Source organism: Equus przewalskii, chromosome 3 (assembly GCF_037783145.1).
Source record: "Equus przewalskii isolate Varuska chromosome 3, EquPr2, whole genome shotgun sequence".
Taxonomy (NCBI): Eukaryota; Metazoa; Chordata; class Mammalia; order Perissodactyla; family Equidae; genus Equus; species Equus przewalskii.
The window spans coordinates 65,573,880-65,692,856 of NC_091833.1; the positions used below are offsets into that span (position 1 = coordinate 65,573,880).

Genomic DNA, 118,977 nt, shown 5'->3' on the forward strand with positions numbered 1-118,977 from the left:
TAAATCCCACTCCAATTCTGACAGTGTTCTGGATTCTGGCTGTAAACCCAGCTGAATAAACTGAAATCCTAATCTCTCACTCTCAGGTTCTGCCAATCATTTCCCCCAGAGATGGTCCTTTCATCAATTCAGATGAAATCATCTTATATATGATTCCACTTAATCCATATGACATCATGAAATGAAGTCACCTATCTTTCACTCTTAAAGCAATTGTCGTTTCATAAAATAATGATTGTACCATGAAGAGAAGCCATTTTTTCTTTTGAGATCATTTGCCCTATTTAACATTCCTCCTTATAGTTCCTGTCTCTTTCTAGGAAATCCTAGACATAGGCTCTCATCACCCAGGTAATGATGAGAGTGGGGGTCCTAAAATTCCTGAAGAGTTTAGAATAAACTAGATTTTTCTTCCTTCATTGATATAAAATGCCTATTTCTTCAATAATTAATAGGAATTGAAGGAAGATTCACTGTCCAGGTGTCATAAAGTCATCAAATTGCTTGTGTGATAGGTAGAAGAAACCGACTCTGTTAGTATTACTCCTGAATCATCCCTTTGCAGCGAGATTTCATTCCAGATCTTCACAAAACCCAATGCCATACACCTGGAGAATCCTAAAATTTGAAATGTGAGTTCACCTGTTATGTTTGTATGTTTACAAGACCAGATGATGAGGATGCTTGTCACCAAGTAGTTGATACTCTTAGAGCCTCACAGACATAAGTTGAGTACATTATCTGCTAGAGTTTATTAGAGAGCAGTGGTCTCACTACCCAATCATGCCCATCTCAGACAGATTATGAACATGAACTCAATCATGGACCTGTTCCTCATTCATGAGTCTAGATGATAGCCTGCTAGGAGCTGCTCTTCATTTTTTTTTCTCCCTACTGGAAAGTATAATGCAATCTTGATCCACATGTTCTGAGTTCTTCCTTTGAGCATTTCTTATGACATCTTTCTTCTAATTCTTTGTCTCCTTTGTGATGCAGCAATTTATCTCAACCTAAATTAGAAGTTAATTCCAGTTAAAATTCCAGATAAGATCTCTTTATTAGATTAAATTACACAGAATCTATTTACCATGGTACTTGCATTCAGGAGAAAGAGAAATATCTGGATCTTCTAGAGGTTATTCAATAATCACTTTGAACTGACACTAATCTCTGAAGACCCAAAGCACCACTATGGTACAAAAAGAAGAGTGAGAATTCATAAAGGTCAAGTTATAGGTAAAGATTTACCCTCAGTTCTTCTTACAATGGATCCAGTATGATCATGGACTCATCTTAGATTATTTCTCTGATCCCAGAAGGCAGATACACTTAGCAACTGAGAGGATCTCCATGTGAGTAACCTCACCTGGATGATGATAGACCTATGGTTATTTTCATGGAGGTCTAGAGCCTAGTATTAACTCTGGGTTGAGCTAAGTATGTGTGGCTAACTAATAATTTATGATTTGGTGTTTATCTTTGAAAGTCTTCCTCCACTTTTCCCATTAGCCTCCAAAGGCTAGTTTATTTATGGATTACAACTGCTATAATCCATGAAACAGGCTGGCTTAGTTAAAGGATTAGAGGAATGCAAAGGACCCCATTAGTTATTTTTGTCTTCTACATCAAATCAAACTTCATCATACAAATCTCGTTGGTTTATTTCCTACAACAAAATGTGTCCTGTACAAATAAGAAAGGACCCTGGGGATCTGTGCCTGGAAGTCTTTTGGACCATTGATGTTCATCTTTACTCTCTTTCTCTTACTTTAACTCCACAGGCTCTAATTATCCTGTGTGAAAAGCATTACCTGAGTATTCTTTATGGAGGCTTGTGAGGCCTTTCAATCACCCAAGCTAGAGATCTTCACAAAAGGCCAAGTGGAAGCCACTGGAATTGCTGGCTCCTCACCTTTCAACAAGATAATACATCACAAGCACTGTCATAACTCTGGGGATTTTTCAGATATCCACGTACTGTCAAAGACTTGGAAGATACAGAGGTGAAGATTCCTATCACAATCTCATTTAACACACTTGTTTGGAGTACTAAAAGTTAAGTGAGTCATAGAAATGATTATAATTTATCAGAAAATAATTTACAAAGCTAATCATAGGTTCACATACGATATCTTAAGTGTAGCAAATCAACACATCCCCTGGTATCAGGGACTCAGCTATTAATCTGGAAAATGCTTTTCTCCTCTATCCCTACCAACAACGAGCATGAGTGTCTGGATTTACTATGACAATAGACACTGTATATAGTATTCGGAGCTTGAAGATATTTGTGGTCCATGAAACGCTAATCAAAGGGCATCCACTACAAAAGAAGCTCAGTGACTAGATGGAGATGACAGCCCATCCTATAAATTTCAGTCAACTTCTTTTCCCATCCTCCCTGTTTCTTGTGAATATGCCCACATACAAACTGACCATGGAAGCATGGGCTGCAGAATATGCACTTCCTCCTTTCAGTACTGAACTAGCTGCTGCCATTGCATGTGTCTAATATTCTAATACTTAAGACCAATATTGAGCCCCCAATTTTCACCATCATTTTCTGAGTGGAACAGCCACATAATTGGTATCAAAATGATACACAGGACTCCTTCCAGGATGGAAGGGTCAGTTTTGGTCCTCATAGAGTGATACACATATTTAGACTACGTATTTGCCATTCCCTACCTTAAGATTTTCTTCCAGGACCACTATTCTTGAACACAGTGATTGTCTTTTCCCTTGTGATGGCATATCGCACATCACCACACATGATCTTTGAATAGGCAGCACAGTTTACAACAAAGGTATCAGGAAAATGGACTTGCTGTTCTGAATATATGGGTTGTGTTGAGGCTACAATTTTAATTTTACTCAGCAAAAAATCAATTAAGTGCCTGAAGCAGTAGATCCAAGAGACCACACAAACCACATAGTAAGCACATATAGTTTAAGAATTTATTTCCTTTAAATATAGGTTGGTAAATAATTGAAAAATACAAGACATGGGTATAGGACTCAAATCTCCAAATTCGTCTCTCTGTTTTAACTAACACCAGATGTCCTGTTTCTTACAGAGACTCAGGGAGCCAAGTATACATATTGTTCATTGGAAATAGCTTTTTGATATTGTGGCAGGTTGGGTTTTCATGCTAGTTAGGCACTGGATGTTGTAACATATCACATTCTTTGGTCAAAATTTTTTAATTGGATTACCTCATTAAACCTGCATCATTATTCTTAAATGCACCTGTGTTTGTCATATTCTTACCTCTCCAGTGAGAGATTATCATCTATTTATCAGGATAGTCAAATTCACTTGGGGTCATATAAACCAGTAAATGAACTTCAGGCCAAATTAAGTTCACTTCTAAGCAATTTTTCACGTAAGACAATTATAAATACATGATGACAAGCAAACAGGATGAGTCAACCTTTGCAATATTTTGAAATAGACGTACAATAATATGCCCATTACCTGGAAACAATTGATTTAATACATTATTGGACAGGTCAATTAAAAGCTGAAAGATGGCATCGTCTGGAGGTCTGTCATACAGAAAGTGCTTAAGACCTTATTCTTGGGGTCAGTATAGGACGCCATTGCCTCCAAAACCAGAATATATAATCTGAGACCAAGACATGAAAGTAGCAGTTAATACTATTACAAGAAATAAATCTTTCAGTAATTTTTGCTTCCAGTCTCCATAACATTAGGGCTCGATGGATTTTAAGGTCCTATTTCTTGAAGAAGGAATGCATTTATGAGGAAGTAATTTTGTGAAATTGAAAGCTGAGCCTGTCCTCTCTCATCTGCCTGAACCAACACACAGAGAATGAAATTAGGATGTTGCTTAACAATGAACAAAGAGCAATATTTTGAGAATCCAGGAGATACACTGTGATGGCTCTTAATACTACAATGCCCATTAGTACTTGCCAATGGGAAGCTGCAGCACCCAGTAAGGACAGTACCACTAAGAACTGGGCTCTGATTACCACAATATTCTCTTGATCTTTAGATTTTAGTTGATAATAGCACTCCCAGTTGCTAGCCCCAAAATTCTGCATTATCCCTTGGTGATTCCCCCAAATCCTGCTCCTATGCCCAGAAATAGTTACATAATTAAGTTGTTGATTAAGTATGTTTGTAATCATTGTACTGAAAAGAGGAAAATGCTGAAGAAGACATTAATATACTAGGTGAGATTCTGTCCTTTACACAAAATGTGTATGTATAGGTAAAAACTGTACTGTAGATAATTGTGTGTCTAGTGCTCTGTTCAATGATAACAGGACCCCAGTATGACTAGTGGACACAGGAAGCCCCAAATCTAACCCTGAACCACAAATATCTCCCTGTGAGCACAGGGAATGTCAAGGCAATATGCACAAGAAAAAACAGTAAATGAAAAAGAAAGAAAGATCATCAGGTGTGTTTGTGCTTATAACCCCAAATACAAAGCTCTCTGTGAAAATGATGAGTGCCTTTGGTCCAGATGTAACTGCTTCTCACAATCCCTAACATACACCCAAATTGACTACCAGAGATCAAGGTACTGAACAAATCTGTGGTGGTGGTAACATCAATGAATGTGTTTGTTAGTAGTTATTTAACTGTACACATATATTGGTGCATTTTATAGTTTGTAAATTATAACACAACAAAGATAATATAAAGAGGAAGAAGGCATGAATTAGAAATTATTACCATGTATGCTTTTAAAATTAATAACAGTTCTTTAAGCTTCAAACTACGCAATCTCACCTGTCAAACTTGGAAATGTATGATGTTTATTGTATTTGTGGAGGAAATGTCTAGTTAAACATTACATTGTCTATAAAAGTTGATCTTAAGTGAGACATAAGGTGAAGATTTCCTTAATCTTTGTCTTATAAACTCATATTAGTCCAGAGATAAAGTGGGCTAGATGGTTTACCCAGTAATTCATTTCAAAGGAGTAAAATCTACCATCCTGATGATCTATGGACAAAATGTGTCAATCATTTACAAGCATGGCATTCAGTTCCCATGTAATAATTAGGCCAGTCGTGAGCTATATGGTCAAATTGCTATCCCATTAGTTATCCAAAGGAAACAAACTGCTGAGTTGTTAAAAACTTTTGCCAAATGTGAAGCAGTTATTAAATGGCATGCCCATTTTTTACTCTTCCATCTGTGTTAATATCATTTTCAAAATTGTATGTCTCTCTAAGGCAACTGATATCTTATCATAAGAAAATAGTGAATTTAACACCAAACAGACAGAAATTCAATGTGATTAACGTACTGGTAATGTGGAAATTTGAAACCTCAGGAAGAGCATTGTGAATAAAGTTCTTAATTATTTGGATCAGAGTGATTTCACAAGGCTATTTTTTTTTTCTTAAAACAAAGCAAAGGGATGTAAACTCTCTGGTTTTGGGTATTTGGAGAGATATGTAAGAACCATTTACTAAAAAGAATCCTGAAAACCTACCCAGAAGAAAAATAAATCAGTAATAATAATTTTATCTGACTTATGAGGGCATGGAAGTGAACCTTGGGGCCTGACTATGGACAATCTCTTGTTCCTGCCTTCAAGGAACAAGAATTCATCTTTATCAATTGCTGGTGAATGTGGTTCATTTCCACAACTTTTCCACTAGTTTTATTTATCTTTAGTTTAAGGGCTATAAATTTTATGTCACCCATTTCAGCTGAAGATGTTTAATGGCTTGGCATGTTAGATGGCAACAAATTATTAACAATTTATCTCTATTTTCAACTGCAGGCATCCATTTAAAAAAATATCCTTCTAACATATTTCTTACCTGGATGAGCAAATTTTTTCTTTACAAGAAATGGAATAATTTGTCCAGAGCTTTGGAGAATATGGTGTTCTGGTGTTTCCACTGGGACTAATCATCAAAATCTCACAGAAGAAAACACAAACATGATCACAGTTGGCCTTCCCCAGATCCCAAAGAAAGTCAGATAAACTTTAAACTCTTTACCATAACTATAATTTGCTTTCCAGAAGAGGAGGTAAAATTTCAAAATGCACATGAGCCAAAAATCTTCCTATATCTATTTTGCATTATTTCTACACATTGGATTAAATTTTGCAAATCTTTCTTTGCATTGCTTTCATAAAATTATATAAGCATAAATTCAGGATCAGATTTGGATATTATGGGTAAGGACAAAACAATTTCTAGATTAATTCATCAGTCAGGCTTCATTCCACCAGATTTTCTAAATAAGGTATGGCACCTGAAATAGCATCAGATGGAGTCATTTTACCATTCCAAACACTTGTTACCTAGTGTAGAAATGGTAACATGTTTAGTTGACAAGCTCTGACTCCAGGCATAAAATGAGCTCTTACTTCCGCTTCTGCTCTGATTCCCTCATTTTCCCAACTGAATACTGTGTACAGTTTGGGAATAGCATACTTAAAATGTCTCCTGAGAGAGATGGCACGGGCCACTGTGAATCCTCTTTTACTCTGATTGTAGAGTAGAGGAGAGAGACCAAAATCCATTCCAAAAATACCTACTACTTTTTCTAGTTTCATTTGGGAAATAGCAACAGAAATGTTAGGACATAGGTTCCTAAACTTAATGTCTCTTCACTTGCCCATTTGGAATGTGACTTAATCAATATAGTTGCTTCTGAATAATCAGATAAACAGCTCCAACTTTCTAACATTGGGTAGGAATAGGCATGTATAAATTTGGGGGAAAAGTAAGCAGGTAGGAATAGGCATGTATAAATTTGGGGAAAAAGTAAGCAGAATCAAGTCTAACCTAGAAAAATGTAAACAAGTCTGCTTCTTTTAAAATCTTTTTGTTTTGTAAAGTTATAAGATCAGCTCTGTCATTGCTTTTGAGCTACAGGCTAGGTTTATGCCTGTTCTGAACTCCTTCTGAGCAATCTACACTACTTTTATGACAGTGTTATTTCAGAACTGACCTGGCATATAGTACATAGCAACTTGCCATAAAAAAAAAAAAATATTCCAGTAATCTAAAATTCCTTGGAATTTTATTCCATTGATATGGTTGCAGAATCAGGCTCTAGTTAGAATCACGGTCTGTTCAATCTTTTTTGTATTATAAAGTGGGATTAGATCACCTAACAGGATACCCCAACAATTTTCACATTTTAGCTAATGAAAGTCAATTGACTATAATGTGGGATCCTCTTTCTTGTGGATGTATCAATGACAATATTATGATTTCTGATAATTTCATGGGCTTTTCTTCTTTCTACCTCAAAACAAAAGAAAACAAGTGATTAGGCATCTAGTGGCAAAAATACATTAGATTCAAGTCAATGATTTCTGTCTATGATATTCTAGGAAACAGTATTTCCCCCACTATATAATAAAAATTAAGTTTTGTTGCCTCTCTAAGAAGAATACATCTTACTTCTTACTCCTAAGTTAAGGACATTATATTATTGACTACATAGCATAGAAAGACATAAATCTTCAGCTGAATATCTATGGATAATAAAATATAAGCAAATCATCCCTTATTTCCTTAAAAAAATGTGGGAGTAAGAATTGTGGTTGAGAAACCTAAATTGAAAACCTTAGAGAATACTGAAATCATAAAAAAGACTGTAAGCAGCAATATGGGCTTTAATGTTGCTGCCAGTGAAGGCTCACGAAGAGATGAAAAATATATTACTGGAAACTGAGGGCAAAGGAATCCTCTAACTATAGAGTCAGACATCTTTGGGAAATTGTGTCCCATGATGATGTAGAAAGCAGGATTTCTAAGTGATTAACTCATGTGCTTAGTTGAAGATATTTTTCAGCAAAGTTTCAAGATTCTATGTGGGATTTCTTCTGCTGCTTAAAGTTAAATGTGAGAAGAGAGAGATAAATTGATGGAAGAACTGTTAAACAACAAGGAGGTTGGGCTTGAAGATTTATAAAATTCATAGTCTGTCTAAATTGCTAAGGAAGCTTATATTAAGGGATTCACTGTGAGAAAAACATGCTCTAGAGGAAAAGCTAAGAGTGTGGCTTCGGAACATTTTGCTAACACTTCAGAAAAATCAAATGGTTAGAGTATTCAGTCACACAAAAGACTGTTTGAAGAGATTGGGGGTATGACTCAATTGATTCAGAGAAAATCTAGGAAGATACTCCTCAAACATCTCAGTAAAAGTTAAGAGAGAGATTTAGCTAAGAAAGATCTATCTAAGAAGGAATGAGCCTCTTACCTAAGGGAATGACTCTCCATGACATAAATAGGAGACCCACAAAGTTATTGAGAATTTTATACCAGTAGAAACACTCTCAGCTTCAACCAAAAGAGAGTAGAAAATGAAAGAAAGCTGCCTGATCTCCAAATTTCTGCAAGAAAGAAATGGGCTTCTAAAACTACTTGGTTGCAGGACCAGCCTGGTGGTGCAGTGGTTAACTTCGCATGTTCCACTTTGGCGGCCCAGGGTTTGCTGGTTCAGATATTGGGTACAAATATGGCACTTCTTGGTAAGCCATGCTGTGGTAGGCATCCGACACATAAAATGGAGGAAGATGGGCATGGTCAGCATTCCTCAGCAAAAAGAGGAGGATTGGCAGCAGATGTTAGCTCAGGCCTAATCTTCTCAAAAATAATAAAATAAAATAAAATAAACCTACTTGGCTGCAAGTATGTGCTATCTTCTATGAAAAAGGAAAAATGGTGCAGAAGGGAGACTCAGAAGGCCAGAGTGCAGAGTGATGGAGTACAAATCATCATCCCCAGTTCTTGAAATCTAGTGGTATTCCCCAGGTGGATTTTGCAATGGCTCGAAACAGCAACTCTTTTTTTTTTTTTTTTTCCTTCAGGAAGATTGGCTCTGAGGTAACACCTGTTGCTAATCTTCCTCTTCTTTTGCTTGAGGCAGATTGCCTTTGAGCTAACACCTGTGCAAATCTTCCTCTATTTTGTATGGGATGCCTCAACAGAATGGTTTGACAAGTGTTGCTAGTTCTCTCCCCAGAATCCGAACCAATGAACCAAGGTGAACCTGAATGCATGAACTTACCCACTCTGCCATGGGACCTGCCCCCAGATTAGGGAATTTTGACCAGATGAGATTTTGGACTTTGACTTGAAGTTTCAATGTTTGAGACTTTGGGGCACATTAGGATATAGTGAATGCATTTTGCACGTGTGATGGACATGAATGTTGGGGCCCAGAGCACAGACTGTTATGAGCAGAATAATTTCTGTCAAATATATCGGAGCCCTAATCCTCAGAATCTGAATATGTGAGCATCCATGGCAAAATGAATTTTACAGCTATTGTTACTGATTTCTAATTTCATAAAATTGTGGACAGAAATGATGGTTGGAACTATTTCAAGCTTCTTAAATTGCTAAGACTTGTTTTGGGCCAATCATATGATCTATACTGTGAAGGTTCATGTCACTTAAGAATATATATTCTGCTGCTGTTGGATGGAATGTTCTACATATATATTTGTTAGATCCATATGGTCTAATGCATAGTTCAATCCAACATTTTCTTGTTGATTTTCACTCTGAGGGAACTATTCATAGCAAAAAGCAGGTTTTTGAAATCCCTTACTGCTTTTGTGTTGTCCATTTCCTCACTCTGATCTGTTAGCATTTACTTAATATATTTAGGTCCTTGATGCTGGGTGCATATATATTTAAAATTGTTATATCTTCTTGGTTAGCTGATCACTTTATCACTATATAATCACCTTCTTTGTCTCTTCTTACCACTTTTGGCTTAAAATCTATTTTATCTAATATAAGTATAGCTACCCGTGCTATCTTTTGGTTTCCACTTGCAATGAATCCCCTTAATTTGAGCCCTTGTGTGTCCTTAAAGGTGAAGTGAATCACCTCTGAGCAGCTAGAGTTGGGTCTTGTTTTTGTTTCAATCAATACACCCATTCTGTGCCTTTTGATTGGAGAATTCAATTCATTTACATTTTGATGATTTACAGATATGTAGAGAGTAAGTAATGCCATCTTATTAATTGCATTCTTACTCTTTTTAGTTCCGTTTAACCTTTTTTCCTTTCTTTCTTTCTGACTTTGTGAATTGACGATTTATTATGGTGGTGTGCTCTGATTTCTTTCTCTTTGTCTTTTCTGAATCTGCTAGAGGTTTCTGTTTTGTTGCTACCATGAAGATTCCATAAAATATCTTATAGATAAAACAATTCATTTAAACTGATAGCAACTTAACTTTGATTGCATAGAAATCTCTAGCCTTTTAGATCACCTTTTATGTTTTCATGTAACAATTTACCTCTTTTTACATTGTCTATTTGTTAACAAATAATAGTACCTGTATTTGCCTTTAATTCTCTTTCCCTTTAACCTTATCCTATAGTTAAGTGGTAAACACAGCATCATATTACAGAATTGAAGTTTTCTAAATCTATCTGTATATTTACCTTTATCAGTGTGTTCTATATTTTCATGTTACTAATTACTTTCGTTCATTATTTTTTCATGAGGAAGATTGATCCTGAGCTAACATTTGTTGCCACTCTTCCACTGTTTGCTTGAGGAAGATTGTTGCTGAACTCACATCTGCACCAATCCTTTTCTATTTTGTATGTGGGATGATGCCACAACGCGGCCCAATGAGTGATGTGCAGGTCTGCACCAGTTATCCACACCCGTGAACCCCAGGTGGCCAAAGTGGGGAGTGGGAACCTAACCACCATACCACAGGCTGGTCCTTAATTAGCCTCTCCTATTTCAGCCAAAGAAATGCTTTAAGCATTTCTTGTAAGGTAGGTATGGGTAATAAATGCCCTTAGCTTTTATTTGTCTAAGAAAGTCTTTATTTCTCCTTCATTTCTGAAGGATAACCTTCCCAGACAAAATTTTTTTTTTTTGAGGTAGATTAGCCCTGAGCTAACATCTGCTGCAAGTCCTCCTCTTTTTGCTGAGGAAAACTGGTCGTGAGCTAACATCCGTGCCCATCTTCCTCTACTTTATATGTGGGACACCTGCGACAACATGGCTTGACAAGTGGTGGGTAGATCCGCACCCGAGATTGGAACTGGCAAACCCCGAGCTGCCAAAGCAGAACTTGCATACTTAACCACTGCACCACCAGGCTGGTCCCCCAGATAGAATATTCTTGACTGGAAATATTTTTCTTTCAGCGCTATGAATACATCATTCCACTCTCTGGTGGGCTGTAAGGTTTTGTGCTGGAATGTCTACTTAGAGCCTAATGGGAGTTGCTTTGTAGGTTACAATTTTCTTCTCCCTTGCTACTTTTAGGATTCTCACTTTGTTTTGGATTTTTAAAGGTTTAATTAAAATATGCCTTGGAGAAGATTGTTTTGAATTACAGTATTGGGGTGATCTATTAGCTTTGTTAACTTGGATATCCAAATTTCTACCCAGGTTTGGGAAGATCTCAACTATCATTTCTTTAAACAAACTTTCTGTCCCAATTTACAACTCTTCTCTTTCTGGAACTCCAGTTATTGTTTTGAAGATGTCCCATGGATCACACAGGCTTTCTTCACTCTTTTCATTTTTTTCCTTTGTTTTCCTCTATGGTGTTATTTCAAATTTTCTATTCTCTAACTCACTGATCCTATCTCCTTTTTGGTCTATTTTGCTATTGAGTCTATTATATTTTCCATTTCATTCATTAAATTCTTCAGCTCCGGAGTTTCTCTTTGGTTCTTTTCATGATTTCTATCTCTTTGTGTTTCTTAAAATTTATTATTTATTTATTTACTTATTTATTGCAGTAACATTGGATTATAACATTGTATAACTTTCAGATGTACATCATAATATATTTCGAAATCTGTGTAGATTACATCATGGTCACCACCTAAACTCTAATTACAATCCATCACCTAACGCACATGCCTAATCACCCCTTTTGCTCTTCACCCTCCTCCCTTCCCCTCTGGTAGCCACTAATCCAATCTCTGTTGTTATGTGTTTGTTTGTCATTGTTTTTATCTTCTAGTTAGAGGGGAGATCATATGGTATTTGACTTTCTCCCTCTGACTTATTTCACTTAGCATAATACCCACAAGGTCCAGCCATGTTATCACAATTGGCCTGATTTCATCATTTCTTATTGCTGAGTAGTATTCTATTGCATATATATACACCAAATCTTCATTATCCATTTGTCCCTCGATGGGCATCTAGGTTGCCTCCAAGTCTTGGTTGTTGAGAATAATGCTGCGATGAACATAGGGCACATTTATCTTTATGCGTTTGTATTTTCAAGTTCTTTGGATAAATACCCAGCAGTGGAATAGCTGGATCATATGGTAGATCTATTCTAAATTTTCTGAGGAAGATCCATATTGTTTTCCATAGTGGCTGAACCAGTTTGCACTCCTCCCAGCTATGTACAATTGTTCCCTTCTCTCCACATCCTCTTCAATACTTGTTGATTGTTGTCTTGTTAAATATTGCCATTCTGACTGGAGTGAGATAACATCTCACTGTAGTTTTGCTTTGCATTACCTTAGTGATTAATGATGCTGAACATATTTTCATGTGCCTGTTGGCCATCCATATATCTTCTTTGGAGAAATATCTGTTCAGATCTTTTACCCATTTTTTAAACTGGGTTATTGGTTTTTTTGTTGTTGAGCTGTATGAGTTCTTTGTATATTTTGGATGTTAACCCCTTCCCTGATATATGGTTTGGAAATATCTTCTCCCAATTTCTAGGTTGTCTTTTTGTTTTGTTGACAGTTTCCTTTCCTGTGCAGAAGATTTTTAGTCTGATGTAGTCCCATTTGTCTATTTTTTCTATTGTTTCCCTTACCGGGTCAGACATGGTATGTGAAAAAAATGCTGCTAGGAACGATGTCAAAAAGGGTCTCTGTTTTGTTCTAGAAGTTTTATGGTTTCTGGTCTTGCATTCAAGTCTTTAATGCATTTTGAGTTGATTTTTGAGCATGGAGTAAGATAATGGTCTACTTTCATTCTTTTGCATGTGGCTGGCTAGTATCCCAACAGCATTTATTCAATTCTTTGTTCTCTTTGTGTGAAAAATGTTGGAAATTTGGAACTTTGATAGTAACTACAGTGAATCTATAGATTGCTTTAGAAAATATGGACATTTTAACTATGCTGATTCTTCCAATCCATGAGCATGGAATCTTTCCATTTCTTTGTGTCTTCTTCAATCTCTTTCAACACTTTTTTATAGTTTTCAGTGTATAAGTCTTTCATCTCTTTGGTTACCTTTATTCCTAGATATTTTATTCTTTCTGTTTTAATTGTAAATGGGATTATATTCTTAATTTCTTTTTCTGCAACTTCGTTGTTAGTGTATAGAAGCACAACTGATTTTTCTATGTTGATTTTGTATCCTGCAACTTGCCTGTATTCATTTATTATTTCTAAAAGCTTTTTAGTGGATTCTTTAGCATTTTCTATATATAACATCATGTTGTCTGCAAATAGTGACAGTTTCACTTCTTGTTTTCCAACTTGGATCCCTAAAATTTCTTTTTCTTTCCTGATTTCTCTGGCTAGGACTTCCAATACTATGTTAATTAAGAGAGGTGAAAGTGGGCATGCTTGTCTGGTTCCTGTTCTTAGAGAAATAATTTTCTGCTTTTCTCCATTGAGAATGATATTAGCTGTGGGTTTGTCATATATGACTTTAATTATATTGAGGTATTTTCTTTCTATATCCATTTTATTTAGAGTTTTTGTAATAAATGGATGCCGTATCTTGTCAAATGCTTTCACTGCATCTATTGAGATGATCATGAGATTTTATTCTTCATTTTATTAATGTGGTGTATCATGATGATTGATTTGTGTATGTTGAACCATCCCTGCTTCTCTGGTATAAAACCTAGTTGATCATGATGTATGATCTTTTTAATGTATTATTGTATTTGAGCTGCTAGTATTTTATTGAAGGTTTTTTTGTTGATGTTCATCAGTGACATTGGTCTAATTTTCTTTTTTTGTGTTGTGCTTGTCTGGTTTTGGAATCACGATAATGTTGCTTTCATAGAATGAATTAGGAAGCCTCTCCTTCTCTTCAAATTTTTACAACAGTTTGAGAAGGATAGGTATTAATTCTTCCTTGAATCTTTGGTAGAATTCACCTGGGAATCCAACTGGTCCTGGACTTTTATTTTTTGGGAAGTTTTTGATAACTGTTTCTATCTCCTTACTAGTGATTGGTCTATTCAAATTTTCTACTTCTTGATCCAGTTTTGGAAGGTTGTATGATTCTAAGAACTTACCCATTTCTTCTAGGTTATCCAATTTGTTGGCATATAGCTTTTCCTAGTATTCTCTTATAATGTCTTGTATTTCTGAGGTGTCCATTGTAATTTCTCCTCTTTCATTTGTAATTTATTTATTTGAGCCTTCTATTTTTCTTGTTGAGTGTAGCTAAAAGTTTGTCAATTTTGTTTATCTTTTCAAAGAAGCAGCTTTTGGTTTCACTGATTTTTTCTATTGTTTCTTTAGTCTTTATTTCATGTATTTCTGCTCTTATATTTATTTCCTTCCTTTTGCTGATTTTGGGCTTTGTTTGCTATTCTTTTCCTGGTTCTCTTAAGTGCACTGTTAGATTATTTATTTGGGATTTCTCTTCTCTGTTGAGGTAGGTCTAAATTGTTATAAACTTCCCTCTTAGAGTCGCTTTTGTTGTATGCCCTAGATTTTGGCATGTTGTATTTTCATTATCATTATGTAGTGTCCTTCTTTGTGTCTTGTTACAGTTTTTGTTTTAAAGTGTATTTTGTCTGATATAAGTATTGCTAGCCCAGTTTTCTTTTCTTTGACATTTGCGTGGAGTATAGTTTTCCATTCTTTCACTTTCAGTTTGTGAGGGTCTTTAGATCTGAAGAGTGTCTCTTGTATGCAGCATATATACGTCTCTTGCTGTTTTTGTTGAATTTGCCACCCTATGCCTTTTGATTGGAGCAGTTAGTCCATTGACCTTTAAAGTAGCTATTGATGAATATGTATTTATTGCCATTTTGTTGCTTCTTTTTCTGGTTATTTTAGTAGTTCTTCTCTTTTTCTTTCTTCTTCTCTTGCTCTCTTCCCTTGTGGTTTGATGGCTTTCTTTAGCAATGTGTTTGATTTTTTTCCACTTCCTTATTTATTTATTATAGTTTTCTGGTTTTTGATTGCCATGAGGTCCATATATATAGTATTCTGCCTATATAGCAATCCATATTGAGTTGATAGACTCTTTAGTTTGACCTCTTGTTAAAAGCTCTACATTTTTACTCCCCTCCTCTGAAATTTTATGTTTTTGATATCACATCTAATCTCTTATTTTGTGTGTGTCCATCCGTTACCCTTTTGTCATTGAAATAGATAACATTAATACTTTTATCTTTTAACCTTCATATTATCTTCACAGGTGGTTGATCTGCTAAATTTACTGTATTTTTGCCTTTACCAGTGGTTTTATTGCCTGGTTTCTTTTGGATAATTTTCTTATCCCTATTTGTGGTTTTCTCTTTCCCACATAAAGAAGTCCCTACAGCATTTCTTATAGAACTGGTTTCTTGGTGATAAACTCCTTTAATATTTGCTTGTCTGACAATCTCTTTATCTCTCCTATCCTGAATGATAACCTTACAGGATAGAGCATTCTTGGCTATGGTTTTTTCCTTTCACCACTTTAAATATATCATGCCACTCTCTTCTAGGCTGTTGGGTTTTGATTGACAAGTCCACTGATTGCACATTTTAATTATAATTTTTCTTGGTGTGGGCCTCTTTGGGTTTATCTTCTTTGGTGCTCTCTGTGCTTCCTGTACTTGGATATCTCTTTCCTTCCCCAGGTTAGGAAAGTTTTCAGCTGTTATTTCTTCAAATAGATTCTCTGCCCCTTTGTCTCTCTCTTCTCCTTCTGGGACATCTATAGTATGAATGTTAGTGAACTTGATATTGTCCCAGAGTTCCCTTAGACTGTTCTCATTATTTTTAATTCTTTTCCTTTGGTTTGTTTGGCTAGGGTGATTTCTTCTAGTCTTTTGTCCGGGCAGCTTATCCGTTCTTCTGTATCATCCACTCTGATATTGAGTCCCTCTAGTGAATTTTTTATTTCCAGTATTGTAGTCTTCATTTGTGATTGGTTTTTTTCTATATTTTCCAGGTTGTTGTTGACGTTCTCACTGTGTTCATCCAGGCTTCTGTCAAGATTAGTGTGCATCCTTATGAGTTTTTGTTTGAACTCTTTGTCAAGTAGATTGCTGATTTCTGTTTCATATAGTTCTTTTTCTAAGGTTTTGTCCTGTTTCTTTACCTGGACCATATTCCTTTGCTTCCTCATTATGCCCCTGTCTTTGTGTTTATATCTATGTATTTGGTGAGTCAGCTATGTTTCCTGTTCTTGGAGAAGCATCCTTATGTAAGAGACGCCTTTTGAGGCCCAGCTTCTCTCTCATCTCTAGTCCAAATGTTCCAGTAGTGATCCCTGTGTGGGCTACATGTGCCCTTCTGCTTCAGCAGCATTGCTCTTACTGCAGGCACCCAGGGAGTCTAAACTTCACACCCAGCAGGCTGTTTCTAAATCAGGTTTGGGGAACACCAGCACCATTGGCTATAAGGTCTACCAGCATACTCGTGTTGCAGTTTTCCTGTTAAATAAGTAGGCACCCAGTGTAGCCAGTTGCTAGGGGCTTACAGTTGCTGTAGACCTCAGGCCTGGAAGGCTATTGTCAGCTCTGTCAGGATTCCAGCTGAGTGGGTCTGGCCCCAGGCATGGGAGCACCCAATTGTTTCAAACTTTGGAAGGTAGGACTGGTCCCTTTCTGGCTGTTGTGAAGCACAGGCCTTCTGCCACTGATAAGACTCCCTCCAGCCCCCACAGGTCCACAAACAGTCAACACAATCTTGGCCCATGCACACTTCCCAAACCCGTGGAGTACACCCAGTCACCCCACTGCAGAGTCCCCACCTCTCCACGAATGCTCCCCACAGTTCACCTGGTCCTCACACATGTCCTGCCCCACAGACGGAGGCAGACCCACTCGCCTTCCTATAGAGGATCCAGGCACCCATTCTATGGAGGATGAAAAGTTGCCCAAGGGCTTGATGATGGGTGGTGCAAGTCCCTAGGGCAGGATGTCTGCCCGCCCTGGCTGAGCTGGATTAGATCTGTGCTCTAGCAGGTGTGGCAGACCCCTGGGCTAACAGACCAGGGGAAGAACTCTAATGTCATCTGCCAGTATTTGTGTCCACATGCCTGTACTAGGTCACGACAGTGGCTGCCACCAATATCTCAGTCTCTGGAGAGGTCTCACCTCTCATCAAGATGTGCCCAGAGCCTACCAGGTGCATCTCTTTTCACCAGAGGACTGTGTACCTTTCGTTCTGGAGATTTTAGGTTGCTCTCTGAAATAGTTGTATTTGTGCATAGGCTCTTTAAGAGCTGGCTTTATTCCACTTATGTCAATAGCTTTTCTGGAGGCATTCCCTGTTGTAGTTAGCAACCAGCGAAACTAGATAATATTACAGTTGTCTCAGTTGTATTGACTCTGAAGTATGCTTATAGTGGTAATGTGCACCTGCCCAAGTCCCCACTTCTCCAGGGAAGGCTGCATACCTTAGATGGCTCCTGTCCAGCTGGCTGTGAAGCTCCACTGCTCATGAAGGTGGCTTTTTTCTCTCCAAAAGGAATTTCTGCCTCTTCTGCTCAGTTCAGACTGTCCCTTGTTATGGGGGTTCATTTTATCCAATTTTCAATTCTCTCATGGGGTAATTTTTCCAAGAATAGTTGTAACCTGGTTGTGTTCATCGGAGGAGGTGAGTTCAGAGCACACCTATGCTGCCACCTTGATGAGATCCTTCTACCTCTTTGTTAAATTTATTATTTTGTTCATGTATTGGTTTCCTAATTTCATTGTTATACTTCTTTCCATTCTTGTGGTCACTGAGTTTCCTCAAAACAGCCATTTTGAATTCTTTATTGAGTAAATCACGAAATTCTGAGTCTTTGTGCTGGTTACAAGAGGATTATTATCTTTGGCAATGGCATGTTTCCTTGATTCCTCACGTTTCTTGGAGTGTTTTATAGCTGTTTTTGCATTTGAAGTTTCACTCTCCTCCCTCAATCTTTACAGCTGCCTATAGGTGGAAAATACTTTTCATTGGTCCTTAGATCTGGGGCTTTCTCAACCTTGTATAGATGCACCTGCTCCACACTTTTTGCTCCCTTTTGTAGCAGAAATCTTAGAATATATGTTTTTTCTTGATCTTAAAACTCACTAGACCAGCTATGTGAAACTTCTCTTTTGTTTTCCAGAAGGTGGCACTACTGCACAAGTTTTTGGTTTATCCTTTGCCCATGGGCCCTGGCCTGTTTTGTGCACACAATCTTTGTCTAACAGAAATCACTCTCACTGCTGCCCTCTGGAACATGCACAACAATTGGTTGCAGAGTTGGGAACACTGTAGGTTGGCACTTGGGCATTAAAAAACTAACTAAAAATAAATGAATGAAAGAATTTAAAGGCTGAATTTGTCTTGATTATTAAAGTATATGTATTCTAATTATTTTAGCAATATTTGTTGGCAAATGCATGGGATATTTTAATTAATTTTGCTTCATTTCCCATAGTTTTGTCAAATTTAGAAGAAGATTTTCTAGATTTCAGTCTCAGAGTTCAGCTTCCATTAGGTTTAGGGAGATTCATGGTACTACATCTATCCTTTTATCACTCTTTATGCACAAAAATTCCTTCAAAGGGAATGGCTGGAATTTTGTGTATAAGGAAGAAATTACCTTCTATGAAAATTTACATTATTTTTTAAATTTTATATGATATATGGTTGCTTTTTACAACAAAATAGAGCTATTTGGGAAAGTCGTTTGTTTCACAACTTAAAGTAATTTTTCCTATGACTTTAAAGATCTTTGACTTTGGTGTTCTCCCTCTATAAATAACATTTAATGGTGCATGATCTCACATGTAGTTCATCTAATGAAGTTAATGTCTTTGAATGTTTGTTTCAAAATATATGTGGACTTATATCTCCCCTCACTAGAACAAGAGAAATGTTTAGATCCTTTAAGATTTGTTGTCGTATTGAAAATGTTTTTGAAAGACAGATTTATATGAAACCATTATTGCACATAAATAAATTTAGATAATCTTTTCTTGATCTTTCTATATCTTCTCAAAGACCTTTCTTTCTTCTCTCTCATCTCCTTAAAACATAAACATTGAGTCCTTCAGCAGAGGTGATAGTAATAACATCTTGTCTTCTATATTTTTTTTCTTAAAGATTGGCACCTGAGCTAACATCTGTTGCCAATCTTCCATTTTTTCTTCTTCTCCTTCTTTTTCTTCTTCCCAAAGCCCCGCAGTGCATAGCTGTATATTCTAGCTGCAGATCCTTCTGCTTGTGCTATGTGTGACGCTGTCTCAGCATGGTCTGACAAGAGGTGTTATATCCGCGCCCAGGATCCGAATCAGTGAAACCCTGGGCTTCGAAGCGGAGCGCATTAACCTAAACATGTGGCCACAGGGCCAGCCCCTCGTCTACATTTTAAGGTTAGGTAACAAATATCTGTAATCAATAAAAAAGTAGAAAAGTTTAAATGTAGATTTCTAGATTTGGAAAAATAGAAATCATGTCACCAAGTTTTAACAAATCCTCACAAAAATCATTTTATGATAGGAGAGTTCTATAATCAGAAAAATGTAAATATCTCAATTGATCAAGACATTTTCATTCTAAAATCTATGCTGACAATACAGTGCTCATCTCATAGTCCAATTCATTTCAAATACAAATCTAATGAGAAATATTTTCTGGGAAACTTAACAAAAGGATTTGTATTAGTTCATCCAAATAAGATAGCATATTTTTAGAGAAAAATAACATCTTTAAACTGGAAAATATCTTTGCTATATTTCCTAATTAAAATTATCAGTAAAAATTATTTTGTTCAAACATAAACAATAATAAAGTCCATAAGATAGAGAACAGTTTATTAATATTTTCTTTGCAATTAAGATCATTAAAGGTCTTTCCAATGTTTATCCTTAAGAATATCTTCTAAATATCAATTTGTCATTAGATTATTTCTAAACCAGTCATCATTTAACATTTGTTGTGTTTCTGAAGTTGTGAATTCCACAATTCCACATTTAAGAAATAGTTTTGAATGAGAAGTGTATACAAAATTGTTTATCATGTTAAGGAATATAAACTCCAAAATCAAAGGAAACACCACATTTAATAAAAAATGTGCCCACACTTGAATAAAGCTGACCTAAGATTTTCCATACATTGGAGACAACAAAGTAGGAATAAAACACAGAAAAAAATAAAGCACTCTGTTTACCTCTGCTCAACCACACACACACATACACACACACACGCACACACATCACTGAATAATATTGTGGCTTTGATTTCTTTCTCTTAGTCAGATAAATTGAAGAGCTCAAGAGGACCATGGCCATGTATCTGACTGACCAGGCCCCATCAGACATATCATAGCACCATGCCCTAAAACTGGGGTTAAAAATCTGAAACAGCTATTACTCTAATAATCATGCGAAGCATTTCAAATCACATATTTTACTTTTCCAACTTTGTGCTTTTGCTCACACAATTTTTGTTGCTAGAAATAAGTTTATTTCCCTACTAATATACAATATTGCATCCTCTATCAGGAAAAGGTGCTAAAATCATTCAAGAAAAAAAATCTTCTGTTTCTTCTTTCACATTTATATGTCTTACTTTCAGCCATCTAAAACTTAAATGGGGGCTGGCCCAGTGATACAGGTGTTAAGTTCACACATTCTCCTTTGCAGGCCTGGGGTTCGCCAGTTCGGATCCCTCATGTGGACCTACACATCGCTTGGCAAGCCATGCTGTGGCAGCTGTGCCACATATACAGTAGAGGAAGAAGGGCTTGGATGTCAGCTCTGGGTCTGTCTTCCTCAGCAGAAAGAACAGGATTGGTGACAGATATTAGCTCAGGGTTAATCTTCCTCAAAAAAAAGAAAAAAATGTAATGAAGGACAAGAAATCAATGTATTTCTTTCTACAAGCATTTTCCTTATCTTAAAATAATGCTAGTGTCTTATTTAAAAAATCTCTTAAATCAAGTATAATTCTGAATTATATTTGTTATGAACCACAGAAGAGCTAAAGACCTTTGACCAAAGCCAATAAATTCATCCATTATTAATAATAGTCTCTCAATGTTATTGGGTGCTTCCTGGCCTGAGTGTTAATCATTTGCCCTTTATTAGGAACAAAAAGGTGCATATTTTATTCTCTTAATTTTAGTAAGTTTGGACAAACAAGAGGATATACTTTCTCTAAGATATAAGTTCTTTTAGTGACAAAAGGCTATATTAAGAAGATTTCCTCCTTGCTACAAGCTTCCTCAGCTTCTGCTTTAATTTTTCTACTCAAGAATATTCCAAGATGTTTGGACTGCTTTAGAATTAGATATTGGCTTCCATTTCTGGTCCTCATGGTGTAATTGTGGCCAGACTAACCCTCTACCATTATCAACTAAAAAATTGGTCAAATTATATATAATTATATATAACAACTATTTTCAGATGTTGAATATTAGGCATCAGAAGAACATGATAACTAAGAGACAGGAAACTGACAAGGTGAACTCTAAGGACACTCCAGCTTTCTGAGTGTAGTCACTTTCCAGATTACATTGCAAGGAACAGGATCTCCATCAGAAACTGGGGGTATCATTGCATAAGGAAAGAAATAGAAGGTGGAGTTGAGGAAACTAGGCATGTAATATCGAATTTGCATAGTTTAGAAATTCAAAATGGCCTACACTATTTTCTCCTGAAAATTAAGCTACTCAGAGAAAGCTTTGTGTCTTCCTGCTAAAATCAATTTTCACATCTGGGCTTAAACTATCTTGATTTGAATACCACTTTTATGTCTCTCAGCTTTGCGAACTGTTCAAACTGCTAAAATTCCAGATTAATGGATTATGAGCTTTTCTTTCTTATCTACATTTCTGATTTATGCAGATAAGATAGATAGATTCCCAGTATATGTGGCTAATCCTGTCAGAGTAAATAGCCAGATGGAAGGGATCCAATTTAGAATACTGGCCCTAAGTGTCCAGTTATTCTAGTCAAACAATGGTGTCATAGCAGGTACACAGTGCTTAATTCTACTTCTAGCAGATTTGATAGTCTTGACATTCAGTTTAAAGAGTAGTTAGATTATCTTTGTTAAACAAGAGCATAAACATGTGGGCCCATGCACAGCTTGGCTCTCTGCCACTATAGCCACTTTGCTAATTTGCTCTTAGGACCTGAACTGGGATGGCTGATGATAGAGACTGACTGATGTCACCTGGCTGAGTAATTTTGCCCACTTTATTGTTTAGCACTTATTCCATGAAGGATGTTCTCTGGGGAGCATTAACTTGGTGTTTCATAGTCAAACGTACAATCTCTAACAGGGCCCTATAGCAGACCAGGACTTGTTTTTCCAAATGCATGTAAGTCTTCAGTCTAGATGGCATCGTCTTGCTTTGTTGTGGTTCTCCCGTTAGGCTTGCCAGAGATTCCACACAGCTAATATAGGTTGTGCAATCCCTTTTTGGTGGCCTACTTTTTTCTTTGGGCTGTCTGCTCTATAACCGTATCCATAGCTTTTCTTCGGTTAGGCCTGCTGGCTGCAAATCTGTTCTTATTGTTCACAATGACCATTTTGACCACCTGGATTCTGATGAATGAGCACCCTCGCTTGGTCTCTTTTATTTTTGGATTTGATTATGTTTAATATTAGTGAGTTAAATTTTATAACGACCAAAGAACATGTCCCTCAGAGGACAGCCACACTGAGCCTGCCTTATAACTTCAGTAAACAATCATCTGGTGGATTTTCCAGACCTACATATCTATCTTAACATATGTGCTGCTAAACCTGTTGATTCTTTCTCCCACTGTTTGCCATGGCACTTCCAGCACATCAGTTTCACTCTGTGTGGGCCATCACTTTTTCATGATTCAACGGCACCCTAGTTGTCTGTTACCACCAGCTCCAGAAGTCTGAATACTGGTATTAAATCCTATGTCCTGAGAGAGTGCTCCAAAATGAAACTATGCTTCCTTATGCAACTGTATGTTCTATTTTCCATAACCAGTTGCTTAGCATACAGTTCCCTATATAATCTCCCAGTTCTTGTTGGTAAAAATTGGCTAGATCATTCAGTTCTTTGAGTTATAACATCTTTCCTCCTTTGGTAGTGCAGCTATACCTGGATGTATTACTATGTGACTCAAACCTATTGGCCCATGGCCAAGAATGGAGATAAGAGCAGATCCTGAGAGGGGCACATGATGTCGTGTGGGTAGAAGACACTACATCATCCTCAAACAATAGAGAAGTGCTATACTTTAACAGAGGGGAGTGGGCCACTTCTGAGGACTCAGAGGGTTCAAGGGAATCTGGGATTTCAAAATCGTCATGTACAATTAACCATTTATCAGATGTATTGTGATTCTGCTCTTTCTCAACTAGGGTCCTGACCTTGATAAAAGATAAGACTAGGTTGGGAATTTAAGTGGAACTGGAAATGTTTCATTTTTAGAATGACATCAGATATTCTTTTGGCCTTCTGAAAAAGATGAGAATCTTCTTACTGCGAAGGAGGCCTCTCTCACTTTCACCATTAGCCTTAATTTGAAGGATGATAGCTGCTATTTTTCCATTACAGTCTTCAAAACTTGAATTCAGCAGAAACAATTATCCAGCTCCATTGTCCTCATAATTTCTATCTGTCCCATATGTATCAAACACTTGATATATCATAACCACCACAGACTTTCTTTTCAATAGTATATGGTGCCAATTCACCATTGCTGAAAATAGTAAAAATTTCACAGTTATCACAGTTACAAGACATTTGTATCCCACCTACCATCAGCGATAGAGTCCTCATTCCAAGTGGTGGTGAATGATCAGCTCCAAAATTTGATCTTAGTGTCTACTCTCTTATTGCACGCTAGGTATCTATTATCAAATGTTGAGTACTCCCAGAAAGGTGACTCTGAGCTGGATATAAGCTTGCAGGTAGGTTACCAAGGGATGTTCTTTGAAACAAAGTCTGTGAATGTGAAGGTTAGGAAACAAAGTTGGACAGTTTAAAAAGTAGGGACATAATAAAGTTTCAGCATAGGTCTACACCAACGCACTGGGAGTTCTGAAGCTAAGATCAACTTTAAGAGTTGGCCAAATTGAAGTTAAGTGACTAGGTACTGAAAATGGACTTCCCTAGGAAGGAGACATCATTTTAGACTAGATAGTCCTCTTCATCCGTGGCAATCCTCAAAGAAAGCAGGCAGAAGAGCACTGTCAGCTGACAAATTTCTTCGCAGCTGGGGAATAATATCTATGTTCCAAAAAGGAGAATCTGGGTAACATATCAAGCTGTCCACCAAAAGACGTTATCAAGATCAAAGTATATTTCAACTCTTGGTAATATTTTGCTTAAAATCTATCTTTAAATTATTTTTCAGTGAGATTCACCTCTCACTTCAGGTCAACAGGTTATTACTTGCATGAAATTAATAAAGTATTAATTCTATCAAATATATCCCATGACATGCATCTCTCACTTCCTACTTTTAATTTGATGGGAATTATTGTTGAGATTTTTTTCTAAATATAATTTACCTGTATTACAAAAGCAATCTAAACAACAAAGATCAAAGTAAGATACTTAGAAGATAAATGCTGTCTAAGAGTAAGTGTTGAGTAAGGAAGAGTAACAAGGAATGTTGCAAATGTTCAGAAAAGAAAAAGGTCATAATTTAGAGCCAATATTTTCAAATAAAAGAAAGAAAGTAAAGCAGCATTTGACAATCACCCACATTTGGATATAAATGAAAAAAAATGCAGGGAGTATCTACAGTCAGAAAAACAAAGGCAAGAGAAAGGAAATGGAACTAATATAAAAGGTGTGAAAATATGGAGGAGGAAATTCAGAAAGCCTGCTTGGAAATGCTCAAATAAATCAAAATAGGTTTGTTTTGACACAATGCTGATTTCTTGTCAAGAGACTCGCTACATGACAAGTAATGTCCTCTTAGCCTAGAGGCATTGGTGTTTACAGTGATCCTGGGATTTATTATAAGCACAGACAACTACAAGATTATTTACCATTCTTTATTTATTTGCTTTCCAAAAGCTCTGCTCTGAGCTATTTTAATCATTGTGAACTTGATATGTACCAGTTATATTTTAACTACTAAATTGATTCTTTCCTGGATATAAATGACAGCCACATCAAACTTAACAGAAGTTTATAGAGAGATTGAATTTTACCAGGATGTCTAAGAAATGGACCTCTCTTCTTGTGCTGTTTTGTTATTTGAGCTGTGGGTTCTGTGGAAAGGTGCTCATGTAGGCAATGAGATACAATCATTGGATGAATTTAAAGATGATCCTGGACGCACTTGCTTAGAGAGGCCATGAGGTGACTGTTCTGGTATCTTCAGCTCCATCCTTGTGGATCCCAACAAACAATCTGCTCTTAAATCTGATGTTTATTCTACATCCTTTACTAAGAATGAACTTGATTTTCTTTTCCTGCAATAGATCAAGATGTGATCATCTGAGTTACCAAAGAGCATCTTGTGGGCATATGATTCAAAGATGCAAAGAATTAATTATGAATATTCTGATCTATTCAAAAGCTCTATGAGGATGCAGTTTTGAAAAAGAAACTAATGAAAAAACTACAAGATTCCAACCCTAATGTTGTTCTTGAAAATGTCTTTCTCCTTGTTGTGATATGTCATCTGAAATGCTTAACCTACATTTAGTCTACAGTCTTCGATTTACCACTGACAATACCAAAAACTCTGTGAAGGGCTTACATTACCTCCTTCCTATGTAACTGTTGTCATATCAGACCTTAGTGACAAAATGACATTTATAGAGAGGATGGCAAATATGTTGTATTATATAATTTTACATATAGATTTATATGTATGTATATAGATATATAAAATTAAAGAGAATTTATATTTTCTTAGATTTAGTGTAAAAATGGACATATGATAATTTTTCAGTCAAAATTTATCAATCATCCAAGAAAGCTTGTGCAAATTGTTCTCAAATTTGTAGCCCTGGAGCTGTAAATCCATCTGACATTGGTCTCCCATATTAACACTCTTAGGGCTTCTTTATTTAAAGAGCTACATATGTACAACATTTTTCATAAATCACAATGTCTCTCTTATTTGTTGCTGTATAACAAACCATACTAAAACCTAGAGTTTAAAAGAGCAACCACGTTACTCCTCATGATCCTGTGGACTAGCAATTTGGGTTGGGCACAGTGAAATGTTACTTCTTTGGGCCTTGCTTTGTCTCACTCATTAGGCTGCAGGTAGCTATCAAGTTAGCTGGAGCAGAATGGTCCAAGAAAGTGTCACTCACTTGGCTGGGGTTTAACAGACTAGCTGGACACTTTGTCTCCTCCATGTAGCCTCTCCAATAGGCAAGTTTGTCCTTTTGAAGATGGTAGCGGAATTCCATAACAGCTTGCATAAATGTTATAGGCCTAGAACATGAATGCCATTTTTGCTACCTTCCACTGCTGAAAAGGTCATGAGGCAAGTCCAAAGTCAAATAAATAGCCTTCACTTCTTAATAAGAGAAGTTGAAAAGAATACATAGCCCTTTTTAATATACTAAAGTAAGGAACTTCATTAATTATATTTAAAAATCAAGAGGACAGCCATGAGGAAATATATTTTACCAATCTGGTTCTAGCAAAAAGTTTACTTTATGTATAAGAAAGTATGCCAACTTTGTGTAAGTTTGTGTTTACCTGTTTTCTAATTAAATATTTCTATGACCTCACAGCTAAGTTTTCTTTCAGTTTTCAGAATCAATGTGTCTGATATTTGTCTTCTAGATTGAATTCATTGATTATTATTTCTGAATTGCTTCTGTGGTCTAATCACCTAATATTTCTATTAAGAGGAAAATTCTTAGTTATGGATAAGTTGTCTCTGAGCATTATCTAGTATTACTTCTTTCTTCTCAATGGGTTAAAAGTCATCTGCTAAAGAAATCTGAAACTTTTGGAATTACTTTACAGTTATCAATAACTGTTCTCTTGTTCTACAGTTACTGCTTCCCTTCAGTTTAAAAAATAAAGCAAAATATGAGGGTCTAATGTACTTTTCATACCTTAATGGCTCCTAATTATGATTCGGTGAGCACATTCACTCAATAACAAACATTTATTGAGCTTCTGCTATGATTTTTTGTCTCCAGTAGGCAGAAGGAAATTAGTCAACATTTATTGAGAATTTAATCTTCCAGTAAACCTTCTACATCCTTTAAATTTATTGAATCATAGAAAACACACATAGAAATCATTTGTATACATACTATTATTATCCTCATTTTACAGATGTGAAAACTGAAGTATAGAAAGTTCAGATAACTTACCCAAGTTCTTGTGAGGAAGAAATGTTGGGAATAGGATTGAAACACAGCAGTCTGGCCCCTGGATCTAACTCCTTGGTGTATTGCATTAACTAAGAGAAAAGAGAGACACACTGACTTCAAAAATCCACACATACCTTAGAGAGACATTGTGCTAAGTACCAAGTATACTACAAAATAGAAGAACAAGAAAGTTAGTCTTTCTTGATCTTGGTGGTCTCTTTAACAGATATTTTCCGTTGCCAGTATATATCTTTCAACTATCCAAATTTAGCTTTGCCAGGTTGGGTGTTCCCTCATCACCTTTTACTCACATATAAAGCATGTTTTTGTTGGGAACTATTGTAAATATTTTGAAATCTAAAAAGAGAAATAGCTTTCAAATGAAACTTAACCATACTTAGCATAACTGTAATAATTATTCTCAATGGATAAGAAGGTATATAAGGATAATCTAAGGTTACAAAGCAATTAAAGATCTAGGTTTTAAATCTCTAAACTTTGACTATTTGTATATTGTATGAGGATATAGGAGGCAGTGGCTTGGAGAATAAAACCAAAGTCTAAACTCTCAAAAAACAAATTTGCTGAAAATTAATCAAGAATCACAAGTCATAGAAAATAAACTTTTTGATGAGATTCAAGAGCAAAGGTGTGCAATGTAATGAGACGGAAAACAGGCATCAAATGGCAAACAATCAAAGAAGAAAACTGGTTGGTAAGTGTGTGTGAGAGTGGGTAGGTCTGCCCATAATAAAAGACTAAACAAGTAGTCTAAAGACCAAAGTTTCTATGATTAATCTGCTAAAAATTAATCAAGAATCATAAGTCACAGAAAATAAGCTCTTAGACGAGATTCCATAGTAGGGGCACACACAGAATGTGAAGGAAAACAGGGATCAAATAGCAAACAATCAGAGTAGAAAGCTGAGTGGTAAATGTGAGGACAAGTATGTTGGAGGGTCTGTGGGAATGTAAGAATAAGCAAATAATCCACAAAGAAGCTCAGGAGATATTTTAGGTAAATAAGGGAATACAAATGCAAGAGATTGATCCAAGCAGACTTTTACAAAAAAAATCATTTTCTATCCTGATTTTCCAGAAGGTTTATGTCATTCCTTGAAGAGACAGCCATCACAGTACTGTTGATTTATTCTAGGGATAGAAACTGACAAAGGAGATCCCGTGGCCAACTTTTAAATCCTAAAAGGGAGAATTTTCAGCATTTTTGCAGGTGAAGCTCCCTTATCACCAATTCCTACATGTTGTTAATGCTTGCTTTAGTTTCCCATATGTATAACTTTTCTGTAGACTACAGACACAAATTAAGTATGGGAAAACACTTGACAGACTGAAATGTGGGATAGTGCCTCAGGCTCCCATTCTTTCATACAGTTATCAAGCAACAATCTCTTTACATTAAATTGTAATAATCAGTAATCAAAAAAAGAAACATATCAGGAGGTTTCTGGTTTCTTCAGAAAGAAAAAAACAGATAACATAGAGATGGAGATGAAAGACATGCTTTTGTTTAGTACATCTCATTCATCATGCATTTTCCTGATCACAGATGTTCCAGGACTTTGGTCCTGTAACATGGTTTCTTCTATAAAACACACAAGGGACAGTGAGTCTTTAAGCTATGGAAGTGAAGGCTTGTTGTTTCCTGCTGAGGTCAGCATCACTAAGGAGGACTCTTGAGCAACTGAGGTTTCTCTGCTTCCCATTCTCTAGATTCCTAAAGGATATTCAACGCCCCATGGGTAACCTAGTTATTCTCTGGTGCAACTGGAGAGGAGATTGAGACAAGTGTGGACAATGCAAATCTTCATGCTAGAGATCTGTATTTAACGCAGAAGACCATTATGATGTTTAGAAAACAATTTCTTATTCAACCACTTTCATTCACCTTGGGGCATGTCTTCATTTCAATGAGCACAAAATGGGTCCTGAGCCTGGCCCATGTCCCATGTGAAACCCTGTCACATGGGTTTTCCCTTGAGACTGGGGATCATCAGTTAGCAAAGAAAATAAAACATGTTTAAAATGCCCTAGGATTCAGTGAAACTGTCAATAATATCATAAAAGAGGAACAAATCTAATACTATGAAGATGGAAAATGAGAATATGGTCATTTAAAATGTAATATCCATCCTATATAATTAAATGATTACAGAGATACATTCACGTAGAAATATAATGTATCAGTATCTTGAATTTACAGTACATGAAAAGAGGATTGAATCTCTAATGAATTTTTGAACTTAGAAAGGCTGCAGAGGTGAGAATAATTTATTAATTAACTACTTAACTCTCTCACATATATCGGTGTTTTTTCAGTTTTGAGGGGATTGTTGTTTAAATGCTTGTTTAAATTTTAAAACACTGGTATATTTTGAACAACTTGACCTACAGAGACCTGAAACTTTATTCCTATATTTTCAAAGAAAAAAACTATGTCATTTCACAAATTTATGTATTTTTCTTTTCCTAATTTCTTAGCAGGAAGTCCCACTACATTGTATGAATTGATGGAGAAACCTCATATATGTCTGACATGAATTTAATGGGATTTTGAATTCCCTCATCCACTCTTACCTAATTTTGAGTTTGTTGGAGGACTCCAGTGCAAACCTGCCAAATCTTTGCCTAAGATAAAACACTGGTCTCTGGAAAAGGGTTTTTCTTTGCCGTTCCAAAGACTGTCTTATAGAAATACATGAGGCAATATCAAAACTTCTTCACAGAATTCTTGCATATATTATGTATTTCATCTTTCATTATCACTGAAGTTTCTGGGCTACACAACAGTTGTTACAAGGATGTGCGAAATACAGGATCATGTGGGATATAGTCACTATAAAATATTCTTTCAGTGTCCAACACATAAGAAAGGATAATTTTTTCAGTAAGTATTTTCTGTCTACTAGATGCCAGATTCTGTACTCTGTACTGAAGAAGAAGAGGTGACTGAGATAAACACAGTTGCACCCCATGGGGAGCTTATAGACTAGTTGGTCAGAAAAATGATAAATGGTAAAACAAGTATATGCAGTTATTTATAATAAAATACAAATCAGGTTATAAGTAAAATTGAGGTGATATGGGAGCTCTTTGCTTGTATTTTATTCAACAAAATTGCAATCAGGTATTTAAAATAATTAAATTCTGATAATGATATATTAAAAGTGAAAACATGTGTCAGTAATCAAAGGCCTTGGAATGTATGCTATCATGATAGCCAGAAAATATACAAAGGCCCCATTCCTGCCAGTAATACCGTTTTTTCATAAAATATGGATGTTTTACTTACCTATCTCATTGAATTGGTCTGAGAATAAAAAGTTCTTAAACATTCTTTAGTATTTTCTGACTGTATTTTGAATTTGCCAAATCACTAAAATTTATTTGTAATCTCAAAATTAATACTTTCAGTGCTTTCATCTTCATCTATAGATGTGTACCAAGAAGCAAAAACATGGATTCACCTGACAGGCATGCTCCTGGTCGATGTCTCACAAGGGTCTCTTCCTTGTTGTACCGCTCTCAAACTGTAAAGTGTCCCTTTCCCAGTCTATCGAATGCCACATTTTTTTGCATTTTTGTGGTTTCTCTGGTGATTGCACTGTTTAGAATGGCCCCCAAGGATGGTGCTGAAGTGCTTTCTAGTGGTCCTCAGAGGAAGCAAGATGACTATGACATGGCTTAGGGAGAAAATATGTTTGTTAGACAAGCTTCATTCAGTTCTGTGAGTTCTAGCTGTTGACTATGAGCTCAATGCTAAGGAATCAACAATATATATTAAACAAGGTGTCTTTAAGCAGAAATACATGTAAAACAAGGTACTGTGTAGATCGGTTGAATAAAATGCTGTAAAGAGAGACTTGTGGGAGCCCAACCTCGTGTTTCCACTGGGAGCAATGATTCAGTATTCAGCAATGATGAGTTTGCAGCAACTTCACAGAACACAACTGTTGGGAATAATGAGAATCAAGTAAATATGCAAAGCCCTTACACAGTGCCAACCACATAATGCTTAATAAATATTAGCTATTGTGATTTCAGTTTGACTAGTGACTCTTTTAACAAAATGAATTCATTTTAGAAAACAAAGTCAGCAGATGAAAATGTTAAAATCTATTTGAAGCTTTAAGTAGTCTCACCAGCATATAGAGTTATTCCTTCTGAGAGATATATATGAGTATGTATATATACAAGTGTACACTGGCAAACTCCTGAAATTTGCCCCTTCAGATCCCAGGTTCAGACCTCTGCAACACTTATCAATCCATGCTGTGGTAAGCGTCCCACATATAAAGTAGAGGAAGATGGGCGCAGATGTGAGCTCATGGCCAATCTTCCTCAGTAAAAATGGGAAGACTGGTGGCAGATGTTAGTTCAGTGCTAATCTTCCTCAAAAATAAAAAACGTGTATATGTATATATATAATTTTGAAATGTTAAATGGTGGTTGTTGTGGGCCGAAGTGTGTTCCTCCCAAAATATCCTAACCACCAGTACCTCAGAACGGGAATATATTTGGAGACCGGGCATTCAAAGAGATAATTAAGTTAAAAGGAGGTCATATAGGGGCACCCTGTATGGAGATTAGGCCATAGACACATGCCAGGAGACCATGTGAAGACACCAGAAGATGGTCATTTATAATCTGAGAAGAGAGATCTTAGAAGAAACTGATTTTGTTGACACCTTGATCTTGGAGTTTTAGACTCCAGAATTATGAGGTAATACATTTCTGTTGTTTATGCTACACAGTTTGTAGTGCTTTGTTATGGCAGCCCTGGCAAACTTATACAGCGATATATAGGAATAAATTTGAATCGTGAATGTTGATGTGGTATATGTAATGAATTTTGAGAGTGTCAAGTTTGTATTAATGTATGAAAGGAGGATTATGCATGATTTGGAAGATAATATAGATATAACAAGTTAGGTGTGCTTATCAATCTTGTCATTTGAGAACAGTCCGTCAGTAATTCTTGGCATACTCAATCATTATTTTCTGGGAAATAATTTCTATATTGAGTAATTGCATCCTAGATTCTTGTTTAGCTTTCATATACTTATAATAGTAGTAACTATTAACTTAAAATTTATAAATATATTAGTTTTTCAATAATAAGAACAAGACATTGTTGTGCATTGGGGAGTATAGATATAGGTGGTTAACATTAAGGTAACCATTTCTTGCTAGAACATACATCAGCGTTCAGAGCAAGTGAGTAAACAGGAGAGAAAGCAAAAATATGGAGTTAATTAAGGAATAGAATAAGGGTAGATGGTGTACACAGCATCTTGAAGGAAATGATTTTTTTTGATGTTTTAGTGAAATTTAAACTAAATAATAGGCCAAAAATATTCCAATTTTTGTTTATTTATTTATTTATTTGTTTGCTTGTTGTGGTAAAAATCAGGTAACATAAAATTTACCATCTTAACCATTTTTAAGTTTACATTTCAGCAGTATTAACTATATTCACATTATTGTACAATAGAGCTCTAGAAGTTTTTCATCTTGGAAAACTGAAACCACACCATTGAATAATTCTCCATTTCGCCATCCACCCCAGCCCTGGCTAACACCATTATATCTGATGTTTCTATGAATTTGACTTCTCTAGGTACCTCATATAAGCAGAATCATTTGTCTTTGTCCTTTTAAGTCTGGCTTATTTCACTTAGTATAATGCCCTCCAGGTTCCTCCATGTCATCGCAAGTGACATGGTTTCCTTCTTTTTTAATTTTTAATTATTTTATTGAGGTCATATAGGCTTATAACATTGTGTAATTTCAGGTGTACACTATTATATATCAGCTTTCACATGGACTGTATCATGTTCACCACCAATAGTGTAGTTTTTATCAGTCACTATACATATGGGCCCTTTTGCCCTATTTTCCCTCCCTCCATCTTCTTCCCCTCTGGTAACCATTAATCTGTCTCCTTATCTATGTGTTTGTTTGTTTATCTTCCACGTAAGAGTGAAATCATACAGTATCTGTCTTTCTCTGTCTGGCTTATTTCGCTTAGCATAATACCCTCAAGTTCCACCCGTGTTCCTGCAAATGGCACAATTTTGTCTTATTTATGGCTGAGTAGTATTCCTCTGTGTGTATATACCACATTTTCTTTATCCATTCATCTGTTGACAGGTACTTGGGTTGCTTCCACATCTTGACTATTGTGGATAATTCTGCAATGAACAGAGGGATGCATAAATTTTTTGAATTGTTGATTTCACATTCTTTGGAAAAATATCCAGTAGTGGGATAGCAGGATTATATGGTATTTCTATTTTTTAATTTTTGGAGAAATCTCCAAACTCTTTTCCATAGGCAACATCAGTTTGCATTCCCACAAGCAGTGTATGAAGGTTCCTTTTTCTCCACACCCTCCACAGCATTTCTTAATTCTTCTTCATTATAGCCTTTCTGGATGTGTGTAAGGTGGTATTGTAGTTTTTATTTAAATTCCCCTAATATTTGGCAATGTGGAATATCTTTTCACATGCCTGTTGGCCACCTATATATCTTCTGTGGAAAAATGTCTGTTCAAATCCTCTACCCATATTTTTGATAGGGTTGTCCATTGTTGTTCAGTGTTATGAGTTTTTTAAATCTATTTTAGGAATTAACTCCTTGAGGGATATATGATTATAATTATTTTCTTCCAATTGGCAGGTTGTTTTCTATTTTTTCTCATGGTTACTTTTACCTTACAGGAGCTTTTTAGTCTAATGTAATCCCATTTGTTAATTTTTTCTTTTGTTTCCTTTGCCTAAGTAGACATGGTATTCAAAAATCCACCGCTAAGTCCGATGTCAAAGAGTGTATTGCCTATATTTTCTTCTGGAGTTTCATGGTTTCAGGTCTTACATTCAAGTCTTTAGTCCATTTTGAGTTAATATTGTGTACGGTGTAAGATAATTTTCTTCTTTCATTCCGTTGCATTTGGCTGTCCAATTTTCCCAAAACCATTTATTGAAGAGACTTTCCTTTTTTCACTGTATGTTCTTGGCTTCTTTGTCAAAGATTAGCTGTCCATAGATGTGTGGCTTTATTTCTGGGTTCTCAATTCTTTTCCATCAATCTGTGAGTCTGTTTTTCTGCTAGTACTGTGCTGTTTTGATTACTATGGCTTTGTAGTGTATTTTGAAGTCAGGGAGTATGATACCTCCAACTCTGTTATTTTTCTCAGGATTGCTTCATCTTATGTTACTTTTCCTAATTCAGTCAGATTTTTCTTGAAGAATTCTTCATTAATTTAATACCTTAGTTGTCTCCCTTCCTCCACCTGAATTATTTCTAGGTTTCTATTTTTGTGCTCTTAAGGCAGGCTTTTCCTAATATGTAAGAATTTAAGGAATAAGTTCCTCTGGATGTATCTCAGGTAAACAAGGAAACACCAACAAGAAAAGCTACAAGACACATAAATGAAATACTTGTTAGAGAACAAATTAATAAAAGTCAAACCACTCAGGAATAGCAAGATAGTGGTAAAACTCAAATCGCATCACTATATCCATGCAAATATCAAACTAAGGCTAAACACTACTGGAAATTGTGATCATTGATAAGATGTGTATGTGATAAGCCTTAACAATGTAATAACAATAATACGCCAAACAAAAATTAAGATGTGAGGTTTAAGAGACATGAATGAGAGGTTGAGAAGTGACATCATAGTGAGAATTCATTCGATATTGACCAAAATTGGAAACATTTAGAAATAATTATTCTAATCTCTAATGTAAATATCTCCTCAAGGATTTATAAGTAATTTTTAGTAAGTCATTTATCTATTAAAGAAATATTTATCCAAAGCCTGGCAATTCTTTCCCTGAATATATTTATTTATTTTATTGGAAATAACGTAATAAATGTAATCCTTTATTGTTGAGTATTTTTTTACATATTTATTTATTTATGATCACAGTTATGTTTATTTGAAACAAAGCAGCATTACAAAGTAACATCAAAATGAAAGTTTTACTGAGATATTAAAATATGACATTGTGTAAGTTTAAGATATTCAATGTGTAGATTTTATGTGTACACGTATGTATTGCAATATGATTAGCACTGTAGCATTAGCTGATACCTCCATCACTTCACATAATTACCATTTCCTTTTTGTGATGAGAACATTTAGGATCTATTCACTTAGCAATTTTCAAGTATTTAATAATATATTATTAGCTTTAATCAACATGCTGTACAAAGATCGCTAGAAATTATTCACCTTATAACTGGGAATTTGAGACCAAAAAATGGTGCTCAATCAACAGAAGTCAAGCAGTCATAATGAACCATAAGGTTAGAGTGGCAGCCAGGAAAGTCATACCTATGAAAAGCTATGGATAAGGTTATACAGCAGGCAGCCTTAGGGACAAAATGGATAAGCCACTTAAAGAACACTGCTTAGGCTGTATTACCAGAAGAGTTCAAGGATAGGCATCTGAAGGTTGAGGAAAATTTCTCCCCTAAAATCAGAACTACTTGCAGGTCTTTTGGACTTGAACATTTTTAGACCTGGAACTCGCTGACTGATAAAGAAAATAGGTCCTCCAGGCAAAGAATCTTGTAACATCACACTACATGTACCTGCTTATGATTCCCTCAATTCTTTCCAAAAGAGACAGCAGCAGCCCTGAAACAACTGATCATTTTCTCAGTCCCCAGCAATATAATTGAAGAGATACACTTTGTCTTTGGGACAGGCCGCAAAACGTATCTTTGCCTATGGGATAAGGTCTGTCATAGTGGGAAAGACCAAACAGACACACTTTGCATCAGTTTCTTAGAGCTGCTGTAGCAAATTACCACAAACCTGGTGGCTTAGCACAGTAGAAATTGATCGTTTCATAGTTCTGGAGGGAAGAAGCCTGAAATCAAAGTTGTCAGGATCCATTCCTTCTGTAGGATTTAGGAAAGAATCCATTCCATGCCTTCCTCCTACTTCCTGGTGGCTGCTGACAATCCTTGGTGTTCTTTGACTGTGGGGTCCCTTTAGTCTGTGTCTTCACAGCACCTTTCCTTTTCTGTGTCTCTAGTCTCCCTCCATCTTTCTTCTTATAAGGAGACCTGCCATTTGGTTTAGAGTCCATCCTACATCCAGAATGAAATTATCTTGGTATCTTTAGCTTAAGTATATTGCAAAGACACTTTCCCCAAATAAGGTCATTTACATAGGTTCTGGGGATTAAGACTTGTGCATATTTTGGGGAGGACCACTATTCAACCCACTGTTTCCCTGAAACAGCTTCCTTTCAGCACTCCTCTGACTTTGCAGCCAAAGTGCAAATAGGAAATAACATCATAGTTCTGAGGATAGTGAAAATTAAAGGTCTTAAAGATTTAAAGGATGCAGGATGACAGACTCTATTATATCTCCATTAATTAATAGTCTGGGTACTGCCTACTCAAAAGATCCTGGAGACTGCTAATAGACTCCCCAAAACTCTAGCAAGCAGTTACTCCACTCTCAGCTTCTGTGCCAGATGTGGTATCTCTGTTGGAGCAGATTAGCTTATCTTCAGGTACATACATGATATGAGGCCATTGCCTCATCATATTAGCTCATCATAAATATCATCATATTTGGTGAATGTGTTCTCTTCAATTCCTATCTGAAAAGACAATCACAGAGAGTTCTCATTCTCTTAGAGCACACAATGGCATACATTTACAGATGTTCCTCAGGACTATAGCAAATAAACTTTCTTCTCTTCTCTCATATGACAGCTTAAAGAGATATAGATTCAATGGACATCCTTCAGAATATTGTGCCCACCCACTATGTTGATGATGTTATGCAAAACAGAAAAGATGAGCAAGAAGTGGTCAGTATTTTGTAGGACTGTGTAACACCCATGAGCTCCAGAAATTGAGAGATAAACTCTATGAATATTAAAGTATCTGCCACATCAATAAAACTGAGATTCAGTCGTCAGGGGTATTTGAGGTTATCATTTCTAAATAGAGGATAGATTTGCACATTTTGCCTGTCTCTCCACAAAGGAGGAAGACAGTAAATTGTAGGCCTTTTCAGGAATCAAACGAAGTATATTCCACACTCTGGCTCATATACCAGGTGCCACAAAAGACTACCAGCTTTGAGTTGGCCTAGAGCAAGTAAGGAACATGCAGTGGGTCTTGCCTGTGAAGGGCTATATTACTATGTAGATCTTATAATATTAGAAATGTCAGAGGTGAGAGATGATGCTGTATGGGTTCATGATAAGTATAATAAGAGAATCACAACTCAAAAGGACAATGCCATCAGGACTGAAGAATTACCTGTGTTTGGAAAAACACATACTGCTATACTATGGGGCCCTGTTAGATGAAACACTCAATCATGGGACACCATGTTAACTCTTAGCAGAGAACATCCATCACAGAACAGGCAATAAATAATAATGTAGTAAATAACAATAAACTGACTTAGCCAGTTGACATTAGCCAGCCTCTATCATCCGTCATCCCTGTTCTGGACCTAAGAGCAAATTAGAAAATGTCCATGGTGGCAGAGAGTGAGGCTGTGTATGGGCCTAATGTATGGACTGACATTTACGAAAGCAGGCCCTACTACTTTACTACTCTACTCCCAACACTGCGTATCTAGAGTATCAAGTCTGCTAGTACTAGAATGAAACACTGATTCCTTGATATGGCACCCTTGTTTGAAAAGACCAAATGAATACTTGGGGTGCAGTTTCCTCAATTGGATCCCTTTCACCCTGCCTATTTACTCTGACAGAAATAGACACATATACTGGGTATTACTTATCTTATTATGTGCATGGGCTCTGTGAAAAGGTCACATTCTACCAACCTGGAATTTTAGCAGTTTAGACAGTTGACAAGCCTGAAAGATATAAAAGCAGTATTACAGTGATGATAGTTTAGGACCATGTGTGAAGACTGACTTTAACATGTCAAAACAAAGCCTCCTCTGAGTAGCTTAATTTTTCAGTAGAAAACAGTGTGGGCTATTTTAACTTCTAAATTAGGCAGATCCTATTCCCCATGTATAGTTTCCTCAAACTCCACTTTGTTTTACTCACACAGTGATATCCCTAGTTTCTGAAAGAGATCCTGTTCCTTGCAATGTAATCTGAAAATTGGCTATAGTCAGAAAGTTGGGATAATCTTAGCGTTCACATCATTATTTTCCCTTCTTTTGGTTATCATATTTCTTTGATATCTAACGTTCATTATTTAAAAATAGTTGATGTATGTAATTTGTCTAGTTTTCTAGTTGTTTATGGCAGAGGGTTAGTCTGGCTTTAGTTACATCATCATGGTCAGCAATGGAATTCAATACCTTAATTCTTAAGCAGTTCAGATGACTTGGAACATTATTTGAACTGACAAATTAAAGCAAATACTGGAGAAGCATTGTAAAAGGAGAGGAATTTTCATAATGTAGACATGTAGTGACCACTGAACTCAAATCTAGGAGACAGTCAACCTTCTTAGTTTTCTAGACTTACCAAAATTACGAGAACACAAATAAGCACTTTTTTTTAATATAAATAACAAAATGGTTGATGCTCAGGCCATAATGTACCCAATAACATTGAGAGAGTAGTACTGACAATGGATGAATTCACTGGTGTATCAAACATCTTTAGCCCTTCTGCACTCAATAACAAACATAATTCAGAAGACTGCTTGACTTAAGGGATTTTTAAAATAAAATTCTAGCATTAATTTAAAATTTCAAATCTTTTCCAGCTTTATTAAAATATAACTACAAACAACATTGTGTTATTTTGAAGTTATCACACTTATAGATTGCAAATAATTATCACAATATTATTAGCTAATGCCACTATAATGTCACATAAATATCACTTCTTTTTGTGGCGAGAAAAATCTAAAGTCTATTCACTTAGCAACTTTCAAGTATAATTCAGTATTATTAAAAATACCGTTATGTTGTACATTTGATCCCTATAATTTATTCATCTTATAACTGAAGGTTGGTCCCCCTTGACCAACATCTCATTTCCCTCAAACCCTGGTCCCTGGAAACCCTTATCCTATCTCTGTTCCTATGAGTTTGGCTTTTTTAGATTCCACATATATGTGAGACCATACAGTAACCATCCTTTTTTGTCTGACTTATTTCGCTAACCGTAATGTCCTCAGGGGCCAGCCAAGTTGTGGCAAATGGCCAGATTTTTATCTTTCTCATGGCTGTTTAATATTCTATTGTATAAATATACCACATCCACTGTACCGATTCATGTGACAATGGAAATTTACATTGTGTCCATATCTTGGCCCTTGTGAATAATGCTGCAATAAACACGGGAGTGCAGATATCTCTTCTACATCCTGTTTTCATTTCCTTTGGATAAATACCCAGAAGTGGGATTGCTGAACCATATGGTAGCTCTATTTCTAGTTTCTCAAGGGCTCTTTGCACTGTTTTCCATGGTTGCTGTATCAATTTATATTTCTGAAAACAGTGCACAAGTGTTCGCTTTTCTCCACATCCATATTAACACTTGTTATATCTTGTCTTTTGATGATGGCCATTTTAACAGGTGTGAGGTGATATATCATTGTGATTTTGACTTACATTTCTGTGATTAGTAATGTCAACAACATTTTCATTTTTACAAATGGCCATTTTTATAAATTCTTTCAAAAATATCTATCAGTTCCTCAGCCCACTTTTTAATCAGATTCTAATTTTTTTCCTATTGAATTGTATGAGTTCTTTATATATTCTGGATATTAATATCTTCTCAGATATATGATTTGCAAATATTTTCTCCCATTCGATGTGTTACCTTTTCATTTTGTTGATTATTTCTTTTGCTGTGCCGAGCTTACTTGTTTGATGTACTTCCACCTGTTTGTTTTTGCTTCTTTTGCTTGTGCTTTTGGTGTCATATCCAAAAATTTATGGGCAAGACAAATATCAAGGAGATTTTTTTCTGTATATTCTGTAGGAGGTTTACATGTTTTAGTGTTACATTTAAATCTGTATTCATTTTGTGTTAATTTTTGTGAGTGGTGTAGTATGGGTGTCCAGTTTCCTTGTTTTGCATGTGTTTATCTGCTTTTCCAGTCCCATTTACTAAAGATACTATCCTTTCCCCATGGAGTATTCTTGGGTCTCTTGCCAAATATTACTTGACTGTATATTTGAGGCTTTTATTTCTGGGCTCTGTACTCTGTTCCATTGGCTTATGTGGATGATTTTGCTAGTACCGTACTTTTGTATCACTATAATTTTTTACTGTAGTTTGAAATGAGGAATTGTGATGCCTTCAGCTTTGTTCTTGTTTCTCAGGATTCCCATGGCCATTTGAGGTGGTTTTTGTCCCCATACAAATTTTAACTTTGTTATTTCTATCTCTGTGAAAATGCCTTAGAATTATTATAGGGATTATATTTACTATAGCTCATTTGGGTAGTATGGACGTTCTAACAATGTTAATTCTACTGTTCCATGTATATGGAATAACATTTCATCCTTTGTGTGTTCTTCCATTTCTTTCATTAAAGTCTTGTACTTGTTTTATTTTTTTCTTTTTTCCTGAGGAAGATTAACCCTGAGCTAACATCTCTTTCCAATCTTACTCTTTTTGGCTTGAGGTAGGTTAGCCCTGAGCTAACATCTGTGTCAGTCTTTCTCCACTTTATATGTGGGTCACCTCCACAGCATGGCTGACAAGTGGTGTATGTCTGTGCCCCTGATATCAACCTGCAAACCTGGGCCACTGAAGGACACTATGCCAAACTTAAACAATAGGCCACTTCTCCCAAAAATCTTGCGTTTCAGTAGAGTCATGCATCACTTAATGATGGAGATGCATTCTGAGAAGTGCATCATTAGGGAATTTTGTCATTGCGTGAACATCATACAGTATTCTTACGCAAACATAGGTGATACATCCTAGTACACACCTAAGCCGTATGGTAGTAATCTTCCATGACCAACATTGTATATGCAGTCTCTCATTGACCAAAATGTTATGTGGACCTGACTGTATAGAGATCTCTCATGTCTCTCATTAAATTTATTCCTAAGCATTTTATTGTTTTTGCTGCTATTGTGAATAGAAATATTTTCCTTTATTCTTTTTCAGATGTTTCATTGTTAGTGTACAGAAACATAACTCATTTCTGTATGTTGATTTTGTATTTCGGAAACTTGCTGAATCCACTGATTATCCACTCTAACCATATTTTGGTGGTGCATTTAGGATTTTCTATATGTAAGGCACATCACCTGCAAATAAAGGAAATTTTACTTCTCCCTTTCCAATTTGAATGCCTATTATTTCTTCATCTTTTCTGATTGCCCTGACTAGAACTTCCAACACTATATTAAATAAAAGCAGTGAGAGTGTGAGGCTGGGCCAGTGGTGCAGCGGTTAAGTTCACACATTCCACTTCAGCATGCCAGGGTCCACCAGTTCAGATCCTGAGTGTGGACCTAAACACAACTTGTCAAGCTGTGCTGTGGCAGGCATCCCACATATAAAGTAGAGGAAGATGCACATGGATGTTAGCTCAGGGCCAGTCTTCTTCAGCAAAAATAGGAGAATTGGCAGCAAATGTTAGTTTAGGATTATTCTTCCTCAAAAAAAAAAAAAAGGTGGAGAGAGTGGGCGGATGTCTTTTTCCTGATTTTAGAGAAAAAGCTTTCTTCTTTTCACCATTGAGTATGATATTAAGTGTGGGCTTCTTGGATTTGGCCTTTACTATGTTGAAAAATGCTCCTTTTATACTCAATTTATTGACTATTTTTATCATGAAAGGATGTTGTATTTTTCAAATGTGTTTTCTGCATCTATTGAGATGATCATATGATTCTTGACTTTCATTCTATTAATGTACTGTATCAAATTTATTGATTTGATTATGGTGAATGATATTTGTATCCCAGATACAAACTCACCTGATCATAGTGTGTGATCCTTTTAATATGCTGTTGAATTTGGTTTGCTCATATTTTGTTGGGAATTTTGCTGCTGTAGTTGAGGGATATTGGTCTGTAGTTTTCTTTTCTCCACTGACTGGATAATTTCAAACGACTTGTCTTGGAGTTCACAGGTTCTTTCTCCTGCTTGATTGAAACTGCTGTTGATGATCTTTGTTCATTTTTTATTTAGTTCACTGTATTCTTTAGCTCTAAGAATTCTGTTTCTTTGGTTGTCCTCATCTAAACAAAATAGTTTCTTAAATTTTTTTTCAGCTTTTTGTTTGATTCTTTCCATGATTTCTGTCTGTGTTGAACTCCCATTTTGTACATATATTGTTTTCGTGATTTCATTGACTTGTCTGTGTTCGTTGATAGCTCACTCAGCTTCCTGTAAACAATCTAATTTAAATCCTTTTCAGACAATTCATAGATTTTTTACTACTTTGCTGTTCGTTGCTGGAAAGTTATTTTGTTCCTTTGGTGGTGTCATATTTCCTTGATTTTTCATGTTCCTTGAAGTCTTGGATTGGTGTTCATATTTAAAGAAGCAATCACCTCCTTCAGTCTTTACTGAATGGCTTTGGGAGAGAGATAGCTTTGTCTGTCAGTCTGACTGGGAATTCTGAACCTTCTCAGAACTTTTTTAAGGATATCTCTGCTCCACACATCTTGTTCCCACTTGAGGGAATTTTGTTCAGATTATATATCTTCTCTTGATCTCACAAAGCCAGACTTAGTTTTGAGAGTCTCCCATTTGCTTTCCCTAGGGCGGAGGCTTGAAATGTGTCAGTTTATGAGAATTCTCCTAAACTCACAGATTAGATCCAGTATTTTACATTTGCTCAATAGATGTCTGCAAACGATCGCTCTCACCATCAATGGGACTGCACATCTGGAGCCATCAGGGTAATGAGAGTGAAGTGCCTGTAGCATGGGGCATCTTTCTGTCACTGGGGGTGGTCTGCAGGCAAAGTGTCCTCAGTGGCTTGTGGGAAAGCTTTCTACTGGAATACTCAAACGGTTTAGTAGGAAGAACCATGAAGTGGTTTGTAGCAACACTTTGATGAGTTCTGAGCTCTGGCTGTGATCCTAGGTTCTTCTAGCCCCTCAGCCTCACAGATCTCCTCAGTAATCTGAGTAAAGCAGAAAGAAATGGGCCTCTCGGGCAGCATCCTGCATGACTGGAGAAGCGAGATGCTCAGTTACATGATCACTCTTCCTGCCATAGTAGAAATCACAGGTCAATTTGCTCTCTCTTGGCACTGAGTTATGCTGCGTTGGGGGAGGAGGAACACAGACAAAATGAAACTGTTCCTTTTACCCTCTTTGATGCATCTATTCTTGGAATTATTTTTCCCATGGTCAGTTGAATCTTCTCCATTGGAGTCCCGGATTCCCAAAGGTACTCTCATTCCTTGGTGGCTGTCAAAATCAATTTTCTTTGGAGGTGATGATAGTAGAGAACTCCTAGGCTGCAATCTACTGATGTCACTCCAGAAAAGAATTTCTTATGATCAAAAAGCTCAAAGGGACCTGATAATGATTAGTGGAGGAAATTGGAACAACATAAGAGTAGAAATCTAGTCAGGATCTTGGGGGCCATGTCAGGCAGTGTAGATTTTAACGTACTGAAAAAGAAAGTTACTAAAGTATTTTGTTCAAGAATGTCATTCTTTGAAGTAAACTTTTTTGAAAATCAGAAAATTCATATGTGGAATCTGTGTTGCAGGTGTGCAAAAGTAAAAACAGGAAGATCAGAAGGCTGTTGCGGTTACTCTAAGTTAGATAAAAAACAGCTAGGTTTTGATTCATGATAATGAAGACTGATAAAGGAGAACAGATTGATTTTTATTTGGGCATAGAATTTATAGATATGATGATCAATTGAATAATTACTTAATCCTATATTTTATTATCCAGTTATTCTTATAATGATAAAAATGATAGTGTTAACATCATATATTCCTACTGATTAATTACTTGAGGAAAAAAATCAACCTTTTAAGCAAATGTTTATACATGAATTTATTGTAGCAGATATATTTGATCCATTTCTACATGCGACAGTGGCTTCCAGGTGTGGGAATCAAAGCGAAATAAAATAAGTTTACATTATAAAAGCTCTCTTCAGTTTAGAAAGCAAAGAAAATAGAATGGATATTCTGGAAAGAAAGGTAAGATTATTGTTATCTTCTTCATGTCCTGCTTTTTCTACTCTAAGATACCTCTTCTCAACATAACATTAATCTAAGCTAGAATCAGAACTTGAACTCATACCTGCAGTAATTTAAAAAAAATTCTTCTTTTTCTCTGTAAGATAAATGTGACTTAGCACAAAGAGCGCCTCATTTAGCAATAGTATATTTGGATTTAAATCTTCTCTCTGCCTTAACACCTCTTACAGTGCACATATTATCTCCAGGCAGTAGATGATAGCATTCTTCGTGTCTAGAATATCTAGTAAAGTTACGCATAAGAGAAATACTAGAGAGACAATTATGTTCAAATGAACGTCAAATAAAACCAGAGAAAAAGATACAGAAAGCCCAATCTTAATTAAATATGCATCATATGATGATGCTTTAGAAATTATTTTAGATTTGTGTTTAACTTTAAGCCTCTTTATTTTCATATCCACTAAGAGAAGTGATGAAACATTGATTATGAATATTTCCTTCCTAACTCATTTTATTGACATTATCAATATTTTCTTTATCAAAGCAGTTGTTTTTAATTGTAGTGAATAATACAAAGTACGTTGGTCAAAGTTCAGCCCAAGCTACTATAAATGGTTGAGATAGTCAAGGAAGAGCTCTTTGCTTTGTGAACTTCACGCACTTGGTTTAAGCCCAGGTTTTGTTAGAGCAGGAGCTGATCATGAAGACTGTACAAGGTTTATGTGTCCTTTTCATGCTTAACCTGTGTTTCCTCGACTCTGGAAGGACTGGGAAAGTACTTGTATGGCCCATGGATTTTAGTCATTGGATTAATTTGAAAGTCATTCTGGAAGAACTCCATCTTCGTGGGCACGAAATAACCATCCTGGTACCTTCACCCAGCCTTATGATGGATCATACCAAGATTCCCTTTAATGTAGAGGTCCTTCAACTTTCAGTAACTAAAGAAGTTCTCATGGAAGAGTTCAATACTGATCTCTATTCAGTTATTTTTGAACTTCCAAGACTTTCATGGTGGGACATGCTAACAAAACTGGCAGAAATGAACGAGAGATTTTTCAGGACACTCAAAAGAGTATGTGACAGTGCTATCACAAATAAGGAGTTACTCAGCAGGCTACAGGCAGCTAAGTTTCATATCTGCATTTCTGATCCTTTAAGTTTTTGTGGGGAGTTGTTGGCTGAGCTTCTCAATATTCCATTTATATACTCTTTTAGGTTTTCTGAGGGGAATGTCATTGAAAGACTGTGTGGTGGACTTCCCACCCCTTCTTCATATGTTCCTGGCAGCACAACAGGACTGACAGACAACATGACTTTTGTACAGAGGCTGGAGAACTGGTTATTTTACACACTGAATGATATGATGTTTTTATATTTTCTTTTTCCAGAATGGGATGACTATTATAGCAAGGTTTTAGGTAAGAAAAATCTGCTTGCAATACGGATTCTTATTTCACATGTAAAATGTAAATATTTATCTGAGTGTATACAAACTTTAAAAAGGCAGTTTTAAGTGAGGACCCAAATTCCTGTGGGTCTTGGAGTAGTGAAATTGTGACTAAGCAGTGTCTTAGTTGTTGCAAGTGGAAAAAATATCATTCTTTTGTTTGTTTGTTTTAGATGATTTAATACTTACAACATATCACAGAAGGAATATTCTTTATGTTTATACATAAATCCTACTTGCTGCTACTAATTTTTTTGAGTATCTGGAAAACCCCCATCTAACAGTGTGCTTTATTTCCAACACCTTGGACTTTTTCTCTCCCGTTTACTTCTCTTATACACTCTATTTTCTTTCTGATTAACTTGCTATTTCTTAGCCTTTCTGTTTGCATCCTATCTAGGCTTAGTTTCACATTTGCAGGGCTTGTCATATGGTGAGCACAAAACTAGAAAATAAATATATCTTGGTTTCATCTGCTCTTTTCTCCCAAAGAGGAAAAACATGGAAGATATTTCTGTGAATGACCTTGTTTCCAGATTTTTTAACTTATCTCACTCTTTTGTTGTTCTTGCTCTACTCAAATATGCAACAAATATGAACTAATGAGCTTTAACCTCAAGTGTAATGTGTCTCATTATTTCAGCAAGTCTGTTTACTCTTTCCTTTTGCATAATTGGGTATTTTATTTAAAAAAATTGTTCATATAGTTGTGTTAAGAATGATGCTGCATAAGATATTATTTATCTTTGAGGAAGCAGTACCCTGATTACATTATTTAGAGGGGTTTTTTGAGATATAATTGACATAAAACATTACATTAATTTCAGGTGTACAACATAGTGATTTAATATTTGCATATATTGTGAAACGATCACTGCAATAAGTCTAGTTAACGTGCATCAACCAGAGTTACAATATTTTTTTCTTGAGATGAGGACTTTTAAGATCAACTTTCTTAGCCACTTTCAAGTAGTGACCATGCTGTACATTACATCCCCAGGACTTACCTATTTTAGAAATGAAAGTTTGTATCTTTTGAACAACTTCATCTTGTGCTAAGACTCCAACCCCTACATCTGACAACCACCAATCTCTTCTCTGTATCTATCAGTTTGGGTGGTTTATATTGTTTTTTTTTAGACTCCACACACAAGTGATATCAAACAGTAATTGTCTTTCTGTTTCTTACTTACTGCACTTAACATAATTCCATCAAGGTTCACCCATATTGAGGTAAAAGGCAGGATTTCCTTTTGGCTCATGGCAGAATAACATTCCACTATGTGTATATATATATATATATATATATATATATATATATATATACATACACACACACACACACACTCACATATATATAAGGTATTAGAGGTATATATATAATATCTTATATAAATAATATATTATATAAATGTAATACTATATATAATATAAATATTCTATATATAATTATATAGAATATACATATTATATATATATAACCACATTTTCTTTATCTATTCATCCATCAGTGTACACTTAAGTTGTTTCCTTATCATAGTTATTTTCTTTTCTTTGGATATATACCCAGAAATGGAATCACTGGATCATATGGTAGTTCTTTGTTTAATTATATGCAGAAGCTCCATACTGTTTTCCACAGTGGTTGCACCAATTTACATTCCCACCGACACTGCATAAGGGTTTCTTTATCTTCTCATTCTTCTCATCATTTGTTATCTTTTGTCTTTTTGATGATAGCCATCCTAACAGGTGTGAGGTGATATCTCATTGTGGTTTTGGTTTGCTTTTTGCTGACGATTAGTAATTTCAGAATCTTTTCATGTACTTGCTGGTCATTTGAATATCTTCTTTGGATAAATATCTATTCAGATCTTTTTCTCATCTTTCATTTGGATTATTTTTTTATTTGCTGTTTAGTTGTATGAGTTTCTTTTATTTTGGATATTAAATACTTATCAGATATGTGGTTTGCAAATATTTTCTCCCATTTCCTAGGTTTTCTTTTCATTTTGTTGATCGTTTGTTTTGGTATGCAGAACCTTTATAGTTTGATGTAGTCCCATTTGTTGATTTTTAATTTTTCTTTCTTCTGCTTTATGCAACATATCCAAATAATTATTGTCAAGAGTGACATCAAGAAGGCTTTTCCCTATATTTACTTCTAGGTGTTGTATAGTTTCAAGTCTTACATTTGAGTCTTTAATCTATTTTGAATTAATTTTTGTGAGTGGAATAAGATTGGGTCTAGTTTCATTCTTTTGCATCTGATATCCAATTTTCCAAGCACTATTTACTGAAGAGAGTATTTTTTCCATTGAGTATTCTTGGTTTACTTGTGAATTATTAGTTAACTGTATATACATGCATTTATTTGGGGGCTCTGGATTCTGTTCCATTGGACTGTGTCTGTTTTTATGCCAGTATCATATGGTTTCGATTACTATATCTTTATAACATAGCTGAAATCAGGAAGTGTGATTCCTTCAGCTTTATTATTCTTTCTCAATCTGGCTCTGGCAATTCAGAGTCTTTTGTGGTTTCTTATGAATTTTAGGATTATTTTCCTTGTTACTATTTAACAAAGTATCTCTAATACCTTATCATTACTAAAGTTTAAGTATATTCTTAAAAAATATTAAAGAGCCAGCCCTGATTGCCTAGTGGTTAAAGCTCAGTGCACTGTGCTTCGCTGGCCCAGGTTCTGTTCCTGGCTTGGAACCACACCACTCATCTGGCAGGAGCCATGTTACGTTGGTGGCTCACAAAGAAGAACTAGCAGGTCTTGCAACTAGAACATACCACTGTCTACTGGGGCTTTAGGGAGGAAAAAAAAGAGGAAGACTGTGAACAGATGTTAGTTCAGGGCGAATCCTTCCCAGAAAGAAAACAAATACATCAAATTTTCCTTTATACTTGTGATCTCTTAAAAGAAGCAACATCCTTTTTCCTTTTTCCTGGTATCTGTTCTAAATTTTTTATGAGAAACTATTTCCTCACCAACTCACAAAATCTATGAGTGTTTGTAATGAAGTATGCTGCCTACCAAGATCCCAGATGTTAAGGGAGGCATACGGCCTATTGAAGGCCAAAACATTGCATTGAGACTTTTTCTGGATTTTCTGTGACAGAAGCAGGTACTTATTTCTTCTAGACTTGACCCTAAAAAAAAATGTGAGCAGAAATTCTTGCACCCATCACTTATGCATGGTCAGAGTTCAAGCAGCAAAGGAAAAACTGAGAAAAGATAACTTAGAATTTCATCTTGGAGACATTTTCTGAGTCAAGGATTAGGCTGTGGCTCTTCTACCACTGGATCTAAATTGTTTATTTACTTCTGATTCCAGCAGTTTCATAGTCACTTTGGGAACCTCTTACATAGTGAAGCATTAATGATAGGATATGACTCTGTCTCTGAGTCTTTCCTCACTCTTAGGACCCTATAAATATTCTTTCTAAGAATATATCAATAATCTAGGACAAAGGGAGTCTTGATAAACAGAAGGAAAACATTTATTTTAACTCTCATAAGTTTAAAAATGCTTTTAGCTATAGATTATCATTTGGCTATTGAGAATTTAGGATCTTCATTTTATAATGTGTTCTAGTATATTTTCCAAATTTTTAAAAATATAACTCACAACTCTTATAGAATTAGTAAGAGAAACATACTATAGATAAATTCAAATCATCCAGGAGGGAATCATTAAGATCGCAAATCTGGTTCAAAAAATATTTGGAGAAACTATTTATAAACACTTTGGGGATAAAACAGTAATGTTAAGATAATACTGCTAGGTTAGACACAATACTGGTTAATGTCTTACAGGGCCATAAAATTATCGTTTGGGGTGTGATCTTTTCTACCAGACAGAAATATTCAAGTTAACACTTAATGTCATTGTATTTAGACTCAAAAGTCCATGGTAAATCAGTAATAAATAACAAAGTAAAACATAGGCACATTCTCCTAAAGAATTAAGTAATCCTCCATTCGTTATTCCACTATAACCCAGTATGCTATCAAAAGAGCATGCTGTAGTTTCTTTTGATTTCCAAATTTGGAACATTTTCTTGTAATCTCTGTGAAAATCCATTGTTCTTCACTCTTCTTGTACTCTATTGTCTTCATTTCAATAAGGTGCATTAAGCACACTAGATTATTATCTAAGGAGGAGAGATTTAACAGGAAAAAGATATTATCTTTTTATGAAAGAGAGTGAATCAACCATATGACTCTGTAATTTTACTCCTAGGTATATATCAAAGATAAGTGAAAATATATGTACATGTATACTCATAGGAGCATTATTCATAGTAGCCAAAAAATGGAAGCAACCCAAATGTTCACTAACTGATGTATGGCTAAACAAAATGAAGTATATCCATACAAAGAAATATTATTCAGAAATAAAAAGAAATGAAGCACTAGGGCAGGCCCAGGAGCATAGAAGTCAAGCTCAGCCATGCTGCTTCAGCTGCCTGGAGTTCACTGGATCTGATCCTGGATGTAGACCATCACTCTGCTTATCGTGCCATGCTATAGCAGGCATCCCACATATAAAATGCAGGAAGATGGGCACAGATGTCAGCTCAGGGCCAATCTTCCTCAGCAAAAAGAGAAGGACCAGTGGAGGATAGGATAGGAGTAGCTCAGGACTAATCTTCCTCAAAAGAAAAGAACAAAACAGTAACACAGTGCTGATATTTACTACAACATGGATGAACTTTAAAAATCTTAGACTAAGTGAAAGAAGGTAGCATATAAGACCATATAGTGTATGATTTCATTTATATGAAATGAAATAAGATTATTTTGGAATAGGGAAATAGCAAAAGAAAGTAGATTACTGCTTTTCAGGTGCTGGGAAAAGGGAGAAATAGAGAATGACTGTCAATGGATATGGGATTTCTTCTGGGAGTAATGAAAATATTCTAAAATTAAATAGTAGTGATGGCTACATAGCTTTGCAAACATACTAAAAATTACTCAACTGTGTATTTAAAAGGAAGACGTGTGTGGTATATAAATTATATCTTAATAAAAATTCCGTAAAAATGAAGAGGTAGTGAAGCATCACGCAAAGAGAACAAGATTATACTCATCGCTGGCACCAATAAGACACCAAAATGGGATATGTTCTGCATATAAAACTGGGAATTGCATACCATTGTAATTCCCTGATTCAAACTCATAAAGTATTGATATTTGCTTGTGATGTCTTATACAGATAAAATGTGCTGGTCCGTTCAAAATCCCTCATATATTCTGATCAAAACCTCAGTGCATTTAGGGGGCCACCTGGTGGTGCGGCACTTAAGTTCACACGTTCCACTTCTGCAGCCCCGGGTTCACCACTTGTGATCCCGGATGAGGACATGGCACTGGTTGGCAAGCCATGCTGTGGCAGGCGTCCCACATAAAATAGAGGATGATGGGCATGGACTTTAGTTAAGGGTGAGTCTTCCTCAGCAAAAAGAGGAGGATTGGCAGCAGATGTTAGCTCAGGGCTAATTTTCCTTAAAAAAACCCAAAATAACACAAACTTTAGTGCATTTAGGACATCAAGGAGAATATGCAAAAAGCCGTAATATAAAAAACCATGTAGTAGTTATATTTCCTTATTTCGGGAATACTGAATGGATATTTCGAATGACACCAAACCTCTGGATAAGCTTTCATGTACCATAGTAACTAAATGGAATTTTAAAAAGAGGCTCTGTCTCCAAACTACAGGAAAAAGATTTAATTCAGAGTCACTAATTTGAGTTCTCTTTCTGTTAATGTTTAATGGCTGCCTCTTCAGTTGAAAGGTACCCGTTTTTTACCGTGTGCCAACTAAAAGTGTCAGAATAGCAAATATTTTGCCCCCAGATTGTTATGCAGTGCTATATCTTCACCAAAGAGGACAAAGTCTTGTGAAACAGGAACTTTCATTTTGCATAGCAAAGTAGATAATCACCTTTTAAAAACTTATTAAAAGATTTCCATTCCTGGTAGGATGTAATTAATTATGGAAGCACACTTGAAAACATTAGAAAAAGATGGGAAAATTACAAAGGTCATTTTTCAAAGATATCAAAAGTCTTTCGGAGGAACAAGGGTGAGATAAATTGGAATTCCAGAAGTGGAGGAGACACTGACATTGTGAGCTGAGGATCACTGCCTGAGATCCCTGTTCCTGCTGGGAGCATTTGCCAAATCTGAGCAGGGACTAGGGCTCAGGCTTAGCACAAGCAGAGAGACTGTATTGTCTGCAGGCTTTGGCCTTGGTCTAGACTGAAATCCTTGTTTGGTTATTCATAATCTCACTATGGTATAGTCTTGGTTGAGGGAAGGCCAGTTGATTTCACATGTGTTACATAGGACTAAAATTGGTTCTTTAAGAATTTTCTTAGAAAATTGGATAGTAAAATATTTTCCACTTACTCTATCTTTGCTTTTCCCCTATCATCCTTCATTTTTCTTCAGGAAAACCCACCACGTTATGTGAGATTATGGGGAAAGCTGAAATGTGGTTGATTCGAACTTCCTGGGAATTTGAATTTCCTTACCCTTATTTACCTCACTTTGAATTTGTTGGAGGACTACACTGCAAGCCTGCAAAGCCCCTCCCGAAGGTAATTAAATGTCCTCATGTTTGCTTCCTCAAGTATTTGTCTTTTGGAATGATTTCTGGTTTCTTATTTATAATATTTAGCCATCAAAGTGAAAACTTGAACACAGGAATTAATGGTCATTATCCTCTTAGACTATCATACCGCCATAAGTAACTTGTAACATTATCATGACAATAATTAGTGATATTCATCAAGTATGCCACATATTTGATAGGAATGAAATCCCTAGCCCTGAGTTAGTGGAATCATAAAGTATTCTCTGGGCAACGACTATGAACTAAAGTGTCTATATGGAGCACTTCCAGGCTCAACACTTAATTGTCAAGTCCAGAGACTCCAGAATTCTCTTTTCCTTTGTTATGTCAACAAGTTGTGTTCCAAATATTGGCTACTCTGCCAATCTTAATTCTCGATTAAAGAATATATGTAGGAAGTGCTGCTTAATAGATGGTATTATGGCATAAAAAAGAAATAAACTGTTCTTTTAATCGACTGAGATTATGTAGATGCATGTTATTTAGCATCTCCTCATCATAGAAATGAACAATAGTGAGGAAATTATAATAATTTGAGAATCCATCAAATAGAGATATGACGGTCTATCCAAAAATTTTTGGCAGAAGTTTAGTAATGATGAACTATTTGATTTGAATAGAGGAGAGTAATTAGATTAGAGAGAGAATGGGGAAATAGGTTAAGAAAAACCAAATGGGTAATACTGAGTATTCTTTGCTTCAAATTTAAGGGCAATGAAGGATCAATGCACGATTTTTAATCAGTAATGTGATATAGCTTACCCTGTCATAAATATTGGCTATTGAATTTTTTGGAATGGACCAAGGTTTAAAGCAGGGAAATGAGGTAATACAGTTGCAACAGTTCCTGCATGAGATTACAGAGATACGAAGTATAGGATGTTAGTGATTATGAGCAGAAGTGCAGAGATTTAAAAGGCATTTACAAAGAAAGTCAATAGCATTTTTGACTGGCTGGAGGTGGATGTGAAGAGAGAGACTTCAAGAGTGAATGCTTTGCTGTATGTTTCTTTGTATGTCTTTCCTTTATTGTTTTTTTGCATGGGCATTTAAATTTTGACAAGTTAAATAATACTGGAAATCCATTCTATATTGTTCTAAACCATTGCTTCTGCTCAGAAATAGTCACTTAAATATTCTGGGCCTTCTTCACATTATTTCATACTTTTGGATGAAAGATCCATACACTGCAAAGATTCAATTCTAAAAACATAGAAGTCACCAATTGGGACAGTGTTAGACTTACATATATGCATATTTGATATATTTTAATAATTCAAATATATTTGGAACCCTCCTATTGCATTATTATTGATCCAATAGCACCCTTATATGTATTTGTACATTTATGCATTTATTTGTTTCACCAACAGTGTCTCATGAAGAATCTATCTGATGTTTTTCGTATGACCTTTAAGAATACTCAGAAAGGGTCAGAATTGTATAGTATTTACCATGGAATCTTATTTCCCCTGTCTCCTCCTGCCAAACCACAGTAGGGCCTTGGGGACACTACAAAAACACAATCACAATCTTTATTCAAATAATGCACAGGCTTTTGTGCTCATGAAAAAATTGATTCCTGAGTCTATGATGGCAGTAAAGATTCTCTAATATGGTAAATTGTTTCATGACATTTAATTTTTTGAATAATTCCTGTTAAATTTTGGTATCAGAATATTTCAGGATTTTCAATAATATTCCTAATTATAAAAATCTGATTAAGAACACTAAATCTACATGTTACATACAACCTCAAGAGGCAAAGTGAGTGTGCAAAGTAACCCATAGTGAGGGTGACAGTTAAAGTAATCATCAGGTTTGAGGCTTTAATAGACAGAAACATGATGGGAGAACCTGGTAAAACTTGAATCTTTCCACAAACAATAACCATATTTGTGTGCTGTGTTGGAGTTAGTGTACGAACAATGGAAAAATGACTAATAAGTGGGAGCCCTTTTGTTAACTGTATTTGTGCCTTACTCTCTATGCAGTAAATTAGTCTGGATCATTTTTTTAGACTCAACTGTCCATAGCTTCTGCTTCCTTTGAGTCAAAACCCTACAGATAACCAGGCAGCTATGTCAGAGTAATATCAATTTAAAGATGAAAGAAGAAAACAGTATGCAAGGCCTGTCTTTGGAACAGGTTCTTTTCTTTTAAAACTTTTAATCTCATGTACAGAAGAAGTAGGGAAAGAGCCACACTAACCCATGTCTATGTGTTCTTATCACGCTCAATAAAGTAATCTCCCAGTAAATGTGACCCAATCAGGGTTCTGAAGAAAGACTCAAACAGAACTTCACCTCTTCCTTCTAAGGAAAAAAATAGGAAAAGGTTGGGAAGAAGAGGGAAAAATTCCCCTCCCACTAAAGCATGATAAAAAATGGCAATTTAATTTTGAATGCTAAAACATATGTTTGTGGAAATATGGAATTTATGTATTGTTTTCATTTGCTTTGTTTGAACCTCAGGTCCTCAGAATGTGTTAATCGTAATCTCAACTCACCCCATTCCATAATCAGCGCGTATCCTCTTCTCTTCCATTACTCGACAACCAGTAGACACCTAGTCAAGTGTGCATAATATTTGTGCTCTCATTCCAATTTACAGAGACATCTGGATCTTTGAACAACAGATAGCATTGATTTGAGTTTAATTATGTAAATGGAGTTATGCTATAGCTCAAGTTTTCTTTCTTTTATTACTTTATTTTTTAATATGTGTCCAAGTTTCTATTTCTAAATATATTTCATTTATTCTGACAGTTGCGGAGAATTTTGCTGTATGTATTTACCATATTTTGTGTGTTTATTTCATAAAGGACAATTAGTTGTCTCCAGCTCTATCCTGCAACAAAGAATATTGTGAAGAAAAATTTGAAACGTATTTCTTTATGGACGTTTACATAAATTTGTGTTATATATCCAATAGTGGGGTTGTAGGGTCATGGGGTACATGCATGCTTTATTTCATTGTGCACTTAACCTTACTGAAAATCTGTACAAATATATAGTTTCATCAGGAATGCTTAAATGGTCCCATCTTCCACATCGTATCTAGCCCTCAATAGTATTCTACTTTCTAATACATGTCAGTTTAATAAAGGTAAAGTGGTATCATATTGGTATATTTTATTGGTAATCTAAATTAACAGCAAAGTTGAACATCTTTTCAGAAACTTACCAGTTATTCTCATTTTCTCCCTGTTAAAGTTACATACTTGGTATATTTTTCTTTTGGATAACCTCCTTTTATTTTTTTGTCAAGCAATACAAATTTTTTCCATAATCTAGAATATCTGGGTATTAATCCTTATTTTAGCCATTGCAAATATCTTCATTTATGAATTCGTATATCTGTTAACATTATCCCTTATTTCCTTCTTTCAGGGATACATAAAGTACTAAATTTGATGCAATCAATTCCATCCTTTTCTACCTTATGGTTTGTAATTTTCAAAGTCTCATTTAAAATATTTTCTCATTTCTATGATTATAAAGCTCCTCTTTTATATTTTATTTGAAAAGTTATAATATTTTACTTTAATACGGATTCTTTTAATCCATTTAAATTTTATACTAATGTATAATATGAGGTAAGGATTCACTTTTCTCTTTTGTCTAGGTAGTGAATATATTTTTATAGCACCACCTAATAGTAAATAATCTACTCAGTGTGAATTTTTCTTTCCGATTGTATCAATTACTTGTGATATCGCCTTTATATATAGCAGGCTTTTACATACTCATTCTTCTTTTTCTGGTCTCACTGTTTTGTTGTGTTGTTCACTTTGTCTGTTAGGAGGTTAGTTGCACTCATTTTGTATTATTTATGATTATCTGATTTAAGAAGCTCCCAATATTTCCTTTTCTTTTTCAAAAAGTTAATTACTTATTTATAAAAAGAGTGTTCTATATAAATTTAAAAATATTTGTCAATTTCTCAAGAAAACTATATCATAATGGAAAATTAATTTTAAAAGATTGATGGCTTTTACATATTGAGTCACTCCATCTACAATCACAATGTGATGGTTAATTTTATGTGTCAACTTGTCTTGGCTTGTACCCAGATATTTAGTCAAAAATTTCTGGATGTTCCTCCAAAGTTGTTTTTGGATGGGATTAACATTCAAATAGTGGACTTTGAGTAAAGCAAATTGCTTTCCATTATGTGCCTGAGCCTCACTCAGTTAGATGAAAGCATGAAGAAAACAAAAGACTTACTTCTCCCAAGTAAAAGCAAAGTCTGATAGCAGAAGGCCTTCACACTTGAACAACATTGGCTCTTCTCAGGATCTCCAGCCTGATGGCCTACCCTGCAGATTTTGGAATTGTCAGGCTCCATAATCTCATGAGCCTTTTCCTTAAAATAGATCTGTCTCTACAGATAGATAGATAGATAGATAGATAGATAGATAGATAGATAGATAGATAGATGGATTGATATAGATACATAGATACAGATACACATCTTATTCGTTCTGTTTCTCTGGAGAACACTAATACACACAATACATTTATCTATTAGGGTCTTTTTCCATTTCATTTGCTAGAATTTGAAACTTCTTTCAATGAAAGCACATGTGTTACTACTCTTAAACAGTTTATATTTTCAATTACTACAGTGAAAGACGATTCATTTTAAAAGTTCAGATTGGATATTGCTGTTGTGAAGAAATATTGTTTTGTGTAATGATTATGAATATGACCAACTATTATTTATAATGATCTGGTTATTGGTTATCTTTGTTTCCCCAATATTGTCATTTACATGTTTACAAAATTTATGTCTTCTCCTTTAGATCCTCACACATTTTTTTCTTGTCTTATTTGGTTCTTTTAGTTTGATTAGTACTTAATCATAGGGTGAAAAGATTTCTTTTTACTTCAACATGATTAAATATGCTATTTTTATTTTGAATGAAAAGCTGTACATTTCCATATTACTGTTCTCTCCAGAGCATGCATTACAGGTGTTTCTATATTACTTATTTGGTCAGAAAGTTGTAAGGCTACCTCATTCCTAGATGTGTTTGGGGAAGCTTATATGAAGTATGAATGGAACCAAAATAAAAGAAAATTTAAAAAACAGTAAAACAAAGTAAATAAACCATTAGCATGTCATTATGCTGACTGATACAGCATAAAAGTTAAGGACAATCTTCACATTATCCAAGACCAAATATGATTTGAAGAACCAGAGCTATATGTCTTAGAGTGCCACTCAAATCTTCTCCATTTGGAGTATTGTGGAGAGGATGTTGGAAGGCAGTAGAGAGTATTAGATATGGTCATTGGCTTTATAATCTACAAGCTTAATTTAGAAATTTGGTTCTGCCACCTAATGCTGTGTAGCCTTGAACAAAGTACTTAATCTCTCTGAGACAGCTTTCTCATCTGCATATGTATACATATCTCTTCAGATCATCGTATACTTAAGCTAAATGAGACCCGTAAAGAGCTGAGCACCTTGAAGAAGATAACAAGTAATCAAAAATTTGTTAAAACAAACACACACACAAACACACCTCAGAAATGTTTAGAACAATCTGGATGGAAACCTTCAATTTAAATCATTTTAATTTGCCTAATAACCAGTGATTTCAGATCATGTTTCATACTGTAAAATGGTTTATGTATGAAAAGTCAGAACTGTTTTAATAATTCAGACACATTGAGAAAAGTGTGTGACTGTTTTATTCTTCAAACTCTAGACTTTCATATTACAAAGACTGTTTTCTTTACAGGAGTTAGATGAGTTTGTCCAGAGTTCAGGCAAAGATGGAGTTGTGGTATTTACTCTGGGGTCAATGATCCAAAACCTCACAGAAGAAAAGTCTAACATGATTGCATCAGCCCTCGCCCAGATTCCACAGAAGGTCAGATAATCTTATTCTTTGAAGGGTAGCTATTTTAAAATCCATGAAAGTCTCGTTGAAAGTGTACTTTACAAATGTAGAAAAAGCTATTGGTACTGTTATTGTCAATTTGAGCCTTAAAGAAATATTGAATGTTAGAAGAGATTAGCTAAAAAAATTTGACTGCTCTCTTGCTTTAAAACTGGCATTACTTTCAGGCAAGCATTTTGCAGTATTTACTTTAAATAATGAACTAAAACTAAATCATTCACTGGTCTTAAACAATCTGTCAACTTTATGGGTAGGTTTTAAGACTTCCGTGTAAGCTAATCCTGTTTTGTGGTGTTTCTTTGCTTTTTAAATCTGAGGCATGCATATCAGGTACAGCTAACATAAAGGAAAAGATATTCAAAAACACGACCTCAATTCACAATGTCCCTTGGGACCATATTTCCTTATAATTTATGGTTTTGGATCAGACCCAGCTTGCACCTGGAACTGACAGCTACGATTCCTGGAGTACTTCTAAATAATGATTCTTCTATTTAAACAGTTAAAATTGTTAGTAATATAGTAAAAGATTTGTGCAGTTCACTCTATGATGTTACTACAAAATGTGATGTTATTTATTAACATCATTCTAAATTATAATTGAGTAACGTTGTTTTTATACTGCCAGGAATATTTTTCCTCTCTAGCTTTAGATAAAATAGACAAATAAAAGTCATGCTAACTTCTAAATGATCATAACAATACTTGTATTTATAACCAAATTTCTTTGAAAAGTCGTTTGTGGCAGCAGTATGCATTTAAATATTTAATCTAAAACGATCATCCTAAAAATATTGATTTTTATATTCCATTAAAATAAAATGCTTAACGGTGACATCAGGATGGTGTAGAAAGCACCAAGGATATGCGTTTTAACCTAAAACAATTGTGCTGGCAGAAACTCTCTGAAGTCACTATACTGGAACTCTGAAGTCCATCAGAGCACTCACAACTTCCAGGGTAAAGCTTGGCTGGTACACAGCAATTAATTAAAATTGGTCAATTTCAGTCTTTAGCAGAGCAGCAGCTTCAAATCCTCCATCTTCCAGACCCCGTCAGGTAAAATGCCTGTATTCCTGGTATAACTGGGTAGAGCCAGAGTTGGCAATAATGACCACATCCTCCAGACATTGGGCTTCTGTATTCTAATTCTTGACTGCTGGCTTAATCACCAAGGTAGAGGAATGAAATTTGGCCACGGTTGTTTCAAATCTCACTAGAAAAAGCAAGTTTCAGGAGATTTGAAGGAGCAATACTTTTTTTTTTCATTTATCCATTTTCTCCACTTGGGAGAAACAGTCCACTTTAAAGCATCTGCACATAAAGTTGAATTTAGAAAGCCATGTGCATATCTAGAGAGAGATACAGAGAGGCTCAGAAAAGATTTGCGAACAGTTAAAGTCTCATGTCAGCTTGATTCTTGCAAAGAGACACCCTTCAATAACCGAAAAAAAGAAAAACCACAAGGAAAGAAGAGAATCTGATTTTCAGGGTTAATACATTATGAGAATCAAATGTCCAGGTCTCTACAAAAATCACAGGGCATACAAAGATAGATGAAAGCATGGCTCACTCAAAGGGTCAAAATAAATTGAGAGAAAGCATCCCTGAGGAATCTTAGAGGTTGGAATTACTAGAAAAAACTTTAGAACAATTATCTAAGGATGATCAAAGAACTAAAAGAAGATACTGATAAAGAGAAGTCACAATGAAAGAACAAAATGAAAATATCAAAGAGACAGAAATTATAAAAAGAACAAAAATAAATCTGGAGCTGAGGATTACCATAGCTGAGATGAAAAATTCATCTCAGTGACTGAAAAGCAGATATGAACAGGTGGAAGAAAGAACTGGCAAACTTGAAGAAAGGATGATTGACATTATTGAGTCAGAGGCACAGAAAGAAAAATAAATGAAGAAAAGTGAACAAAGCCTAAGAGACTTGTGAGACATCATTAAGCAGAGAAAAACATATGCTGTGGGAGCCCCAGAAAGAAAAAAAAGGGGCAAAATAATATTTGAAGTAATAATGGCTGCAACTTTCCCAAATTTCAAGGGAGAAATGAATCTATAAATCCAAGAAGATTAACAAACTTTAAGTAAGATAAACTCCCTCAACAAGACACATTATAATCAAGCTGTGGAATAGCAAAGACAATAAGAGAATCTTGAAAACAGCAAGAGAGAAGCCATTCATCACATACATGATCAATAAGATGATCAGCCAATTTCTCATGAGAAAACTTGGAGACCAGACGGCAGTTGGTTGATATTCTCAAACTGGTGAAAGTGAAAATTCTCAACTGAAGATCTTATGTCATGCAAGAATTTCCTCAAAAATGAAGTATAAATTAAAACATTCCCAGGTAAACAACAGTTGGGGAGATCATTACCACTAGACCTGCCTTGGAAGAAATGAAAAAGAGATTCTTTCAGGTTGAAATAAAAGGCTGCTAGACTGTAACACAAAACATAAGAACTAAAGATCTATAGTAAAGGTAACTACGAAGGTAATTATAAAAGGTACGATTACTGCACTTTTGAATATAACTCCACTTTTTTGTTGCTGTTTCTTTTTGGGGTTTGTTCTTTTTTTTTTTCAAGGAAGATTAACCCTGAGATAACTACTGCCAATCCTCCTCTTTTTGCTGAGAAATACTGGCCATGAGCTAACATCCATACCCATCTTCCTCTACTTTATACATGGGACGCCTACCACAGCATGGCTTTTGCCAAGCTGTGCCATGTCCGCACCTGGGATCCAAACCGGTGAAACCCAGGCCACCGAGAAGCAGAATGTGCAAACTTAACTACTATTCCACCGGGCCAGCCGCTAACACCACATTTTTACATTCTCACTGACTGAAAAGAGAAAGTTATGGAAAACCATTATTAATTGACATTATTAGAAAAACAATGTATAAATACGTAATTTGTGACATCATTAACAGAAGGAGGGATGGCGATAAAAGGAGTAGAGTTTTTGTATGCTACTGAAGTTAAGAACCGGAGAGTCAAAGAATAAATCACAAGGACAATTAAAAAACACTTTAAAATCAATGAAAGTGGAACAGACTGAAACTGATGAGATGCAGTGAAAGTAGTTCTCAGAGGGCAATTTATAGCTGGAAATGCCTACACTGGAAAAGAAGAAAGATATGAAATCAATAGCCTAATTTATATCTTAAAGAATTAGAAAAAGAAGCCAAAATAAACCCAAAGCAAGCAGAAAGAAGGAAATAATGAAGACTAGAGAAAAGACAAATAAAACACACAACAGAAAAACAATAGAGAAAATTAATGAAACCAAAAGTTAGTTCTTGGAAAAGATCAACAAAATTATCAAACCTTTAACCAGAGTGGCAAAGAGAAAAAAGCAGATGTGAATGACTAAAATCAGTAGAACATGGAGAGAACACTGCTGACTTTACAGAGATAAAAAGGATTATAAGAAGGATATTATGAACGATTGTACTCCAAACAGTTAGACAACCTAGAGAAATAGATACATTCCTTGAAACGCATAAGTTTTTTAATCTGATTGGAGAAGAAATAGAACACATCAACAGACTTATAACAAAATAAGGGATTGAATTACTAATAAAAATCTCTCAGCAAGGAAATGTCCTGAATCACATAGTTTCACTGGTAAATTATATTAAACATTTAAAGAAGAATTAAAGAATTAAACTAATCCTTTTCAAAGTCCTCCAAAAATTTGTAGAAGAGGGAACACTTCCTAAATTTTTCTGTGAGGACCCTTTACCCAGATAGAGATGCCAGATGAGGACTTCACGAGAAAATAAAATTACAGTACAAGGTCCCTTGTAAATATAGATGTAAAAAAACCTAAAAAATGTATTAGCACATCAAATCCAACAGAATACTGAAAGAAGTATTCACCATAATAAAATGCAATTTATCCCAGGAATTCAAGAGTGGGTCAACATGTGAAATTAGTGTAACATATTACGTTAATAGAATGAAGTAAAAAAAATGATCATTTCCACTTACACACAAAAGCAACATTTGACAAAATCCAATATTCATTCTTGATAAGACTAGAAATAGAGGGAAAATTCCTCAATATGCTAAATGATATTTTTTAAGACCCACAGCTAACATCTTACTCCATAGTGGAAACTAAAAGCTTTCCTCCTAATGTAAGGAAAGACACAAGGATGTCTGCTTTTACTGTTGCTATTTAGCATTGGACCAGAAGTTATAGCTCAGGATATTACACAAGAAAAGAAATAAAACGCATTCAAACGGGAAAAGAAAAGGTAAAACTTTTTCTATTTGCAGATATCAGAATTCTATATCCAGAAAATCACCAAGAATCTGCAAAAAGCTACCAGAACCAGTAACCAAATTCAACAAAGTTGCAGGATACAGGATCCACACGCAAAAAGCAGTTGTGCATATATGCACCATCAATGAACAATCTGAACATGAAATTAAGAAAGCAATTCCATTTAAAAGAACAACTAAATGAATTAAATGCTTAAGAATAAATCTAAACAAGAAGGTGAAATGTTTGTATGCTGAAAACTACAAAACAACATTACTTCATGGAATTAAAAAAGACCTACATAAATGAAAAGCCATCACATGTTCATGGATAGGAATACTTAACATGGGTAAGATGTCAACACTGAACAAAGAAATCTACAGACTCAATACAATGCCTATGAAAATTACATCAGAATTTTTGTAGAAATGGAAAATATAATCCTCCACATCATATGGAACTGCAAGAGCCACAAATAGAGAAAAAATAATCTTGAAAAAGAATAAATTAGATGACTCACACTTTCTATCTTTGAAATTTACTATGAAACTACAATAAGTTATACAGTGTAGTGCTGGCATATAAACAGATATATAAACCAATTGAATACAAGATAGAGTCAGAAATCAACCCTCACATATATAGTCAGTTGATTTTCAGCAAAGGTTTAAAACCCTTCAATGGAGAAAGAACAGTCTCTTCAAAATAGTGCTGGTTAAATCTTGGTAGCCACATGCAAAAGAATGAAATTGGACCCTTAGTTTATTCTAGATAAATAAATTAACTCAAAATGAACCAAAGACCTAGACTGTAGAGGTAAAACTATGAAACTGTCAAAAGAAGGTATTGGAGAAAAATCTTTCTCACATTGAGTTTGGCTATTATTTCACAGATAATGACACCAAAAGCACAGGCAAGAAAAGAAACAGCAGATAAACTGGACTTCAACTACTTGAGAGAACTTCTGTGCATCAAAAGATCCTATTAACATAGCAAAACACAGTGTCTACAGATTGTTAAAAATATTTGCAAATCATGTGTCTGATAAGGGATTAATATCCACAATACATAAATAACTCCTACAACTCAACAACAACAAAAACCCAGTTAAAAAATGAGAATGAACTTGAATAGACATATGTTCATAGAAGATATACAAATGGTCAACAAGTGCATAAAGAGAGACTCAACATCATTAATCATTAGGGAAATACAAATCAAAAGCACGATGAGATACCACTCCACACTCATTAGGATGATTATTTTCAAAAAATGGAAAATAACCAGTGTGAGTAGGATGTGGAGAAATTGCAACTGTTGGGCATTGCTGGTAGGAGTGAAAAATGATGCAGCCACTGTGGAAAACAGTTTTGCAGTTCCTTAAAACATGAGAACATAGAACTACCTTATGATGCAATAACTCTAATTTTAGCTATATATACAAAAGAATTGAAAGCATAAACTTGAATAAGTTTTTGTACACAATAATCATAAGAACATCATTCACAATAACCAAATGAATGGATAAACAAAATGTAGTATGTGCACACAATGCAATATTATTAAGTCTTAAAAAGGAAGGAAATTCTAATACATCGTAATATGGATGAACCATCAGGACACAATGCTGGGTGAAATAAACCAGTCAGAACAAGAAAAATACTGTATGATTTCACTTTTATGAGGTACCTGGAGTAATCACATTCTTAGAGACAGAAAGTAAAATAGATGTCATCAGGGACTGGAGCACAGGGCAAGAGGGAGTTACTGTTTAATTAGGCAGTGTTTAAGTGTGGGATGATGAAAACTGTGGAGGTGTAGATAGTGGTGATAGTTACACAACATTGTGGATATAATTAATGCCACCAAATTGTATACTTGCAAGAGATTAAAATAACAAATATCATTATGCATATTTTTCCATAATAAAAAAAGACAATGCTTGCTTCTAGTTACTGCCAAATAAGTAAGAAAAGTTCAAAACACTAACAAATTCTTAAAGTGAATTTAAGTAACATCCTTCCCTTTGCTTCATAAAACTCCATTTAAAACTTCCCTTTACCAGAATGGCCTAGTAATACCAATATATAATTATTTCAGATACAGATTGTTTTGTTTTTCTCATCTGCCAAGTGAGAAATGTCCTATTGATGGCAGCCTATCTGTTAGGACTATTGCAAGCATTTGAAGGGTAGCTCCAGTTTCAAAGGTTTAAAAACACCAATTACTTATTTACTTAGGGCCTCAGTTTGCTCACCTTTTACATGGAAGCATTGAACTAGATTGATTCTAAGAACTGAATAATGTGATTCTGAAAATCTAATAAAGGAATTTATCATAACAGGTTCTCTGGAGATACACAGGAAAGAAACCAGATACATTAGGACCCAATACACAGCTATATGACTGGATTCCACAGAATGATCTTCTTGGTAAGATCAAAGAGAAGCAAAACTAAACAAAGTTGAATGAGGATTTAATCTGAATGATTACTCAACAACAGATATATACAACAAATTTGTATTCAAAACCAGCAAAAAAAAAAAAAACCCACTTCATGTCTTCTTTACATTTTTTCGGAAGTTTCTTAAAGAAACAATTTTCCATGATACTTGCTAAGGACTGTAAGGCACACTTTGTTGAAGACCATCACTGTGTGGACTTTTGCAGTGAGACAGAGAGACTGGACTCAGCTCTGAGTACAAAAAGGAAAAGTAGGGATTTTATAGCCAAGGAACAGAGTAGCAGGGCAGATGGGGAGGGGAGGAGGTGTCACTGGATGGAAAATTACACTTGGGAAACCTCAAGGACATGGGGAGACCCTGGCTAAACTGACCTACCCAGATTCTTGCTGAAGGCAGATCAGGGTGATCAGACATCACCTGTGGTGTGCTGATGGATTAGGAAACTGATCAGATATAAATGGTGACCAGATATTGAGTCTGGGAGAGTCTTACTAAAATGACTTAGCTGGATTCTTGCTAAAATTAGACACTGCAGAGACAACATACAGAAGCCCAAAATTCAGGGTCTAGTTGAAAAGAAAGTTCAGAAGAGCCTGACTAGAGTTTGGTCAAGGAGAGTCTTTGTCAGGTTTCAACATGAATATGGAAGTTATAATTCTCCCATTTATGACACAATCTCTCCATCCTCAGAATCAGAGTCAACACACCTTTAAATCAGGGTCTCATTAACTTTGACATAGAATATTGCAGTATCTCCTGAGTCTCTGTATCCATTTTCAACAACCTCTCTTCTCTCTTCCCCACTATAACTATTTGAAAATAAAATTCTGGTAATTCTATTCATCATTTCTAATATTATAAATGGCTCCATATTACTATAAAGTCAAGTGCAAAATTCCATTATCTTAAACAGAGTACTTCATGAACTCGCCCTATCTTTCTAGCCTGTTAGTACAACGTTCTCCCATTGAAACCCTGCACATCCTGCTTCCCCTTCCCCATCCACACAAGAGTTTCATTTCTTCAATCTTTCCATTGTTTTTGTTAATGTATTCCTTACCCCCAGAAATTGTCGACCTGACAACTATTCTCCATCATTTAGACTCCACAGAAACCTTCTCACAGGTATATGGAATGGATTAATTGCTGGAATAACTAATTGCTGCTTTCTTTACAGTTTATAGGACTTTATATATGACCTCATAGCACAGAATTGTATAGAAGATGTTGCCTAATTGAATCAATGTTTGTACACCTACCATGATTTTCTGTTTATGAAACTATCTCAGATTAGAATAATGGTATATTTTTTCCTGTTAGGTCATCCCCAAACCAGAGCTTTTATCACTCACTGTGGAACAAATGGAATCTATGAAGCTATTTACCACGGGGTACCAATGGTGGGAATTCCCGTATTCAGTGATCAGTTTGGCAATATTGCTCGTGTGAAGGCCAAAGGGGCAGCTGTTGAAGTAGACTTGCATGTGATGACCACTTCCGATCTGCTTAACGCTTTGAAGGCAGTTATTAACAACCCTTCGTGAGTATAGAATATATTCTTTACTGAGAAGCATCTAGTGTTTTAAAAGAAATAAATTGTTTTATTCAACTTTAAATTGGTTACTTTTAAATAATCACCAGCACATAATTAATATAAAATACAATTATCTTATACCACTCGAATTCTGTGGTGGCATTTTGAATCACCTACAGTTAATGGGTAATAGATCAACCTCAAAGAAACACTAAATTAATGTAAATAAAATAAGCTTGCTAAAGAGATGCAAATCTTTATTTATTATTTACAATAACTACTGTTAATTTCTCACAAATTGCAGATATTACTGCTATAAAGAATTTAGGTAATATAACAAAAACATAGAGAAACAAAAATTAAAAATCACTTAACTCTCCTCTTGAAGCTCTAACTAATTACCAATAGAGTATTACTTCAGATATTTTCTTTTGCTAATTTATAAAGGATAAAGAAAAAGAGAAATTATTTTATAAAATTGCATCCTGCTAGTTTTTAACAAAAAAAAATTCTGTTTTGCAATATTTTAATTTAGAACAAGAGAAAGGAAACAGGCGTCACCCCCAAGGTCAAGTGGTTAAGTTCACGCACACGGCTTCAGCAGCCCAGAGTTCACTGGTTTGGATCCTGGGCTTGGACCTACACACCACTCATCAAGCTATACTGCGGTGGCATCCCACATAGATGAGCTAGAATCAATTAGAACTAGGATATGTAAGTAGGTGCTGGGGCTTCGGGAGAAAAAGAAAAAAAAGAGGAAGATTGGAAACAGATGTTAGCTCAGTGCTAATCTCCCTCCCTCCAAAAACAAATAAATAAAATAAATAAATAAATGAAAGCCTAAGAAAATAAAGTAAAATTGAGAGGTCCAAATGGCAACACAGAAGTCCCAGCTTTTCCATCTCTGGACAAAAATCAATAATTAGATAGTTATCCTTGAACAAAATCAGCTTTGGGAGACCTCAAGATTCTGCTCAACAAATTTTAGCAACACAGTGAAACAAAAACAGAACAATTGCTCAAGAACAGAAGGGCAAGAGCTTCTTTTTGCCAGCATCATCCCCTCCCGAAGCATTGCTCAGTGCCAGGAGGGAACTTCCCAACTAGAAATAGTTCCTCATCAGGAAAGGTGAAGATCGGGTTAAGTGATAATGTCCGTAAGCCTTTTGGGGCACAGAAATGGAAAAGAACAATTCTAAATTTATATGGAGCCACGAAAGACCCCAAATAGCCAAAGCAGTCTCCTCAATAAATGATGCTGGGAAAACTGGATATCACGTGCAGGAGAATGAAACAGTACCACTATCTTACACCACTCACAAAAATTAACTGGAAATGGATTAATGACTTAAATGTAAGACCTGAAACCATAAAATTCATAGAAGAAAACCTAGAGGAAAGGTCCCTTTATATAAGTCTTGCCAATGATTTTTTGGATATGACATCAACAGCACAAGGAACAAAGGCAAAGATCAACAAGTGGGAGTACAACAAACTTAAAGGATTCTATATGCAAAAGAAAGCATCACCCAAATGAAAGGCAACTTGTGGAATGGGAGAAAATATTTGCAAATTATATATCTGATAAGGCGTTAATATCTAAAAAATATAAAAAACTCATATAACCCAATAGGAAAACAAAGAAAACCAAGTAGATAAAAAAATGAGGAGTATTGAATGGACATTTTTCCAAAGAAGACATACAAATGGCCAAGAGGTACATGAAAAGTGGCTCAACATCACTAATTATCAGGAAATGCAATCAAAACCACAATGAGATATCACCTCACACCTGACAGAATGGCTGTCATGAAAAGACAAGGTAGAAGAAGTGCTGGTGACGATGTGGAGAAAAGGGAACATACACTCACTTTTGCTGGGAATGTAAATTGGTACAGCCACTATGGAAGACAGTAAGGAGTTTCCTCAAGCTATGAAAAATAGAATTACTGCATGATTCAGCAATCCCACTCCTTGTATACATCCAACTGAAATGAAAAAGGATATGGAAAAGTTATCTGCACTCCCATGTTCTTTGCAGCATTATTCACAATGGCCAAGATATGGATGCAACCTAAATGGCTGTGAATGGATGAATGGATAAAGCAGATGTTGTGTATGTATACAATGGAATATTATTCAACCATGGGAAAGAAGGAAATCCTGCCATTGGTGACAACATGGATGTTCTTCAAGGCATTATGCTAAGTGACATGTCAGACAGAGAAAGGCGGATACTTTATGGAATCACTTATATGTGTAACCCAAAAAGCCAAACTAACAGAAACAGAGAGTAGACACTGGTGTTTACCGAGGCCTAGGGATTCAGAGGGTGGAGATATATAGGTTAAAGGGTACAAACTTACGTGTAAAGAATGAATATGTACCAGGGATCTTTGTAAAGCGTGGTAATTATAGCTAATAATACCGTATTACATACTTGAGAGTTGCTAAGTGAGTAGATCCTAAATGTTCTCACCACAAAAAAAAAAAAAAAAACATGGTAATTATATTATGTGATAGAGTTATTAGCTAATGCTAAAGTGGTGAACATATTGCAACATATAAGTGTATGAAGATACAGGTCATACACCTTAAACTTATACATTGTTATATTTCAATTATATCGAAGTAAAGCTGAAAAATCCTTTCATTTTGATGTTTCTTGGTAATATTATTTAATCTCAAATAAACGTAACTGTGCTCATAAATAAACACATAATTTCTCAACAATAAATGATTACATTAATCATGTTGTTTTATTTGAAATAAATCCAGTAAATATATTCAGAGAGTGAAAGAAACCATAATCAAATTAAAAGAATGGCCAGGATTTGGATAAATATTCTTTAACACATTAAGCTCTAAAATTACATATAAACCTATGAAGTAATATTGACAAGATTAGGAAAAATGTTTTTAAAATGTTTCCAATTTGGTCAATATATAATGACTGCTCACTCTAAAGTCACTTCTCAACCTCTCATGCTTGTCTCTTAAACCTCACATCTTAATTTTTGTTTGATGTATTATCATTACTTCATTGCTAAGGCTTACAACATATACATCTTGTCTATGCCCACAATTTCCACTATTGCTTAACCCTAGTTTGGTATTTATATGGAGTTAATAGTCTCATTCGTGTTTTACCTCAGTCTTTCTATTCCTGAGTTGTTTCGGTTTTCTTAATTTGTTCTCTAACAAATATTTTACTTTCATGTCTTGGAGCTTTTGTTGTTGTTTCTTTTTTTTCCTGGCATATATCCATAGGAACTTATGCCTTAAATTCTTGCATTTTAAGGAAAGCCTGTCTTGTTGTTTTAAAAGCAAAGCGCAACAGGGCTTTGCATAATTTTTCTGATTCCCCATTCTCTTCCTCAGAACTTTCTACATCTTGTTCCAGTATTTTCTACAATTTAATGTTCTATATTCTCCTGAAATGATGATTGCACTTCAGTGTGGAAGAATTACCTCCTTCCTTCAACTCCTTCACAAATTCAAGGAAATCCTTCTTCTAGGTCAGCCATCCAAATCTTAAACCAAAACTCTGGCCTAGTCTTTTGTTCCTTGAGTGAAGTTAGAAGGATTTGTGTTCTCACTATTGCCATTGTCCCTTCTCAACACTGACTTCTGTAGCTTGAAGCAAAGATCTCAGCCTCTACTTACTCTCAGGCACTACTTTTTGCCCATAGGGTCACATTAAGCTTTTTGGTTCAGTCTGAAATGTCAGAGGCAGGAGGGTCATAAACAAAAACCATTACCTGCTACGGTTGAAGACTAACTTTTTGTCAACACTTACACTCCAGACCAAACATGTAGAGGGAGAAGGGAGTCTCTTCATCATAGATCTGCCCCTCAGTGATCCTTCCTTTCACTGTCTTGTTCCTAAAACCACACTTAACAAATTAGATCAAAATTCTGTATTCTTAACAGACATAGTCTGCATTCTTATTTCTGAACTTTTCAAATCCTGTTTCCAATCAGAAATTATTTTCTCCCCTACCTCCCATTATTACTTAGACTTGGAAATATTGAATAATTCCAACTGTTAGGCCACCATATCTAGAAGTTTCTTATGAGAAAATAAATTGTCATATGCATTCTAGGTTCTTGCTGCTATCATCAACGAGAAGTTTATTATATAGTTACATAGTAACTGTTAAGAACATAACATAATTAAGCATATCATGTTCTTCATGAATTTTTCAAGTTGCTATCTATGTATCCAATCTTTAGATATAAAGAGAATGCTATGAGGTTATCAAGAATTCACCATGATCAGCCTATGAAGCCCCTGGATCGAGCAGTCTTCTGGATCGAGTTTGTCATGCGCCACAAAGGAGCCAAACACCTGCGACCAGCCTCCTACGATCTCACCTGGTACCAGTACCGTTCTTTGGATGTGATTGGGTTCCTGCTAGCCTGTGTGGCAACTATTATGTTTCTGGTCACAAAATGTTGCCTGTTCTGTTGCTGGAAGTTTGGGAAGACAGGAAAGAAGAAAAAGAGAGAATAATTTTCTTTGTGTTTGGCTGGAAGTCTTGATAGGGTTCACCCAATTAATCCAGCTACTGATTTGAAGAGACTCTTCTTCTACTCTTCCAAGCTCTTGTGCATCCCTCAGCTTATCAAGTGAGAGATTAAAATCTCTTCCATTGAGTTGGGTACAAGATTTAGAATTAAGGTGTTAAGTAATCTAGTCTTTAAAAAGAGAAGACAAATGTATAAGAACATGGAAGTTGCTACTATTGAAATCTTAGTGCTCTAGTTGATTCATTTGTTTCAGTTCAACAAATTGAGATGCTGTTTGAGGCCTTAGGAACATAATGATTAATTCTATATTCAGTGTCAATCATATTGAACATTTTCTAAATATTTGACATCATTTTTGTTCCCGTATGTTATAATTACTGCATATTCTCTAAAGCTACTAGACAAGAAGTAGGATGGAACACACTATAGCCAGAGCTTCCCTTTCAATTAGAAATATCAGGAGACTGTCAGGATTTCTACACTTCTGTGAAGCACGTTTATACCATCCGTTTCCTTTCATGTGACACATCTGACTTTCTCCTCTTTGCAATACAAAGACTGTTTTTTGTGTTTGATTTGAGGGTTGTCTTGCTTTGGAAATTAATATTGATAAGACCTATTTGTATTGTAATGCTCTGGCTTCAGAGAACTAGTGGGAGAACTTGATTTTGACAAGTTTGCATGACTGGTGGTATGGTGGAGATAAGTACATGATTGGAATTTAATGCCTATCCCTTTAGGTAATTTAAATTTTTTAAAAAAAATTCTTTCTTGTGTTAATTTTACTTATCCATATTTGGAAAGAAGAGGCAAACCTATTTAGCTACACTTCAGGTATTTTGATGTGGGCAATGCATTTCTCAGAAATGCTATTTGCTATGGGGGTAATTTCTACATCTATTCAGAAACTCAATCAGTTTGCCCATTTCTTCTTCTTCCTTTCCTCCATCACTTCTCCTGGTTCTCACATAAACTGTACCGTGATGACTATACTAGGCACAAGTACTTAAGATTCTTGTTACCTAGCATTGGCCAGAAATCTGCAGTAAACTTGAAGATGTAGGTTGAATTTTAATAGAAGTATGGCTTTCTCTTCTTTTTTTTCTAAAAAGTCTCTCTTCTAATATATTTGCTAATTCCTTGTCCGTAAGGTCAAAGAATTACTCAACCTAACTGTGATAACTTTGTCTATTATACAAGTTTAGTAAATGATTCAGCACAGAGTTTGATATTTATAACCCAAGCTTAAGAGGCATAAAAGTGTGACTTTGAGAACAATACAAATCATTAGGGTGATATCTGTTTTTTACAGGAATAGTAAACAAGAGGAAGGTAAACAATTAATTCTCAGAGAGGAAATTAATTTAAAAGATATATAGGAGAAAAAAGATATCATCTCAATTTTATGAGATTTCGAAATAATTAATTATAATGATTTAAGATGTAGAATTTAAAAACGTAAACACTAAAGCAGCTTGGTTTAAGATCTGCTTAATGTAATCAGAGCAATAATTTACAATGGTGCTGATTTATTGATTCCGGCAATAAAATGATGCTCTTTCCTATCATAGTCTTTAAAAGCATAGTTTAATCTTTGATCATTTTATGTCAAAGTTAAGATATCTCTTCATTTTTCAATATTATGTAACATGAGTTGTTAAACTACACTCAAGATTTGATACTTTGTCACCAGTTTCTATTTATTCAAAAGAATTACCCTGACAAATAGATGAATATATTCTATCTTGTAGAGACGACTGCTTTTCTTAAAAACAAAGATTTATCTATTCAAATCACCTATAGATCATTATATCATTATATTAAGTATATAAAACATTCATTAATAATTTTCTGTTTGCAGAGACTAAACATATGTAACTTACTGGGTTTTTTTTCCGGGTTAAGTTTCAATAAGAATACATTTGTCAGGAGTTTAATGATTTCTGGCTTTGTTACTCATTTAAAATAACATTTTAAAATACTTTATTGTAAAACTATTTACAACACATCTGTGACTGTGTTATGAAAATCTGCTCAATTTTCTTCTGGACTATAGCTTAAATGAAATTCTAATAGGTAGATGCAAATATTTTGTACATATTCACATGCATATATATGTGAACAAAACACTATGTTCTATATGTTCTAAAGAAAAAGTGATTCATAGTGTTGTATGTTTTGATTTTTGAAGTTGCTTGCCTTTTACAATGAGGGAAATGTTTGTTTCTGTGAAGTTTTACGTATTTTACCAAAAATGATGATTCACCTGCAGACCAGATCTACCACACTCCAGAAATTAATGGAACAGTATCCATGATGTTTAAACTGTTAGACAGCTGGGACTGAGAACAGTCTTCTGCGTAAGGACCAGAGAACCTAAGTTCTGCAATGCATACTGAAACACCGCCTGCCGTCCACTCCTATTTTCATTTTCCCCCATGATTCTTGACTTCTAAATCACACTCCAGTTCTGTCATTGTTCTGGGTTCTGGGTGAAAACCCAGGTAAAGAAGCTGAAATCCTAATCTCGCCCTCTCATTTTCTGCCATTCATTTCCCTCATTCAGAGATGGACCTTTCATCAATTCAGATGAAATCCCTCATATAGGATACCAATTAATCCGTATGACACCACGACATGCATCCACCTATCTTTCACTCTTAAAGCAATTGTCATTTCATAAAATCATGATTGTACCATGAAAACAAAACAACCCTACTGTCCTGGAGATCCTTGGCCCTAATTAGCATTCCTCCTTAAGAATTCCTCTCTCTTTTCCAGTAACTGCTAGACATAAGGTCTCATCACCCAGGTAATGATGAGGGTGGGGGTCCTAAAAATCCTGGAGAGTTTAGAATAAACTAGATCTTTCTTCCTTTATTGATATAAAACTGCTATTGCATCAATAACTAGTTGACATTGAAGGAAGACTCATGTTCTAGGTGTCTTAATGGTATCATATTGCTTGTGTGAAAGGTAGAAGAAACCACCTCTGTTAGTATTACTTCTGCACCATCCCTTTGTAATGAGTGGTGAGCTTCCATTCCAGATCTTCACAAGACCCAATGCCATACACCTGGAGAATCCTAAAATTCAAAATGTGAGTTCAGCTGTTACTTTTGTATATTTGCTAATCTTAAAGACTCACAGAAATTAGTTGAGTACATTTTCTGCCAGAGTTTATTACAGAACAATGGTCCCACTACCCAGTCATGACAATCCCAGAAGAATTATGAACATGGACTTGATCATGGACCTGTTCCTCATTACTGGGTCCAGATGATAGGTTGCTATGAAGTGCTATTCATTTTTTTCTTCTTACTCGAAAATATAATGCAATCTTGACCCACATATTCTGAACTCTTCCTCTGAGCATTCCTTCTGACATCTTTCTTCTAATTGCTTAGCTCCTTTGTGATGAAGCAATTTATCTCAAACCTAAATCAGAATTAATTCTGATTCCAATTCCAGATTAGATCTCTTTATTAGATTAAATTACATAGAGTGTATTTACAGTGGTAGTTGTATTCAGGAGAAAGAGAAATATCTAGATCTTCTATATATTATTTGATAATCACTTTGAACTGACACTAATCTCTGAAGACCCAAAACACCATTATGGTACAAAAGTAAGAGTGAGAGTTCACAAAGGTCAAGTTATAGGTAAAGATGTGCCCTTAGTTCTTCTTGCAATGCATCCAGTATGATCACAGACTTATCTTGTTTATTTCTGTGAAAGCGAAATGTAGATAACTTAGTAACTGACAGAATTTCCATTTGAATCACCTCACCTGGACTGTGACAGGCTCATGGTTATCTTTGTGGAACTCTAGAGTCTAGTATCAATTCTGGGCCAAGATAAAGATGTGTGACTAACTAATTGTTTAGATTTGGTGTTTAAGTTTGAAAGTCTTCCTCCCCTTTTCCCATTAGCCTCCAAGGCCACTTGTTTATTGATGGCTTACAACTGATGTGACCCATGAGACAGGCTGGCTTAGTTAAAGGACAAGAGGAGCACAGAGGACCCCATTAATCATTTTTATATTTACAACCAATCAAAATTCATTGCACAAATCTTGATGGTTCATTTCCTGAGACAAAGTCTGTCCTGTACAAACAAGAAAGGACCCCGGGAATCTGTGCCTGGAAGTCATTTGGACCCTTGGTGCTCTCCTTTACTCTCTTTCTCCTACTTTAACTCCACAAGCTCTAATTTTCCTGTATTAAAACCATTTCATAAGTATTCTCTATGGAGTCTGTGCGTCCTTTCAATCACCCAAACTAGAGATCTTCACAACAGGCCAAGTGGAAGCCACTGACATTGCCTGCTCCTCACCTTCCAACAAGATAATGCATCACAAGCACTGTCATAACTCTGGGGGATTTCCAGATATCCACGTACTGTCAAAGACTTGGAAGATACAGAGGTGATGATTCCTATCACAACCTCATTTAACACATCTGTTTGGAGTACTAAAAGGTGGGTCATAGAAATGACTATAATTTATCACAAACGAATTTATAAACCTAATCATAGGTTCGGATATGATATCTTAAGTGAAGCAAATCAACACATCCCCTGACATCAGGTACTCAGTTATTAATCTGGAAAATGCTTTTCTCCTCTATCCCTACCAACAAAGAGAATAAGTGTCTGGATTTACTGTGGCAATAGATACTGTATACTGTTCAGAGTTTGAAGATATTTGTGATCCATGGGACACTTATCAGAGGGCATCCACTACAAAAGAAACTCAGTGACTACAACATGAAAACCCATCCCATGCATTTTAGTCAACTTCTTTCCCCTCCTTGTTTCTTGTGAATAAGCCCACGTATAAAATGGCCTTGGAAGCATGTACTGCAAAATATGTAATTTCCCCTTTCACGACTGAACAAGTTGCTGTCATTGCATACGTCTAATATTCTAATCATTAAGATCAATGTTGAGACCCCAGTTTTGAACATCATTTTCTGAGCAATGCAGTTGGTATCAAAATTATGCATAGGACTCTTTCCACTACGGAAGGTGCAGGTTTTGGTCTTCATAGGGTGACACATATTCAGACTACATATTTGCCCTTCCCTGCCTTCAGATTTTCCTCCAGAACCACTATTTATGAATTCAGTGACTGCCTTTTCCCTTGTGATGTTATACCACACATCACCTCTGATTAGGGAGCACAATTACAACGAAGGAAACATGGAAATGGACTAGGTGGTCTGAATATATGTATTGTATTGAGGTTTCAATGTTAGTTTTACACAGGTTGCAGCAAAAAATCAATTAATTGCCTGAGGCAGCAGGTCTAAGTGACAAGACAAACCACATAATGAGCACTAACAGTTTAAAAATTTATTTCCTTAGAAAGCTAAGTTGTTAAATAAATGAAAAATACAGGATAGGGGTTTAGGACTCAAATCTCCAAATTTCTCTCTCTGCTTCGACTGACACCAGATGTCCTGTGCTTACTGATAGTTCTTGGAGGTACAGAGGGAGCCAAGTGCATGGATCGCTCAATGGGAATAGGTTGATGACATTGTGTCAGATTGGCTTCTCATACTAGTTAGGCACTGGATGTTGTTGTAACATCTCACATTCTTTGGTTCATAATTTTTAATTGGGTTACCTCATTAAAGTTGCATCATTATTCTTAAATGCACCTGTGCTTGTTGTATTCTTAAATGTCCAGTGAGAGGTGAGCATCTATTTGTTGGGATAGTCAGATCACCTGGGGTGATGTAAATCAGTAAATGAACTTAAGATATAGTTAAGTTGAATTCTAAGCAATCTTTCACATAGGGCAGTTATAAATACATGATGACAAGCAAATAGGATGAGTCATCTTTGCAATATTTTGAAACGCACATACCATGATATGTCCATTACCTTAAAACAATTGACAATATGTTCTTGGACAGGTCAGTTAAAAGCGGAAATATGGCATCTTCTGGAGGCCCGTCATACAGGAAGTGGTTGAGACCTCACTCTTGGGGTCAGTATAGGATGCCATTACCTCCAAAACCAGAATATGTAAGTCTGGGACCAAGAGGTGAAAGTAGCCCCTAATACTACAACAAAAAATAAATCTTTCAGCAATTTTTGCTTCCAGTCTCCATGACATTAGGTTTCAGTGGGTTTTCAGGTCCTATTTCTTAAGAAGGAATGCATTCATCAGGAAGTAATTCTGTGAAAATGAAAGCTGAGCCTGTTCTCTGCCTTCTGCCAGAACTAACGGACAGAGAAGGGAAATTAGGATGATACTTAGCAATGAACAAGGAGCACTATTTTGAAAATCCTGAAAATACACTGGGATGCCTCTTAATACTACCAGGCCCAATAGCACTTGCCAATGAGAAGCTGCAGCACCCAATAAGGACAGTACCACTAAGAACTGGGCTCTGATAACCACAAAACTCTCATGCCTTTTAGATGTGGGTTGGTAATAGCACTTTCTGTTGCTAGCCCAAAATTCTAAATTATTCTTTGACGATTCCCCTAAACCCTGCTTCTATGTCCAGAAATAGTTACATAATTAATATTAAACTTTTGATTAAGTACATTTGCAATCAGAGTACTGAAAAGAAGAAAATACTGAAGAAGACGTTCCTGTACTATGTGAGCTTATGTCCTTTACACAAAATGTGTATCTATAGCTAAAAATTCTACTGTAGATAATCATGTGTCTAGTGCCCTGTTCAATACTAGTAGGACCCAAGTATGACTAGTTAATGCAACAAGCCGCAAATCTAACCGTGAACCACAAATATTGCCCTGTGAGCATAGGGAATGTCAAGGCAATATGCACAAGAAAAAACAGTAAAATTAAAAAGAAGAAAGATCACTAGATGTGTTTTTACTTAGAAACCCAAATATACAGCTCTATATGAAAATGACTGCCTTTAGTCCAGCTGTAACTGCTTCTCACACTCCCCAACACACATCCAAATTGACTACCAGAGACCAAGGTACTGAACACATCTGTGGTGGTGGTAACATCAATGAATGTGTTTGTTAGTAGTTATTTAGCTGTAGACACATATGGGTGTATTTTATAGTTGGTAAATTGTAATTGAACAAAGATAATATAAAAAGGAAAAATGCATGAATTAAAAATTATTACCATGTATGCTTGTAAAATCCATAATAGTTCTTTAAGCTTTAGCCTACACAATCTTACCTGCCAAACTTAGAAACATATAATGTTTATAGTCTTTGTGGAAGAAATGTCTAGTTAAATATTACATTGACTATAAAGGTGGATCTTAAGTGAGAAGTAGGATGTGGATTTCCTTTAAATTTGTCTTCTAAACTCATATTAGTCCACAGATAAAGTTGTCTAGATGATTTGCCCAGTAATTGATACCAAAGGAGTAAAATCCACCATCCTGATGACCTATGGACAAAATGTGTCAATCATCCACAAGCAAAGGTCTCAGTTCCCAGGTAATAATTAGACCAGCCTTGAGATATATCGTCAAGTTGTTATCTCATTAGTGACCTGAATGAAACAAACTGCTGCGTTGTTAAAAACGTTTGCCAAATATGAAGCTGTTATTAAACAGCATATCCATTTTTAACTCTTCCACCTGCATAAAAATCATTTTCAAAAGTTTATGTCTCTTTAAGAAAATTGATGTCTTGTCATAAGGAAATAGTTAGGAATTGAACTCTTAACAGACATAAATTCAAGGTGTTTCATGTACCAGTAATGTGGAAATTTGAAACATAAGGTAGAGCATTGTGAATCAGGTTCTTATTTATGTGCATCAGAGTGATTTAACAAAGCTACTTCTCTTCTTAAAGCAAAGCAAAGCGATGTAAACTCTCTGGTTTTGGTTACTTGGAAAAATAGGTTAGAACTACTCAGTAAAAAGCATCCTGAAAGTCTACCCAGAAGAAAAATGAATCAGTAATAATAATTCTATCAGACATAGAAGGGTATACAAGTGAACCTAGGGGCCAGAATTTGGACAATCTCTTGTTCCTGCTTTTAAGCACCTAGAACTCATCTTTATCAATTCTGGTTTATCAAATCTGGTTCATTTCCCTGACTTTTCCACTAGTCATGTTTATCTATATTTAAAGGGATAGAGATTTTATATCAGCCATTTCAACTGAAGGTGTCCAATCGTTTGGAAAGTTAGAAGGCAGCAATTTATTATCAATTTATCTCCATTTTCAATTGTAGGCACCAATTTAAAAAAAAATATCTCTAATGCATTTCTTATCTGGATGAGCAAATTTTTTCTTTACAGGAAATGGAAGAATTTGTGCAGAACTTTGGAGAATATGGTATTCTGGTATTTTCATTGTGATCAATCATCAAAAATCTAACAGAAAAATATACAAACATGGTCACAGTGGCCCTTCCCCACATCCAACAGAGAGTTAGATAAACTTTAAACTCTTTATAATGTTTATCAATTACTTTTGAAAAGAGGAGATAAAATTTCAAAATACGTGTGTAGCCAAAGATCTCCCTGTTTCCATTTTGCATTATTTTCATACATTGCTTAAATCTTGGAAAGCTTGCTTTGCATTGCTTTCAGAAAGTTATATGAATATAAATTAAGGATGAAATTTGGATATTACAGGCAAGGATAAAACAATTTCTAGATTCATTCATCAACCAGGATTTATTCCACTGCATTTTCTAAATAAGGTGTGGCACCTGAAGCAGCATCAGATGGAGTCACGCTATCATTCCAAACACTTGTTACTCAGTATAGAATTGGTAAAATGTTGAGTTGACAAGATGTGACTCTAGGTATAAAATGAGCTCCAACTCCGATCCCTTCTCTTATTCCCTCTTTTTCCCAACTGAGTACAGTGAACAATTTGGGTATAGCATACTTACAGTATCTCCCGAGAAAGATTGCACAGGCCACCATGAATCCTCTTTTACTCTGGTTCTACAGCAGAAGAGAGAGACCAAAATCCTTTCCAAAACTAGCTACTACTTTTTCTGGTTTCAATTTGGAAACAGCAACAGAAGTGTTGTGACATGGGTTCCTAAATTTAATGTCTCTTTGCTTGCCCATTCAGAATCTGACTTAATCACTGTAATTGTTTCTGAATAATCAGATTAAGAAAATTCCAACTTTCTCAGGTGGTTAGGAATAAGCAAGTATAAATTTGGGAAAAAAGTAGGCAGAATCAAGTCTAACCTTGAAAAAAGTAAGTAAATCCCCTTTTGTAAAAATTTTTCTAAAACTATATGATAAGCCCTGCATTGCTTTGAGCTACAGCCCAGGTTCATGCCTGATCAGAACTTCTTCCGAGCAATCTACACTACTTTCATCACAGTGTTATTGGAGAACTGACCTGGCATATAGCATATAGCAACCTGCCATAAAGAAAAATAGTCCAGTGGCCAGCCCTATGGCCTAGTGTTTAAGTTTGCGTCCCCTGCTTCGGTGGCCCAGGGTTTCACCTGTTAGGATCCTGGAGGCAGATCTAGCACGACTCACCAAGCCATGCTGAGGCGGTGTCCCACATAGCAGAACTAGAAGGACCTGCAAGTATGTACTGGGGACTTTGAGGCCATGAAGAAGAAAAAAAAAAACTTTGGCAACAGATGTTATTTCGGGGCCAATCATTTAAAAAGTTCTGGGATTCCTTGGAATTTATTCCATGGATATGATTACAGAGTCAAGCTCTAGTTAAAGCCATGATCTACTCAATATTTCTGTATTATAAAGTGAAATTAGGTCATCTAATAGGAGAAGCTGATAATTTTCACATTTTAGCTAATGATGGTCAATTGACTATAATGTGAGCTCCTCTTTCTTGTGGACATGTAAATGATAATATTATGATTTCTGACGTTTCTATGGGCTTTTCTTCTTCCTACATCAAAACCACAGAAAACAAGTGACTAGGTATCTAGTGTCAAAAAAGCATTAGACTCAAGTCAATGGCTTTTGTCCACAATATTCTAGGACACAATGTTTCCCTACAACTGTGTAACAAAAACTAAGTTTTTTCTGTTTCTCTAAGAAGACTACACGTTAGGAGTTTTCTTACTCCTAAGTCACTGACATTAAGTTATTGACTACATAACACAGAAAGACATAAATCTTCAGCTAAATATCCATGGATAATAAAATATAAGCAAAGCATCCCTTACTTCCTTCAAAAAAAGTAGGAGCACGGATTGTGGTTTAGAAAACTAAACTGTTTTAGAGAATACCTAAGTCACGAAAAAGACTGTAAACAGAAATATAGGCAGTAACGTTGCTGCCAGTGAAGGCTCACGAGGTAATGATAAATATCTTATTGGAAACTGAAGGAAAAGGAATTCTTGGTCTACAGAGTGAGAAAGCTTTGGGGAATTGCGTCCCATGATGACATGGTAAGCAGGATTTCCAAGTGATGAACTTATATGTTTACCTGAGGATATTTCCCAGCAAAATTTCAAGCGACTACCTGGGATTTCTTCTGCTGCTTATAGTAAAGTGTGAAAAGAGAGAGAAATTGATGGATGAACTATAAAACAAAAAGGAAAATGGGCTTGAAGATATGTAAAATTCACAGTCTGTCCAAATTGCTAAAGAAACTTATGAGATTCACTGTGAGAAAAACATGCTCTAGAGGAAAAACCAAGGGTGCGACTTTGAAACATTTTACTAACACTCCAGAAAAATCAAAAGGTTAGAGTATTCAGTCACACAAAAGACTGTTGGAAGAGATCAAAGGGTACATCTCAATAGATCCAGACAACACCTGGGAAGATACTCCTCAGTCATCTCAGTAAAAGTCGACAGAGAGAGGATTAGCTGAGAAAGATCTATCTGAGAAGGAATGAGCCTGTTACCTAAGGAAGTGTTTCTCCATGACTTACACAGGAGACCCACAGAGTTATTGAAGATTTTATGCCCACAGAGACACTCTCAGCTTCAACCAAAAGACAGTAGAAAATGAAAGAAAGCTGCCTGATGTCCAAATTTCTGCATGCAGGAAATGGGCTAGTAAAACTACTTGGTTGCAAATACTTGCTATCTTCCGTGAAAAAGACAACATGGCCCAGAAGGGAGAGTCACAAGGTCAGAGGACAGTGCCATGAAGTACAAATGATCATCCTCAGTTCCTGAAATCTAGTAGCATTTTCCCAGGTGGATTTTGCAATGACTTGAACCATCAACTCTGTTTTTTGGCTTTGTTTTGAGGAAGATTATCTCTGAGCTAACATCTGTTGCCAATCTTCCTCTTTTTTTACTTGAGGAAGATTGCATCTGAGCTAACATCTGTGCAAATCTTCTTCTATTTTATGTGTGATGCCACCACAGCATGGCTTGATGAGTTGTGCTAGGTCTACATCCATGATCTAAACTGACAAACCCCAGGACGCCAAAGTTTTTTAAAATTTTCTCCTCTTTTGAATCAAAATGTCTATAACTGTTATCCTGGATCTATCACTATCATATTTTGGGAGCAGACAAATTATTCTTTAGTTATGCATAAAAGAAATTTCTCTCCAAAATGCGTCATACCAAGAGCCTCTCCTATACCTTATCTAGATGACATAGATGATGAGATTTGGGACTTTTTTTTTTAACATATGCTTTTCGGTGAGGCAGATTGTCCCTGAGCTAACATGTGTTGCCAATTTTCCCCTTTTTTTGTTTTTTTCTTGCCCAAAGCCCCAGTACATAGTCATATATCCTAGTTGTAGGTCATTCCAGTTCTTCTATGCGGGATGCTGCCACAGCATGGCCTGAAACAGTATGTAGATCTGCACCCATAATCCAAACAGATGAACCCCGGTCTGCCGAATTGGAGCAAGTGAATTTATCTGCTTGGTCATGGGCCCAGCCCCCGGAATAGGGACTTTTGAGCTGATGTTTGGACTTTGACTAGATGTTTCAATGGTGGAAACTTTGAGGGATGTTAGGGTGTAGTGAACATATTTTGCATGGGTGATGGACATGAATCTTGGGGCCTGGAGGACGGACTGTTATAAACAGAATAATGGCTGTTGAATATAGCCAGGTGCTAATCCTCAGAATCTGTGAACATGTTTGCATCCATGCCAAGAGAAACTTTACAAGTGTTATTACTGATTTCTTATAACATACCATTGTAGTGAGAAAAGATGGTTGGAACTATTTCAGTCTTCTTAAATTGCTAAGACTTGTTTTGTGGACAATCATATGATCTATCCTGGGAATGTTCATGTTCACTTAAGAACGTGTATTCTGCTGCTATTGGATGGAATGTTCTATATATGTTTGTTAGATCCATTTGGTCTAATGTATAGATCAATTTCAACGTTTTCTTGTTGATTTTCAGTCTGAAGGATCTATCCATAGCAGAACGTGGGCTATTGAAATCCCTTACTATTTTTGTGTTGTCCATTTCTTCCTTCAGATCTGTCAGTGTTTACTTAATATATTTAGGTTCTCTGATGTTCCAGCAATATATATTTACAATTGTTTTATCTTCTGGGTTAGCCAACCCCTTTATCACTATATAATGAGCTTCTTTTTCTCTTATTGGCTTAAAATCTATTTTGTCTGATATATAGCTACTCGTGCTCTCTTTTAGTTTCCACTTGCATTGAATATCTTTTCCATCCCTTTACTTTGAGCCCACATGTGTCCTTAAAGCTAAAGTCAATCACTTGTGAGCAGATAGACCTAGGTCTTATTTTGCTTTTAATCCATCCACCCACTCCGTGTCTTTGACTGGATAATTCAATCCATTTACATTTAGAGGATGTTTCGATATATAGAGACTTAGTAATGCCATAATGCCATCTTATTAATTGCTTTCTCACTGTTTTTTAGTTCCATTGAATCTTTTTTCCTTGTGTTCTATCTTTGTGAATTGGTGATTTTACATGATGGTGTGCTCTGATTCCCTTCTCTTCATGTTTTCTGAATCTACCAGAGGTTTCTGTTTTGTTGTTACTATGAGGCTTCCATAAAATATCTTACAGATAAAATAGTTCCTCTAAACTGATAGCAGGTTGACTTTGATTGCATACAAGTCTCTACACTTTTAGACCCCCGTTTATGTTTTCATGTCACAATTTCTCTTTTTATATTGTATCTTGTTAACAAACTATAGTAGCTGTATTTTATTTAATTCTCTTTTCCTTTAACATTATCCTATAGAAAAATGGTAAACATAGTATCATATTACAGAATTGATGTTTTCTAAATCTAACTGTATATTTACATTTACCAGAGTGTTGTATATTTTCAACTGATTTCATGTTACTAATTAATCTTTCTCTCTCTCTCTGTGGTTTTTTTTTTTTTTTTTTTTTTTGGTGAGGAAGATTGGCCCTGAGATAATATCTGCTGCCTGTCTCTGGTTTTTGTTATAGGAAGATTGTCACTAACTAACACCTATGCCAATCCTCCTCTATTTCGTATGTGCAATGCCACCACAGTGTGGCTTGATGAGCAGTGTGTAGGTGCGCTCCCAGGATTGGAACTCATGAACCCTAGGCAACTGGAGCAGAGCACACCAACTTAACCAGTACACCACCAGGCCAGCACATAATTAGTCTCTTTCTATTTCAGCAAAAGAAATCCTTTCAGAATGTTTTGTAAGGTAGGTTTGGGGTAATAAATGCCCTTAGCTTTTATTTGTCTAGGGAAGTCTTTATTTCCCCTTCATTTCTGAAGGATAACTTTCCAGTGAGAGTATTGTTGGCTGGCAATGTTTTTCTTTCACCACTCTGAATATATCATTCCACTCTCTCCTGGACTGTAAAGTTTCTGCTGAAAAATCTGCCAAGAGCCTAATGAGACTTCCTTTGTAGATTACAATTGTCTTCTCCATTGATGCTTTTAGGATTCTTGCTTTGTTCTTGATTTTTGATGGTTTCTTTAAAATATGTTATGAAGTAGATTGTTTTGAATTTCAGGATTGCGGTGATCTGTTAGCTTTGTTAATTTGGATATCCAAATTTCTCCCGAGGTTTGGGAAGATCTAGGCTATTATTTCTTAAAATAAACTTTCTACCTCCTTTTCCCTCTTCTCTTTCTGGAACTCTGGTGATTCAGATATTGTTTTCTTGATGTCCCAGGGATCACAACCTCTTTCTTCACTCTTTTTTATTTTTTTTCTTTCTTCTTCTCAGGTGGAGTTATTTCAAAATTTATTTGCTCTAACTCACTTATTCCGTCTTATGTTTGGTCTATTCTACTTTTGATTCTATTGCATTTTTCATTTTATTTATAGAATTCTTAAGCTCCAGAGTTTCTGTTTGGTTCTTTGTTATGATTTCTGCCTTTTTATTAAATTTATTTTTTTGTTCATGCTTTGCTTTCCTAATTTTACTGAATTATCTTTCTGTCCATTCTTGTAGCTCACTGAGTTTCCTCAAAACAACCATTTTGAATCCCTTATTGGGTAAATCACAGAATTCTGAGTCTTTGGTTTGCACTTGGAGGATTATTGTTATCTTTTAGTGATCTCATGTTTCCCTGATTCTTCATGTTTCTTGGAGTTTTGTATTGCTGTTTTTGCATTTGAAGTTTTGGTCTCCTCCTCAAATCTATACAGCTGCCTACAGGTGGGAAATACTTTTCATTTGTCCTACTTAGATCTGGGGCTTTCTCAAGCTTGTATAGATGCACCTGCTTCAAACTTTTTGCTCCCTTTTGTGGCAGAAAGCTGATATTTGTATGTATTCTATTGATCTTAAAATTCACAAGACCTGCTTTGTGAAACCTCTCTTTTGTTTTCCAGAAGGTGGCACTGCTGCTCAGGTTTTTGGTTTCTCTTTCGTCCATAGTCCCTGGCCTGTTTTCTGCATACAGTCTTTGTCTACCAGAAATCTCTCTCACTCTTACCTTCAGGAGCGTGCACGGGGAGCTCATTGTAGAGTTCAGAAGGGTGGATGGTTGGCACTTGGAGCATTAGAAACCAAACTAAAAAGAAATGAATGAAAGGATCTCAAGGTGGAACTTGTCTTGATTATTGAAGTACAAGCACTCTAATTAGTTTAACAGTATTTGTTGGCAAATGTTTGAGATATTTGAATTAATTTTGCTTCACTTCCTATAGTTTCATCGAATCTATAAATAGAAGATTTTCTATATTTGAGTGTTAGAGTCCAGCTTCCATTAGGTTTAGAGAGATTCATGGTACTACATCCATCCTTAGAATCACTCTTCATCCCTGCAAATTCCTTCAAAGGAAATGGCCAGAATTTTGTGTTTCAAGAAGAAATCACCTCCTACAAAAATTTATATTATATTTTACATTTTATTATGATATGTGGCTGCTTTTTACAACAAAATAGAGCTGTTTGAGAAAGTCGCTTGTTTCACAACTTAAAGTAATTCTTCCTATGGCTTTAAAGGTCCTTTACTTTGATGTTCTCCCTCTGTCCATCACCTTTGATTGTGCACGTTCTGAAATGCGGTTTATCTTATGAGGCTAACGTCTTTGAATGCTTATTCTTTCAAAATATATGTGTACTTACATCTTCCCATACTGGAACAAGAGAAATGTCTAGCTTCTTTAAGATTGGCTGTGGTACTGAAAGTGTTTTAGAAAGACAGACATATATGAAGCTATTGTTCCACATAAATAACTTTAGATCATCTTTTCTTGTACTTTCTATATCTTCTCAAAGACATTTCTTTCTTCTCTCTCATGACTTTAATACATAAACATTGAGTCCTTCAGCAGAGGTGATATTAATAATATCTTTTCCTCTACATTTTAAGATTAGGTAACAAATATCTGTAATCAATGAAAAAACAGAAAATTATAAATGAAGATTACCAGTATTGGGAAAAATTAGGAACCATTTCACAAAGTTTTAACAATTCTTCACAAAAATCATTTTATGATAAGAGAGATCTATGATGAGAAAAATGTAAATATCTCAATTGATCGAGAAATTTTTAATCTAAAATCTAGACTAGCAAAATTGTCTTCATCTCACAGCACAATTCGTTTAAAATACAACACTAACAAGATGTATCAGCCTGTAAACTTAACAACGGGATTTGTATGAGTTCATCGTAAAATTATAGGATAATTTTAGAGTAAAATAACATCTGTAAACTGAAAAATATGATGATATATTTCCTAATTAAAATTATCAGTAAAAATTATTTTGTTCAAACATAAACTAAAATAAAATCCATAAGACACAGGACAGTTTCTTAATATTTTCTTTGCAATTAAGATCATTAAAGATCTTTCCAATAATTATGCTTAAGAATGTCTTCTAAATGTCAAATTGTCATTGGCTATTTCTTAACCAGTCATCTTTTAACATTTCTTGTCTTTCTAAAGTGATGACGCATTTGGCAAAATTCCAATTCCATGCTTTAAGAAATTGTTTTGATTGAGACATATATGCAAAATTATTTACGTTATTAAAGAATATAAACTCCAAAATCAAAGGAACCAGCACATTTAATGAAAGATGTATTCACACTTAAAGATAACTAACCTAAGATTTTCCATACACTAGAGACAACAAAATAGGCATAAAACTCAGAAAAAATAAAGCACCCTATTTATCTCTGTCCAACTACACACACACACACATACACACATACACACACATCACTACATGATATTGTGGTTTTCATTTCTTTGTCTTAGTCAGATAACCTGAAAAGCTCTAGAGGACCATGACTATGTATCTTACTGACCAGCCCACATCTGACATATCATAGCACAGTACCCTAAAACTGGGTTAAAAATGTGAAACAATTATTACTCTAATAGTCAAGTGAAGCATTTCAAATCACCTAGTTTGCTTTTCCAACTTTGTGCTTTTGCTCACGTAATTTTTTTGCTGTTAGAAAAAGTTTATTTCTCTATTAATATACAGTACTGCCTCCTCTATCAGGAAAAGGTGCTAAAATCATTCAAGAAAAAAATCATCTTTTTCTTCTTTCATGTTTATATGTCTTAGTTTGTGCCATCTGAAAATTATATGTAATGACGAAGAAGAAAACAATGTATTTCTTTCTATGTACATATTCCTTATTTTAAAATAATGCTACTGTCTTACTTTAAAAGACCCCTAAATCAAGCATTTTTCTGGATTATATTTGTTATGAACCACAGAAGGGCTAAAGACATTTGACCCATGACAAGTAAATTCAATCATTGTCAATAACAGTCTCTGAATGTTATTGGGTGCTTCCTGGCCAGCGTTTTAGTCATTTTGCTCTTTGTTAGAAAGAAAAAGGCGTTTATTTTATTGTCTTTATTTTAATAATTTGGAAAAACAAGAGGGTGTAGTTTCTCTGAGATACAAGTTCAGTTAGTCACTAAACTTGTCTATTAAGAAGATTCCCTTCTTGCTACAAGTTTGTTCATTTTCTGCCTTAATTTTTCTATTCAAAAATATTCCAAGATGTTTGAACTGCTTCAGAGTTAGATGTTGACTTCCATTTCTGGTCCTCATGGAGTAACTGTGGTCAGTTTAGCCCTCTACCATAAACAACTAGAAAACTGGACAAATTGTATATAACAACTATTTTGAGACATCGAACGTTAGGCATCACAAGAATGTCATAACTAAGAGACAGGAAATTGATAAGGTTAACCCTAAGATCACTCCAGCTTTCTGAGTATAACCAGTTTCCAGATTACATTGCAAGGAACAGAATCTCCATCAAAAACTGGGGGTATCACTGCATAATGGGAAAAAAAATGTGGAATTTGAGGAAACTAGATATTTGGTATTGAATGTGCATAGTTTGGAATCTCAAAATAGCCCACGTTATTTTCTACTGTAAATTTAGCTTCTCAGAGAAGCATTTGTTTTGTCCTACTAAAATCAATTTTCATATCTGGCCTTAAACTATCTTGATTTTAAGATCAATTTTATATCTCTCAGATTTCTCAACTGTCCAAACTGCTAAAATTCTAGGTTAATGGAATGTGACCTTTTCTTTCTTATCTACATATCTGATTTATGCACATAAGAAACATAACAGGATTCCCAGTATATGTAGCTAATCCTGTCAGAGTATATAGCCAGATGGAAGGGATCCAATTTGGGAAACTGGCCCCCAAGTGTCCAGTTGTTGTACTCAAACAGTGATGCTGTATCAGGGACACAGTGTTCGGTTCTATTGCTAGCAGATTTGATACTCTTGATATTTAGTTTAAGCAGTAGTTAGATCACCTTTGTTAAACAAGAGGACATACATTCGGGCCCCTACATAGCTTGGCTCTCTGTTACTTGGCCACTTTGCTAATTTGCTCTTGGGGTCTGAACTGGGATAGCTGATGATAGAGGTGACTGATGTCACCTGGCTGAGTTATTTTGCCTACTTTATTGTTTAGCACCTATTGGTAGATGTTCTCTGGGGAGGATTAACACAATGTTTCATGATCAAGTGTTCCATCTGTAACAGGGCCCTGAAGCATGCCAGGATTTGTTTTTCCAAATCCATGTAATTCTTCAGTCTATGTAGCATCATCTTGCTGTGTTGTCATTCTCCCATTAGGCTTGCCAGAGATTCCATGCAGCTAGTATATGTTGTGTAATGCCCTTTTTTCGTGGCTTACTTTTTCCCTAGGGCTGCCTGTTCTATAACCATATCCATAGCTTTTCATGAGTTAGGCCTGCTGGCTGCAAACCTGATCTTATTGTTCTCTGTGACTGTTGTGACCACCTGATTTCTGATGATTGATCACCATCATTTGGTCTCTTTTATTTTTGTATTTGATTATGATTAATATCAGTAAGCTGAGTTTTATAACTACCTAAAAGCCTGTCTCTCAGAGGACAGCGACACTGAGCACTTCTTATAACTTCAGTAAACAATCACCTTTTGCATTTTCCAGATCTACATACCTATCTTAACATATGCACTGCTAAGCCTGTTGATTGTTTCTCCCACTGTTTGCCATGGCACTTCCAGCCCACCAGTTTCACTCTGTATGGGCCATCACTTTTCCACTATTCAACAACATCCTAGTAGTCTGTTACTCCAAGCTCCTGGAGTCTGAACACTGGTATTAAAGCCTATGTCCTGAGAGACTTCTCCAAAATAAAACTATGCTTCCTTATGGAACTCTATGTTCTATTTTTCATAATTCAGTTCCTCAGTGTACAGTTCCCTATAGAATCTCTCAGTTCTTGTTGTTAAATATTGGCTAGATCATTCAGCTCCTTGAGTTTTAACATCTTTCCTCCCTTGTTAAAACAACTTATATCTGCCTGTATTAGACTGTGACTAAACACTGGTTATTGGCCTATGTCCAAGAAAGGAGATAAGAGCAGATCCTGAGAGGGGCACACGATGTCCTGTGCGAAGAAGACCCTACACCATCCTCAAACAATGGAGAAGTGCTCTCCCTTAACAGAGAGGAATGGGCCACTTCCGAGGACTCAGAGGGTTCAGACAAATCTGGGATTTCAAAATTGTCATGTATAATTTATTATTTACAAGACCTCATGGGATTCTGCTCTTTCTCAACTAGCGTCCTGACCTTGGTAAGAGATCAGACTAGGTTGGGAATTTAAGTGGAACCGGAAATGTTTTACTTTTAGAACGATACAGAAATTTTTTGGCCTCTGAAAAGGATGAGAATCTCTTTCTTGCTGTGAAGAAGTCCTCTCTGGCTTTCATGATTAGCCTTAATTTGAAGGATAATAGCTGCCATTTTTACATTGTAGTCTTCAAAATTTGAAATCAGCAAAAATAAAAATCCAGCCCCATTGTCATCATAATTTCTACTCTTCCCATATTTATCAAATACCTTATATATCACACCACGGCAGAGTTCCCTTTCAACACTATATGGTCCCAATTCACCATCACTGAAACTAGTAAAAACTTCAGTTACCACACTTCCAAGGCTATTTGTATCCCATCTACCACCAGTGATGGGGTCATTACAGCTGGTGTTGAATGATCCAACTCTGAAATCTGATCTCATGGTGTACTCTCTCCTTGGTATCCATTATCAGAGGTTGAATGCTGCCAGGAAGCAGAGTCTGAGCTGGATATGAGCTTGCAGGGAGATTACTAAGGAGTGTTGTTGGAAACAAAGTCTATGAGTGTGAGGGTAGGAAACAAGATTGGATAGTGAAAAAAATAGGGACATAATAATGCTTCAGCATGGGCCTCACCATCCCACTGAGAGCTCTGAAGCTAACATCACCTTTAAGAGTTGGCCCAAATTGAAATGAGGAGACCAGGCATTGGATATGGGCTTCCCTGGGAAGGAGACATCACTTTAGACTAGATAGTTCTCTTCAGCATAGGCAGCCCTCAAAGAAAGCAGGTAGAAGAGGGGTGCCAGCTGATAATCTTCAGATCAGCTGGGGAATAATTTCTACATTGCCAAGAGGACAATCTGGGTAACACATCAAAACATCCACCAAAAGGCATTACCAAGATCGAAGGATATTTCAATTCTGCTGGTAAGGTTTTGCTTAGAATCGATGTTCAAATTCGTTTTCAGAGATCCACCTCTCATTTCAGGTCAACAGATTATTAACAGCATGAAATTAATAAATTATTAATTGTATAAATTCTATCCCGTAACATGCATCTTTCCCTTCCTACTTCTAATTTGATGGGCATTCTTGGTAGGATTTTTTTCCTAAATACAATTTACGTGGATTACAAAGGCAATCTTAAAAATAAAGTTCAAAGGATGGTACTTAGAAGATAAATGACTTCTAAGAGTAAGTACTTAGGATGGAAGAGTAACATAAGGAATATTGCAAATGTTTAGAAAATAAAAAATTAATAATTTAAAGGCAATTTTTTCAAATAAAAGAAAGAAAGTAAAGTGGTATTCAACAGTCACCCACATTTGGATATAAATGAAAAAAAACAGAGGGAGTATCTACAGTCAGAAAAACAAAGGCAAGAGAAAGTAAATGGAGCTAACATAACAGATGTGAATACATGGAGGAGGAAATTTAGAAAGCCTGCCTGGAAATGCTCAAATAAATCAGAATATATTTGTGTTGACACACTACTACTTTCTTAACAGGAGACTTCCTACATGAAAGGTAATGTCCTCTTAGCCTAGAGGCAATATTGTTTATAATGATCCTGGGATTTATTATAAGCATATACAAGCACAAGATCATTTACTTTATTTGCTTTCCAAAACCAGTGCTTTGAGCTCTTTTAATCATTGTGAACTTGATATGTGCCAGTTATATTTTAACTACTTAAGTTATTCTTTCCTGGATATAAATGAGAGCCACATCAAATTTAAAAGAAGTTTATAGAGAGATTGAATTTTACCAGGATGTCTAAGAAATGGGCCTCTCTTCTTGCACTGTATTGTTATTTGAGCTGTGAGTTCTGTGGACAGGTGCTCGTGTAGCCAATGGAATACAAACATTGGATGAATTGAAAAATTATGCTGGACAACTTGCTTAGAAGGGCCATGAGGTGACTGTTCTGGTATCTTCAGCATCCAACATTGTGGATCCCAACAAACAATTTGCTTTTAAATTTGAGGTTTATCCTACATCCTTTACTGATGAACTTGATTTGCTTTTCATGAAATGGATTGAGATGTGGTCATATGAGTTACCAAAGAACACGTTGTGGACATATGATTCAAAGATGCAAAAAATATATTATGAATTTCTGATCTATTCAAAAGCTCTAGGAGGATGCAGTTTTGAAAAAGAAACTAATGAAAGAACTGCAAGAATCCAAATTTAATGTTTTTCTTGTTAATGTTTTTCTCCTTGTGGTGAGCTGCTGTCTGAAATACTTAACCTACTTCGCTCTGCAGTCTTTGATTTACCACCAGCAATACATACAAAAAACTCTGTGGAGGGCTTACATTACCTTTTTCCTATGTAACTGTTGTCACATCCGACCTGAGTGTCAAAATGACATTTATAGAGATGGTGGTAAATGTGTCGTATTTCCTATACTTTGACTTTGCGTTTGAGACCTTTAACGAGAAGAAGTGGGATAAATTTTACAGTGAGGTATTAGGTAAATCAGTGGTTTTCATCATATACACCATATGTGTATATACATATACGTAAGTATATGTTTATATATGCATGTATATGTATATATATACACATATATATGTATACACATACACAAAATTAAAGAGTATTTATATTCTCTTAGATTTACTGTAAAAATAGACAAAAGATAATTTTTTTGTCAAAATCTACCAATCTTTCAAAAAATTTATAGAAATTATTCTCAAATTCTGTGGCACTGGAGCTATAACTCCATTTTACTTTGGTCTACCATATTAATATTCTTAGGGCTTCTGTATTTACAGAGCTACACATGTCCAACTTTTTTCATAAATCATAATGTCTCTGTTATTTTTTGCTGTGTAATAAACCATCCTAAAGCTCAGAGTTTAAAAGAACAACCATATTACTTCCTCATGATCTGGTGGACCAACACTTTGTGTTGAGCTCAGTGAACTGTTGCTTCTTTGGGCCTTGCTTTGGCTCACTCATCAGGCTATGGGTGGCTATCACCTTAGATGGAGCAGAATGGTCCAAGAAAGTGTCACTCACATGGCTAGTGTTTGGCAGAGTAGCTGGACAGTTTGTCTCCTTCATGTAGCCTCTCCAATAGGCAAGCTTGTGCTATTTCAGAGGACAGCAGAATCCCAGAACAGCTTGCATGAATGCTCTAGACATAGAACATGAATGCCTCCTTCCCACCTTCCACTGGCGAAAAAGGTCATGAGGCAAGTCCAAAGTCAACAGATGGAAAATTAGTCTCCACCTCTTGATAGAAGAAGTTGCAAAGAATACATAGCCATTTTTAATATACTACAGTAAGAAACTTCATTAAATATATTTAAAACTCAAGAGAAAGTCAGCCATAAGGAAATATATTTTGCCAATCTGGTTCTAGTGGAAAGGTTGCTTTATGTGTAAGAAAGTATACTTACCTGTGTAAGCTGTATATTTGCTTGTCTTTATAATTAAATATTTCTATGAGCTCATAGTTAGGTTCCTTTCAGCTTTCAGAACCAATGCCTCTGATATCTGTCTTCTAAATTCAGTTTTTCTATTATTACATCCAAATTGTCTCTTTGGTCTAATCATGTGATATCTCTAATAAGAGGAAAATCCTTAGTTACGGATGAGTTGTCCCTGACTATTATCTAGTATTACTCCTTCCTTCTCAATGGATTAAAAGTTGTCTGCTAAGTGAACCTAAATCTTTGCGAGTTACTTTGGAGTTATCAATGTCTATTTTCTTGTTCCACAATTACTACTGCCCCTTACTTTCAAAAGTAAAGAAAAATATGAGGGGCTAGTATATTTTTCATATATGAATGGCATCTAATCTTGATTCTGTGAACACATTTATTAAATAACAAATATTTATTGAGCTTCTGCTATGATTTTTGTTTCCAGGAGGCAGAAGTAAATTAGTCAACATTTATTGAGAATTTACTCTGGTCCAGGAAATCTACTACATCCTTTATATTTATTGACTCACAGAAGACACTCATAGAAATTCCTTTTGTAGGTACCATTATTATCCTCACTTTACAAATGTGAAAACTGAAGTACAGAATGTTCAGATAACTTACCCAATTTCTTGTGGGGAAGAAATGATGGGAATGGGATGATAACACAGAAGTCTGGCCCCAGGACCTAACTCCTTGGTGTATTACATTAAATGAAAGAAAAGAGAGACACTGTGATTTCAAAAATCCACACAAAACTTAAGTGAAATTGCTAAGCACCAAGTATACTACAACATAGAAGATCAAGAAAGTTAGTTTTTCTTGATCTAGGTGGCCTATTTAACAGACATTTTCCATTGCCAGTACATATCTTTCAACCATCTAAACTTAGCTTTGCCAGAGGGATGCTCCCTCATCACCATTTACTCACATATATAAAGCATCTTTTTTTGGGCACTATGGCAAATATTTTGAAATCCAGAAAAAAATCCCTTTCAAATGGAACTTAACTATACTTTGTATAAAAGTAATAATTATTTTCAATGGACAAGAGGTATGTAAGGTTAATTTAAGATTACAGAGGAAATAAAGGTCTGGGTTTTAAAACTGCAACCTTTGACAATATGTGCAATGTATGAGGGTACAGGAGGCAGTGGTTTGGAGAATAAAACCAAAGATTGAAATCTCAAAAACAAATCTGCTAAAAACTAATCAAGAATCACAGGTCATAGGAAATAAACTCTTAGACGAGATTCCAGAGCAAGCAGATGAAAAGTAATACTGAGGAAAACAAGATATCAAATGGCAAACATCAAAGAAGAAAACTGATTGGTAAGTGTGGTGAGAGAGTGCGTAGGTCTGCCCACAATAAAAGACTAAATAAACAACAATTGAACTATCAAAATTTCTAAGATTAATCTGCTAAAAATTAATCAGGAATCACAAGTCATAAAAAATAACCTCTTAGATGAGATTCCATAGTAAGTGCATGCACAGTAATGTGAAGCAAAACAGGAATAAAATGGAAAACAATCAAAGTAGCAAGGAAACCATCAACAAAAGGAAAAGACAACCTAACAATTGCAGAAGATATTTGCAAACCATATATCAGATAAGGGTTTAATATCCAAAATATCCAAATAACTCATACATCTCACAAAAAAACCATCAACCCAATTAAAAAATGGGCAAAAGATCTGAACAGAGATTCCTCCAAAGAAGATATATGGATGGCCAATAGACATATGAAAAGATGCTCAACATCGTTAGCTATCAATGAAATGCAAATCAAAAGTACAATGAGAGATCACCTCGCTGTGGTCAGAATGTCTATAATTAACAAGACAAGATTCAACAAGTGTTGGAGATGATGTGTAGAGAAGGGAACCCTGGTACACTGCTGGTGGGAGTGCAAACTGGTGCAGTCACTATGGAGAGCAGTATGGAGTATCCTCAGAAAATTAAGAATAGACCTACCGTATGATCTAGCTATTCCACTGCTGAGTATTTATCCAAAGAACTTCAAAACACAAATGCATAAAGTTACATGTGTTGCTGACGAAATGAAGAAAGTTGGGGCCCATAAGAAGGAGACAGACACCGGTGTCGATAGTGGAGAAAAAAAGCCCCGCCTTCCACGGGCTGTTTATTTTTATATCCCCCTAGACAAAGCAGGCAACTAGCCAAAGGCAATGACTCAGCATACATGCTTCTAAGCAAGCGCGCTCACGTGCTTACACTGCTGTGTATGCTTTTTATCCCTAGGCTGAATTCCAGGATCTGAGAACACTCCTGTTTGCAGGCAATGTTCTCCCCAGAAGGGCCATAAGAGGACTGGGCAGAACATCCTGTTTGCAAGCAAGCTCAGCCACAAGTCAGCTCCATGAAATGTCCCGTATGCAAGCACATCCATGTTCTTAGGCCAGATCTCCTTCATACATGCACCCCTATGTTCATTGCAACATTATTCACAATAGCCATGGAAGCAACCTAAGCGCCCATCAAGGGATGAAAGGATAAAGAAGATGTGGTATATATACACAATGGAATACTAGCCATAAGAAATGATGAAATCCGGCCATTTGTGACACCATGGATGGACCTTGAGGGTATTATGCTAAGTGAAATGTCAGAGGGAGAAAGTCAAATACCATACGATCTCACTCATAAGTAGAAGGTAACAACAACAACAAACAAACACATAGCAACAGAGAGTGGATTGGTGGTTACCACAGGGGAAGGGGGAGGGCGAAAGGGGGGATTAGGCTCACACGTGTGGTGATGGCCTATAATCAGTTTTTGGGTTGTGAACATGATGTAATCTACACAGAATTCAAAATATATTACGATGTACACCTGAAAGCTGTATAATTTTATAATCCAATGTTACAGCAATAAAAAAATAAAATAAAAGATAAAACATTTTTAAAAAAACCCCAAAACAAAGTAGAAAGCTGGGCAGTGAAGGAGGTGGGTGAGTAGGTTGGAGGGTCAGTAAGAATAAGCCAATAATCCAAAGCCACAAAGAAATTCAAGGAACAGTTTAGGTAAATAAGGGGATACAAGTGCAAGTGCCTGATGCAAATAGACTTTTACAACAAAGTCCATTTTCCAGCCTGACTTTCCAGAAGGTTTATATCATTCCTTGAATGGATACCCATCGCAGTATTGTTGATTTATTCTAGGGCTAGAAGCTGACAAAGGAGATTCCTTTGCCAAGTTTTAAATACTTAAAAGGGAGAATTTTCAGAATTTTTGCAGATGAAGCTCCCTTATCACCAATTCCTACATGTTGTTAATGCTTACTTTAGTTTCCCATATATATAACTTTTCTGTAGACTAGAGACACAAATTAGGTATTTGAAACTACTTGATAGACTGAATGATGGGATAGTTCCTCAGGCTGCCATTCTTTCCATGCAGTTATCAAGCAGCCTTCCCTATAAGTTAAATCATAATAATCTATCCTGAGTCTTTGAGCTATGGAAGGGAAGGCTTGTTGTTTCCTGGTGAGAGCAGCATCACTAAGGAGGACTCTTGAGCGACTGGGGTTTCTCTGCTTCCTTTCTCTGGACTTCTAAAGGGTATTTAGCTTCCCATGGGTAACCTGTTTATTCTGTGGTGCAACTGGAGAAGAGATTGAGACAAGTGTGAATAATGCAAATCCTCATGCTAGAGATCCATATTTGTTGTGGAAGACCATTATGGTGTTTAGAAAACAATTTGTTATTCAACCACTTATGTTGACCTTAGGGCATTTCTTCATTTCAATGAGCATAAAATGGGTTCTGAGCCTGGCACATATCCCATGTGAAACCCTGTCACATGGGTTTTCCATGGAGACTGGGGATCATCAGTTAGAAAAGAAAATAAAACATGTCTAAAATGCCCTAGGATTCAGTACAATTGTAAGAAATCTCATAAAAGAGGAACAAACCTAATACTATGAAGATGGAAAATTGGAACATGGTCATTCAAAATGTAATATTCATCCTGTATACTTAAACGATTGCAGAGATACATTGATTTAGAAATATAAGGTATCAGTTATCTTGAATTTATAATACATGAAAAGAGGAAGGAATATTTAATTAATTTTTGAGCGGTGGGAATACTTCATTAACTATTTAACTCTCTCACGTTTTTTTTTTTTTTCTGTTTTTTTTTTCTCTCACCCTCAATTAAATTTTATTTTATTTATTTATTTTTTAACTTTTATTTTTTTCGGATGTACATCATATTTCAAATTCTGGATACATTACATCATGTTCACCACCCGAACACTAATTATAGTGCATCCCCTCACATGTGACCCTAATCACCCCTTTTGCCCTCCCCCCTCCCCCTTCCCCAATGGTAACCACCAGTCCAATCTCCAATGCTATGTGTTTTTGGGGGTTTTTTTTTGTCGTTTTTATCTTCTACTTATGAGTGAGGTCATATGGTATTTGAGTTTCTCCCTCTGACTTATTTCACTCCGCATAATACCCTCAAGGTCCATCCATGTTGTCACAAATGGCTGGATTTCGTCATTTCTTATGGCTGAGTAGTAGTTGTTGTTTAAATATTGATTAAATTTTAAAGCACTGGCATAACTTGAACAGGTTGACCCAAAGAGATCTGAAACTTTATTCTTATTTTTTCTGAGAAAAATGGATACCAATTCACAAATTTATGTATTTTCCTTTTCTTAATTTCTTTTTCAGGAAGACTCCCTGCATTGTGTGAATTGATGGGGAAAGGTGATATATGGTTGATGTGAAACTATTGGGATTTTGAATTTTCTCGTCCACTCTTACCTAATTTTGAATTTTTTGGAGGACTCCAGTGCAAATCTGCTAAACCCTTGCCTAAGATAAAACATTGATCTCTGGAAAGAATTTTTCTTTCCCAATCCAGATGTTGTCTTATAGAAACGCATGGGGCAATACCTAGAATTTCTTCACACCATTCGTGCACATATTATGTGTTTCATGTTTCATTATCACTGAAGATTCTGGGCTACACAACAGTTGTTACAAGGATGAGAGAAGTACAGGATCATGTGGATATAGCCACTATAAAACATTCTTTCAGTGTCTAACACATAAGAAAGGATAATTTTTTCAACAAAGCTATGTTTTGTGTCTACTAGATGCTAGATTCTATACTCTGCACTGAAGAAGAAGAGGTGATTGAGACAGACACAGTTAGACTCCATGAGGAACTTATAGACTAGTTGGTCAGAAAAATGATAAATGTTCAATAAATATATTCAATTACTTATAATGTAGTACAAACTATCTGATAAGTGTGATTGAGGTGGTATGGGAGCTCTTTGCTTGTGTTTTTCAAAAAAATTGCAATCAGGTATTTAAAAGAGTTAAATTCCAATAATGTTATATTAAAAGTGCAAATATGTGCCAGTATTCAAAGGTCTTGGGATGTGGTGCTTTAATGCATGGTATTATGATAGCCAGGAAATATACAAAGGCCCCATTCCTGCCAGTAATATCTTTTTTTTTCTTTTCTTTTCTTTTTTTTTTTTTAGGAAGATTAGCCCTGAGCTAACATTTGCTGCCAGTCTACCTCTTTATGCTGAGGAAATTTGGCCCTGAGCTAACATCCATGCCCATCTTCCTCTTCTTTTTATGTGGGATGCCTGACAACATAGCCTGATAGGTGGTGCTAAGTCATATCTAGGATCTGAACCAGCAACCCCAGTCCACCAAGTGGAGTGAGCAATCTTAACCACTGCACCACCAAGCGGGCCCCCAAGTAATACTTTTTTTTCTTATAAAACATGGACATTCAAGAGAAAAGGAGAAAAAAGGAAAAAAAACAGGTTTCGCTTACCTATTTCGTTGAATTGGTCTGAGAATAAAAAGTTCTTAAACGTTCTTTACTATATGCCACTTTATTTTCAAATTTGTCCACTCACTAAAATTTATTCATAAGCCCAAAATCCATACTTGCAGTGCCTTCATCATCATTCATGGATGTGCACAGAGTAGTAAAAAATCGATTCACCTACAGGCATGTTCCCAGTTGACGCCACACAAGGTGATGCTCTGCCTTGTGGTACGGCTCCCACACTGTAAATATCTCCCTTTCCCTGTCTATTTAATACCACATTTTTGCGGGTCTTTTGATGATTGCACTGTTTAGAATGGCCCCCCAAAATGGTGCTCAAGCGCTTTCTAGTGGTCCTCAGAGGAAGCAAGATGACTATGACACGGCTTAGGGAGAAAATATGTTTGTTAGATAAGCTTCATTCAGTTCCATGAGTTATAGCACTGTTGGCTATGAGTTCAATGCTAATGAATCAACGATATATATTAAATAAGGTGTATTTAAGCAGACACACACATAAAACAAGGGTATGTGTTGATCAGTTGATGACAAGGCTGTAATGGGAGGCTTGCAGGAAGCATCTTGTGTTTCCCCAGGGAGCAATGACTCAGTATTCGCTAATGATGTGTTTGCAAGCAACTTCACAGAACATAACTACTGGGAATAATAAGAATCAACTAAATATGGAAAGCCCTTACACGGTGCCAAGCACATAGTGCTTAATATTAGCTATTGTGATTTCAATTGAACTAGTAACAAAAGGGATTAATTTTAGAAAACAAGGTAAGCAGATGAAAATGCTAAAATCTGTTTGAAGTTTTAAGCTGTCTCACCAGTATCTAGACTGGAGGGATTCCTTCTGAGATATATAGATAAGTATGTATATATATGAGTGGATACTTGCAAACATTTCTGAATGCGCTTCACGATTTGATCTAGTCCTAGCTGGGATCACAGAACTTCATAGCGCAAAAGAGAGCAGAGATAATTGTACCCTGATAATAAAATTTGTAGAAATCAGTGTCTCTTATAAATTAGCTGTAGTAGTGTGTTAAAAATCATTCAGTGGTGGATAAATTAGATATAATTCTATCTCAAACATTAAAATTGTTTGATCTCACTAGCTGGCTATAAAACAAATATAGTAATTAAGGTCTTAGGGAGGAATTGCCTGGTTTAACATTAAGCTGCACAACAGACTACAGAGTTAGACATATAAGTGTAAGTCTTCAATACTTTTACGCTATAGTCTCCAATTAGTTCATATACACACTCATTAGATGTCTCACCTGTTAAATCAGAGTCTCAAGGAGTAAAATCTCCCCAAAATAACTAGTTTACGAGCAAAATTTGTCACATTCATTGTCAGTCAAGGCTCCAGTTCTCTTGCAATATCTAGGCCCAGATAAGAGAGTCTCTTTGATTCTATTTTGAGTACAAATTTGCACTCAAGCTTGAAACTTTCTATATAAAAATAATATCAATGCACGTTATTGCAGTTTCGTTAGGACTTTGAATGAAAATAGGAAGAAACTAATTGCAGGAAGTTTTGGAAAGCTGTTTCCTTACCATGAGATCAGATTAGTATAACACGCCCAATATTATCAGAGGTTGTGACAGAAAGAAAAAGAATATGATACTTCAAGAAAAGAAAAACTATTTCATAAACTCATAAATCTTTGTCTTTTAGTCAATTAATGTAATATCACCAGAAAAAATGGTTAATAGCTCAGAGTCTCATCTGAGGATTCACGTAGGGAGCCTTATGGCAGTGGGAACTTGAAACACCAGGAAAGGTTGTGGATAATAAATTGAGGGTCTTATTTTTGTCCATATAGGTGATGTAATTGGAGCATTTTCTTTCTTTTACTAAAGCAAGTATATGTACCTCATAATCAGCTCAAATCACATGTGACCTTCATAACCAGAAAAACCTACACAACAAAAGAGACTTCCTGAAAAACTGCCAAAAAGGAAAGTGGATCAATTCAGTAACAAACATATTGGGCATGGAGTGACACGAAATTAACGGAGGCTTTTCACTTTATTCAAGGAATTCTGTTAGGAGTTTAAATAATTTTAAATTCTTTTATTTGTTTTCTTTTTTTATTTATTTGTTTATTTTCAGATGTACATCATAATATATTTCGAAGTCTGTGTAGATTACATCATGTTCACCACCGGAAAACTAATTATTCTTCTGTTTAATTCTCAAAAGATAACCAAAAAAAAAAAAATACCTGTAGATCAAACAAAGCTAGGATTATTTGTCTTATTACAGGAAGAGGGGACAGCTCCTTGACAGGGTTTCATTACTGTTCCAGAAAAGGGAAACCAGAGGAAGATGATTCTAAGGTGTTGGGACCTGGGTTGGTGTTATCAAGGAGGGCATTGTAAAGAAGGGAACTAGTTGTAACTAAGAAAAGTTTATGAGACAAGTTTGGATTGTTGGACACAGTGAGGTGAAGTTTTGAATCAAGTCACTGAGAAAGCTACCAGTTTTAATAAGTACACTATAAAATAGTTAGTCATATCTTGTCACCTGGGACAAATTACTAAGCTATTTTTTCTGCGTTTCAGTATTACGTAACAAAAGACTAGGAGAAACATTCGTGGTCCTGGTGTTGTTTGACGCTTGGCATAGAATATATGCTTTTTTTGGACTCATTTAAGAAAATTAAACCTGTGTTTCCATAATGGTGACAGTTTATTTGATGAAGACTTTCTCTTTACTGTCATCTCTTGTTGAGAACTGATAAATCACCATACTTGTCAGGTGTTAATTATGCCTCACCTACAAATTGTCAATAGTTTCTTGATTGGTCTTCTTATCTCCATGTTCTCCTATGTCAGACTGCATTCTTCACTTCTGTCAGAGTTTTTGCTGAAGATGATATAGGATAAACCACTACTTTTCTTTGGTATAGTGTCGATTTTATAGAATTGGACCCTTTTCAAGGACAACTATTTTTTATTAAAAATATCTAGGAATAAATATATTACAATGTTTATTAAAATTTCAATAGCTGTAAAAATCTAAATTCTCATAATTCTTAACAGCTTTACTGTGTTTTTCCTGTCATATTTAATGGATTTTGTAGTAGCTTAGTGACCTCCACTGGCTTAATGTAATGTGTTATGTTTGCGGTAATTTTGAGACATGGCTACAAATACTTTGACAATCCCCCATCCTGTCTCCTAGCCTTGAACTCTGGCAGGTCTTGCAGCTGTCTCAGCAAAAAGAATGCCGTAGAAGTGATGCAGCTTACCTTCCAAGCTTGGTTATAAAATGTGATCCATTCTGTCACTGTCTCTTTCTCTCACTCTCTTTCCCTCTCTCTCTCTCTGACCACTCACTTTGGAGCCCTGTGTCATACCCGAAGTTTCTGAGACTGGTACTATATGGTGGAGAGATTGCACAGAGATGCATAAGAAGTCTTTTGTTGTTTCAGCCCCCAGCAGTATAAGTCTTCTCAAACCAATCTTAAGGGATGTCTTGCACACACACAAATCAAAACTATGAAAGGTGATAGATTAATTAAATTCTATTCAATACTTCACAATGTGTACATACATCAAATCATCACATCCTGCATTTTAAATATAGACTGTTTTATTTGTCCATTATACCTCAATAAAGGTGGAGGAGGAAAGAAATTCTTCTCTATCTCAGTACCCTTGCAGTTTCTTTTTTCTCTTTTGGTTTCTTTCTCATCTTTCCAAATTCATCTTAAATTTCACCTTCTTTGGAAGGTTTCCTCTACCTTACTGTCTAATATGGTGTTCTAGGTTGTTATTATTATTATTTTGGAGGCTAATGTCCTATGTTTATTTACATATGAAGTGTGTGTAATAGAATTATGATGAATATAGTGCATAACACCCGACAAGAGCAGGACATTTTGAGGAACTGAACATTGACACATTATATCACACAAGTATCTATACACATACAAAAGAATTCTTTGTTAAGTACACAGAAATTTTAGGGATAAATACAACATATCAAATGTAAAATAAAAAATATTCAAAAAAACCCCCCAATATAATAAAATTCTCTCAGAGAACTACCAGTGTAAGAGACAGGGGAGGATCTTTGTTGCATTTCAATAAAGTAGAACAATAAACAATAAGTATTCTAATTGAAATATCGAACTAAACCCAGTTGGCTCAGTGCTTATCTAACAGCTAATTGTTACACTGACACTGTGGCATCGTAAGTCGGTTGTTAAAGTTGTGCACACCGACTCAAAGTACCAGAATGTGTGGCAGTTGGACCCAGAAAGGAAATGCCAACTCTTTCAACCATAAAAGGTTAAGTCAGTTGTACTTTGTTTTACTGTCAAGAGTCAGAGGAATATTTGATATCGCTTATTGTTTCTCTGTAATAGCAAGTAAATTATATGACAACAACCTGCCTACACAAATTTATTGATCTAACTACATATTTGTAACTTTTACAGTAGTGTCAGCTCTTTCATAACTTTATTTCCTCATGCCCTTTAAAGCAACCTTGCAAATTTGCCAAGAAAATAACCAGTCCTCATTTTTCCTTTATACTACCATTTTCCCCCATTCCCTGAGATTAAATTAAGGAAATCTACATTCGTAACTAGATTCTTCGGTTAAATTTTTATCCACACCGGGAGAGAAACAATCTGCAAGTCTGCTTTAAGTACTGTTTTGTGTGCCTTGAAAATCACTGTGAGAAACACATCACCACAGTTGTTTCTCAAATTTTCAAGCTTTTACTTAGAGCAGGCACACTGAGCATAGTGGACAGATAATTAAAAGTTCCTACTGTTTTTGAGACCTACAGTCACCTGTATTTTATGTAGGAGACTCAAAAAATTAAAAACACTAAAAAAGGCATTATCTTAATCTGGAATTAGTTAACTCATTATTATTATTATTATTTTGTAATATACAAAATGGCTTATTTGAATATAGGAACTGCTCCTGTTATTAAAAACTCTGTCAAAAAGAAATATTAAAAAGAATAAATGAATTAACCTCCAAAACTCAAAATATCCTCCACTAAATTCTGATATGAACATGTAACAAAGACTATAAAAAGTTATTTAATTTATGCAAAACTTTTTAAACTCAAATATTGTTTTAATAATACTCATCAAGGATATATGACATGAAGAAGGTACATTGAAAGAGAATATATTGCAACAGCCTAGACAGTACTATTAATTCTATTGTGTTGCAAATGTTTTGTAACAAAAAGGCCTTTTTCATTTTCATGTGGACAGAGATTTTCCTTATGGACATCTGTAGCTGTTTCTCAGTGGAACTCATTCTTTTGGATTTAATGAAGGCCATGCCACGTGTGAATATTTAAGGCAGCTTCAGCTACAAAAGTTTCTGTGCACACTCCATTTTCTGTTTGACATCACACCATCAGATGGGTTATCCTCGTGCCTGGATTTGTTCCCCGGCTCCTTATCTTCCCCAAACCCATTCTGCTTGGACACTGGCTGAGCTCCCTTCCACTGTGTACGCTGAAGAGGTATCTGGACAGAGAAATATTGGACATATAACAGAGGCCATATTTGGGCTCTGGCGGGAAGAACCACCCGATTTGTGCTGCAGGATGTACTCATAGAACTGCAGGAGATCTTTTGTGATGAAGTTGCACACAGCACATTGGTGAATCTTAAAAACACTTCTCTTTATCTTTTCCAGAGATAGAGCAATACTTCTTCTGGGAGGTCTGAAGTCTACAACTGTTTCTTCCAGCTTCCCCTTTAGAGTGGGAAGCTTGGGATCTTTTCTTTCTGTTTTCTCCTCAGTTGTCACTTCTTTCAGTTATTATTTTTTAGAGTCTCTTGTTATAACCTCTACAAGTTCTTATCAAAATTTCTAAGTATGCAATAGAACTTTAATTTGTTTATTTAAAAATCTTTAACAGGGGCTGGACGGTGGCACAGCAGTTAAGTGCGCACGTTCTGCTTTGGTGGCCCAGGGTTTGGTGGTTCAGATCCCGGGTGTGGACATGGCACCGCTTGGCACGCCATGCTGTGGTAGGCGTCCCACATATAAAGTTGAGGAAGATGGGCGTGGATGTTAGCTCAGGGCCAGTCTTCCTCGGCAAAAAGAGGAGGACTGGCAGTAAATGTTAACTCAGGGCTAATCTTCCTCAAAAAAAAAAAACAAAACAGCTTTAACAATTATTGGCAGATGTTATATGCTGTGCTATGCACTGTTGACAGAGAGAGAGACTAGTCAGAAAGGTCCCCTACTCCTTTTGAGTTACAATCTATAAGAAGAGATAGAAAAAGGAAGCAAATAAAAACCAAAGAAAAAATGATCACAAATGCTGTAAAGGGAACAAACAGAGTTGGAGAGGTGAAACAAGTTTAGATAAAAATTGTTGAAATGGGAGTTTAGTATCTGTCATCCTCTGCCCCAAATGAATTTAGTTTCCTTGATAACAGGCATCACTACCTACCACACTGTCTGTTCCACTGTAAATGAACAATAAGTGAGTTGAATGAGTACATGAATGAATGGATGGCTTAGAAAATATCACATTTGAATATCTTCAAATTTCACTGAACTGAGTTATTTGTATTCATTATCTCACTACATATTCATAAAAACTCTAAGTCATCCATATTTTATAGGCAGTAATAACTATCTTGCCCCAAATCAGAGAACTTGTCACATGCTGAACCATCTAACTCCAGAATGGAGATATATGACCAAGATAATTAATCATTAGAGGTAGTAGTTCTATAAAGCTTGGTTTATTCAGCACATAATAAGATTCTTACTTCAATCCCTGGGCAGGCAAGACAACTCCTGGGCTATGAGTAGCAGGGGTTGGAGCAGAATCAAAGGGTTGCTTCATGACCCACAGTTGGGGTGAGGCCATTGGACATACCTTCAGGGCACAGAAGGGCATGTGTCCCACTGGGTCCTTGTGTTGGTGGGAGTGCTCTTGGACCACAACTGAGAGGGGATGGAGCTAAGATTTAGGGCTGCTTCAGGATCTGCAGTAGGGACTCAGGCCAGTGGGCCTGTTACTCAAGGCATGAGCAGGTGTGCCTCCACCCAGGTCACTTGGTAGGTTGTGCCAGTCACAGGACTAATGCAATTCAGGGCTCTAGCCAAGCCCACAGTGGTATACGGCTGTTTCTGCATCTGTAGCTGTGACTATGATCAGCCAACATGCCACCTGGGTGTGGGTCTGCCTTTTTAAAATGACTATCCTTAGTCTTGGACTCCATCAGGATTTCACGACCTCTTACCTGGGTCCCAAAGCTCCCACAAAAGCATCTTTTGTCTATGGATGGCTGTTAATTATTGTTACCGTGGGTGGACATGGGTGAGAGATCTCCTATTCTGCCATCTTGCGGACGTTTCTTGCCTTGCTATGAGCATTTTGATAACTATAAAATTTGAATTGTCTCTTCAATCATTCCTTAATATAGCAAGCAATAGTCATTCTATTCTATATTGAGCAAACTGTATCTCCAGAATCCCATTCACATTCTAAATGCAAGCATCAAGAATTATTTAAAAATAGAATTCTTTGCAGATCAATATTTCTTGCAGCAAAGAAGATTCAGAGTCAAAATTTATCTCAGATGAAAAATACTCATGGGGACATATGAGACTTTATTATGAAGAAAATAAGTGTTGATGATTGAAGTTTGAAGCTTACCTGCCATGAGGATATGTTCTAGAATGCATTTAGAGAAAAGTTTCCAACCAGCACAGATGCACTTTATTCTCAAGCAATTTTTGTGACATTTGTGGTTTGTCAAAATAAGATTAATCTTTAAGATCACAATGGCAGTAGTAGTTGTTGGATAGGGAAATATGAGTTCAAAATGGATCTCTGTTTAAGACCTGTCAGGACAGACAATTGTACTGTTTTATTTTATTTTTTTTTGAAGAGTAAAATTATTGCCACAGTATAAATCTATTCATTTCTCTGGACTATAATGAAAGAGAAATATTTGGGATCCAGAAATGACCAACAACGTGAAACTAATTACAAAAATTGAGCTTTTCAGTTCTTTCTCCTGTGGTTTGGTATAAATACATTGTAATATATTATACTTATATTACTATAATTATTTTAAGATACTTAAGTATAGACATTCTGTCATTATGAATATATAAGTGTATATGTGTGTGTGAGTATGTATGTGTGTGTTACCTTTAATGGATACCCTGGCAGGAGTTATCTAACATGTCCTACCTAATTAGATTATTTACATCCTAAAGAAACTCCTAAAGTCATTTTAGTTTTTCACTTGAGAAGTTCTAGCTCTAACTAAACCTGTGCTCAAAGCAAGCACAGGAGGATCATAATCCAGAGTTATGATAAGTGTATTCCTTGCTCAACTTCTTATCCAGTTGATGGTGAATGGGGCTGAACTTTGCACAGTCTGCCCGTATGAATGGAAGAGATTTAGTGTAGCTGGTCTGCTATAAAAGGTCAATTAAATTGAGCAACATAGCTCAAACTACCGAAAGCTTCCTAAAAGCCATATTTAGAGGATGGAAATTCAAGGGCTTAAAATTGAACAGAAATCAAAGTAATTTCTAATTGAGTCTAGAAAGAGTCACCCATAATGCCTTGTGTGTTGAAATATGACGGTTTGGGTTCTTTTCTTTAGATTCATTTGAATGTTCATTTGAGCAGAATATTTTCTCTCTCTGCTGTATTTTCTTACTATTGCGGTGATGCTAAGTGTATACTTTAAGGACACATACTCTAATCTACTACTGCTTTTTTTTTGTCAAAATATATTATCTTGAGTGGCCAGCCCAGTGGTTCAGTGGTTCTGTTAGCAGCCCAGGGGTTGCCTGTTCGGACCCTAGGTGCAGACCTACGCACCACTTATCAATTCATGCTGTGGCAGTCGTCCCACATGTAAACTAGAGGAAGATGGGCACAGATGTTAGTTCAGGGCCAATCTTGCTCAGTAAAAAGAGGAGGATTGGGAGCAGATGGTAGCTCAGGGATAATCTTCCTGAAAAAAACAAAATATATATATATATATATATATATATATATATATATAATTTTAAAACTTTAAATGGTGGTCCTTATGGGGTGAAGTGTTGTTTCCTCCAAAATGTCCTAACACCAGTACCTCATAATGTGAATTTATTTGGAGATTGGGCAGTCAAAGAGGTAATTAAGTTAAAAGAAGGTCATATAGGGGAACCCCGTATGGAGATTAGGACATAGACACCTGCCGGGAGACCATGTGAAGACAACAGATTATGGTCATCTCTAACCTGAGAAGAGAGATCTTAGAAGAAACTCACTTTGTCGAACCTTGATCTTGGACTTCTAGCCTCCAGATTTATGAGATAATACATTTCTGTTGTTTATGCTACCCAGCTTGTAGTGCTTTGTTATGGCAGCCCTAGAAAACTTATACAGTGGTAAATCGGAATAAATTTGAATCTTGAATGTTGATGTGGTATATGAAATGAATTTTGAGAGTGTCAAGTTTGTATTAACGTAAGAAAGGAGGATTATGCACAATTTGGAAGATGGAACAGATATAGCAAGTTAGGTGTGCTTATCAAACTTGTCATTTGAGAAAAGTCCGTCAGTAATTCTCGGCATACTCAATCATCATTTTCTGGGAAATAAATTTCTATATTGAATAATTGCATCCTAGATTCTTGCTTAACTTTCATAAACTTATAATAGTAGTAAGTATTAACTTAAAATTTAACATATATTACTTTGTCAGTAATAAGAACAAGATGTTATTGTGCGTTTGGGAATACAGATACAGGTGGTTAAGATTAGGGTGATCATTTCTTGCTAGAACATATATCAGAGTTCAGAGTGAGTGAGTAAATAGGAGAGAAGGCAAAAATATAGAGAGTTAGTTAAGGAATAAAATAAGGGTAGATGGTATACACAGCATCTTGAAGGAAATGATTATTTTTGATGTTTTGGTGAAATTTAAACTAAATAATAGGCCAAGAATATTCCAATTTTTGTTTATATATTTATTTACTTGTTTGCTTTTTAACATAAAATTTACCATCTTAACCATTTTTAAGTTTACATTTCAGCAGTATTAATTATATTCAATTATTGTGCAATAGAGCTCTAGAAGTTTTTCATCTTGGAAAACTGAAACTAACCATTGAATAACTCTCCATTTCCCCATCCACCTCAGCCCTAGCTAGCACCATTAAATTTGATGTTTCTGTAAATTTGACTTCTCTAGGTACCTCATATAAGCGGAATCATTTGTCTTTGTCTTTTTAGGACAGGCTTATTTCACTTAAGATAATGTCCTCCAGGTTCATCCATGTCATCGAAAGTGACATGGTTTCCTTCTTTTTTAATTTTTAATTATTTTATTGAGGTCATATTAGCTTATAACGTTGTGTAATTTCAGGTGTACATTACTATATATCAGTTTTTCAATGGACTGCATCATGTTCACCACCAATAGTGTAGTTTTTATCAGTCACTATACATATGGGCCCCTTTACCCCATTTTCCCTCCTTCCATCCTTTTCCCCACTGGTAACCACTAATCTGTCTCCCTATCTACGTGTTTGTTTGTTTACCTTCCATGTAAGAGTGAAATCATACAGTATCTGTCTTTCACTGTCTGGCTTATTTCACTTAGCACATTACCCTCAAGTTCCACCTGTGTTTTTGCAAATGGCACAGTTCTGTCTTTTTTACAGCTGAGTAGTATTCTGCTGTGTATATATACTGCATTTTCTTTATCCATTCATCTGTTGATGGGCACCTGGGTTGCTTCCATATCTTGACTACTGTGAATAATTCTGCAATGAATGGAGGGATTTATAAATCTTTTTGAATTGTTGATTTCCTATTCTTTGGATAAATACCTAGTGGTGGGATAGATGGATCAAATGGCATTTCTATTTTTAAAATTTTGAGAAATCTCCGTACTCTTTTCCATAGGCAACAACAGTTTGCATTCCCACAAGCAGTGTATGAATGTTCTCTTTTCTTCACATCTCTCCAGCAATTCTTAATTCTTGTCTTCTTCATTACAGCCCTTCTGGATGTGTGTGAGGTGGTATCTTTTTGTAGTTTTTATTTAAATTCCCCTAATAATTGGTAATGTGGAATATCTTTTCAAATGCCTATTGGCCACCTACATATCTTCTGTGGAAAAATGTCTGTTCAAATTCTCTGCCCATATTTTTGATCGGGTTGTCCATTGTTGAGTGTTATGAGTTTTTTATCTATTTTAGGAATTAACCCCTTGAGTGATATATCATTTACACTTATTTTCTCCCAATAGGCAGGTTGTTTTCTATTTTTGTTCATGGTTACTTTCACCTTGCAGGAGATTTTTAGTCTAATGTAGTCCCATTTGTTAATTTTTTCTTTTGTTTCCTTTGCCTAAGTAGACATGGTATTCAAAAATCCGCGGCTAAGTCCGATGTCAGAGTGTACTGCCTGCATTTTCCTCTCGAGTTTCATGGTTTTAGGTCTTACATTCAAGTCTTTAGTCCATTTTGAGTTAATATTGTGTATCGTGTAAGATAATTTTCTTCTTTCATTCTTTTACATTTGGCTGTCCAAGTTTGCCAAAATCATTTACTGAAGAGACTACCCTTTTTTCATTGTATATTCTTGGCTCCTTCGTCAAAGATTAGCTGTCCATAGATGCGTGGCTTTATTTCTAGATTCTCAATTCTTTTCCATCAATCTGTGAGTCTGTTTTTCTGCTAGTACCATGCTGTTTTGGTTACTCTCTCTTTGTAGTATATTTTGAAGCCAGGGAGCATGATACCTAGAACTCTTTTATTTTTCTCAGGATTGCTTCATCTTATGTTACTTTTCCTAATTCAGTCAGATACTTCTTGAAGAACTCTTCATTAATTTAATACCTTAGTTGTCTCCCTTCCTCCACCTGAATTATTTCTAGGTTTCTATCTTCATGCCCTTAAGGCAGGCTTTTCCTAATATGCGACAATTTAAGGAATAACTACCCGTGGATATATCTCAGGTAAACAAGAAAACACCACCAACAAAATCTCCAAGACACCTAAACAAAGTATTTGTTAGAGAACAAATTAATAAAAGCAAAACCAGTCAGGAATAGCAAGACAGTGGGAAAACACAAATCATATCATTATATCCATAAAATTCCAAACTAAGCCTAAACACTACCGGAAATTGTTATCATTCATAAGATCTGTATGTTATAAGCCTTAATAGTGTAGTAGTGATAATAAGTCAAACAAAAATTAAGATGTGAGGTTTAAGCGACATGAATGAGAGGTTGAGTAGTGACTTCATAGTGAGAATGCATTCGATATTGACCAAAATTGGAAACATTTAGAAATAATCATTCTAATCTCTAATGTAAATATTTCTTCATGGATTTATATGTAAATTTTTAGTAAGTCATTTATCTATTAAAGAAATATTCACCCAAGGCCTGGCAATTCTTTCCCTGAATATATTTAATTGTTTTATTGGAAATAAATTAATGTAATAAATGTAATTATTTATTGTTGAGTATTTGTTTACATATTTATTTATGATGACAGTAATGTTTATTTGAAATAAAACAGTATTACAAAATGACATCAAAATGAAAGTTTTACTGTTATATAATTGAATATGATATCGTGTAAGTTTAAGATGTACAATGTGTAGATTTGATGTGTACACTTATGTATTGCAATATGATTAGCACTGTAGCATTAGCTGATACCTCCATCACTTCACATAATTACCATTTCCTTTTTGTGTTGAGAACATTTGGGATATACTCACTTAGCAACTTTCAAGTACGTAATAAAATACTATTAGCTTTAATCAACATGTTGTACAAAGATCACTAGAAATTACTCACCTTATAACTGGGAGTTTGAGACGAAGAAAGGGTGCTCAATCATCAGAAGTCAAGTAGTTACAATGAACAATAAAGTTGGAGCGGCAGCCAGCAAGCCAAACCCATGAAAAGCTGTGGATATAGTTATACAGCAGGCAGCCTTAAGGACAAAATGGATAAGCCACCAAAAGAGCACTGCTTAGGATATGTTATCAGAAGGGTTCAAAGATAGTCATCTGAAAGTTAAGGATAATTTCTCCCCTAAAATCAGAACAACTTGCCAGTCTTTTGGACTTGAACATTTTTAGAGCTGGAAATCATTGACTGATAAGGAGAATGGGTCCTCCCCGGGAAGAATCTTGTAACATCATACTACATGTACGTGCTTATGATTCGCTCAATTCTTTCCAAAAGAGATAGCAGCATCCTTGGAACAACAGAGGATTTTCTCAGTCCCAAAAAAATATTACTGAAGAGATACACTTTGTCTTTGGGACAGGCCTCAAAAAGTGTCTTTGGCTTATGGGATAAGGTCTATCATAGTGGGAAAGGCCAAACAGACGCACTTTGCATCAGTTTCCTAGTGCTGTTGTATCAAATTACCACAAATCTGATGGCTTAACACAGTAGAAATTGATTGTTTCATAGTTCTGGAGGGAAAACGTCTGAAATCAAAATTGTCAGGATCCATTCCTTCCGGAGCATTTAGGAAAGAATCCATTCCATGCCTTCCTCCTACTTTCTGGTGGCTGCTGACAATCCTTGGTGTTCCTTGGCTGTGGATTCCTTCTAGTCTCTGTCTTCACATCATGTTTCCTTTTCTGTGTCTCTAATCTCCCTCCATTTTTCTTCTTATAAGGAGACCTGCCATTTTGTTTAGATTCCATCCTAAATCCAGAATTAAATTATCTTGATATCTTTAGCTTAAGTAGGCACTTTTCCCCAAATAAGGTCATTTACATAGCTTCCGGGGAGTAGGACTTGGGCATATTTTGGGAAGGACCACTAATAAACCCACTGTTTCCCTGAAACAGCTTCCTCCCAGCACTCCTCTGACTTTGCAACCAAAGGGCAAATGGGAAATAACATCATAGTTCTGAGGATAGTGAAAATTAAAGGTCTTAAAGATTTAAAGGATGCAGGATGATGGACTCTATTATGTCTCCACTAATTAATAGTCTGGCCACTGCCTACTTGAAAGATCCTGGAGACCGCTGATAGACTCCCAAAAACTCTAGCAAGCAGTCACTCCACTCTAAGCTTCTGTGCCAGATGTGGTATCTCTGCTAGAGCAGATTAACTCATCTTCAGGTACATAAGTGGTATGAGACCATTGCGTTGGTGAATGTGTTTGCTTCAGTCCCTATCTGAAAAGACCATCACAAACAGTTCTCATTCCCTTGGAGCACATAATTTCATACATTTACAGATTTGCCTCAGGACTACATGAAATAAATTGTTTTTTCTTCTCTCATATGACAGCTTAAAGAGATATAGGTTCAACGGACATCTTTCAGAATATTGTGCCCATCCACTATGTTGATGATGTTATGCAAAACAGAAAAGATGAGCAAGAAGCGGTCAGTATTTTGTAGGACTGTGTAACACCCATGAGCTCCAGAAATTGAGAGATAAACTCTATGAATATTAAAGTATCTGCCACATCAATAAAACTCAGATTCAGTCATCAGGGGGTTATTTGAGGTTATCATTTCTACGTAGAGGATAGATTTTCACATTTTGCCTTTCTCTTCACAAAGAAGGAAGAGAGTGAATTGTAGGCCTTTTCAGGAATCAAAGGAAGTATATTCCATACTCTGGCTCATATACCAGGTGCCACAAAAGAATACCAGCTTTGAGTGGGCCTAGAGAATGTAAGAAATCTGCAGTGGGTCTATCCTATGAAGGGCTATATTACTAGGTAGATCTTATAGTATTAAAAATGTCAGTGGTGAGAGATGATGCCATGTGGGTTTATGTTAAGCATAAGAGAATCACAACTCAAAAAGACAATGCCATCAGGACTGAAGAATTACATGCATTTGGAAAAACACATACTACTATGCTATGGGGCCCTGTTAGACGAAACACTCAATCATGGGACACCATGTTAACACTTAGCAGAAAACATCCATCACAGAACAGGCAAAAAACAATGTGGTAGTAAATAACAATAAAATGACTCAGCCAGTTGACATCAGCCAGCCTCTATCATCAGTCATCCCTGTTCTGGACCCAAGAGCAAATTAGAAAAGTGTCCATGGTGGCAGACAGTGAGGCTGTGTATGGGCCTAATGTATGGGCTGCCATTTATCAAAGCTCTCCCTACTACTTTACTACTCTACTCCCAACACTAGGTATCTAGAGTATCAAGTCTGCTAGTACTAGAATGAAACACTGATTCCTTGATATGGCACCACACCATTGTGTGAGTAGACCAAATGGACACTTGGGGCCCAGTCTCCTAAATTGGATCCCTTTCACTCTGGCTATTTACCCTGACAGGAATAGACACATATACTGGGAGTGACTTATCTTATTATCTACATGGGCTCTGTGAAAAGGTCACCTTCCACCAACGTGGAATTTTAGCTGTTTAGAGAGTTGACAAGACTGAGGGGTATAAAAGCAGTATTACAGTGATGATAGTTTAAGGCCATGTGTGAAATCAGACTTTCAACATGTCAAAACAAAGCCCCCTCTGAGTAGCTTAATTTTTCATTAGAAAATAGTGTGGGCTATTTTAATTTCTAAATTAGGCAGATCCTATTCCCGATGTATAGTTTCCTCAAACTCCACTTTCTTTTACTCATGCAGTGATACCCCTAGTTTGTGAAAGAGATCCTGTTCCTTGCAATGTAATCTGAAAACTGGCTACAGTCAGAAAGGTGGAACCATCTAAGGGTTCACATCATTATTTTCCTTTCTCTTCATTATTATATTTATTTGATATCTACTTTTCATTATTTAAAAATAATTGTTGCATATAATTTGTCTAGTTTTTTAGTTGTTTATGGCAGAGGGTTAGTCTGGCTCCAGTTACATTATCATGGCCAGCAATGGAAGTCAATACCTTAATTCTTAAGCAGTTCAGATGACTTGGAACATTATCTGAGTAGACAAATTAAAGCAAATTCTAGGGAAGTATTGTAAAAATAGAGGAATTTTCATAATGTAGACATGCAGTGACTAACGTATTCAAACCTTAGAGACAGTAAACCATCACAGTTTTCTAGACTTACCAAGATTACCAGAACAAAAATAAGCACTTTTTAAAAAAAATATACCTAACAAAATGGTTGACACTCAGGCCAGAATGTACCCAATAACGCTGAGAAAGGAATACTGACAATAGATGAATTCATTGCTGTGGATCAAATGTCTTTAACCCTTCTGCATTTAATACCAATATAATTCAGAAGACTGCTTGATTTAGTGGATTTTTAAAATGCCATTCTAGCATTATTTTAAAATTTCAAATTTTTTCCAGCTTTATGAAAATGTAATTACAAACAACATTGTATTATAAAGTTATTACACTTTTAGATTGCAAATAATTAACACATTATTAGTTAATGCCACTATAATGTCACATAAATACCATTTCTTTTTGTGGTGAGAAAATCTAAAATCTATTCACTTAGCAACTTTCAAGTATAATTCAGTATTATTAAAAATAACTGTCATGTGTACTTTTGATCCCTAGAATTTATTCATCTTACAACTGAAACTTTGTCCCCTTTAACCAACATCTCATTTCCCTCAAAGCCCAGTCCCTGGAAACCATTATCCTATCTCTGTTCCTATGAGTTGGGCTTTTTTAGATTCCACATATATGTGAGATCATACAGTATTCATCTTTTTTTGTCTGACTTATTTCACTAACCCTAATGTCTTCAGGGGCCAGCCATGTTGTGGCAAATGGCCAGATTTTCATCTTTGTCATGGCTGTTTAATATTCTATTGTATAAATATACCACGTCAAGTGTACCGATTCATGTGACAATGGACACTTAGGTTGTTTCTATATCTTGGCCCTTGTGAATAATGCTGCAATGAACATGGGAGTGCAGATATCTCTTCTACATCCTGTTTTCATTTCTTTTGGATAAATAGCCAGAAGCAGGATTGCTGAATCATATGGTAGCTCTATTTCTAGCTTTTCAAGGGACCTATACACAGTTTTCCATGTTTCCCAAGAACAGTGCATAAGTGTTTGCTTTTCTCCACATCCACACTAACACTTGCTATATCTTGTCCTTTGATGATGGCCATTTTAACAGGTGTGAGGTGATATAGCATTGTGATTTTGACTTACATTTCTGTGGTGATTAGTAGTGTCAACCATGTTTTAATTTTTACAAATGGCCATTTTTACAAGTTCCTTCAAAAATATCTACCTGTTCCTCAGCCCACCTTTTAATCGGATTTTATTTTTTTCCTGTTGAGTTGTATGAATTATTTACATATTTTGGATATTAACACCTTCTGAGATAATGATTTGCAAACATTTTCTCCCAATCGATAGGCTGCCTTTTCATTTTGTTGATTATTTCTTTTGCTGTGCAGAACTTATTAGTATTATGTACTTCCACTTGTTTGTTTTTGCTTCTTTTGCTTGTGCTTTTGGTGTCATATCCAAAAATTTATGGGCAAGACAAATATCAAGGAGATTTTTTCTGTGTATTCATTAGGAGGCTTACAGGTCCTAGTGTTACATTTAAATTTGTATTCATTTTGTGTTAATTTTTGGGAGTGATGTAGTATAAGTGTCCCGTTGCCTTGTTTTGCATGTGTTTATCCAGTTTTCCAACTCCATTTACTAAAGATACTACCCTTTCCCCATGGACTATTCTTGGCTCCCTTGCCAAATATTAGTTGACTATATATTTGAGACATTTTTTCTGGGTTGTGTACTCAGTTCCATTGGCTTATGTGGATATTTTATGCTAGTACCATATTTTTTGATCACCATAATTTTGTAGTGTAGTTTGAAATCAGGAATTGTGATGCCTTCAGCTTTGTTCTTGTTTCTCAGGATTCCTATGGCTATTTGAGGCATTTTTTGTTCCCATACAAATTTTAGCTTTATTTCCATCTCTGTCAAAATACCTTGGAATTTTTATAGGGATTATATTTATTACAGATGATTTGGGTAGTATGGACATTCTAACAATATTAACTCTACTGTTCCGTGTATATGTAATAACCTTTCATCTATTGTGTGTTCTACCATTTCTTTCATTAAAGTCTTGTATTTGTTTTTAATTCTTTTTTGTCCTGAGGAATGTCCCGAGCTAACGTCCATTTCCAATCTTCCTCTTTTTGTCTTGAGGTGGATTATCCCTGAGCTAACATCTGTGCCAGTCTTCCTCCACTTTATATGTGGATCACCTCCACAGCAGGGCTTACGAGTGGTGTATTCCTGTGCCCCTGATATGAAGCTGCAAACCCAGGCTGCCAAAGAACACTGTGCCAAACTTAAACAATAGGCCACTTCTGGCCAAAAATCTTATGTTTAAGTACAGCCAAGTGTCAATGATGGAGATACATTCTGAGAAGTGCATCATTAGGCAATTTTGTCATTGTGTGAATATCATGCAGTATTCTTACACAAACATAGATGGTATATCCTAGTACACACCTAAGCTGCATGGTAGTAATTTTCTGTGACCATCATTGTATATGCAGTCCATGACTGTCCGAAATGTTGTTATGTGGCACATGACTATATAGAGAGTTCATGTTTTTCGTTAAATTAATTCCTAAGCATTTTATTGTTTTTGCTGCTATTGTGAATAGAAATATTTTCCTTTTTTCTTTTTCAGATGTTTCATTTTTAGTGTACAGAAATGTAACTCATTTCTGTATGTTGATTTAGTATTTTGGAAACTTGCTGAATCCACTGGTTAGTTCTAACAACATTTTGGTGGTGCATTTAGGATTTTCTATACGTAAGTCACATCACCTGCAAATAAAGAAAATT

General features: G+C 35.6%; 1 protein-coding gene and 1 long non-coding RNA gene across 4 annotated transcripts; one reads left to right on the forward strand and one right to left on the reverse strand.

Moving 5' to 3' along the window:
- Nucleotides 1-45,243: 45,243 nt before the first annotated feature.
- LOC103562723 (UDP-glucuronosyltransferase 2C1-like) lies at nucleotides 45,244-75,673 on the forward strand. The gene is made up of 6 exons (XM_008537861.2): nucleotides 45,244-46,013; nucleotides 52,515-52,663; nucleotides 58,451-58,582; nucleotides 65,248-65,335; nucleotides 66,689-66,908; nucleotides 71,139-75,673. Exons 1-6 carry the CDS (start codon nucleotides 45,293-45,295, stop codon nucleotides 71,416-71,418), a joined length of 1,590 nt encoding a protein of 529 aa, XP_008536083.1. The 5' UTR covers nucleotides 45,244-45,292; the 3' UTR covers nucleotides 71,419-75,673.
- Nucleotides 74,371-96,456, reverse strand: LOC139082570 (uncharacterized). Of its 3 annotated transcripts, none has more exons than XR_011538711.1 (6): nucleotides 96,304-96,438; nucleotides 94,951-95,021; nucleotides 93,917-94,072; nucleotides 93,213-93,321; nucleotides 77,326-87,147; nucleotides 74,371-74,521 (listed from the first exon to the last, which is right to left on the reverse strand). It is a non-coding gene; the product is annotated as an uncharacterized lncRNA (long non-coding RNA). The 3 variants fall into 3 exon arrangements; XR_011538710.1 differs by having other exon boundaries at nucleotides 93,917-94,132; XR_011538713.1 differs by lacking the exon at nucleotides 93,917-94,072 and having other exon boundaries at nucleotides 96,304-96,456.
- Nucleotides 96,457-118,977: the final 22,521 nt, after the last annotated feature.

Coding starts and splice junctions, on each gene's coding strand:
- LOC103562723 (XM_008537861.2), top strand. CDS start 45,293: ATGAAGACTGTACAAGGTTTATGTGTCCTTTTCATGCTTAACCTGTGT. Junction 46,014..52,514: donor CTATTATAGCAAGGTTTTAG/GTAAGAAAAATC, acceptor ATTTTTCTTCAG/GAAAACCCACCACGTTATGT. Junction 65,336..66,688: donor TCCACAGAATGATCTTCTTG/GTAAGATCAAAG, acceptor TTTTCCTGTTAG/GTCATCCCCAAACCAGAGCT.